At 30.1% G+C, this 144,179-nt stretch overlaps 2 protein-coding genes and 2 long non-coding RNA genes across 6 annotated transcripts; 2 read left to right on the top strand and 2 right to left on the bottom strand.

Moving 5' to 3' along the window:
- Positions 1-4,177: 4,177 nt before the first annotated feature.
- Positions 4,178-4,694, bottom strand: LOC126735919 (uncharacterized). Its single transcript, XR_007660545.1, has 2 exons — positions 4,637-4,694; positions 4,178-4,465 (listed from the first exon to the last, which is right to left on the bottom strand). It is a non-coding gene; the product is annotated as an uncharacterized LOC126735919 (long non-coding RNA).
- A 17,991-nt stretch (positions 4,695-22,685) lies between these two features.
- On the top strand, positions 22,686-61,558 carry LOC126736754 (leucine-rich repeat-containing protein 24-like). 2 transcript variants are annotated; one of them, XM_050441285.1, is made up of 5 exons: positions 22,686-22,870; positions 23,761-23,886; positions 42,096-42,950; positions 49,586-50,203; positions 61,369-61,558. In XM_050441285.1, exons 2-5 carry the CDS (start codon positions 23,875-23,877, stop codon positions 61,528-61,530), a joined length of 1,647 nt encoding a protein of 548 aa, XP_050297242.1. In that variant the 5' UTR covers positions 22,686-22,870; positions 23,761-23,874; the 3' UTR covers positions 61,531-61,558. The 2 variants fall into 2 exon arrangements, with proteins under 2 accessions (XP_050297242.1, XP_050297243.1); XM_050441286.1 differs by lacking the exon at positions 23,761-23,886.
- A 3,576-nt stretch (positions 61,559-65,134) lies between these two features.
- On the bottom strand, positions 65,135-112,536 carry LOC126735865 (uncharacterized). The gene is made up of 3 exons (XR_007660531.1): positions 112,449-112,536; positions 110,951-111,097; positions 65,135-65,269 (listed from the first exon to the last, which is right to left on the bottom strand). It is a non-coding gene; the product is annotated as an uncharacterized LOC126735865 (long non-coding RNA).
- A 1,306-nt stretch (positions 112,537-113,842) lies between these two features.
- LOC126736553 (odorant receptor Or2-like) lies at positions 113,843-138,890 on the top strand. Of its 2 annotated transcripts, none has more exons than XM_050440953.1 (8): positions 113,843-113,938; positions 126,505-126,713; positions 126,773-127,012; positions 127,281-127,599; positions 130,737-130,836; positions 130,889-130,981; positions 138,519-138,674; positions 138,732-138,890. In XM_050440953.1, the coding sequence occupies exons 2-8, from the start codon at positions 126,506-126,508 to the stop codon at positions 138,771-138,773; spliced, it is 1,158 nt and encodes a 385-aa protein (XP_050296910.1). In that variant the 5' UTR covers positions 113,843-113,938; position 126,505; the 3' UTR covers positions 138,774-138,890. The 2 variants fall into 2 exon arrangements, with proteins under 2 accessions (XP_050296910.1, XP_050296909.1); XM_050440952.1 differs by lacking the exon at positions 113,843-113,938 and adding an exon at positions 121,404-121,431.
- Positions 138,891-144,179: the final 5,289 nt, after the last annotated feature.

Genomic DNA, 144,179 nt, shown 5'->3' with positions numbered 1-144,179 from the left:
TATGTATGTAACTGTATACGGGTTTTAGTGTGTCGGATTGTTGTTGTCGTTGGGGGCTTAATAATATGTCCAGACGTATTGTATTTAGCAGAGAAAGCGTGTTCGATTGTGCATAAACAGTATGGATATATGGTGTATTTTATTGTGAAGGAAAAAAAAATTATATTAGGAAAATTGTGTATTGATTTAAGTATTGTTTGATATTTTAAGAAAAAAATTAATTTTCAAAAACAACTTAACTTACGCATTTGAAAACCCATATGTAAATTGTCTACAGTAATTAAATGTTTTTTAATAAACCAAACTGTGTCAAATATACCTTAAAAATTATACTTCTCATACATAATTTATTATATATTATTACATATAAAATATGTGCATAATTTTATAAGACACGGCGGATCTATTTTCTTAACTCATTTCTATAAAAAAATTAACTTTGGAATTTGAACATTCGTATGCAGATTCTTCATATGACTTAAGTAAATACCTGCTTCAGTGTATTTAAAAAAATATAGCAAAAATTTTTTTTCTAATTTTAATTTCAAGAAATGCCAATAAATCGAAAACAACTCAATTTGAGCATTCGCATCCAGATTGTCCCTAAGAATTTAATAAATACGCGTGTCAACGTTTTTAAAAAAAAAATCAATTATTGAGAAAAAAATGTGAAAGAAGTTACGCATTTAAAAATTCGAATGCGGATTGTCGGAATAAATAAAATAAATTGTAGTTATTTTATTGTTTTTCCAAAAAAACAAACATTTTAAAAAATAAGACATTTATAACAAAAATAACATTTTATTTTAATTTCAAAAAATGCAATTGCCCATATAAATTAAATAAATATCTGTTTCGGCGTTTTTTAGAAAAAATCAAAATTTTGAAAAAAAAATGTTTTATTTTAATTTGAAGAAAATACCTATAATTCGAAAATAACTCAATTTGAGCATTTGAACATCCGCACCTCGAATTAAGATTGATGTGCATAATTGACATATACCTGCATTGGAGAATTCCAATTTCAATCTTCATTAACAATATTACACCACCCCGTGCACCAATACTGCCTTAATGCATATGATGCTTTCACCATTTTATAATGAGTTCCTTTATAAATTTTTCATTTCTAAAAAGAAAAAAAAGGAAAGTTTCCGTGTTTGAGGGCCCGATTGGATTTATCCAAAGCGGCGGGTCCCTAGCCGGGCTTAATATGCATTAAATTCAACGTAACTTCGTGGAAAGATATTAGTCTAAGGCGACAAAGCGAATAACTACAAAGGATTTAACAGACTTTGTGGGCATACAAACTTTGTTATAGAATCGCTTGTATAAGGCGCCAACAAAGAGACTGTAATTGCACGTGACAAGTTGCTTAAATTGAACGGCCGTTGTTGTTCAAGTTTTGATAATAAGGGAGGAATTGGGTTGGGGGAGAGGAGAGGCGCTTAAATGCGGATTATTAATAAGGGTTGAAGGAGTTTTATCGCTATTAAAACCCTTTGATAAAAACCGTAGCTTATTGAAAGAGCTATGTTTGAGTTTACAACGCAATTTTATTTATTTATTTGCACTTTATGGATTATATTACACTGGGTACAAAGTACAATCCAAATTCTAAATTATTTTATCGAACTATAAATTAATTAGGTTGCTCTTAAAATTATTTTTAGTTGTGTCTATTGCTAAGAGCATTTCTGGTATGGTATGCTGGCACATTAAGAGAAATTTTACATAAGAATAGAGGATCATCAATAAGGCCAGTTAGCAATTTAAAAAGATATACTATAGTAAAATTGGATCTACTTCTCTCAAATGACTTCATATTGTAATAATTAGGTACATAACTCAATTGAAGAGCCATTGGAATATTCGTTTTCTCTAAATGTATCGCGTTATTTAGTTTTGAGTTCCAAAGTATGCAAGCATATTCTACGAAATTTCTTATGTAGGCATAGTACAGCTGTGTAAACATGGTGGATTATGGAACTTTTTTAGTATGTTTTACTATAAATCCATACAGTTTAGATGTTTTATTTGTAATGTATTGAAGATAGGAAATAGTGTTTTTCGGGAATAATTGGTCCAATTATCCAAGAAAAATATCACTGTATTCCAATTTTCTTCTAGTTTTTCGGGTATAATTGGTTTAATTATCTAAGAAACATCAACTTTATTTCATCTTTTTTTACATTAATCACTTTATTTCTATCCTCTTCTAATTTTTAAAACGAGACAGGGATATATAAGTGAAAATTCAACTTTTCTCCCTATGTTATATATCATGGCTTCATTTTATTAATAGTGTCTGGATCGTCTGGAAATAGTGTTTTTCGGGTATAATTGGTCCAATTATCCAAGAACAATATCACTTTATTCTCATCCCCTTCTAATTTTTAAAACGAGACAGGGATATATAAATGAAAATTCAACTTTTCTCCCTATTTTCTACATCATAGCTTCATTTTATTAATAGTGTCTGGATCGTTTGGAAATAGTGTTTTTCAAGTATAATTGATCCAATTAATCAAGAAAAATATCACTTTATTCTCATCCTCTTCTAATTTTTAAAACGAGACAGGGATATATAAATGAGAATTCAACCTTTCTCCCTATTTTCTACATCATAGCTTAATTTTATTCTTAGTGTCTGGATTGTCTGGAAATAGTGTTTTTCGGGTACAATTGGTCCAATTATTCAAAAAAAATATCACTTTATTTCCATCCTCTTCTAATTTTTAAAACGAGACAGGGATATATAAATGAGAATTCAACCTTTCTCCCTATTTTCTACATCATAGCTTCATTTTATTAATAGTGTCTGAATCGTCTGAAAATAGTATTTTTCAGGTATAATTAGTCCAATTATCCAAGAAAAATATCACTTTATTTCCATCCTCTTCTAATTTTTAAAACGAGACAGGGATATATAAATGAGAATTCAACCTTTCTCCCTATTTTCTACATCATAGCTTCATTTTATTAATAGTGTCTGGATCGTCTGAAAATAGTATTTTTCAGGTATAATTAGTCCAATTATCCAAGAAAAATATCACTTTATTTCCATCCTCTTCTAATTTTTAAAACGAGACAGGGATATATAAATGAGAATTCAACCTTTCTCCCTATTTTCTACATCATAGCTTAATTTTATTAATAGTGTCTGGATCGTCTGAAAATAGTATTTTTCAGGTATAGTTAGTCCAATTATCTAAGAAAAATATCACTTTATTTCCATCCTCTTCTAATTTTTAAAACGAGACAGGGATATATAAATGAGAATTCAACCTTTCTCCCTATTTTCTACATCATAGCTTCATTTTATTAATAGTGTCTGGATCGTCTGAAAATAGTATTTTTCAGGTATAGTTAGTCCAATTATCCAAGAAAAATATCACTTTATTTCCATCCTCTTCTAATTTTTAAAACGAGACAGGGATATATAAATGAGAATTCAACCTTTCTCCCTATTTTCTACATCATAGCTTCATTTTATTAATAGTGTCTGGATCGTCTGAAAATAGTATTTTTCAGGTATAGTTAGTCCAATTATCCAAGAAAAATATCACTTTATTTCCATCCTCTTCTAATTTTTCAAACGAGACAGGGATATATAAATGAAAATTCAACTTTTCTCCCTATTTTCTACATCATAGCTTCATTTTATTCTTAGTGTCTGGATTGTCTGGAAATAGTGTTTTTCGGGTACAATTGGTCCAATTATTCAAAAAAAATATCACTTTATTTCCATCCTCTTCTAATTTTTAAAACGAGACAGAGATATATAAATGAGAAATCAACTTTTCGTAATTATTATTTTGTCTTTTATTTATTCGTATATTACTTTTGAATTTAATATTAAAATAAGGCAAGTACGTTAAAGATTACACCTTAAAAATAGAATCAAAAGATTTTATAAATCTTTGTAAAAAAAAACATCTTTATGTTTATTTAGGAAAAAAAAATGTAACATCGCCGGTTTTTATAGCATTAAAAAAAAACTTTTTATTATTAGCACATCTTGTATCTTTGAGAGTGATGGATTATTTTAACCAGCTTAGTTTTCTAAAAAAGAAAAAATAAAAATCGATTTTTCCTGACGCCTAGAAAAATTAGGAAAATTAAAAAAAAATAAACCCTTTATTTTATTTCAACATAACAAAAATGGAACACCGCCTCTGTGTATTATCAATTTATTATATTAAAAATGTAATGTGAAGCAATGCAAAAACAATCGACTACAATAATTATTGAATTCTATTTACTATTACAGATATTATGTTTATTATAAAATATTACTAAAAGGCACGAAAATTCGTAAATTTCACAGTTAAAATATGCCGAGTATAAACTCAGTAAAAACATGAGTATTTACAATTTTATATTAATCGTTTTCAGCTCTGCGCATTTCATCAGTTACTTGGCTATGGTTAAGTTATAGTTTCATTAATTCCTCACTATATACCTAAAAGTAGATAAATGATAAACGACCCCCCAATCATTACCCGAATCCTCTAGAATAGCTCTAGGTAAGCGAACGCTATAATACCAGAATACAAGACAGATCAAGACCAGTCTTTCTACTGATAAAGAGTCGACATAGGAATTTTACATTGTGAACTTAGCATTTACTCACCCTTTTATAATAGGCCAACAGTTGCAGGATACATTTTGCATATTAATCTGTGACAGTTAAATTGATCAACGTGACGTCAAACATCCAATTATTTTGTAGAATATGAATATGATAAATGAACTCAAGCGTTTGTCTCTATTAAACACCAAGGAGCCTGATTTAGGAACGTACCTAGTTTATCCAATAAGTTATCGAATAAGCAAAAAAATGGTTATTTTAACATAATTTCACAAAATTTAAAAAGTTTTACCCAAATTGTCAGAAGAAACATATTTCAATTAGTGAAATGTGTATTTTTCAACTAGATCATCATCTTGAATGTTTCATTAATTCCTCATTATATACCTATAAGTAAATGAATGATTAACGACCCCCCTATCAATACCCGAATCCCATTGTCTCGAAGCGTTTATATGGGGGCAACATATAGGCTTCGGAATAGTGGAAATTAGGCCTACAGGGCCCGAATTGGCCATATTGTAATTTGCCTATGGCAAGTGCATTACTAAAGACCAAAATATCTAAGCGGGGTCCCGTAATTACAAACACGGCAAATAACCCGGAGAGCCCTTTTAGAGCTTTAAATTAAAGGAAACCGCTTGCGATTTAAGCTGCAGGTAATTTATTGCTCTCACTCCTACTTTAGAATTAATTGTGAAACGTAGAGAGGCTTAAAGACTTATTTTGTTTGGCGCCGGTTATTTGTTGTTATCTAAAGGGTATTGAAAATTGAGGTTTTTGAGGTATCTGATGTGTATAAGGTATAGGGAATGTCGATGAAGGAGTGAACAAAAATTTGTTTTTTTTTCAACATTTTTGACACAATAAGTCAAATAAATTTAATTGCAGAATCTGTATATGAATTTTCAAATGCGTAAGTTGAGTTGTTTTTGAGTTATAGGCATTTTTTGAAATGAACATAAGAAAATATTTATTTGAAAAAAGTTGCCTTAATCAATAAGTTATTAAAAGTTGTAAAAGTGCGGAAAAAGGTCTCAAATTAATTTAATTGATGCGTAAACGATTTTTTAAATGCGTAGGTTAAGTTATTTTTTAATTATAGGCATTTTTTGGAACAATTTTTTTAAAACTGTTTTTTTCAAAATTTAAAAAAAAAAAACGAATATACGACTGTTTAAATAACATGAACACAATATTTTCCCCAAAAAAAGTTTTACTTACGTATACAAATTTCTAAATGTGTAAGTTGTGGTGTTTTCGAGTTATGGACGTTTATTGAAAATAACATTAAAAAAAAATTAAAAAAACTGATTTACTTCAAATTTTGAAAATTTCTGGAAAAACGTTGAAATAGGTATGAAATGAATTTAATCAAAGAATTTATATACGAAGTTTTAATTGTGTAGATTGGGTCGTTTTTCAGTTATGGGCATTTTTTGAAATTGACATAAAAAATATTTCTTTCAGAAAAAGTTGTTTTAATCAAAAATTTAAATATTTTTAATTGAAAAATCCGTATCCGAATTTTCAAATGCGTAAGATGAGTTAGTTTTAAGTTATGTGCATTTTTTGAAATTAATATAATAATTTCTTTTTTAAACTGTTTAACTCAAAATTGTCAATTTAAAAAAAAAACGCTGAGATATACGACTTACTTTAAATAACATGAAAATATTTTTCTAAAAAAAAAAAGATCTACTATAAATTTTGAAATTTTTTTGAAAAACGTTGCAATAGTTATCGAATCAATTTAATTGAAAAATCCGTAAACTAAATTTGAAATGCGTAAGTTAAGTAGTAGTTTTTGAGTTACAGGCATTTTTTGAAATTAAATTGAAAAAAAACTCTTTTTTCAAAAAAACTGTTTTACGAAAAATCTTAGATGTTTTTCGAATTATGAGTATTTTTTTAAATTAACATAAAAAAACGTTTATTCAAAAATTTGAAAAAACGCTGAATATTAATATGTATTAGGTCTATTTATTTAAAGAATCCGTAAACGTATTTTTAAATGCGTAAGTTAAGTACCTTCTCAATTATATGCATTTTTCAAAAGTAACATGGAAGAAAAGATTTCTTAAAGAAAATCATAATTTCTGTAGGTCGAATCAAAAAACGTCTAGGAGGTAAAGTTGTTAAGCGGAATTTGCTCTACAAAAATGACTCTCATCATTTTTCTTCTTTAAATCAAGCATTTTTAAGTTATTTATACTTAAACATTCTTCAAGGTCAAAGTGACGTTAATTGGTTAACCCTAGAAAAAATGTCAAATATCCCGGTTATTATTGGCCAAATGAGAAAAACCTTATAGAGCAAACTTGTAGAAAAAAAGTAGTTCTATCAAAAAGCTCCCAAGCATTTTTTACGTAGATCTGAGATATTACTAGTTCTGTGGTAATAAGAGGTTTTTTGGAGACATTCATTAATTTTTCCAAAAATCCTGATTTTGGTTGGTTAAATAAAAAAAAATTATAGAGCCATATTTTTAAGAAAATTGTGCCCAATAACAATGATTCTAAGCATTTTCCATCTAAAGTCAATCATTTTCGAGAAAATTAAGTTTAAACATTTTTCAAGGCTAAAGTGACTCTCACTGATCAACTCAAGACAAATTGTCAAATAACTTAGTATTATTGGTCAAATGAAAAATTCCTAAGAGGGTAAAGTTGTTAAAAAAATCATGCTCAACAAAAATGATCCTAATAATTTTTCTTGTAAATTGAAGCATTTTCGACAAATTTGAGCCTAAATATTTTTCAAGGCCAAAGTGACTTTCACTGATCAACTCAAGACAAATTGTCAAATAACTCAGTTATTATTGTTGATTTAAGAAATTCCTAAAAGGGCAAAGTTGTTAAAAAAATCATGCTGAATAAAAATGTTTCTAATCATTATTCTTGTAAATTGAAGCTTCTTCGAGAAATTTGAGCCTAAACCTTTTTTAAGGCCAAAGAGACTTTCACTGATCAACTCAAGACAAATTGTCAAATAACTTAGTTATTATTGGTCAAATGAAAAATTCCTAAAAAGGCAAAGTTGTTAAAAAAATCATGTTGAACAAAAATGATCCCAATCATTTTTCTTGAAAATTGAAGCATTTTCGAGAAATTTGAGCCTAAACATTTTTCCAGGCCAAAGTGACTTTCACTGATCAACTCAAGACAAATTGTCAAATAACTCAGTTATTATTATTGATTTAAGAAATTCCTAAAAGGGGAAAGTTGTTAAAAAAATCATGCTGAACAAAAATTATTCCAATAATTTTTCTTGTAAATTGAAGCTTTTTCGAGAAATTTGAGCCTAAACATTTTTCAAGGCCAAAGAGACTTTCACTGATCAACTCGAAATAAGTTGTCAAATAACTGGGTTAATATTGCTCAAATGAAAAATTCCTAAGAGGGCAAAGTTGTTAAAAAAATTATGATCAACAGGAATCATTCCAATCATTTTTCTTAAAAATTGAATCATTTTCGAGAAATTTGAGCCTAAACATTTTTCAAGGCCAAAGTGACTTTCACTGATCAACTAAAGACAAATTGTCAAATAACTTAGTTATTATTGGTCAAATGAAAAATTCCGAAAAAGGGAAAGTTATTAAAAAAATCATGCTCAACAAAAATGATTCTAATAATTTTTCTTGAAAATTGAAGCATTTTCGAGAAATTTGAGCCTAAACATTTTTCAAGGCCAAAGATACTTTTACCGATCAACTCGAAATAAATTGTCAAATAACTGGGTTAATATGGCTCAAATGAAAAATTCCTAAGAGGGTAAAGTTGTTAAAAAAATCATGATCATCAGGAATGATCCCAATCATTTTTCCTGAAAATTGAAGCATTTTCGAGAAATTTTAGCCTAAACATTTTTCAAGGCCAGAGAGACTTTTACCGATCAACTTGAAATAAATTATCAAATAACTGGGTTATAATTGGTCAAATAAAAAACTCCATAGAAAACAAATTTCTTAACAAGATCAAGCTCTACTAAAAAGCTTTTAAGCACTTTTCATGTAAACTTAAGCATTGTTAAGATATTTCTATTAAAAGCTATTTTAGTGATAAGTTCCTAGGAACTGGAAAAATGCCAGTCTTTTGAAAAAGTAGAAAATTGTTAAACAAAAGATGCTCAATAAAAATTATTCTGAGTATTTTTTCCGTAGATTTTTGAGAAATTTCGCTTCAGACATTTTCCAAGGTCATACGCTTATTGATACACCCAAGACAAATCTTGAAATATCTCCGTTACCATTGGTCAAATGAGTTAAACTGTAGAGAGCAAAATTGTAGATCAAATCGAGTTCTATTAAAAAGTTTTAAGGTATTTTTAGGTAGACTTTACCATTTTCCAGATATCTTCACTCAAAACACTTTTTAGCCAATAACAAACTCCTATACTAAACAACGTCAAAAATCTTAAAATTAATGGCTTAAATTAAAAAATCTTAAGAGAACAAAACTGTTAAATAAAACATGTTTAACATAAATGATTTTAATCATTTTTCCTATAGACTTAACCATTTACGAGAATTTTGGATACAAACATTTTTCAGGGTCAAATTGACTTTTATTGCCATACCCAAGACAAATCCTGGAATATCTCCGTTACTATTGATCAAATGAGAAATACTGTAGAGAGTAAAATTGTAGACCAGATCGAGTTCTATTAAAAAATCTTAAGGCATTTTTATTTAGACCTAAGGATTTTCAACACATCTTCACTCTAGACTAAACAACGTCAAACATCTCAAAATCTATGACTCAAATTAGAAATTGTTAAGAGAACAAAACTGTTAAGTGAAAAACACTCTACAAAGAGACAAGATATTTATTCGGAGCTTTAATACTCACATTTTTCTAGGCACTCACTCACTTACGAACTAGAGTTTAATTTCTTAAAACAAAAATCACCAAAACTAATAATTGTAATTCTTCACGTTTGTTTATAAAACCATAAAATAAATACCGACATAAGGAATTTATACGCATTCCGGTGAACCCATTTATGACATCAAAAACCGCAGGCATAACTTCTATTACGCGGTGTGAATTATTGATTTAGTATAGGGACAAATTGCGATTTTTATATAAATAAATCAGTTTAAGGGTATACGAAGAAGTTTTGGTTTTGGACCTTTTTTATGTATTTTCCTTGGGTTATGACGCTAAAACTAAATATATAAGGTCTCAAAAAAAGAAGGACTTTAATACCTTCTAGCTTTGGAACAATTATAGGACAAATTAAACACGAGGTCATTTTTTATTAGACGAATTTTTATCTAATTGAAAATACTAAAAAACAACAAAATTCTCTTAAAGGGAGTATGAAGACTCTCTTGAGCTACTGAGGTCCACTCTCAAAAAATATTAAATTTGACGATACAAAAACATATTTTCTGCCCCAGTAGAACTCCTATTTTTTTATCAAAACTCTCGTTCACTATTAAAAATTATTGTTTTTTCCCTCTACAAACAAACAAACCGATTTAATTTGTGTTTTTGCCGTATTTGTTTCCTGAATAAAAATTGAAATTTATATTCGATTTATACGGTGGGCCTCGGGGGTGAAGGGACGAAGGAAAAGGGATACGCCAACTCTCGGCCATTAATTAAAAGGATTTCGATGTTGTTTCGGGGGGGAGGGGGTGAGGGACGCGGAGGAGGGTCTTTATTTACAAAAGGGGATTCGTAAATAAATAGCCCAGAGGGTCGTTATTTTAAAATAATTCAGTGGGACCTAATTAGGGATTGAGAGTGTGTCATTTAGAATTTACTGCATATTTATAGTTAATTTTTATAAAGTTACAGTAAGGTAACATTAAAAATCTCGGTTTTCGTTGGTTAAGTCAAAATTTTTATAGATACTAAATTTGTAGAGTGAATTATACTCTTTAAGAGCGGTTCTTATTATTTTTTACGTAGCTCCAACCGTTTTCGAGAAATTTAGACTTAAAGAATTTCAAGGTCAGATTGACCTTCATGGGATAACATATCAGATATCATGCTGGTTCGTTAAAAAAACCTTTTTATTTTTTTACCTAATTTTATATTATACTCAATTATTTATAAGAATATGTGTTTCTTGTTATTGGGTTCTTCAGGGCAACGTAGGTATATGTAAATGAATATTGTTATAGGTTTAATGTAGTGCCTATTATGTAGAAAAAAAAACAATTACTTAAAGGCAGAACAAGTGATTGTTTTTTATGATTTCGATATTTTTTATAGGCTGTTGAGGGTAATTTTGGCATTAAGTTGAATTTGACTCTTTTCCAGAGGTATAAAGTAATTTTTCCAGGCATTTGAAGTTATTTTAAGCCTCTTCCAGGCTTAAAATAACTCTTTTTCCAGACATACCGAAATTAAATAAAAAATAACTCGGTAGTAGAAAATGTCCTCAACTGTAGTCCTGGTAACCAGTGCTTGGAAAAACAGTCGAATGAGGACATCTTCGACTTTTTAGAAAACAAATTTAAATTCTTTGGGAAAAAAAAACAATTGATGAATGGCAATGAATTGCTTTGAATTAGTAACAAAAAAATCGATTTTTTTTTGAAGGTTTTAAGAAAAACATTGATGGATTTTAACTGCCTGGAGGAAATTTCAGGATAAAATTGCACTTTATTTAGGCACATAAATGCTCCTTCCAGGCACTTTTTGAGCAATTCTAAGGGACTTATTCCAGAATTTTTAAGCATTTAAGTGTCTGCAATATTTGCAATAAGTGACTGAAGGGCCTAAGACAAGTGAATATTTAACTCAAAAGCCTGGAATAAGTGATTTATTATTTAAAATGCTTGAATAAAGTACCTCAAATTACTGTAACTACCTACGTTTAAAATGTGTGAAAGAAAAAATTTTACTGTCACTTGTTTTATATTAAAATGTCAAAAAAATTTGATGATTAACGTAAGTAAAAAATGAGCAGTCCTGAGATTGATCTTAAAAAGTTAAGGTAGAAATGTGAAAATCATTTTATCCTATAACGAATAATTATGGATTTATAGCCTTTTAAAGTTACATAACTAAAAAATTAATAGAGTTAGTATTTTGAAAATTCGTGTAAAAATTAAAATTATTGAATACCTATTTTAGCATTTTTTAAAAAAAGTACAGAAAGTTGTGAAAAAAATTTTTTTTTAGAAAAATATGATTTTTTTAAGAAAGTCCATATAAATTAAAATTAATGGATACCTATATCAGCATTTCCTAAAAAAAGTACAGAAAGTTGTGAAAAAATATTTTTTTCGGAAAAATGTGATTTTTTTAAGGAAATCTATGTCAGAGTGCTCATAACTGAAAAACCAAAAAAGTTGAGATATTGAAAATTTGTATAAAAATTGCTCAACTAAAATAATTGGATACCTATTTTAGCGTTTTTTAAAAAATGTACAAAAAGTTGAAGAAAAAATTTTTTTTTTTGGCAGAGTAATATTTTTTTAAGGAAATCCATATCAAAATGCTCATAACTGATAAATAAAAAAAGGTGAGACTTTGAAAATTTGTCAAAAATTGCTGAATTAAAATGATTCGATACTTATTTTAGTATTTTTAAACAAATGTATAAGAAATTGAAAAAAAAAAAACACTTTCTGGTGAAGAAAGTAATTTTTTTTAGGGAAATTTAACTTAAAATGCTCATAACTCAAAAACCAAAAAAGTTAGGATTTTTCTAAATCTTCATAAAAATTGCCCAATTAAAATGATTAGACACCTATTTCAGCATTTTTTTTTTTAAATTAACAGAAAGTTGTACAAATTTTTTTTAAATTGTGATTTTTTTAAGGATGTCTACTATAAAAACCACCAAACTTTAAGAGGTGATTAAACAAGTCATTTGCAACAAAAAAGTCATATAACATTTTTTTGAAAAGTTGTTAGTTCTTCTGGTAATTAACATTTTTTGATTTTATCAAATTTCTTTGTTTTTTTTTCATATAAACAAGAATATCTACGTTATTCTTACCACCACATAAAATTTAGATATATCGTCTGAAAGAGAATTAAATTTGCTATAAGATGGGTATATTTAAGTTTTTGAGTAATTTTTTATACTGGGTGTTATCAGAAGTTAAATGTAACATTTGGGAAATGTGCAAAATTAGTGGTGTCTTCTTCGTTGTCGTTTTTCTAAAATTTGATAAGTAGGGACATGTTTTTTTTTCAGTAAAAACTACTGCATTTAATATGCTTTCCAATGATATACTTACTTTTATGATAGCTATTTGTTTTCACAGCAATATCATGGGCAATAAGAAAGAAAACCACAAAAATTGAAAATGTTCAAATTTTATATTTCTTAATCTTTTGAGCACCAATGCGGCGAGTACTTAGATCTATCTTCCCTAACACAACAACTCCACAAATTTTCATTAGAGAAGCCGTATTGGGAACGATGAAAGAAAGAAAGAAAGAAAGCAAATGTGCTATATTACGTAAGAATAATCTTGTGTACAAGCATCCTACAAGCTAAAAAAACAAAACACAAATACAATTTCAAAAATTGACAAAACAATGAACAAAATTAAACACAAGAAGACAAAACTTTTTGAACATACTTAAATTAAAGATAACTAAATAAAACAATCAATTACTAAATAAAGGTAAACTTGTTGACAAAACTAGAATAGAAAAAAGGAAAAAAAGAAAACTTTCCAACATGTCCAAGGTTAAAACCTATCATTAAAAAAGTCATCCAGGTTATAATATGCCTTAGCCAATAAAAGCATGAGATAAGGTGGTTTTAAATAACATAAGCTAACATATATAAAAGATTTTTTTTAAATTTCTGATTGAAAAATGTACAGATATTTTTAAGAAAAAATTGAATTTCGAAAATTTGTATAAAAATTGCTTAATTAAAATGATTGGACACTTATTTTTAGCATTTTTTGGAAAAATTACAGAAAGTTGTAAAAAAATATTTTTTTCGGAAAAATATGATTTTTTTAAGGAAATGTATGTCAAAGTGCTCAATGATTTTCAAAAAAAAATTACAGAAAGTTGTACAATTTTTTTTTTAATTTGTGATTTTTTTTTAAGGATGTTTATATCAAAATGTTTACAGCTCCTAATTTAAAAAAGTTAAGACTTTGAAAATTTATATAAAAATTGCTTAATTAAAATGATTGGGTACGTATTACAGCATTTTTTTCAAATATACAGAAAGTTTTACAATTTTTTTTTTAATTGTGATTTTTTTTAAGAATGTCTATATCAAAATGTTCGTAACTCAAAAACTAAAAAAGTTGATCTCTTGAAATTTTGTACATAAATTGCTCAATTAAAATAATTGGATACCTATTTCAGCATTTTTTAGAAAATGTGCAAAATGTAAAAAAAAACTTTTTGGGAAAAAATTTGATTTTTTTAAAAATGTCCTTATCAAAATGCTCATAACTCAAATATCAAAAATAGGCTAAATAAAAAATGTTTTTTATTTCAGAAAATAATTGCCTAAGAGAAAAATGCCTTTTAATAAAATTATAGGTATATAATATAGAAACTAATCACTAGGATATATCCCGTAAAAGGAACTTTACCTTGATAAAATATTTAGATCTAAATATCTTAAGATTTATTGACTTTTAAAAAAACATACCTAAAATCATTCTTGTAAATGATCAAATCTACAACTTTACCCTCTACAAATTTTTTGCCTGGTCCAATAGAAACTAAGGTATTCAAGGATATGTTCCATGAAAGAATGTTTACCTTGACTAAATGTTTAGATCTAAATATCTCATAAATTATTGACTCTATACAAAAATTCCTGTAAAGCATGCCTGATCTAATAGAAACTCAGATATACAAGGATATATCCCGTGAAAGAACATTTGCCTTGACAAAATGCTTAAATCAAAATATCTTGAAACGTATTATCTCTACACAAAAAATGCTATTAATCATTCTTGTAAAGCAAACTTTTTGATTGGATCAATAAAAACGGACGTTTCAGAGAAGTTGTTTTTTCGTGAAAATGGTTTAAAAAAAAACAGGTTTTTCATTTTGTATTACCATATAAATATTTTATCGAACTACAGCCGGATATAAACCGTGACATAGACAAATAAACAGAATAATTTATAAAACAAACGGGCCTGGTTTTGTATTTAATTGAATTTTCATTAATTTTAAAATTTAACCGGTTACATGCTGATGCCGCTATACGTACATTTTCATCTTTTAATTAATCAATTATCGGGGTATTATTTAATTTTTCGCCAGCGGTTTTGTCGGATAAAGAGAATAGTTTCGAAACAATTGATATTAGAACATTTGTTGTCAATATTTCATGCATAATTTAAATGTACATGTTGATCTCATAATAGATGCATAGTTTTAATTTAGTCTAATTTATTGCTAAATCCAGGTGATTTTTCTTGTATAAACTTCTTAATAGTGTTTTCCGAAGGGTATATCCCCCCGGGTGGCTTAACAAACTAGTTTAAGCAGTTTTTCCCGGCGGCGGTCTAGTAAATAAAATTGTTTCAACGTGCCCCCGCGATTTGCATTTAAATTTGACCGTTTTTATGGTGGCGTGTATACACGCCCGGAGTTTTCCCCGTCGTTTCCCCACTTTTATTGGGGCACGTTTTTCGCACGTTACGACCCCGATATAAATTACTCTCAATTGGCTTTGCCTTATAATTGCGGTAAACAGTCGTATATTTTTGTGGGCAAACGGCTTTGTTTTCATGAATGTAGACAAGTAGATTATGCGGTTTTAGGGTGTAATTGAGAAATTAAATTTGAGGCATTGAAACTCATTTTAGACCCAGAGATCCTGGACGATAACACGTTAAATTTTAACTGTTAAATTAATACTTCTTAAAATACGTTCAATGAATTTTAAATATTTCGGGAAATATTAAAAAAGCTCAGTGATTTTAAATATATTGAAATATAATTGTCGGCGAAATGAGAAAACCGCGTAACTCCATTTTGGGGAATTTTTCAGGAGACAAGAAAAACTGTTTCCTATTTTTCTTTTTTAATATCAAACAATTGTTAAAACGTTACATATGAGCAAAAATACTTTGTTTTTACCATGTAAAGGGAAAACTTTGAAAAATATTTTTTTCTAGTATTGTGCCAATTTAAACAGTAAAAGTGCGGACGCTGAAGATTTTGTTAACGCGGCAATTTTTAAAAAGAAAAGGCAGTCTGATTTCGGTCGCGACATAAAAGGCTGTATTTCGCATATTTTTAATGAATAAATCGAGGTTTTTAGAACAATTTGTGTGTTATTTGTGTTAAAATTATCTACAACAAATCGAAAAAACTAACATATATCAATAATATAAATAAATAATAATAAATGTTTTTATTTGAAAAAGTATGAAACAAAATGTCAATTTATTGTATTAGTCAAAAGAGCGCAATCCAGATAAGGTTAAATGATCGCTATAGTTACCCATTGTTACCCACTGATAAACATTGAAAACGGTTCGCTAAAGGCGTGCAACTGGGACTTGTTTTTTACCTTATAATTAATGTACTTAAATGCTATTTTATTTTAGAAAGTTACTTTTGTTTAAATGGAATAATATATTTTTTTCACAAATTTATTGAACATAATATGTAGAGTAAAACAGTTGAAAATGTCACTTTTGGATCTGGCACTTTTTGAACAGTGTATAACAATTTTAAATTATAATATTCTAAATTTCTTCTTCGTCATCTGACGAACTGTCATCACCTCTTGACATTATAATTAAAGGATCGACTGTCTGATCGATGAGGTTGTCAAGATCCCACATTTTGTCCTCTTGCTTAATTACATGCTGGACTGCTTTTCGCCAATTCTCTGGTGTCGCTTCCGTAATGGCTTGATCAAACAGTAGCTTAACATCTTTCATTTTAAAAGTCGTGTTTTGTCTTGCTACAAATCCTTTTACCTGCGCCCATATCAGTTCTATAGGATTTAGTTCGCAATGATATGGCGGTAAGCGCAGTACAGTTATATTATATTTTTCGGCTATATCTTCCACGGCCTATTTCATGAAACGAGTTTTGGGTAAGTTTGCTATTGCCAGCAGTTCTTTTTTTATCAAATTTGCTTCAAACGCAATACCTTTTGCAGTCAGCCAATCGATAATTTCTTGCTTTCTCCAACTTGAAGTTGGCGTCTTCTCTATTCGCCATGAATGAAAGCTTGCGTTATCCATAACCACCACCGAATTAGCCGGAAGAAATTTTATCATTTCACCAAAATAGTCCTCGAAAACGTCTGAGTTCATGTCTTCATGGTAATCTCCTGTGCGAGTCCACTCAAAGGTTAGCAGACCTTCTTTTAAAAATCCCTCTTCTCTTCCAATATGTGTGATTATAAGTCTTTTTCCTTTTCCCGAAGGTACTTTAATACCCGTAGACAGGCCTTCTATGAAAGCTTGGCGAGCACTGGTTATATTTTTGTCTTGCCACATTTTTTGGACTATATAACCTTCGTTAATCCACGTCTCATCAAGATAAAAAACTTTCTTTTGCTCCCTGCGGTACTGCTTGATACTTCTCAAGTATTGTCGTCTCCAACAAACAATTTCGTCGCTCTGCAGTAAAAGTGCTTTGCGGTTATGCTTTTCCCAGGCAAAATCCATATTTTTTAAAGTTTTCCATAAAAGTTTTCTACTTATCAACGGAATACTGTCATCTCGGCCAAGCTCCATTAAAATTTTGTCTAGGGTGGGTATTTCCTTTTTAAAATAAAAAGAGTGAACTTTTCTTCGAATTATACATTTAGCATTTTCATCAAGGACTTTTGTAGGTCGTCCTGGCTTTTGCTTGGGAGATTCCACTTGACCTGCTACTTCTCTTTCCCGCAACAATTTGAAAATGGTGGACTTTCCAATTCCATTCATTCGAGAACATTTATCAACAATTTCTTGCACAGTAAAATTAGGGTAATCGTGTTTTATGCAATCATGTACATTTAAAATAATAACTTTTTCACTCAGCGATAGTGGAGAATTTTTAGTACATCTTTTCGTTGGACTGAATACCTCCATTTTTTAAATATTGGGATAATAATATTGTGATTACACTACAGCGTAGCAGTGACTACTAACGTTTAAAATATGATTTAAAAGTATTTATAGTCTGTATATATTACCTGACCCCATTTTTGCATGTTACAAAGCGTTAAAAGATAGGTACCTATACAAAAGGATTAAAAGTATTTATTTAGTATTTAGTCTCTTTCAAAATAAAGGCATTTAATCCGTGAAAATTAAATTCATAAATATTATAAGTACCTGTGCCTATAAACTACCACGAAATGTAGCCAAACAGAACGGAATTCCCCAGTTTATTGCTCTATACACTTCTGAAATAGAGTATAGTTTAAATTATGGCTACTTTAATTCCAAATTAGCACATCCACCTTCGACATACTACTGGTTATCGAATAAAAGTCCAATAAAAAAAACTATAAAAACTAATAGCCTGATTTATGCTCTACAAAAATATTTCTAATCAATTTTCTTGTAAAATCCTAAACATTTCTCAAGGTTAAACTTGTCCTTGTCGGTCAACCCGAGTCAAATGATCAAATATCTCAATTTCTATTAGCCAAATGAAAAAAATCCTTAGAAAGGAAACTTGCAGATAACATTTTATTAAATAAAAAAAAGCTCTTAAGCATATTGGATGCGAACTTATTATTTTCTGAGATACGTATAACTCAATTCGAAACGATTCGTAAAAAGTTTAAAATCGAAATTTAAAAAAATCGCTCTCTCAGCACCGTAATTTGATTTCTCACTGCGATCCGGCTAAAACAAAAGTTTCCATTGCCACATCCAGACGTTCCCTTTAAAAACCCTCGACCGCGCACCGTATTCCCGTAAATTCCCATTACTTTGTTCCCTTTTCAATTTTCGAAAGGTCTCGTTCGGCAATGGCGCAACATTCATTTTTATTTTTTTTTTCGGGGTCCGCTTTTATAAACCGGTTTATCCTTACCATGTTGACATCCATCCCGTTCGTTTAGCCGGCGAGTATATATGTATTATATGCATTGACTTTTTGGCATCGGGCCAACAATTCTTCCCTTTAATGCGTTTACGTGTTTCGTCCGATTATACAACGAGCTGTTCGGGTTTTGTTTTGCCCTTTTTGTCGTTCGTTTGTTGTTTTGACTGATTTGTGACCCGATTCCGACATTATGTATGTCGGGGATATTTATTGGGCATTCGGAATCAAACGGCGGCTCTTTTGGTTTATCTAGAACTTATTTTTCAATCGTACCCTGATGTCATTAATCAATAATGGGTTTTATTTCAATTTAAATTAAGCTAGTAAAGCTCAATCTTCTCCTTTAAGATGTTGTACTATATTTGACCAATAGCAATTGAGATATTTGATCATTTGTCATCGAATATCTCAATTGTTAGAACCGATCAATTGTTGGGGTAAAAATAATTTGCTGACCAAAAATCAAAATGTGCTACCAAAGCTATTTATCATCAAAAACTATGCGAAATCGATAAATGATGTTACTATACATATTAGTGCTTGCTACCAGAAAATAATCAAAATAGCACCCCTCTAAGGGGTAGTTTGTATCTGTCAATTTCTAATAAAAACGTGCTACCAAAGCTATTTACCGCCGGAAACTATTCAAAATCGATAACTGATGTTACTATACATATAAGTGCTTGCTACCAAAAAATAATCAAAATAGCACCCTTCTAAGGGGTAGTTTGTATTTGTCAGTTTCTAATAAAAACGTGCTACCAAAGCTATTTACCGACAGAAACTGTTCAAACTTACATACATATGTCATACATATATCTGAAATCAGTATATGTATGACAGCCTGGTACCAAAAAATAATTGAAGTAGCACCTCTCTAAGAGGTAGTTTGTTCTTGACAATTATTACTAAAAACGTACTACTAAAGTAACCTACTATATACTACTTTGGAAACTATTCAAACTTATTATCTGTTATAATACGTATAAATGCTCTCTACCAGAATATCATAATAGGAGTTGCACGCCACCAGGGAATGGTTTATCTTTGACAATTTTCATTAGCTACCTAAACTATAAAACTTGCTTCCTATTTACCCTAAGGGACTATTTAATCATGATTTTTAATTTTTGTTGTTGTTGTTGGGCATTAGAAAATTTGAAGAAGTAAAATAAACGCAATATAAACTTTCTGGTACGTAATTTATAATATATTAACATTTCCTGGTATAACATGTATTTTATTCGTTATGCGAGTATTAAAACTAACTAATTATATTTATGAATCCTGGCATGTTGAACAGATAAGTTGTTTGGGCTATTGTTGAAGACATATGCAGTAAATATAGAGGAATACGCGTTTGAACCGTTTTCTCAAAACAGAAATTTTGCAGATATGGCACTCTCTTTTACGACGGCAGAGTTGTGGTGGTACCAATGATAGCATTTCATACACAAGATCATCTCTTCAAAAATATTGGAACACTTAGCTGCACCAATATGACAGAAACCGGCCATATCCTCATCCCAATAATTAACTGATACACACTGTAGAAATTGTAATGATGTCATCAGAGATTTTCCGCTTAGGTGAGGTAGTTGGTTGTTTTCCTTTATTATAATGTTTCCTTTAAAGCCTGCTGTACCTTTCTCTACTATATTTTTATCATAAGCAAAGGTACGGAAATTTGAAGTTGTAGTGTAAAATAAATCAGTCAATTATTTTTTAATGTGAATTCTGTAATTGTTGATTTCTCGAGATTGATGGTATGCTAAAACCTTGGAAGATCCGGTAATGATGTTACAGTCATATGAGTTATACTGAACAGGTAAATCTGTTGGCCGGTAGAGATTCCAATTTTCGGATAAACTTATGTGCTTTTGTTAATGAAGGAACTGTAGTACTTCCATGACGAAGAAAATTTCATTGCGATATACTAAATCACTTCTTATACTATTTAAGCATAGTATATTATTGAATTTTTTCAGCACCACTATCAAAACAAAATGTTCATTTTTACAAACCGAAATTAATAAAATATCCTTCTCGTAAAGTCCAAATTTTAGAAAATAATTTGCAGCACTCTTGAAACTATTATTATCTGATTCTAAGAAATTAACTAAATATCCTTCCACTGGAAAGATATCAACCGATGCTTTTATCTTTTTTTCGTTTACTAGGTCTTTGAAGTTTACACCTCCTTCATCTTTCACAAGACATTCTAAATCCTTAAGATATATCTGTCTACCATAGATGATGCACTGTTTAATATTCTCAAATTTAAATGTTTTTGTAACATTCAAATTTGAAGCCATTTCCTCAAAATCTGACTCGTCACCGTCGCTGAGAAGAGATGTTTGCCTCTCCATCGATCGTTCTTCTGGGATGGGACTGATGAAAGAAGCTTCTCTAAATATATTCATTTTGTTCTCATAAAAACGTTTTACAAATTTTGAAGGAGTCGACGAGAAAGGAGCCAGAAAACGTTTTTTAGAAACACCCGTTGGTGTTACCGTTGGAATGAGGATGGTGGTTCCAAGAGTACTGTCTGAATTTGCATAGTTTATTTCAGCATCTTTAGCAGCTTCAACCACTGTCACCTTCTGGGGAGCTCTTTTTCTTCCTGACCTGGAACAATAAACAAAGTTAAGTGTTAAGAGATAATTTATTATTATAGGTACGTACTTGTGTCCTCTGTTCCTCCTGATGATTGTAGATAATTTTACATTTTCTGAGAATTAGTTATGTTACCAACAGACAGACGAGCTGCCTCAATGTGATGGCAGTTTCTCTTTCCCTTACAGGTACAAGTTTCTTGGGGAAACCAAGTCACCATATGTGTCTTATTGCTTATTGTGGAAATTACAAAAACTTGCTCTTCGGGTACGAGAGTTACGCTGCCTTGTAGAATTATCATTTTGGCAGCTGTATATTTAGTATTGAGAAATTCACTATCGTCTTCCAAAGATGGTTTTGGTATGAAATCTTTATTTTGAAAAATATATGGTATTTTATCTATGGTAGGTAGGTAAATGTTGCTTCGGAAAAACTATATCTTTTGGATCTCGATATAGATGATTAAAGTTTTCATTCAGGCAGTAGTTTCCTATATTTGAGTATGCTTTAATAGTTGCTATTTCAATTATTTTTTGGTAGCAAGAACTTATATATATAGTAACATCAGTTATCGATTTTGAATAGTTTTCGACGGTAAATAGTTTTGGTAGCACGTTTTTATCAGAAATTGTCAAGAATAAACTACCCCTTAGAGGGGTGATACTTCAAATTGTTTTTTGGTAGCAGGCTGTCATACTTATACTGCTATTAAATATTAAGTTTGAACAGTTTCTGTCTGTAAATAGCTTTGGTAGCACGTTTTTATTCTTGGTCAGCAAATTACACACCACCCAATTGTTGTATTGTTCGGTTATCAGATGAAGACCTGGTTGCACTAATGTAATTTAAAAAATGGGAGATATAAGCTCTGCTGAGTAAGATGAGATATTGATAAATATGTATACGCTACGCGAATATTTATTTATCTGTACATATTGTGTTCTTAGATCTGTGCTGATCTGTTACTGAACCCAGTGGGCAACAATTTGAGTAAATTCTCCACCATTCCGATATTTTTTTCCAAATAAATGGTTGACTGTAATTAGAAAATATTTTCATAAAATATTTAATTATTTTTTTTAATATCAAAAAATAATTATTTATAAAATATTAATGTCTCCATTTTTCGTGCCGGTATACATACGTTCATTATAATAAACTTCCATGCACACGAAACGATACGACGCTGCCGCATCATCAACTCTTTTAATACGAAATTGTTAAAACGCACTGTGAACGCCGTGGAAAATAATTGGATTACTGACGAATGCGGTTCGATTGGCAACGTTGTCGACAGTTTCGCGATTTACAGCAAAATAATTCTCGGCGATTCCTTAAACGGGGGTCCGAGCCAATTTGAAATATCTGAAATATATTTCAAGTCGCGTCGAGGTGCGTATTTGTTCTGTTGAAATATGTGCCTTCGCCAATCTATCAGCATTATTATTTCAAATTTGCCCATACATATTATAGGATTACGGTTACTTAGATTTTGTTGAGTCACTCACCTGGAATGTGTATGCGATGTGATTTTTATTAAATTTAGTAGATAATAACTGTGTGTTACCTATTCGAGTGTTAAATGCGTATTTGGAAAGCGGTTTTGGATGTTTTATCCGGGTGGAATTTAGATTTTTTAAGATGAACACGGTGTGGGTGTCTGTGTGCTTTACCTTTATAAATTGGTGTAAGTTATGTTTAATTAAAGTTTGTTTTTTTTTTGGTCCAGAGGCTATATATATATGTAAGAAGGAGCAATAAATAAAAATAAAAAAAAATAAACTGCTTCACCAAAGATCTATTTAAAAAAAAACAAGTTGGTTATACAAGCCAACTCGCTAATGCGTACAATACGACGTACCGTCTCAATCTGATTTTTCTTAATCTAGCATGCCTTAAACTTAAAAGTCCCTATATCATATTATAGACTAAACATAAACAAAGACATCTAAAGCTAAAAGGTCGAAAACTATAAATCTTTCAATAAAAGTTCGTCATCACTTGAATACCCACTAGAAAATCCAAATAGAGGTTCTTTTGTCGTTTCTTTTGCCTGCTTGACGCCCAAATTCTATGAAATGCTCACATATATATGTCACCTGTCTGCCAAAACCACGAACGTGAAATTTTCTCGATTGCTCGTTTTCCATACCAAGCAATTCAAAATTAAAATTATTTTAATCTGCTGAAATCACGAATGTGCTTGCATAATAAATAGACTATAATAAAAAGACACGTTCGTGATTTTGGCGTTTTCGATCCTTTCGATTTTTAACATTCGCGATTTCACGCTATTTATGTTTACATGTATTAAAACATCAAACGCTTCAAACGCTAAATCATACATTTTTTGAGACAGGACATTCGGAGATAAAATGCGATTCATTCTAAAATTGAAACAAAAATAAAAATTTGTATCTGCTTAGGTGCCTGAAGATTGGGCACAGCTCATAAGAGACACACGAATAAATCCAAGGCCCTTTAATGTAATAAACTTTATGTTTGAGATTTTAAGTCATGTTCCCTTTTAAAGACAAAGTTGAAAATTCCTTGGCGAAGTATTTGCTTCCTTTTTAGGAGAAAGAAGAGCCTCAGGAGATTTTCTATAAAACCAGCTTCAGAGTTAGCAGAACTAGGAAGCTGCTAAAAGAAGCAAGGGACCTTATCCAAAAAAAGAACTACTGCTAGAAAATGCTTACCAAGGTAATTTGCCAATTACAAAATTAAAATATGCAGACTTAGAAAAAATGTATAAAATGAGAGATCGGTTACCGTAACCCACTTTTGATAAAAAATCTGACTATGAGTAAACAGAGCTTAATAAAATTAATGTTTTTATTATAGTTTTGTATAAGCAAAAAATAAAGTATTTTTTCATATCACGAATTAGTTTTTTTATACAATATTTAATCTGCCAAAATCATGAATGTGCTTTTTAACATAAAAAAAATATGTTTTCCATAATTTTATATTTTAAGCATTAGAAGTTAAAATTATATATTGATCTGCTAAGTTTTTAACAAAATTTTCCAATGAAAACGAATATAAATATGAACAAAATATGAATTTTCTAATACTGTTTAAATGGCTCCCGTGAAAAATTCAAAAAAATCACATTCGTGGGTGACGATATTATAAGTATGTAATATCTTAAATTAAAAAATCCGTGAAGCTGCTATAAGGATTAACATTTTAAAAAACAAATTCAATTTTTGGCAACAATAGGCAGTCTCTTTCTGTTTATATTAACGATTTTATAATTTTTTTACAAATAAGACATGAAACAAAAAAAAAATATTTTCTTGCGTTCTTTTGGGATTTCTTGATTTTTTTTGTAATTTCTCCCATCTTACAGAAAGAATTATTTTAATTCCCTATAGATAAATATAGATTTTTAAAAACCTAAAAAAATTAAAAATAATTTTTATCTTCCAAGAACTTGACGTGCCCAGACAGCACCCAATATGCCTGGAATATCCCACAAGCAATATTCCTGGCAGATATGCTGAAAATATTGAATTTCCATATCTGTGAGATATTCCAGTAGTTGGTTATTAAAAATAAATGAAACTTTTAATTTTAAATTAAGTATATATTTAATTATTATAAGGTTTCTTTTGAAAAGGATATTGTCTACATTTAATCGAGGGTGGCATCAACACAGGCGAACCCTCAAATATAAACCGCTCTTCATTTGGATGTTTTGATTTCAAGCATTTTACTAATTTTTCATATTTTTTGATTATTAAAGCAATTTTTAATTTTATTTTAACTATTTTAACATTTTTTCTTCCAGGTAATTCAAATTTATTTTTAATTTTATTCCAGGCCTTAATGGTAATTTTGTATGTTTTAAAGGAATTTGAAATAATTTCACTCCAGGCAATTTTTTATATTTTTCAGGCATTCGAGTTTTTAATTTCATTCCACGACTCTTAGTTTTTCTTCTAGGCCTTTAAATTACTTTTTACCGTATTTTAGATTTTTACAGTTATTTTTCATTTTTATTACGAGTATTGCAAGTAATTTCATACAAAGATTTCCAAAGATTAAAAATAATTTTCCAGAATTCGCAATAATTTTTATTCCGAGCATTTTACGGATTTTTTTAATATTTTTCGAGAATTTTAAATTTTATTCCAGGAATTCCAATAATTTTTATCCTTTCAGGCGTTAAAAAATAATTTTTATTTTTATAATTTTACAAAAATTTGAAATGATTTTCTATGGATTTTTATATTTTTCGGCCAGTTGGGGCAATTTTTTATTTTATTTCAAAACTGTTAATGTATATAGGAAATACAGGCATTTCAAGTATTTGAAATTTTATACCAGGTTTTCACAGTAGTTTTATATATTAATCAGGGATTTAAAAAAAATATTTTATTAAAATATACTCTCAAAATGGCTTAAGAACTAAGGTCTATGGGTTCTATCTACACTAATGTTTTATCTGAACCCTTTGATATCATCAAAGTCTATATATTTCAACAAAAATTGAAATATACATAGACTTTGATATTATTGACATTACTGAGTCATGATTGACAGCAGGTTTTTATAATGCTGAGCTACTTAATGATACATATCATGATCTAAGAAACTATAGAGAGAATCAAAAACCCAATGGCGGAGGACTCATTATTGTAGCAGCTAAGAAAAATATTAAATGGCCTTTAAATGTAAAAGAGCTGCAACGTATTTGTTTTCTGTATATGTACCACCTTATACTAGTAACACAATAGATTCTATTCAATTTTGATGTTTTATTAATAGCAGCTTTTAATAGAGCAGCTTTAAAGAGCTAGAATAATGCTGTGGTAAATTATACGAGTGAAAAATTGATTTAGTGATAGGTAATGTTGGATTTACAGATTTTTGTAGATATAGTAATCCTTTGGTAAAAGAAGATGATTATCATGGATCCTTGAGACTTTGCTGTTGTGTAGTTCATATACATTTTTTTGGAAAATATATAATCTTGTACAAAAAAATTGTTTGGGAAAAGGCCATTTTTCTAGCAAATTCGTTAATGAAACAGAACCATTAATTAAAAAATTGACTTCAACATTAAAACCCACTATAAACCCAGAGATCCTGGGCGATCATCAGTGAACTGATGCTTCTCGTATACCGTGAGTTTAGAAAAATCTAATTTTAATAAGGTGCAGACCCTAATAGAGAAGCGAAATGCGGTAAAAACTTTCCTTAACTCCAATTATAATCCAAGCATCAAAATAAAAGAAAGAAAATTAATCACTGGTGTTCTCTCCTCCGAGAATTTTCCAAAAAAAAAAACGAAAAAATGTTTCAACTTTATTTCGAGCCCACCAAAACTCCCCCCAATTATATTATAACCCGAGTAGCAAGTGAAACTTTTAATAAAAGTTCATCGTCGGTGTATATTTATCAGATTTATCTTATCCCGGCGAGCGCGAGTGAAAAAACTTTCTAATTCTGTTTGGGGAAACTTTCTGACCCGGGACAGTTTTCTCGGCTGAATTAAAGGGCCACTATCTTTATAAATCCTTATAACTCTGACACTTGGCTTTCCTTTATTTTAAGCAAACAGAAACTTTTACGAGCAAAACATAAATGTTGGCAATTTTCTTTATAGAGTTTCGAAAATATGTGCATTATAATTAATGTTTTATTGCTCCAAGGGTTCATAAATAAGTTTCGGCATTGATGTGACAAGGTGATTGACGATACAAATTTCTTCTTAGATTGATTTATGGCGTCTCCCGAATGCTCCCTATGTAGGGAGAAATTTAAGTTTTATAAGGGGTTTTATTAATCTTGTTAAAGGAGCTTAAATTATTAAGGCACTAGTGCGAGTGAGCACTATTTCAAAGGAAATCTAAGTAGAACAAATTTGTAGTAAGAATTGGGCTCAGTATAGTTTTTTAGGTAGACCTAATCGTTATTGAGAAATTTCAACAATAAGATTTTTCAGTAAACGTCTAAGATCAATTGCCAATTATCTCAGCTGCTATTGGTTGAATGTAAAATCTCGTAAAGAACAAAGTGTGCTCTATCAAAAAGTCTTTCTATATTAACCAAAGATTGTTCGAAATATTTTCATTTAAAATAGCTTAAACACAAGAGGGAAGACTAATCTTCCTAAGCATTTGGATTGGTACCTGGTAGAATGTATCGTGCTTTAGAGCTACAGTTTTTTATGTAGACTTAATTCTCGAGAAATGTTAACATAAGAGTTTTTCAAGGTCGTGCTTGATACCATACTAATTACCTTAGCTATCTAATTAAAAAATCTCTTAGAAAATAAAGTGGTAGATCAGAAAGCGCTCTACTAAAAAGCTTTGAAGTGTTTTTCTACAAACCCAAGACATTTCGAGATATCTTTAATCAAAGTAACTAGACTAATTTTCCTAAAAATTTCGATAGTATTTTTTGATGATTAATGACTGGAATTTTAACGGGATTAAAGTTTGATGATTTCTTGAAAATTATTGGTTGAAATGTTTTCACAAATTTCAACATTATCTAGCATAGAATGAGTGGAATTTGTCCAAAAATGGTTTGATTTTCTGGAAATTCATGCTTGGACTATTTGTAATAATTTTATACTTTTCTGAAAATAAATAACTGGAATTTTTTTAGAAATTCAATGATTTTCTAGAAATAAATGCCTGTAATTGTAGTAAAATTTTATACTTTTAAAAATTTTTTGGAAATATATACCTTGAATTTCGACATAGAGTATGGTGATTAATACCTGGATTTAAAAAAAATATATGATTTTTCTAAAATTTCCCTTGAATGGAACTCTTACAAACAGTTGATAATTTTGCAATTTTTCGGAAAAATATGCCCAGAATTTTTAAAATTGTTGCCTATTTACAAAATTTTCTAACATATAATGCCTAGAACTTTTTCAAAAATTTAATGGTTTACTGAAAATTAAGCACAAAAATTTTAATTTTTTTATAATTATTTTCTGAAATGGATGCCTGGAATTTTTATAAAAAGTTGATATTTTCCAAAATTTTAACCCTGGAAAATATGCAAGTTACTTATACCAAGTTACGCCTAGAATTTTCAAATATTTGATAAATTATACGATATTTAGACATAATTGCCTGAAAATGATATTCTAGACATAATTGCCTGAAATTCCTATACAATTTTTGTGATTTTTGGAAAACAAATGCCTGGAGTTTTTCAACAAATTTCAATAAATAAATGCCTGGAAATTTCGTAAAAATTTAATTTTTTTTTGGAAACTATCCTTGGAATTTTAAAATATTTAATATTGTTTGATATTTATTACCTGGAATTGTTAAAAAAATACTATGATAAGTCTAAAAATTAATACCTGGAATTTTTCCTAAATTTTGATGATTTTCTCTAGATAAAGTAGGTCGAAAAGTGGGATTCTCATTTATACATCCTTATTTGAATTTAATAATTAGAAAAGTATTGGAATAAAGTGATGTTTTTATGGTTTAATTGGACAAACCATGCCAGAAAAACACCATTTCCAGAAGATCCAAACACTATTAAAGAAATGAGACGATGATATAGGAAGTAGGTGAAAAAGTGGGGATTCTCATTTATATATCCTTATCTCAGTTTAATAATTAGAAGAGTATTGGAACAAAGTGATGTTTTTCTGGTTCAATTAGACAAACCATGTAAGAAAAACACTATTTCCATAAGACCCAAACACTATTAAAGAAATGAGACGATGATATAGGAAGTAGGTGAAAAAGTGGGGGTTCTCATTTATATATCCTTATCTTAATTTAATAATTAGAAGAATATTGAAACAAAGTGATGTTTTTCTGGTTCAATTAGACAAACTATGCGAGAAAAACACTATTTCCATAACATCCAAACACTATTAAAGAAATGAGACGATGATATAAGAAGTAGGTGAAAAAGTGGGGGTTCTCATTTATATATCCTTATCTCAGTTTAATAATTAGAAGGGTATTGGAACAAAGTGATATTTTTCTGGTTCAATTAGACAAACTATGTGAGAAAAACACTACTTCCATAAGATCCAAACACTATTAAAGAAATGGGACGATGATATAGGAAGTAGGTGAAAAAGTGGGGGTTCTCATTCATATATCCTTATCTCAGTTTAATAATTAGAAGAGTATTGGAACAAAGTAATGTTTTTCTGGTTTAATTAAATAAACCATGCCAGAAAAACACTATTTCCATAAGATCCAAACACTATTAGAGAAATGAGACGATGATATAGGAAGTAGGTGAAAAAGTGGGGGTTCTCATTCATATATCCTTATCTCAGTTTAATAATTAGAAGAGTATTGGAACAAAGTAATGTTTTTCTGGTTTAATTAAATAAACCATGCCAGAAAAACACTATTTCCATAAGATCCAAACACTATTAGAGAAATGAGACGATGATATAGGAAGTAGGTGAAAAAGTGGGGGTTCTCATTTATATATCCTTATCTCAGTTTCATAATTAGAAGGGTATTGGAACAAAGTGATGTTTTTCTGGTTCAATTAGAAAAACTATGCGAGAAAAACACTATTTCCATAAGATCCAAACACTATTAAAGAAATGGGACGATGATATAGGAAGTAGGTGAAAAAGTGGGGGTTCTCATTTATATATCCTTATCTCAATTTAATAATTAGAAGAGTATTGGAACAAAGTGATGTTTTTCTGGTTCAATTAGATAAACCATGCCAGAAAAACACTATTTCCAAAAGATCCAAACACTATTAAAGGAATGAAACGATGATATAGAAAGTAGGTGAAAAAGTGGGGGTTCTCATTTATATATCCTTATCTCAGTTTAATAATTAGAAGGGTATTGGAACAAAGTGATGTTTTTCTGGTTCAATTAGACAAACTATGCGAGAAAAACACTATTTCCATAAGATCCAAACACTATTAAAGGAATGAAACGATGATATAGAAAGTAGGTGAAAAAGTGGGGGTTCTCATTTATATATCCTTATCTCAATTTAATAATTAGAAGAGTATTGGAACAAAGTGATGTTTTTCTGGTTCAATTAGATAAACCATGCCAGAAAAACACTATTTCCAAAAGATCCAAACACTATTAAAGGAATGAAACGATGATATAGAAAGTAGGTGAAAAAGTGGGGGTTCTCATTTATATATCCTTATCTCAGTTTAATAATTAGAAGGGTATTGGAACAAAGTGATGTTTTTCTGGTTCAATTAGACAAACTATGCGAGAAAAACACTATTTCCATAAGATCCAAACACTATTAAAGGAATGAAACGATGATATAGAAAGTAGGTGAAAAAGTGGGGGTTCTCATTTATATATCCTTATCTCAGTTTAATAATTAGAAGGGTATTGGAACAAAGTGATGTTTTTCTGGTTCAATTAGATAAACCATGCCAGAAAAACACTATTTCCAAAAGATCCAAACACTATTAAAGGAATGAAACGATGATATAGAAAGTAGGTGAAAAAGTGGGGGTTCTCATTTATATATCCTTATCTCAATTTAATAATTAGAAGGGTATTGGAACAAAGTGATATTTTTCTGGTTCAATTAGACAAACTATGCAAGAAAAACACTATTTCCATAAGATCCAAACACTATTAAAGAAATGAGACGATGATATAGGAAGTAGGTGAAAAAGTGGGAGTTCGCATTTATATATCCTTATCTCAGTTTAATAATTAGAAGGGTATTGGAACAATGTGATGTTTTTCTGGTTCAATTAGACAAACTATACGAGAAAAACACTATTTCCATAAGATCCACACACTATTAAAGAAATGGGACGATGATATAGGAAGTAGGTGAAAAAGTGGGGGTTCTCATTTATATATCCTTATCTCAGTTTAATAATTAGAAGGGTATTGGAACAATGTGATGTTTTTCTGGTTCAATTAGACAAACTATACGAGAAAAACACTATTTCCATAAGATCCACACACTATTAAAGAAATGAGACGATGATATAGGAAGTAGGTGAAAAAGTGGGAGTTCGCATTTATATATCCTTATCTCAGTTTAATAATTAGAAGGGTATTGGAACAATGTGATGTTTTTCTGGTTCAATTAGACAAACTATACGAGAAAAACACTATTTCCATAAGATCCAGACACTATTAAAGAAATGAGACGATGATATAGGAAGTAGGTGAAAAAGTGGGGGTTCTCATTTATATATCCTTATCTCAGTTTCATAATTAGAAGGGTATTGGAACAAAGTGATGTTTTTCTGGTTCAATTAGAAAAACTATGCGAGAAAAACACTATTTCCATAAGATCCAAATACTATTAAAGAAATGGGACGATGATATAGGAAGTAGGTGAAAAAGTGGGGGTTCTCATTTATATATCCTTATCTCAATTTAATAATTAGAAGAGTATTGGAACAAAGTGATGTTTTTCTGGTTCAATTAGATAAACCATGCCAGAAAAACACTATTTCCAAAAGATCCAAACACTATTAAAGGAATGAAACGATGATATAGAAAGTAGGTGAAAAAGTGGGGGTTCTCATTTATATATCCTTATCTCAGTTTCATAATTAGAAGGGTATTGGAACAAAGTGATGTTTTTCTGGTTCAATTAGAAAAACTATGCGAGAAAAACACTATTTCCATAAGATCCAAACACTATTAAAGAAATGGGACCATGATATAAGAAGTAGGTGGAAAAGTGGTGGTTCTCATTTATATATCCTTATCTCAGTTTAGTAATTAGAAGGGAATTGGAACAAAGTGATGTTTTTCTGGTTCAATTAGACAAACTATACGAGAAAAACACTATTTCCATAAGATCCAGACACTATTAAAGAAATGAGACGATGATATAGGAAGTAGGTGAAAAAGTGGGGGTTCTCATTTATATATCCTTATCTCAGTTTCATAATTAGAAGGGTATTGGAACAAAGTGATGTTTTTCTGGTTCAATTAGAAAAACTATGCGAGAAAAACACTATTTTCATAAGATCCAAACACTATTAAAGAAATGGGACGATGATATAGGAAGTAGGTGAAAAAGTGGGGGTTCTCATTTATATATCCTTATCTCAGTTTCATAATTAGAAGGGTATTGGAACAAAGTGATGTTTTTCTGGTTCAATTAGACAAACCATGCGAGAAAAACACTATTTCCATAAGATCCAAACACTATTAAAGAAATGGGACCATGATATAAGAAGTAGGTGGAAAAGTGGTGGTTCTCATTTATATATCCTTATTTCAGTTTAGTAATTAGAAGGGGATTGGAACAAAGTGATGTTTTTCTGGTTCAATTAGACAAACCATGCGAGAAAAACACTATTTCCATAAGATCCAAACACTATTAAAGAAATGAGACGATGATATAAGAAGTAGGTGAAAAAGTGGGGGTTCTCATTTATATATGCTTATCTCAGTTTAGTAATTAGAAGGGAATTGGAACAAAGTGATGTTTTTCTGGTTCAATTAGACAAACCATGCGAGAAAAACACTATTTCCATAAGATCCAAACACTATTAAAGAAATGGGACCATGATATAAGAAGTAGGTGGAAAAGTGGTGGTTCTCATTTATATATCCTTATCTCAGTTTAGTAATTAGAAGGGAATTGGAACAAAGTGATGTTTTTCTGGTTCAATTAGACAAACTATACGAGAAAAACACTATTTCCATAAGATCCAGACACCATTAAAGAAATGAGACGATGATATAGGAAGTAGGTGAAAAAGTGGGGATTCTCATTTATATATCCTTATCTCAGTTTAATAATTAGAAGGGTATTGGAACAAAGTGATGTTTTTCTGGTTCAATATGATAAACCATGCCAGAAAAACACTATTTCCAGAAGATCCAAACACTATTATAGAAATGAGACGATGATATAGGAAGTAGGTGAAAAAGTGGGGGTTCTCATTTATATATCCTTATCTCAGTTTAATAATTAGAAGGGTATTGGAACAAAGTGATGTTTTTCTGGTTCAATTAGATAAACCATGCCAGAAAAACACTATTTCCAGAAGATCCAAACACTATTATAGAAATGAGACGATGATATAGGAAGTAGGTGAAAAAGTGGGGGTTCTCATTTATATATCCTTATCTCAGTTTAATAATTAGAAGAGTATTGGAACAAAGTGATATTTTTCTGGTTCAATTAGACAAACTATGTGAGAAAAACACTATTTCCAAAAGATCCAAACACTATTAAAGGAATAAAACGATGATATAGGAAGTAGGTGAAAAAGTGGGGATTCTCATTTATATATCCTTATCTCAGTTTCATAATTAGAAGAGTATTGGAACAAAGTGATGTTTTTCTGGTTCAATTAGACAAACCATGCGAGAAAAACACAATTTCCAGAAGATCCAAACACTATTAAAGGAATAAAACGATGATATAGGAAGTAGGTGAAAAAGTGGGGATTCTCATTTATATATCCTTATCTCAGTTTAATAATTAGAAGGGTATTGGAACAAAGTGATGTTTTTCTGGTTCAATTAGATAAACCATGCCAGAAAAACACTATTTCCAGAAGATCCAAACACTATTATAGAAATGAGACGATGATATAGGAAGTAGGTGAAAAAGTGGGGGTTCTCATTTATATATCCTTATCTCAGTTTAATAATTAGAAGGGTATTGGAACAAAGTGATGTTTTTCTGGTTCAATTAGATAAACCATGCGAGAAAAACACAATTTCCAGAAGATCCAAACACTATTAAAGAAATGAGACGATGATATAGGAAGTAGGTGAAAAAGTGGGGGTTCTCATTTATATATCCTTATCTCAGTTTAATAATTAGAAGAGTATTGGAACAAAGTGATGATTTTTTGGTTCAATTAGACAAACCATGCGAGAAAAACACTATTTCCATAAGATCCAAACACTATTAAAGAAATGAGACGGTGATATAGGAAGTAGGTGAAAAAGTGGGGGTTCTCATTTATATATCCTTATCTCAGTTTAATAATTAGAAGAGTATTGGAACAAAGTGATGTTTTTTTGGTTTAATTAGACAAACCATGCGAGAAAAACACTATTTCCAGAAGATCCAAACACTATTAAAGAAATGAAACGATGATATAGGAAGTAGGTGGAAAAGTGGGGGTTCTCATTTATATATCCTTATCTCAGTTTAATAATTAGAAGAGTATTGGAACAAAGTGATGTTTTTTTGGTTCAATTAGATAAACCATGCCAGAAAAACACTATTTCCAGAAGATCCAAACACTATTAAAGAAATGAGACGATGATATAGGAAGTAGGTGGAAAAGTGGGGGTTCTCATTTATATATCCTTATCTCAGTTTAATAATTAGAAGAGTATTGGAACAAAGTGATGATTTTTTGGTTCAATTAGACAAACCATGCGAGAAAAACACTATTTCCATAAGATCCAAACACTATTAAAGAAATGAGACGGTGATATAGGAAGTAGGTGAAAAAGTGGGGGTTCTCATTTATATATCCTTATCTCAGTTTAATAATTAGAAGAGTATTGGAACAAAGTGATGTTTTTTTGGTTTAATTAGACAAACCATGCGAGAAAAACACTATTTCCAGAAGATCCAAACACTATTAAAGAAATGAAACGATGATATAGGAAGTAGGTGGAAAAGTGGGGGTTCTCATTTATATATCCTTATCTCAGTTTAATAATTTGAAGAGTATTGGAACAAAGTGATATTTTTCTGGTTCAATTAGATAAACCATGCCAGAAAAACACTATTTCCATAAGATCCAAACACTATTAAAGAAATGAGACGATGATATAGGAAGTAGGTGAAAAAGTGGGGGTTCTCATTTATATATCCTTATCTCAGTTTAATAATTAGAAAAATATTAAAATAAATTACTTATTATATTAAGTATATATAGATAAATACCTATTAAACTATACAAAATTTTTACCATTTTTAAGATTTTTGGACAATTATGCCTGGAATTTCTCAAAAATATTTTAATTCCCTGGAAGTAAATGCTTGAAAGATTTCCAAAATTACATTTGTTATTTTCAGAAAATTACCAATTTTCTGAACATACATAACATCGAAACTGGAATTCTTTTAAAATTTTCTTTCTGAAAATCATTTCAAATTTTGATAATTTTTCAGAAATAATTGCGTGGAATTTTTACAAAAGGTGGATATTGTAAAGTTTTCTTGGAAAAGTATGCATACAATTTCGAAATATTGGGAAATTGACACAATTTTCTAGCATTGAATGCCCAAAATTTCCACAAAATTTTTTTATTTCAATTTCAAAATACTCCATATTATACAAGATTTTCTGGCAATTAATAGTAGAATTAAAAAAAAATTGTCTAAAAATAAGTGCCTAAAATAATTTTCAAAATTTGATAATTTCCTAAAACTGAACACATTTAAAAAAGACATTAATTTTCCATTCACCGTAAGAACTCTTCCCGCGCTATTAAGCAAACCAAAAGAAAAAAAAATCTTCAAATTTTTTTTCCAAGATTCCAGTACATTTATTTAACCCTTAACCGATATCAGCAAACTTATCATTTCGCTAATAACTACCCTAGAAACTACCCCCTTACCGCAAATAATACCCAATTTAGTGAGGCTCGAAACTTTAACGAATCCAAGCAACTAATATCCGAACTCCCGAAGTATTAGAACGAGGAAAGCGTACTGATCGAATCATGCATCAACTCCTCCCGCAGGGAGGAAAACTAAAAACTCACTTTTTAAACTGCATTATTTAATTCTCGGATCATTTTTGTGTGTGTATGTGATTTTTTTGATGCATAATTTAAACGGACGTGAGCTACGTTTGTTTATAATTAAAAAATATTTTTCTTAGTATAGGAGAAAATCATATTTAAATGTAAAAAAAAAAGAATTTAAGTTGATTAAATTTTAGCTTTAGACGGTTTATGTTCTTGAAAATGAAGGAAATACCTTGGCACTAATCGAATAAACCTGCCCGTCACCATTTTAATCACTGACCCTTCAAACGAGTTCGTCCGTGAGCGCACTGGCCGATTAAGAAACTTGGAAACTAAGCAGATACCTTGTTACTATTCCAACCCTCTGCTCGCCATAATTAGTAAGTTAGTTTCGAACTACATTTTGTCTGAAATTGGCACAGAGAAAATCCTTAACTGGGATTATTATACGTATTTAGGAGTGGGAGGTCGTCGAAACAAAGTGAAACTTACTTATTAAAGTTTTCCCTTCGCACCGTCGCCTCGAGGGAGTTTTCATCCCGCCGGGGCTCTGTTTATTTGTTCTCGATTCTTTTGTGATTTAAAAATACCTTTTGTACCTTTAAGTGAATCGTTGTTAAACGAGCTGCATTATGTTGGATAATTTGAGGGCGCACGTGCGCCCATCCATAATTAATTCTGAGTAAATTTGCTGTTCAACCGTTAGACAATACACAATGTTCATTTTGCTCTTGACTTAGTTTGGTTAGGCTATATACAAATAGGGATCCACTTTAGCAGATTAGGAAAATTAATGTTTTAGGTTAGGTGCTGTTTGACGTTTTAATATGTTGAATTATCGAGTGTCGCACCCTCTTTTTAGATGGATATGTCTTGAAAAATATTAAGTGTAGATCATAAGCTTGCTGATGAAGCACAATGTGGTCTACAACCTTATCGTGTAATGAGTTTTGTCCTATCAATACGATTCCTATATATGAAAAGGTCTTAGCAGTATATGTAAAAGATGAACAAGCAATCCTGGTTTAGTAAATGCCGTTCTTTTGAATATCTGTGATAATTTTTTATACACAATTGGGAATCTTGTGTTGGCTGTTTTTTCTATTTTAAAAAAATCTATTGATAAAAATATATCGTAAATTTAAATATTGTTAAATTTTCATCCATTATTTTTAATGTTAATGCATTCATATTCAAGAAAGGCCTTTTACCCAGTCATATATGTCATAAGTTAGTGCTGTTTGATGTCTGTAATTATGATGCTAGGAAATTTTATTTTATCCTATAAGTGTAATTATTGAAATATTTATTTCTGTACTCTATAAAGACTTGCTGGAGCTTAAAGGTTTTTTTTTTCAGAAAAACTTACAAATTTGAATTGATGAAGGTTTTGTAAATTATCCAATATTTGAAAATTCTAGGCATAATAATTATAAAAAACACGAATTTTTTAAAGAAAATCCAGGAATTTATTAATATAAAGTTTTTGAAATTATACCCTGCAATAACCTTAAAAAAATTAATCAATTTTTAGAAAAGCTTCTAAATTTGTCAAAAAATATTGTAAACTACTGAATATTTTGAAATTCCAGGCATAATTTCTTAAAGAATCTTGAAAAATATCGACTTTTTGTAAGAATTCAAGATATTTATTTCCAGAAATTCAAAAAACCTTTCGAGGAATTCCAGGCATTTTGCAGGCAACTTTTGGATAATTTTTAAATTTTTGGAAATATTTCAGGCATTATTTGTCGAAAAATATTGTAAACTACCGAATATTTTGAAATTCCAGGCATAATTTCCTAAAGAACCTTGAAAAATATCGACTTTTTGTAAGAATTCAAGAGATTTATTTCCAGAAAATCAAAAAACCTTTCGAAGAATTCCAGGTATTAATTTTGATTAATTTTTAAATTTTCGGAAACATTCTAGGCATTATTTGTCAGAAAATATTGTAAACTACCGAATATTTTGAAATTCCAGGCATAATTTCCTAAAGAATCTTGAAAAATATCGACTTTTTGTAAAAATTGAAAAATTTATTTCCAGAAGATCAAAAAACCTTTCAAAGAATTCCAGGCAATAATTTTTGGAAATATTCCAGGCTTTATTTGTCAAAAAATATTGTAAACTACTGAATATTTCGAAATTCCAGGCATAATTTCCTAAAGAATCTTGAAAAATATCGATTTTTGTAAGAGTTCAAGAGATTTATTTCCAGAAAATCAAAAAACCGTTCGAAGAATTCCAGGCATTAACTTTTGGATAATTTTCAACTTTTTGGAAATATTCCAGGCATTATTTGTCAAAAAATATTGTAAACTACTGAATATTTCGAAATTTCAGGTATAATTTCCTAAAGAACCTTGAAAAATATCGACTTTTTATAAAAATTGAAACAATTTTTTTTCAGAAAATCAAATAACCTTTGGAAGAACTCCAGGCATTAATTTTTGGATAATTGTCAAATTTTTGGAATTATTCCAGGCATTATTGGTCAAAAAATATTGTAAACTACCGAATATTTTGAAATTCCAGGCATAATTTCCTAAAGAATCTTGAAAAATATCGACTTTTTGTAAAAATTCAAGAGATTTATTTCCAGAAAATCGAAAAACCCTTGAAAGAATTCCAGGCATTAACTTTTGGATAATTTTCAAATTTTTGAAAATATTTCAGGCAATATTAGTCAAAAAATTTTGTAAACTACCGAATATTTCGAAATTCCAGGCATAATTTCCTAAAGAATCTTGAAAAATATCGACTTTTTGTAAGAATTCAAGAGATTTATTTCCAGAAAATCAAAAAACCTTCCAAAAAATTTCAGGTATTAACTTTTGATTAATTTTCAAATTTTTGGAAGTATTCCAGGCATTATTTGTGAAAAAATATTGTAAACTACCAAATATTTCGAAATTCCATGCATAAAAGAATCTTGAAAAATATCGACTTTTTGTAAGAATTCAAAAGATTTTTTTCCAGAAAATCAAAAAACCTTTCGAAGAATTTCAGATATTTACTTTTGGATAATTTTCAAATTTTTGAAAATATTCCAGGTATTATTTGTCAAAAAATTTTGTAAACTACCGAATATTTCGAAATTCCAGGCATAATTTCTTAAAGAACCGTGAAGAATATCGACTTTTTGTAAGAATTTAAAAGATTTATTTCCAGAAAATTTAAAAACCGTTCGAAGAATTCCAGGCAATAACTTTTGGATAATTTTCAAATTTTTGGAAATATTTCAGGCATTATTTGTCAAAAATATTGTAAACTACCAAATATTTCGAAATTCCAGGCATAAAAGAATCTTGAAAAATATCGACTTTTTGTAAGAATTCAAGAGATTTATATCCAGAAAATTAAAAAACCGTTCGAAGAATTCCAGGCATTAACTTTTGGATAATTTTTAAATTTTTGGAAATATTTCAGGCATTATTTTTCAAAAATTATTGTAAACTACCGAATATTTCGAAATTCCAGGCATAATTTCTTAAAGAATATTGAAAAATATTGACTTTTTGTAAAAATTGAAGAGATTCATTTGCAGAAAATCAAACGACCTTTGGAAGAATTCCAGGCATTACCTTTTGGATAATTTTCAAATTTTTTTGAACTATTCCAGGCAATAATTAAAATATTACTGGAGCTTTACAATACATCAAATTTATTCTAAAATTCCAAGAATTAATTACCAGGAAATGTCGTAGATTAGAATAAATAGGATAAATAGGAAGGATAGAAAAAATAGTTTCCTAAATATCTATTTCGGAAAATATTTAAAAATTTTAACAAATTTAAGGCACTAACTTTGAGAAAGTTGTAATATATTTCATAGAATTTTGAAATATATTACATTGGCACAATATCCCAAAAAAATTTAAATATTTATAGAAATTTCAGGCATGTATTTATAGAAAATGTCTGTAAAAATTCCAGTATTACAGGGATTAATATTTTTTAAAAAATCATCAATATTTAAAAGAAATTCAGGCATTATATGCCATATAATCCTGTTTATCACTAAATACTTCGAAATTCTAGGCATTAATTCACAAAAAGCTTGGAAATGTCTTAGTTATTTATCTTTAGAAGTTTCAAGTTTTTTTTTTTAATATCAGGCATTAATTGCTAGAAAATATTGTAAATTACCGAATATTTTGAAATTCTAGGCATAATTTTCCAAAAATATATTGAAATTTTTACACATATTATAGGAATGCTAAGTATTAATTTACAGAATTTTTCAGCACAGAAAAGTCGAGGCATATATCTATCGAAAACCATGAAATTTTTGAAAATATTCTAGGCATTCATTTCAAGATAGTCATTACATTTTTGGAATAATTCCAGATACTAATTTTCAGGAAATCATCAAAACGTTGGATAAATTCCATACATCAAATTTTAGAAAATCGTCAAATTGTTCCAGGTTATTATTGCCAGTAAGTTTTTTATAAATTACTAAATATTGCTAAGTTCCAGAAAATCATAAGATTTTCCCAAAAATTTCAGGCACCAATTATTAAAATATCGTCTAATTTTTAAAAAAATTTCAGGCATTAAAAGCCAGTAAATTTCCAAATATTCCAAAATTTTTAGCATAATTCCCCCAAAAAAGAAATATCACCTTTTTGTATAAATTTCAAGCATTTATTTTCAGAAATTAATAAAATTTTTGAAAAAATACCAGGCAATAATTTTCACGGAATCGTCCAATATTTGGAAAAAATTCGAGACATGAATGACTGAAATTTTTAATAATTAACAAAAATTTCGAAATTCTAGGCATAATTTTTTGTGGAATTTTCAGATATTTATTTACAGAAATTTTTTGAAATTATTCCAGGTATTATATGACAGAAAATCTTGTAAATTACGGAATATTTACTAATTCTATGTATATTTCTTCAAAAATTTCAGGCATCCAATGCCAGAAATTAATAAAAAAATTAGAAAAATTCCAGCCAATAAATCTTGTAAATTCCCGATTATTTTGAAATTTCAGGCATAATTTTAAAAAATATCAACTTTTCGTAACAATTCCGCGCATTTATTTTTAGAAAATTATCAAATTTTTGTAAAAATTCCAGGCATTAATTCCAAAAAATTATGAGGCTTTTGGAAAATATCCAGGCATTGAATGCCATAAAATCTTGTAAATCTTATTCTATTTTATCACTTAATTTGTAGTATTACGTGCTTTTTAAAGTTCATGTATTTTTTCCTTGCAATCTAATATAATTTGTATATTTTATAATCTTCTTTAATACCAGTTTTTGTATGTAGCATTATGCGAAATAAACGAAATTATTATTATTAGTTTCCAAATATTTAAAAATTTCAGGCATATTTTTCTAAAAAACCTTGAAAAATACCTAATTAAAATAAGAAACTTTTTGTAAAGTTAATTCCGCATATTTCGAAATTCCAAGCATAATTTATCAAAAAAGAACACATTTGTATAGAAATTTCAGGGATTTATTTACAAAGGTTTTTTTGTAAATATTCCAGTAAATATAATAATAATGTTAGTACTAAAATTTAATAAAATAATTGATTATTATACCCCGTACAAAAATTCTATTACTAATTACTGATTTCCACAAAATAATAATTTTTTTGCCTAAAATTACCTGTTTCTAGTGAAAAATCTTTTTTTAAACTAAAAATAGGCAAAAATTTCCAGTTTTTAAAAAGAAATTTTAAAATGTATTTTTTTAGGTAAATCCAATTGATATGAACCTAAAATGCCTCATTTAATTAAAAAATTATCTTGTTTTAAAGGCTTAAATTGCCTGAAAAACTGCCATAAATTTCATTTTTAGTCTATAAAATCAATGGATTTTTATTAAAATTTAAAGCCAATTTCTTAAGGAAAAGCAACAAAATTTTTCACCGTACAATTCTTGAATATTTTATTTTTTTGTTTAAGCTGATTAAAGATCCAAAAATATCTAAACCTAATAAAAAACCATTTTTTTTTTTACTTTTTGAAAACAGCCAAAAATTACCTGTTTTCAGTAAAAAAATAATTTTTTTATTTTTTAAAATTAAATCCAATTTATTAGGAAAAAATAACCAACAATTTCAAGTTCTTCACGCAAAATTATAATATATATGTACATATATATTTTTGTTTGGATAAAGCCAGTCAGTCATTAATAAACACCTGGAAATAAAAATGTATACTTAGGATTTTTTCAAAATTTTGATAATTTACTTCAAACTAAACTACCCTCTTAATTCCAGAGTTGCATCCAGAAAATGCTTAATTCCCCAACAACATTCCTCCTCCTAGTAACAATCATCTCGAGCAGCAACAGCAGCAGCAGCAGCAACTGCCCACCCTTCTGCACCTGCAAATACCAAACGGTCGAGTGTATCGGCAAAGGACTCTCCTCCGTTCCCGAGGGAATCGACCCTGACACCCGAATCCTCGACTTATCCGGCAACACTTTCCCGTATATGGAGCCCGGAACGTTCCATAGCGCCGGATTAATTAACGTCCAGAAATTATTCGTTAACCGATGCCGGATCCGGATTATTCCGGGCGAGGCGTTTCGGGGCCTCCAGGACCTCCTGGAATTAGATTTGTCCCGGAATATGCTTAAGAATGTGCCCGGGGAAGCGCTACTTAACTCTCCTCGCTTAATCAAGTTGAATCTGGCCGAAAACCAGATTAAATCACTGCTGAACGGCGATTTTCCCCTTTTGAGGAACTTGGAGGTACTCGAGTTAACTAAATGTCAAATAACCGAGGTGCACCGAGGAGCTTTCGCCGGATTAACCGGATTACAGTGGCTGGATTTGTCTGGAAATCTTTTGGAAGTTTTTCACCCTGATCTGGATGTGTTGAGTGGGAGTTTAAAGGGGGTGCAACTGCACAACAACCCTTGGAACTGTAGCTGTCAGTTAAGGCCTTTTAACCGCTGGTTAAAAAGGAGCATCGTGCCCGTACTGGTAAATCCAGTTTGTGAGTATCCAGAGGAGCTCAGGAAAGTTCCCGTTAAGGATCTGGAGATTAGCGAGTGTTCCCTTAATGTTGTCCAAAGCGATTATTATTTTGAGGCCGAGGAGGGTGGGAACGTTACGTTGTTTTGTCAGGTAAATGGATTTAGGGGTTATTGTAGGCCTATTTTGGTCCATAACTCAAAAACTGTTGTTTTTTTGAAAAAATGTGTGAAAAAGAAAGTAATAGATTGAGAAATTTGCTAGCGCAAAGTATTCTAGGAAATTTTTTGTACGCTCGATGGTTTTTGAGAAATTTCGTTTATGGAAAAAATCAATGTTGCCTCTTTTTAGGAAAAAAAAATTAAAAGTAAATTATTTATTTAGCAACGAATATTACAGCAATTTTTTTGAAAGCATTTAATTCCATATATTTTTAATAATTTTTTAAAAACAGGACAGTTTAAAAAACCTTCTATTAAGCTTCTAGAAAAATATTTTCTATTTAAGAAAAGTTAAAAAAATCCATAAAAACTGCAGAAATTCTTTAGAAAAAATGAGCGTTTCCCAAAAAGGTCATCCTAAGAATATTTGGTTGAAATTTTGGTTATATTTAATGAAAATCAATATAAATTTAAAAAAAAAATAGAGGGATTATTAAAGAGGTTTTTTTAATCCTAAAACAGCCAAAATATTAAAAAAAGCTTAGGAATTTAAAAAAAAACAATCATACATAGAAATACTGAGAAACATAAGAAAATTTAGAAAATTGTTCAAGAGTAAAACCCAATATTAAAAATGCTATAAAAAAGCATTTAATTTGAATACTAAAAATAACAATTAAAAATTCAATATTATTTAAAAATATTTAAAAAAAAACTCTTTCGAGAAATCTCCTTAGTAAATGAAAAAACAAAAAAAAAATAGATAATCTAAAAAAGTAAGAAATATAAAATTTATAACTATAAAAACAGTGGTTTTTAGGAAAAAAATAGAAATTATAATGTAAAATACAAATCAGTTTTTCAACTCTATAATGTACAAGGGTTGAATTAAATTTAAAAATTCGCCGTGGTTAATAAAACCTGTAATAATAAAGAGGCTTTTAAAAAAATTATATTTTAATTTAATTTAATAAAATTTTATTTAATATCGTGTAATTTTAGATTATAATTTTCTTCTTCGAAATGTTCCATTATTTTAACTTTAGTTACAATTTTATACCTATTACGGTATTTTAATGTGACACGGATGCTAAATAAACACTTATTATTAGCTAAGTCACGTTTTGACCTATAACTTGATAACTGTTACTTAAATGGAAAAAACTGTATTAACTAAAGTTGTAAAATGGAAAATTTGCTATCAAAAAGTATTCTTAGACTTTTTTCGAAATTTTGTTAGTTTTTGAGAAAATCGGGTTTCAAGTCAAGGGATCTGAAAAAATCGAACTTTGTCTAGCTAAGTCACATTTTGGCCTATAACATGAAAACTATTATAGTAATGGAAAAATTTCATGTATTAAAGATGTTAAATGGAAAATTTTCTATTAAAAAGTATTATTGGAAATTTTTCAAAATTTTGGTAGTTTTTGAGAAAATTAGTTTTTAATTTCAGGGTACTGAGAAAACCCAACTATAACTAATAGAAATAACATATTGGACTGTAACTTAAAAAATATTACTTTAATAGAAAAAGTGTATATATAAAATTAAAAAATGGACAATTTACTAACAAAAATTATTCTTGAAAATTTTTCAAAATTTTGGTAGTTTTTGAAAAAATCGATTTTTAAGTCAAGGCTACTGAGAGGAACCTACATTTCCTATTAATGTCAGATTTTAGCCTGTAACTTGGTAATTGTTACATTAATGGAAAAAAATTATTTACTAAAGGTAAAAAATGGAAAATTTTCTATCAAAAAGTATTCTTGGAAATTTTTCGAAATTTTGGTAGTTTTTGAAAAAATCGGTTTTTAAGTAAAGGCTACTGAGAAAACTGAATCTTTCCTAGTATAGTCACATTTTGGCACGGAACTTGAAAATTGTTACTTTAATAGAAAAAAATATATTTACTAAAGTTGTATAATGGAAAATTTGCTATCAAAAAGTATTCTTTAAAATTTCTTGTAATTTCGGTAGTTTTTGAGAAAATTAGTTTTTAATTTCAGGGTACGGAGAAAACTCAACTATAACTAATAAAAATAACAAATTGGACTGTAATTAAAAAAATGTTATTTTAATAGAAAAAGTGTATATACAAAATTAAAAAACGGATAATTTGCTATCAAAAAGTATTCTTGGAAATTTTTCAAAATTTTGGTAGTTTTTGAGAAAATGGGTTTTCAAGTCAAGGCTACTGAGAAAACTGAACCTAATATAGTCACATTTTGGCCCGTAACTTGAAAACTGTTACTTTAATAGAAAAAATGTTTTAACAAAAGTTATATAATGGACAATTTGCTATCAAAAAGTATTCTTTAAAATTTTTCAGAATCTTGGTAGTTTTTGAGAAAATCAGTTTTTAATTTCAGGGTACTGAGAAAACTCGACTATAACTAATAGAAATAAAATATTGGACTGTAACTTAGAAACTATTATTTTAATGGAAAAACTGTATATATAAAATTAAAAAATGGACAATTTACTAACAAAAATTATTCTTGAAAATTTTTCAAAATTTTGGTAGTTTTTGAAAAAATCGGTTTTTAAGTCAAGGCTACTGAGAGAAACCTACATTTCCTGTTAATGTCACATTTTGGCCTGTAACATGATAATTGTTACATTAATGGAAAAAAATTATTTACTAAAGTTATAAAATGGAAAATTTGGTATCAAAAAGTATTCTTGGAAATTTTTCGAAATTTTGGTAGTTTTTGAAAAAATCGGTTTTTAAGTAAGGGCTACTGAGAAAACTGAACCTTGCCTAGTATAGTCACAGTGTGGCCTGTAACTTGAAAACTGTTTCTATAATGGAAAAAGTGTATATACTAAATTTATATAATGGACAATTTGCTATCAAAAAGTATTCCAGGAAAATTTTCAAAATCTTGGTAGTTTTTGAGAAAATCAGTTTTTAATTTCAGGGTACTGAGAAAACTTAACTATAACTAATAAAAATAACAAATTGGACTGTAATTAAAAAAATATTATTTTAATAGAAAAAGTGTATATATAAAATTAAAAAACGGACAATTTGCTATCAAAAAGTATTCTTGGAAATTTTTCAAAATTTTGGTAGTTTTTGAGAAAATGGGTTTTCAAATCAAGGCTACTGAGAAAACTGAACCTAATATAGTCACATTTTGGCCCGTAACTTGAAAACTGTTACTTTAATAGAAAAAATGTTTTAACAAAAGTTATATAATGGACAATTTGCTATCAAAAAGTATTCTTTAAAATTTTTTAGAATCTTGGTAGTTTTTGAGAAAATCAGTTTTTAATTTCAGGGTACTGAGAAAACTCGACTATAACTAATAGAAATAAAATATTGGACTGTAACTTAAAAACTATTATTTTAATGGAAAAACTGTGTATATAAAATTAAAAAATGGACAATTTCCTAACAAAAATTATTTTTGAAAATTTTTCAAAATTTTGGTAGTTTTTGAAAAAGTCGGTTTTTAAGTCAAGGCTACTGAGAGAAACCTACATTTCCTATTAATGTCACATTTTAGCCTGTAACTTAATAATTGTTACATTAATGGAAAAAAATTATTTACTAAAGTTATAAAATGGAAAATTTGGTATCAGAAAGTATTCTTGGAAATTTTTCGAAATTTTGGTAGTTTTTGAAAAAATCGGTTTTTAAGTCAAGGCTTCTGAGAGGAACCTACATTTCCTGTTAATGTCACATTTTGGCCTGTAACTTGATAATTGTTACATTAATGGAAAAAAATTATTCACTAAAGGTAAAAAACGGAAAATTTGCTATCAAAAAGTATTCTTGGAAATTTTTCGAAATTTTGGTAGTTTTTGAAAAAATCGGTTTTTAAGTAAGAGCTACTGAGAAAACTGAATCTTTTCTAGTATAGTCACATTTTGGCACGGAACTTGAAAATTGTTACTTTAATGGAAAAAAAATATATTTACTAAAGTTGTATAATGGAAAATTTGCTATCAAAAAGTATTCTTTAAAATTTCTTGTAATTTCGGTAGTTTTTGAGAAAATTAGTTTTTAATTTCAGGGCACTAAGAAAACTCAACTATAACTAGTAGTAATAAAATATTGGACTGTAACTTAAAAAATATTATTTTAATGGATAATTTACTAAAAAAGAGCATTCTTGGAAATTTTTCAAAATTTTGGTAGTTTTTGAGAAAATCGGGTTTCAAGTCAAGCCTACTGAGAAAACTGAACCTTGCCTAGTATATTCACATTTTGGCCCGTAACTTGAAAACTGTTACTTTAATGGAAAAAATATATTTACTAAAGTTATAAAATAAAAAATTTTCTATCAAAAAGTATTCTTGAAAATTTTTCAAAATCTTGGTAGTTTTTGAGAAAATCAGTTTTTAATTTCAGGGTACTGAGAAAACTCAACTATAACTAATAAAAATAACAAATTGGACTGTAACTTAAAAAATATTATTTTAATGGAAAAAGTGTATATATTAAATTAAATAATGGACAATTTACTAGCAAAAAGTATTTTTGCAAATTTTGGTAGTTTTTGAGAAAATGGGTTTTCAAGTCAAGGCTACTGAGAAAACTGAACCTAATATAGTCACATTTTGGCCCGTAACTTGAAAACTGTTACTTTAATAGAAAAAATGTTTTAACAAAAGTTATATAATGGAAAATTTGCTATCAAAAAGTATTCCTGAAAATTTTTCAACATTTTGGTAGTTTTTGAGAAAATAAGTTTTCAAATCAAGGCTACTGAGAAAACTGAACCTTGCCTAGAATAGTCACATTTTAGCCCGTAACTTGAAAACTGTTACTTTAATGGAAAAAAATATATTTACTAAAGTTGTATAATGGAAAATTTGCCATCAAAAAGTATTCTTTAAAATTTCTTGAAATTTCGGTAGTTTTTGAGAAAATTAGTTTTTAATTTCAGGGTACTGAGAAAACTCGACTATAACTAATAGAAATGAAATATTGGACTGTAACTTAAAAAATATTATTTTAATGGAAAAAGTGTATATATAAAATTAAATATTGGATAATTTACTAGCAAAAAGTATTCTTGCAAATTTTTCAAAATTTTGGTAGTTTTTGAGAAAATAAGTTTTCAAGTCAAGGCTACTGAGAAAACTGAAACTTGCCTAGTATAGTCACATTTTGGCCCGTAACTTGAAAACTGTTATTTTAATAGAAAAAATGTTTTAACTAAAGTTATATAATGGACAATTTGCTATCAAAAAGTATTCTTGGAAATTTTTCTAAATTTTGGTAGGTTTTGAGAAAATCAGTTTTTAATTTCAGGGTACTGAGAAAACTCAACTATAACTAATAGAAATAAAATATTGAACTGTAACTTAAAAAATATTATTTTAATGGAAAAAACGTATATATAAAATATAAAAATGGAGAATTTACTAAAAAAGAGTATTCCAGGAAATTTTTCAAAATTTGGTAGTTTTTGAAAAAAATCGTTTTTAATTTCAGGGTACTGAAAAAACTCGACTATAACTAATAGAAATAAAATATTGTACTGTAACTTAAAAAATATTATTTTAATGGAAAAAGTGTATATATAAAATATAAAAATGGACAATTTACTATCAAAAAGTGTTTTTGGAAATTTTTCAAAATTTTGGTAGTTTTTGAAAAAATCGATTTTTAAGTCAGGGCTATTGAGAGAAACCTACATTTCCTATTAATGTCACATTTTAGCCTGTAACTTAATTATTGTTAAATTAATGGAAAAAAATTATTCACTAAAGTTATAAAATGGACAATTTACTATCAAAAAGTATTCTTGGAAATTTTTCAAAATTTTGGTAGTTTTTGAAAAAATCGGTTTTTAAGTAAGGGCTACTGAGAAAACTGAACCTTGCCTAGTATAGTCACAGTGTGGCCTGTAACTTGAAAACTGTTACTGTAATGGAAAAAGTGTATAAACTAAATTTATATAATGGATAATTTGCTATCAAAAAGTATTCTAGGAAAATTTTCAAAATCTTGGTAGTTATTGAGAAAATCAGTTTTTAATTTCAGGGTACTGAGAAAACTCAACTATAACTAATAAAAATAACAAATTGGACTATAACTTAAAAAATATTATCTAAATGGAAAAAGTGTATATATTAAATTAAATAATGGACAATTTACTAGCAAAAAGTATTCTTGCAAATTTTTCAAAATTTTGGTAGTTTTTGAGAAAATCGGTTTTCAATTCAAACCTACTGAGAAAACTGAACCTTGCCTAGTATATTCATATATTGGCCCGTAACTTGAAAACTGTTACTTTGATAAACAAAGTGTATTTAATAAAATTATATAATGAAAAATTTACTATCAAAAACTATTCTTGGAAATTTTTTAAATTTTTAGTAGTTTTTGAGAAAATCGGTTTTCAAGTTCCAAGGTACTGAAAAAAAAACAACCATGACTAGTAGTCATATTTTGGTATCTAACTTAAAAACTATCACTTTAATGGAAAAAAGTGTAATACCCAAATTAAGAGACCGAAAAATTTCCCATCAAAAAGTACTCCAACAATTTTCCTCTAACACACACTCTTTTTTAAAAAATCGACTTTGAAAACCCAACCTAACAAAACATCACTTCTTCAATTATTTCACCTGTTCCAATAGTTATAAAACAACGATTTTTTCTTCCAGATAGACCCCAGTTCATCCCCAGCGAACCTGACCTGGTATTTCCAAGACGAAGCCCTCCCGACCACCCCAACTACCCCCATCGACCACGCCCTCCGCTATTTTATAAAAGAAAACAACCACTCGAGCACTTTATTTATTTACGGAGTAAATTCGGACCAGAACGGCACATTTTACTGTGTCGCCGAGAATGTTGCAGGTGTCGCCTCGGCAAATTACACCATTATGATAATCCCGACGCGACCCGGACCCGAAAAAATTTCAAAAATATTTCCCGGGAACAATCGTAATTCATTTATGCCGTTGGCGTTTACTCTTGGCGCGGTTATGGGCGCGTTATGTCTCGTCGCTCTAGGGATGTTCGCAATTAAAAGACATTCGAAGAAGAATAATAATAATAAGAGAAAAATACCGAAAAAGTCGATATTGAAACAACCGAGCCGGATAAGGGATGTGACCGAGGGAAATAAGAGGGCGAACGGTGATTTTTTATTGCCGGGACAGGAGGCAGAAGCCAGCGGTAGAAGTGTTCTGGTTGACTCCAAGGATTTATTCCCTGTAAAACCTGGAAAGAGTAATGGAGGAGCTGTTGATTTTTCAATCATTAATTACTTAAGTAACGTAAGTTCTGTAAATAAAATCGATATAAGGGCTTGCGGGATCGCTTAAACCTTAATGGATAACCATATAATATGCATACAGACACACACAGAGAGAGATACGCGCTCAAAGGATTAATATTATCTTTACGTGCTATTTCGGTGTAGTTAGTAAACTCGCAGTGGTGGTAGCAGAAGCAAAACACACAGCATTAGTTACCAGGGAAGGATTAAGGGAGGCGAACAAGTCACCCAAAATCCGCCATGTGCTGTAACACGCTTCTCCACACTAAACTTGCTGTACCTTTGCTAAATCCGTCTCATTCTCTCTCTCTCTCGCTTTAAAATTAAATGATACTCGCTGTTTATGTGCGATGTCGTCGCTCTCTCTCTAGCGCTTTGAAACTTTTTGGGGTCAGGAAATTATCATCATCATCATCTCTCTCTCTCTCCCTGCCGCCCGTTTATCTCTGTCTCTCTCGATTCTGGATGAAGGGCTTCTGTTGATTTAGTTTGGAATGACAATTTCATTAAAACTAGACAAGAGTTCAAGTGTAGCCGAAAGGCCCGAAAGGGATCGTTTTAACGAAACTAATTTTAGTAGTTTTCTTGGGGGGGTTTTAGTTTTTCTTTTTTTTTTTGATTTTGAGTTAAATAGTCTTTTTTTTTGGTTTTTGGATTCGGTTGTTAGAATAACAAATTAATGTTAAGACTATGAAACTTAGACGTCTTCCTGGAAGATCTTTTATCTAATCCAGGCATTTGAAATACTTTTTGATGTCGTCCAAATTCTTTGAATTTTATTCCAGAGATTTAATTTAATTTAAAATTTCTTCCAGGCGTTTAAAGCAATTTCACGATGTACACTTTTACTGACTTATCCAAGGTAATCTAAAGGGAACTACACAAAGTCTCGGTCTCAAATGTACTTATTAATTCTAAAAGTAGGTTACACGTGTTTCGCTCATTATAAGAGCATCATCGGACCTTAAAAATCGACTACAAACAGTACATGCTTTACGGTCATATTATACACACACACTAAAATAATTTTCAAGGTACAAGGTAATTTTAAATCCTTGTCCAATTGACTTGCAACCTCTTTGATTTTTTTAAAAAGTTTTGTTTATATCATAGAAAAGTTTTAAGTAAATTGGACTTGATTTTATTTTGTTATGATTTTTTTTTAAATTGGTTTCATGGACTCTATAAAATTATTTTAAAACATTTACATTACAAACAAATTTACTTTTGAAAAAAAAAATGAAAACTCCAAGTCTCAGTCTCAAAATGTTGAGATTTGAATGAAGACCCATTTTGAGACTGAGACTTGGAGTTTTCATTTTTTTCTCTAGTTACGTAAGTCTCTTTGAGATAATGGACGAGTTCTTTCAAATTTACTTTTGATCAAAATGATTATTAGTATAACTTTACTGAAGCCTGATCGTCAAATCCAGGGATTTGTCGTTATTTTTACGACTTGCAACTCGTGCTTCTTTTTGTTCCAGATGTTTGACATAATTTTTATTGAGGTCCAGACGTTTGATAGTCAATTTCCGGTATTTGGCATCATTCTTCTAGCCATTGAAACTCGTGTTTCATTTTTATTCGTTCCTGAATTTTTACAACTTCCAGAAGACTGAAACTGAAACTCATGTTGCAGACGTTTGAAGGAATGTTTATTTAATTCCAGGCATGTGACGTCATTCTTGTGACTTTCAAGAATTGGAACTTGTATTTAATTTTGTTCCAGACATTTGACGTATTCTTATTAAGTTTCAGACATTTGATCGATAATTCCAGGCATTTGGCATCATTCTTCTAAATTGGAATTTATGTCACTTTACATGGAAATTAAGTGTTTCCTGCAAAAGGTCCCCACTACTGAAGAGATGCATCGTATCCCATGATCCTGAGGCAAAGTAATTCACTGTCAAAAACGATTGGTCCATTGATGAATTCCATCCATTGAGAGTGCACTAAAGTAAAAACAGTGGAATATCATTGGCAGACATTTGACGTTGTTTTTACGACTTCCAGGCATTGGAATTCGCGTTTCATTTTGTTGCGGACGTTTGAAGAAATTTTTATTTAATTACAGGCATTTGTCATTCTTTCATGTCCTTGAGTAGTCTGTAAAGCGTAAATAGATTTTGGAGCACTGACGTGAACCAGAAGTTCACATAACCCGGGCATCAAGATGTAGTTAAATCAACGTTGGATGTTCGAAACCTTTGGACGTTGATTTATATTGATTACAGTTGCATCAACGTTGACGAGACAGCGCAATATCATAATTGAGACAACGTTGTGTTTGTTTGTTGAATCAACATCGTATTTTATGTTGATCTCAACCCTCAATTCAACGTTGAAGAGATGCGTTATTGATGTCAGAGGAATAATTATTAGTATAATTTTATTGAAGCCTGATCGTCAAATCCAGGCATTTGGCGTTATTTTTACGACTTGCAACTCGTGCTTCTTTTTGTTCCAGATGTTTGAAGAAATTTTTATTTAATTCCAGGCATTTGATCGTCAATTCCAGGCATGTGACGTCATTCTTGTGACTTTCAAGAATTGGAACTTGTGTTTCATTTTTTTCCAGACATTTGACGTATTCTTATTAAGTTTTAGACATTTGATCGATAATTCCAGGCATTTGGCATCATTCTTCTAAATTGGAATTTATGTCACTTTACATGGAAATTAAGTGTTTCCTGCAAAAGGTCCCCACTACTGAAGAGATGCATCGTATCCCATGATCCTGAGGCAAAGTAATTCACTGACAAAAACGATTGGTTCATTGATGAATTCCATCCATTGAGAGTGCACTAAAGAAAAAACAGTGGAATATCACTGGCAGACATTTGACGTTGTTTTTACGACTTCCAGGCATTGGAATTTGCGTTTCATTTTGTTGCGGACGTTTGAAGAAATTTTTATTTAATTACAGGCATTTGTCATTCTTTCATGTGCTTGAGTAGTCTGTAAAGCGTAAATAGATTTTGGAGCGCTGAAGTGAACCAAAAGTTCACATAACCCAGGCATCAAGATGTAGTTAAATCAACGTTGGATGTCCGAAACCTTTAGATGTTGATTTATATTGATTACAGTTGGATCAACGTTGACGAGACAGCGCAATATCATAATTGAGACAACGTAGTGTTTGTTTGTTGAATCAACATCGTATTTTATGTTGATCTCAACCTTCAATTCAACGTTGAAGAGACTCGTTATTGATGTCAGAAGAATAATTAATAGTATAATTTTACTGAAGCCTGATCGTCAAATCCAGGCATTTGGCGTTATTTTTACGACTTGCAACTCGTGCTTCTTTTTGTTCCAGACGTTTGAAGAAATGTTTATTTAATTCCAGGCATTTGATCGTCAATTCCAGGTTTATGACGTCATTCTTATGACTTCCAAGTAATGGAACTTGTGTTTCAGATGTTTGACGTAATTTTTAATAATGTTTGATAGTCAATTTCAGGTATTTGGCATCATTCTTCTAGCCATTGAAACTCGTATTTCATTTTTATTCGTTCCTAAATTTTTACAACTTCCAGACGTTGAAACTCATGTTGCAGACGTTTGAAGGAATGTTTATTTAATTCCAGGCATTTGATCGTTAATTCCAGGCATGTGACGTCATTCTTGTGACTTTCAAGAATTGGAACTTGTATTTAATTTTGTTCCAGACATTTGACGTATTCTTATTAAGTTTCAGACATTTGATCGATAATTCCAGGCATTTTGCATCATTCTTCTAAATTGGAATTTATGTCACTTTACATGGAAATGAAGTGTTTCCTGCAAAAGGTCCGCACTACTGAAGAGATGCATCATATCCATGATCCTGAGGCAAAGTAATTCACTCTCAAAAACGATTGGTTCATTGATGAATTCCATCCATTGAGAGTGCACTAAAGTAAAAACAGTGGAATATCACTGGCAGACATTTGACGTTGTTTTTACGACTTCCAGCCATTGGAATTTGCGTTTCATTTTGTTGCAGACGTTTGAAGAAATTTTTATTTAATTACAGGCATTTGTCATTCTTTCATGTCCTTGAGTAGTCTGTAAAGCGTAAATATTTTTACAACTTCCAGACGTTGAAACTCATGTTGCAGACGTTTGAAGGAATGTTTATTTAATTCCAGGCATTTGATCGTCAATTCTAGGTATGTGACGTCATTCTTGTGTCTTTCAAGAATTGAAACTTGTGTTTCATTTTGTTCCACACATTTGACGTAATTTTTATGTCAGGTATTTGGCATCATTCTTCTAAGCATTGAAACCCGGGTTTCATTTTGTTCATTCCCGGCATTTCATCGTCAAATCAATCAATCAAAACAACTTTTTTTCATATAGTAGAGACCAGCTTACAACCCATTTAAATTTTTGGTAAATTCGACTTGATTTAAATTTCCTATGAATTTTTAAACTAAATGATTTTTAAAAAAATGCATAATTTAAGTGTACATGATTTTATTAAACATTTTATTATTGGATAATGCAAATAGAATAAAGTATATTGGAGCTTTAAATTCTCGTCCAATTGACTTGCAACATCCTTGATTTTACTAATAAGAGCTTTTAATGTATCGCAAATAGGCGTTAAGTAAATTGGACTTGATTTTAATTTCTTATGAATTTTTAAAGTCGGCCCTGATTTTCGCCTCTGCTATAAATTGTTTTGTTTATAAAAACCAGTTTATAACCCACTTTCAAATTATCAAAATCAAATGTTCAAATTATTTTAGGCATTTAAATCTAGGCTTTTCGAGCATTAAATATAAACTTTTATGAATTGCAAGGATTTGTAGCATTATTCCGGATCTTTGGAATAATATTCTTATGCCAATTATTTCAGTTCCAATAAATCGAAATAATTTTGTATCTCTTGCAAGCTTTTGGAATATATTTTTCATGTTATTCTAAGAAAATTTGTTCAGATTTTTCCAGTCATTTAAATCCACATTCTTAAAAGTATTTTAAATAACATATTTTTTACGAATTTGTAGCATTATTCCAGGTATTTGAAATAAAGCATTTTAGTGAATTAAAATAATTTTTGATCTCTTTTAGGCTTTTTGAATGATTTTTGGCTTCATTTGCCTGGAAGACAGTAAAAATTATATCAGTCATACTCTGAAATAAAATTCACAATAACTCAAGGATTTCAGAAGAGTAGTGGAATTATTTCAATTGCCAAAACCCTAACAAATTCATACGAATACCTGAAATAAAGCTACAAGTGTCTGAAATCTATGAGATTTTATATCAAACACTGGAAAAACGTGAGAGAGTCTTAATTCTTAAACTTAAAGAAATAATTCTAAAAGCCTGAAATAAATTAAAAATCATTTATGCCACTGGAAAGCTTCAGAAAATTATCTAAAAATCTCTGGAATATTTGGAATTTATTTTAATTTGCTGAAAGGCTTCTAAATGGCTAGAATACCCCTAAAAATCCAGATAGATATCTGCAGAAATTGCTCCAAAAGCCTGGAAAAATTGCTTTATTTCTCTGGGATAAAAATTATTCTAAATTCTGCCTAATACTTGCCTGATTTATCAAAAAAGAAAAACTGTTTTCCAACTGATTTTCCATGAAGCACAAAACCTCTAATAACACGAAACAAAAAATATCTTCATCTCGTATTTATAAGCAAAATAATTTTTCATCTCTTTCAGGTATTTGGAATTTTTTTTCAGGTGATCCAGAGAATAATTTTTGACTTTCCCACTATGTTGAAGATGTTGTTATTTTTATTCCAGGAATTTAAAGCCACGTTTTTCGAGCAATATATATAATTTTCAAATATTCCAGGGATTTGTTGCATTATTCCAGGCATTTTGAATATTTTTCTTATGCTTTCTAGTGAACCGAAATAATATTTCAAGTATACCAGACTTTTGGATTTTTTTTTTTATGTTAAGGTTTTTTTATGTATTTTATCTAAGGATTTATTTTCACATTTTTCCAGATTTTGAATCCACGTTTTTTAAATTTTTTATATAAAATTCCATAATTTTCAAAGACTCGTGGCTTTATTCCAGGCATTTGGAATATTATTCATATGCTTTCCAGTGAACTGAAATAATTTTTCATCTCTTCTAGGCATTTGGAATTTTTAGATAATGTTATTTAAATTTTTTTCATGAATTTGAAGCTACGTTTTTCAAATATTTTATATAAGATTCTATAATTTCCAAATAATTGCAGCTTTATTCCAGGCATTTGGAATAATATTCTTATGCCTCTAGATGAATTGAAATCATTTTTTATAATTTTCGGGCTTTTGAATTTTTTTTCATGTTATTCAAGGGAAATTAAAAAAATAATTACAGGTATTTGAATCTACGTTTCTCAAATATTAATTTTGTATAAAATTCTATAGTTTCCAAGCTTTATTTCAGGCATTTGGAATCATTATCTTAAACCTTCCAGCAACCTGAAATAATTTTTGACTTCTTTTAGGCTTTTGGAATTATTTTTGGCTTATATATATGCCTAAAAGAAACTTCTTCAAAAGAAAATTCTATCAATCATATACTGGAATAAAATTCAAAATAACTCAACCAATTCCAAAGGCCAATGAAATTATTTCAATTCCCTACAAACCCTAAAAAATTAAATCTAAATCTGGAATAACCCTACAAGTGCCTAAAAACTACTGAATTTTATAGAAAATAATTCAAGTCCCAAAAAATTTCAAAAGCCTGGAAGAGCTAAAAAATTATTTCAGTCCACTGGAAAGCATGAGAACGTTATTTCAAATTCCTGGAATAACGCAACAAATCCCTGCAAAATTTAGAATTTATTTCTTTCATATGCCTGGAATATACCTAAAAATCTTCCCAGATATCTGGAGAAATGACTTGAAAAGCCTGGAAAACCTACTTCACTTACTTGGCTTAAAAATTATTCCAAATGCTGTGACGTGATTTGTCATGAATTAAAAAATTGTTTTATAATTTTCCATAAAACAGAAAAGCCTCTAAAAACTCAAAACAAAAAACATCTTCATCTCCATTTGTTGATGTTGTTGTTGTTTCAATTTAATTTCACGTACGTTCAGTCACGGAGACGAGGAAAATAAATGTCGACCACGTGCCATTTTTCCCACACACACACACACATACGATACGACGTGTCATTTTTACGTCCACTGATTGGATAAAATACTATCGAAAGCCCTTGTACTGTTAACTTGAATTTTCCCCCTTATATTTCATGGAAAAGACGACTGTTTTCCGGAGAAAAACCACTCGAAAGAATTCTCTTCAAAGGTCACTTTTACCACAAAAGAATTCTTTTTCTAGTAAGAAAGTTTTTAATTAAAGGCGCCTTATAAAGCGGAAAATTTCGTATTTTTTAGGTGTGAATCTTGCAAAAATTTGTGATATTATTCCAGGTGCTTGGAATTATTTTTTATGCTAGAAAATTGATTTTCATTTTGATCTAAGTTCCAGATTTTCTAGACATACTAAAAGATTTTCAATACTTCCAGGCTTTTACAATTAATTTTTTTAAATTAACCTAAGACAAATTTTTCGTCTCTGCGAGGCTTTTGGAATTATTTTTCACTTTAAGTGCCTGGAAGCAACTTAAAATTACTTCAAATAAATAGAAAATGTTGTATTTTGTTGGCATAATTTATTCAATTATACAAATTATATTTTTAGGCATCAGAAATATTTTTGATAATTCCGGGTTCTTGGAAATATATTTTTTTTAATTAATATTATCCAAAGAAACATTTTTTCTCTCTTTCAGGATTTCGGAGTTATTTTTAGATTCAATTGCCTGGAAGAAACTTAAAATTACCTTAAATGAATAAACAATAGTCATATTAGTTTAAAGTTACTGTCTGGATTTTTTGGATATAATTTTCTTTTGACATAGTTTATTATCCAATTACTATCGAAAATTAATTTTTTTAGTTGACATTTTTAATTTTTTTCCAGTTAAATTATTTTAAGGTATTTGAAATTTTAACTTTCAGGAAATCGAGTCAATTTTTCAAATCTTCCAAATTTTTTGGTTTATTTTAAATTTTATTCCAAGTTTTGATAGGACTTTAAGTTTCTTCCAGCGGTTTGACGTAATGCTATTTGGAATTTTTTTTCATGTGATCCAGATAATAGTTTTTGACTTTTTCCACACTTTTGAAGACGTTGTTAATTTTATTCCAGGTATTTGGAATAACTTTCTTACACCTTTCAGTGAACTTCAATAATTTTCATCTTTTTTGGATATTTGGAATTTTTTTTCATGTGATCCAGAGAATAGTTTTTGACTTTTTCCACACTTTTGAAGACTAAGTTGTTAATTTTATTTCAGGAATTTAAAGCCACGGTTTTCGAGCAATATATAAAATTTGCATATATTTCAGGGATTTATTGCGTTATTCCAGGCATTTGGAATAATTTTCTTATACCTTCCAGTGAGCTTAAATAATATTTTATCTCTTCCAAATTTTTGGAATGTTTTTTTTTTCGTGTCATCCTTGAAATAATTTTTTACGTTTTACAGAAGTCATTTTTAGCAAGTGTTTAAAGCCACGTTTTTGGAGTATTATACATCAACTTCCATATCTTTCAGAAATTCGTAGCGTTATTCCAGACATTTGGAATAATTTTCATATGCATTCCAGTGAACTGAAATAATTTTTCATGTCATTCAAGTATTTGGAATTTTTTTTCATATGATCCAGAGAATAGTTTTTGACTATTTCCACACTTTTGAAGACTAAGTTGTTAATTTTATTTCAGTAATTTAAAGCCATGGTTTTCGAGCAATATATAAAATTGTCATTTATTCCAGGAATTTGTTGCGTTATTCCAGGCATTTGGAATAATTTTCTTATACCTTCCAGTGAACTGAAATAATTTTTTATCTCTTTTTTTAGGTATTTGGAATTTTTTTTCATGTGATCCAGATAATAGTTTTTGACTTTTTCCACACTTTTGAAGACGTTGTTAATTTTATTCCAGGCATTCAGAATAACTTTCTTACACCTTTCAGTGAACTTCAATAATTTTCATCTCTTTTGGATATTTGGAATTTTTTTTCATGTGATCCAGAGAATAGTTTTTGACTTTTTCCACACTTTTGAAGACGTTGTTAATTTTATTCCAGGAATTTAAAGCCACGGTTTTCGAGCAATATATAAAATTGTCATATATTCCAGGAATTTGTTGCGTTATTCCAGGCATTTGGAATAATTTTCTTATACCTTCCAGTGAGCTTAAATAATTTTTTATCTCTTCCAAGTTTTTGGAATGTTTTTTTTCGTGTCATCCTTGAAATAATTTTTTACGTTTTACAGGCATTTGAAGTCATTTTTAGTAAGCGTTTAAAGCCACGTTTTTGGAGTATTATACATAAACTTCCATATCTTTCAGAAATTCGTAGCGTTATTCCAGACATTTGGAATAATTTTCTTATGCATTCCAGTGAACTGAAATAATTTTTCATCTCTTTTGGGTATTTGGAATTTTTTTTCATGTCATCCAGAGAATAATTTTTGACTTTTTCCACGCTTTTGAAGATGTTGTTATTTTTATTCCAGGAATTTAAAGCCACGTTTTTCGAGCAATATATAAAACTTTCATATATTCCAGGCATTTGGAATAATTTTCTTATGCTTTCCAGTGAACTGAAATAATATTTCAAGTACACCAGATTTTTGGATTTTTTTTTAATGTTATCTAAGGATTTATTTTTTACATTTTTCCGGGCTTTGAATCCACGTTTTTTAAATATTTTATATGAAATTCCATAATTTTCTAAGACTCGTCGCTTTATTCCAGGCATTTGGAATATTATTCATATGCTCCAGTGAACTGAAATAATTTTTTATCTCTTCTAGGCATTTGGAATTTTTTGATAATAAATGTTATTTAACTTTTTTTCATGAATTTGAAGCTACGTTTTTCAAATATTTTATATAAGATTCTAAAATTTCCAAATATTTGCAGCTTTATTCCAGGCATTTGGAATAATATTCTTATGCCTCTAGATGAATTGAAATCTTTTTTTATAATTTTCGAGCCTTTGAATTTTTTTTCATGTTATTCAAGCGAAATTAAAAAAAATAATTCCAGGCATTTGAATCTACGTTTTTTAAGTATTAATTTCGTATAAAATTCTATAGTATTCAAGCTTTATTCCAGGCATTTGGAATCACTATCTTATACCTTCCAGTAACCTGAAATAATTTTTTACTTCTTTTAGGCTTTTGGAAGAAATTTTTGGCATAATATGCCTAAAAGAAACTTAAAAAAAAACAATTCTATCAATCATATACTGGAATAAAATTCAAAATAACTCAACCAATTCCAAAGGCCAATGAAATTATTTCAATTCCCTACAAACCCTAAAAAATTAAATCTAAATCTGGAATAACCCTACAAGTGCCTAAAAACTACTGAATTTTTTAGAAAATAAGTCCCAAAAAATTTCAAAAGCCTGGAAGAGATAAAAAATTATTTCAGTTGACTGGAAAGCATGAGAACGTTATTTCAATTTCCTGGAATAACACAACAAATCCCTGCAAAATTTAGAATTTATTTCTTCCATATGCCTGGAATATACCTAAAGGTCTTACACAGATATCTGGAGAAATGACTTGAAAAGCCTGGAAAACCTACTTCACTTACTTGGCTTAAGAATTATTCCAAATGCTGTGACGTGATTTGTCATGAATTAAAAAATTGTTTTATAATTTTCCATAAAACAGAAAAGCCTCTAAAAACTCAAAACAAAAAACATCTTCATCTCCCATTTGTTGATGTTGTTCTTGTTGTTTCAATTTAATTTAACGTACGTTCAGTCACGGAGACGAGGAAAATAAATGTCGACCACGTGCCATTTTTCCCACACACACACACACATACGATACGACGTGTCATTTTTACGTCCACTGATTGGATAAAATACTATCGAAAGCCCTTGTACTGTTAACTTGAATTTTCCCCCTTATATTTCATGGAAAAGACGACTGTTTTCCGGAGAAAAACCACTCGAAAGAATTCTCTTCAAAGGTCTCTTTTACCACAAAAGAATTCTTTTTCTAGTAAGAAAGTTTTTAATTAAAAGCGCCTTATAAAGAGGAAAATTTCGTTGTTTTTTTTTAGGTGTGAATTACGTAATATTGACCGTGATTTTTTTTTCAGGTGAAAAACTCTTATTTAAAACCGACCCTAGTGGGGGGCCCGAGGCCGGTTTCGGCTCCCACTTTCGAGCGTTACGTCGAGAGGAAAGATTTCCGCATTTTCGTCACCCAAAGGTCGTTTTCCCAAGCCGCCACGCCCAAATTAAACCGCAAGATTTCTTAAATTATTTAATAAATTGTTAACAAAAGTACACTCGATGGTTTTTCTTGATGTTTAACGGGAGTAACTCCTTTAGGGGACCGAATAAAAAATGGAAATCCTGGAGCGCACTATTCGACAGGGGGATTTTAAGTAAAGCTGCCCTTTGATCTCTCGTGTTCGCGGGTTTTGATAGTGGAAATGGAGATTTAGTATATTTTTATTTAAAAGATAAAGCAAAGGACCATGTGGGGGGTTTCAAGTAATTTTATGAGCAAAAAAGTGTAATTAAACCAACTCACTTTGTTGCTCCCAGTAAGTGACTGTTTTGCATACAGACACTTGCACTATGTGAGCATTAAATGACCTGAAAAGTTACGATTAAAAATAAATAAAATCACGCAAAATAAGAAAATGATAAAAAAAATAAAGTGAAGAAGCATTAAAGGAATTAAAGAAACGCATTAGAAAATCTAACTATATTAGAAAAATTGTAAATAAATATGCAACTAAGCCTCGTAAAGCAACGCTTTTGATGTTTTGACAGAAGGCGCTATATATTATAAGATCTTTAAATTGTAAAGGCTGTAAATAAATTTTTATTTAAATACTGGTTTTATTTCACCCTTGTTTTGGTTCTTAATGTAGAGCTCTTCTGGAATATCTGTTTACTCATATTCCTTAAAAAATAAATGGAATTCAACGTCAAAGAAAAAACTGCAATAACAAGATAAATAAAGTGAAGAAAAAAACATTAAAGAAACGCACTAGAAGTCATAACAGCTTAAGCAAAGTTGAAATAAAATAACCCTCATAAAACAAAGCTTTTGTGGGCTGTGTTTATATCTATGGAGTTTTCTTGAACAACATAAATTACCTATGAAATTTGACTTACCAAATGTGTATTTAAAAATATTTATCCATCAGTGGCTTTGTCAAAATCTATGCCACAAATTAACTGACAGAAGAAAAATGCCACTGAAGTGACCACCTTGAATTGATTGAAAAAAAACTCAATTTTAATAATAAAACTCTATTTTATGCCAATTTAGCCACAAACAAATAAAATGTGCTCCTTTACTAGAGTTACTTTCAGATTTATTATAAGTTTCCTTAAAGCTGTCGTGCTTCTCAATGCGTTTCTTTAATTTTTTTATTGTTTCTTCACTTTATTTTTTTTTTTCGACTGTTTTTTTAGGCTCTGTTGAATAATATAACAACATTTTTCCTTAATTGTCTGGACCCATGTAAGAGTATGATACATGCATTGGATTGTTAAACACTATAAAAGAAATACGGTAAGGTGAGCCAATGAGCAGTGAATTTAAATTTTTATTTTTAATTAAGTATTTAGAATGATTTCCATGTATTTCAGCTTTTTCCAGATATTTTTGATCACTTACAGGCAGTAAATGTATTTTTCCAGGATTTAGGATTTTCTAGGTACAGTTACCTTTAGATGGTGAAACTAATTCTCTGTTTTTTTTTTGAATATTTTCAATAATATTCCAGGTTTTTGGACTAGCTTTTGACTTCTTTCGGGGATTTTTGATCCCTTTTAGACAAGTAAAGTAATTTTTTTCCTAGGCGTTTTCCAGGCACAAATACCTTTATGCAAAATAACTAATTCTTCCAGGCATTTTAAGTGTTTCATAATTTTGTCATCGTAATCCCTTTTTTAGACTAGAACTGACTTAAAATTCCCTAAAAAAAATAAGAACCATTTGCCTGGAAAAGAATCCTTTAACTGTCTGGAAAGAGTCCAAATTTTGATACAAATACTTGGAAAGTAACTCAAAATACCCCCAAAAAAATTAAGAAATGTTTGAAATGCCTGCAAAAGTGAGTTCAACTATCAAGGATATTTATGTCTGGAAAAGCCATATGTGGTCCAAATTCCTATGAAAAAAACTACCTGGAAGAAAAAAAAATTCCGGAAAGGGTCCCAATATAATCCAAATACCTGGAAATTAATGTAAAATATCCAAAAAAAATTTGAAATGCCTAAGAAAGTTAGTAATGTCAACTGTCTAAGGGTATTTGTGTCTGAAAAACCATATTTGGTCCAAGTGCCTGAAAAAAAATATAACTGTCTGGAAGGGATAAAAAAATGCCTGGAAAGAGTAAAAATTTAGCCAAATACCTGGAAAATGATTCAGAATGTCGCGAAAAAAAATTGAAAATTAAAAAAAATTTAGTTCAATTGTCTAAGGGTATTTGTGTCATGAAAAAGTCATATTTGGTCAAAATCCCTGGAAAAAACAACATGTTATTTGCCTAAAAGGGACTAAAAATGCCTGGAAAATAGTTATAGTCTAAATACCTGGAAAATTACTTAAAATACCCCCCAAAAAAAAACGTAAAATGCCTGAAAAGCTTAATTCTGTCTGAGGAAAAGTCTGCCTGGAAAAGTATATGTCTGCCTGGAAAAGTCAAATTTGGTCCAAATGTCTGAAAAAAAATTAACTTTATTTGCCTGGAAGGAAACAGAAATACCTGGAAAAGGTCCAGATAAAGTTCAAATACCTTGAAAATTACTTAAAATACCCCAAAATAAATTATGAAAAATTTGAAATGCCTGAAAGAGTTAATTCTGTCTGAAGGTAGATGTGTGTCTGGAAAAGCCAAATTTGGTCCAAATGCCTAAAAAAAATTTACTTTATTTGTCTGGAAGAAAACAAAAATATCTGGAAAAGGTCCAGATGTAGTTCAAATACCTTGAAAATTACTTAAAATACCCCAAAATAAATTTGAAATGCCTGAAAAGCTTAATTCTGTCTGAGGGTATAGGTCTGCCTGGAAAAGTCGAATTTGGTCCAAATGTCTGAAAAAAAAAATTACTTTATTTACCTGGAAGGATACAAGAATATCTGGAAAAGGTCCAGATGTAGTTCAAATACCTTGAAAATTACCTAAAATACCCCAAAATAAATTATGAAAAATTTGAAATGCCTGAAAGAGTTAATTCGGTCTGAGGGTAGATGTGTGTCTGGAAAAGCCAAATTTGGTCCAAATGCCTTAAACTAATTTACTTTATTTATCTGGAAGAAAACAAAAATATCTGGAAAAGGTTCAGATATAGTTCAAATACCTTGAAAATTACTTAAAATACCCCAAAATAAATTAGGAAAAATTTGAAATGCCTGAAAGAGTTAATTCTGTCTGAGGGTAGATGTGTGTCTGGAAAAGCCAAATTTGGTCCAAATGCCTAAAACAAATTTACTTTATTTGTCTGGAAGAAAACAAAAATATCTGTAAAAGGTCCAGATATAGTTCAAATACCTTGAAAATTACTTAAAATACCCCAAAATAAATTTGAAATGCCTGAAAAGCCTAATTCTGTCTGAGGGTATATGTCTGTCTGGAAAAATCAAATTTGGTCCAAATGTCTGAAAAAAAAAATTACTTTATTTACCTGGAAGGATACAAGAATATCTGGAAAAGGTCCAGATGTAGTTCAAATACCTTGAAAATTACTTAAAATACCCCAAAATAAATTATGAAAAATTTGAAATGCCTGAAAGAGTTAATTCTGTCTGAGGGTATATCAGTGCCTGAAAAAGCCAAATTTGGTCCAAATGTCTAAAGAAAAATTACTTTATTTACCTGAAAGGGATTAAAAATGCCTGAAAAAGGTCCAGATATAGTCTAAACTCCTGGAACTTGACTTAAAATTCCCCAAAAAAAATTTGAAATGCCTGAAAATCTTAATTCTGTCTGAGGGTAAATGTGTGTCTGGAAAAGCCAAATTTGGTCCAAATACCTAAAAAAAAATATTTTTATTTGCCTGAAAGGGATCAAAAATACCTGGAAAAGGTCCAGATGTAGTTCAAATACTTGGAAAATGACTTAAAATACCCCAAAATAAATTAGGCAAAATTTGAAATGACTGAAAAAGTTAATTCAATTGTCAAAAGGTATTTGTGTCCAGAAAAGCCATATTTGTTTCAAATTCCTAGAAAAAAATTAGTTTAAGTGCCTAGAAGGGACCAAAAATGCCTGAAGAAGGTCCGAATGGAGTTCAAATACCTGGAAAATGACTCAGAATATCGTAAAAAAAATTGTAAAGTCAAAAAAATGTAGTTCAATTTTCTAAAGATATTTGTGCCTAGAAAAACCATATTTGGTCCAAATCCCTAAAAAAAATAAGTTAATTGCCTAAAAGGGATTAAAAATGCCTAATACCTAATAAGAAATTTACTTTAATTGCGTGGAAAGGATCAAAAATACCTGGAAAAGGTCCAGATGTAGGTCAAAAACCTGGAAAATGACGTAGATTACTCATATTAAGAAAAAATTAGAATTAGTATCTCCTGGAAAAAAAATGGTGAAATAATTAAAAAAAAAAAATTAAAATCACTTCAATTGCCAGTAAAACTTTAAAAATGCCTGCAAAAAAAATGGTGGATAGAAATGCCTAGAGGAGAAATTAAAAATGCCTAAAGGAATAACCTTAACAACCTGGGAGTATTAAACCATATAAAAAGTATAAAAGAGAGAAAATTAAAGCATATCAACTACCTTTGTGTTAAATGGCTTCAAATATCTGGAAGAGATAAAGAAATGCCTGAAATAAATAAGAAAATGCCTGGAAGTCCTTTTGGTCTATATGACCTTAGAAAATATTAAAAATCATTAAAAATATCTGAAAAAAAACTTCGTTTAGAAAATGACTTAAAATATCAAAGAAATGTGAAATGCTTGGAAGAACTAAATTAACCGCTTATGGGTATTTGATCCTGGAAAATCCATATGCCTAGAAAAAATTGATGATTGTTTGGAAGACCATAATTCCCTCGTCGTGCTGTTTTGAGAGAAAATTTCACTTTTTCCCAATAAATATTCTCCAAACAGCACCCTAAAAACCCTCTCCAACAAAAAACCCACCCCAATAGACCCTTAAGGGCTCAAACCGTCCAGATAATAAACAACCAAAAAAATTGACAGGATTTCTTGGTGGAACCTATATTATAGTCGGGTAATAGAGGAGGATGGACGAAAAAATTGATGGGCGCCATTTGATAAATTTGTTGTATGAATCGGGCATAAACATGCCAGTCAGGCATCCACGATCGATAAGTTTCACGTTGCCAAATTGGCCATAAGGGCCTCGGCCTCTTCTTTATTGCACTCACCCCGGGGCATATATATATCATTACGTTTCGGCTTTTGCTTTTGAAGTTTCCAGATCCTGAGGAGAAGAAATAGCGGAATCGAGCGTGAAAATTGGATAGGCGCATAAGGAAACTATATGCGAACGGACGGTGTTTTGTCAACGGTTTTATCGCTCCATATAGGGATTTCTGGAGGCAATAAAGGCGCCTTAAGGTCCGAAAGAAAGTAGGTTTTTAGGGATGAAAAATCACCCTTACTGTATAGAGAAGCAACAAAAATCTTAGTGTAAACTAACAACTGGAAATTTAGTTCAAATGATTAAAAAGGGTTTAAAATGCTTGAAAGTACACTTGCATAATATGTCTAACCGAAGAACTTAATTAATTAACCGAGGATTTAAAATATTATGTGAAATTTGCCGGCGCCTTCGTCAATTTATTAAATTGCACTAAAGATGGATTTAAGGTATTTAATGATGATGTTCTCACTCGCTTGAAATGCGACTTAATTATTTATTTATAATAATAAAACTCCGTGGGTTATTTTAGTGTTAAATAAATGCGCGTTTATTAGGCCCTTAAGTTCTTTAGTGTCTGTGTTTACCAAACTGATGTAAGATTTGCCTAATTTTTAAGTCGATTTAATTACAAGTTGGGTAACGGTCTAGTTTAGCAACCGTTCTGAAAATCGCATCTAAAATTATGAGCTTAAAATATGTGTAATTTTACCGCGAATAATATTTCAATAGCGGAGTATCTTAATTGTATCCGAAATTATACACTTCAACAATCTAATTTTTCTTAAAACCTCACTTAGAAGGTCTTTAGATTAGCCTAAAAGCCTTTAAATTAAAAAAAAACTGTATATATAATACTAACCAATTTAAGTAAAATAAACATAAGCATGTTTCTTTCTTTTTTTCTCTCCTCTTCTGTCGTTTTCTAAGTCATTTAGTGGCCTCATGAAATAAAAGCCTTATTTATTTACTCTAAATATGAAGTTAATTTGAACCCTATAGGGTCTTAAAAAAAACATTTTGAGCTTATTAGCATAAGGTATTCTCAAAATAAAGTGATCGCATTACGGACGCGTATTATACAGAACCCCCCCGATAAGACGTCGAGATAATAATTATGGAAAACGCGATGCACGACCCCAATTTCGCGAAAAATCGACCCGCCTCATTATTACTCCTCACAAAATTGAAAGCGTATCGGCAGCTCATCAAAACCTCAAAATTAGAGCGACGGTCGCTCCATTCTCTCCCCCGTTCACTTCCTCCTTCTGCTGCTGCTGCTGCGGGTGATTTATGACGTCGCCCCCCTTTCTTCCCTTTTTAGGAAACTTTTCTTCCTCCTCGCCCCACTTTCCCCCCTCGTGCGAGCAGAAAAAAGTTTCTTTGCCTCAAAGGTAAAACGATTTTTGTGCCGCTGCCAGATCGTCCCGCTTAGATTTCCCGGGGTTTTACTAGTTTTTGGGGTTTAAGGGTCGCATTTGTTTTATTTATGTATGTTGTGGGAAAAAAGAGGGTTTTTCTTTTTAAATGTGAGGTTTTTAAGTGGAGGTCGTTTAAGGGAAACGACCGAATCTATTTAATGGATATATTGATTTTTAATTTTTTTTGATATTTTTGATATTTTAAATTTTTTTACTATAATAAAAGAATAGACCAAATTCGGGATTTTCGTCATTTGAAAGATAAGAAAACACCGTTGCTAGGGGTGGAAAAATATGATTTTTTAAGGGATTATGTCTGTATATACTTACTATAGATGCCTTTTAAAAAAGCCGACGTATTTTAAAAAACTATACTAATTTTACTATGATAAAAGAAGAGTCTAAATAAAAAATTGAAATTTTTTACCCGTAGCAACGGTATTTTTTTACCCTATTATCAAAATATTTTAATAAAGACGGCAACTTCTTATGCTTAATATTCGGTTACGAACCCCTAGCTATTTTACTAGATACTCCTATTTATTTTAAGAACCGAAATCACGGTCGAATAAGCAGCAAGAAAAGTTTTAAAGTTTTATTAACCCATTGTTAACCGATGTCACTGCTTTTGTTTGGATTGCCAGACTTATTTAATATATAACAATTAAATAAACCGTTTAATTATTCATAAATAATAATTAGAAATAAATTATGCACTTTACAACAATAAATTATTTACCGCGTCGGCTGTCACGTATGGACGTTTCGATTGAAATTTGTTCATTTTTTTTTGGGGAGAGATAATTGAACGTTAGTCATTTGTTCGCATTTACATATTCGTTATTTTTTAATCAAATTGCATCCGATTGACGCTGGAAATATTAAATATGGATTTCGTAAATCTGGATACCGGACGGAGGGCGGACATTTCGCCGTAATAATAATCCATTGACATTTTAGGGGCGAATTTAATTTTAATTATAAGAATTTTCCACTGTTATAGGCTCTATAATTAGACATTTTTAGACAGAAAAAAACGATTACTCGTAATAAGTAAATAAATTTTCTCATTTTTTCAAGAATAATACATTCTTAATTGAAATAAATAGGCTTAAATTACGGAAATAGAGTTCTTTATAAATAGGAAACAAAATATTTAAAATACAGATTTAAAAAGAGAATACTTTTTTAATCAAAATATTTCATAGATTTAGTAGTATTAAATGTATTCTCAAATAAAAACAAGTGAAATGTCCCATTTGAATAATAAAGGTATCAATTCAAGTCATTATAATCTTGAATTTAGTAAATGTTATGTTCAATTTAAGCTTTTTAACTTAATTAATTTAAATAAATCAGTTTATTGTTTAGAAAGATATATATTATTGCTTTAAAGCCCGTATATATAGTTTAAAATACTCTATTAATCAAGTGAAGACTATACCCGGTTCGTTTGAAGAAAATATATTGTTGCTTTGAATATTTATTTTCTTACAATAAAATCAATGTATTCAATTGAATTTATATATTCTCAAATTAAACTTTTTGTTTATCCCAAAAATGGCAACTTCGGAGTACCACGCCACGCGTACCCTGCTTGCCTCTTGTACTCTTGTTAGTCATAGACTAACTTAGATTTTTATTTTCTATGAGTACCTACTTTGTACTTTGTGATAAATATGTACCTATATTTAAAAAACATACACAAAATGTGTGTTTCTTTTGGTTTACTGTTGTTGTTGCAATGTAAAGTGATATTTGTTCCTATATAATGGTTTTTGTTTTTGGATAATAAACATATGTTTGCGTAGAACCTGTTTTATTAATTTATTACCAGAATTTAACCGAAAAATAATTAGGTAAATACATAGATATTTATTGCAATACCTAAATCATAAAATATAAAACGGTTGAATTTTTAATACGTTATAGCAATTCTTACACTTATAACTTATAGTTGAAATAATAATTGACAGTTTTATGTTATTTACTGTTGTGGTAATTTATAGGGTTCTTTTGCTATCAAAATAAAAATACCAGAAAGTGTGTGCCTTTTGGTATTTTTATTTTGATTCTAAAAGAACCCAATAAATACCACAGCACTAAATACTATAAAACTATTAATTTATTTCAACTGAGTGTAAATATTACTTATTTCAAATATTTAACCTATTTAAATCGAATAAAAAATATTAATAACAAGCCATAAACATTTTAATTTAATACTATTTAATATTCAATTCAATTTGCCAGGCGGTTTAAAGCAATTCTTCACATCTTTAAGTTGAATATATAATTCATTGTAGCTAGTCTTAAATATTTTTGGTTTGATGAAGCAAGCAGTAGAATTACTTAAATTAAGAATATGACCGTTTCAATACAAATTACCAATGGTTCAATGTAAGAAAAATAAAGATAAAAAATAAAAATAAATTTGAATTAAATAATTAAATTTCATCGCTTTAAAGAAAAAAATATTCCTTGCAAGAATATGATATTCTCAAATGAAATTTCAATATATTCTCGCAATAAGTTATTTGTCGACTTAAACCAATTCTATAAACATCTTAAAATTGAAAATATAATATTCTTAAATTAAACTTTGATCTTCTTGCGGATATATAATCCTTAGATTTTCTCAAATAAAGTGTCTAATTCTCATTTTAAGTACCCTTTTTTTTCTGTGTACCTCGTTAAATAAAGAAGCTCATACGAAAGCATATTGTCGCCGAATAAGACGCAGAAGGGTGGAAAAAAATCGTTACGGCCAAAAAGTATTCCTTAGATCACGTACCGCACATAAAAATAATCCCGGTCCTTCATTCTCTGTTCTTTCGTTTCGCACCTACTATTTTCACATATATTCCCGGAGGGTTAAGTTATTTCACATTTCCGTAGGGCGAGGTACTCAAAGTATTTTACACGTAAGCCTTTATAATGGATCGCATATATTCCGGTCCGTGAACCGCCACTACAATTTCAGACACGGATTTATCGTCTCTTTATCTCGACGGTCGGGGTGGTTTTGCGTATACGGGGGTCGCCGCTGGTTAGGTTGCGATTTTTCATCCCTATTCGACCTTTAAGGGAAATCCTTATACATCAATTTCCTATATATATATAAAATAGAGGAGGATCATCGGTAAGGACTCATCGTTTATTCATTCTTATTTGAAGTACGTGTGGGGGTTCACAAGATGTCCAATGTATTATAGTATTTCTGTAAAGTATTTTTGTAAAATACATAATTTTTTTCTAATTAATATTTATGAACAATAAAACGGTTTGTTTAATTATTATATATTTTAAGCCTGGCAATCCAAACAAAGGGATTGAAATTGGTTTACATTATGTAGCAACTTTAAAACCGCCTTTGCCGCTTATTCGACCGCGATTTCAGTTCTTTGGTGAAAAAAATAAATAGGAGTATCTAGTAAAACATCTAGGGGTTTGTAGCCGAATATTAAGCATAAGAAATTGCCTGGGAAAATGTTTGGGGTGGGTGGGGAGGTAAGGGTTTTTTTGTTGAAAAACAATGTTGTTATAGAAAACATATATTCAATATTTATTATAATCTTAGTTTATTTAAATTTGATATAATTTTATATATAAATATTTAGTATAGAAACAGCGTTATTAGATTGGATAATATGGACGAAAAACGGTGTTTTTCAGAATAATTTCTTTTAATATTTGAGGTGTAGTAATCGAGTTTAAAAACTAGATATATAAATCCCGTATCAATTTTTGTTAAATGCTGTAATTTTCTTTCTTTCGTAAGCAGAATCGGATATAATATACGTATATTCTACAGTTTAATAAATATACCTTGACCATATGCGGTTGATAAATATATCAAAGTTTATTTTATCGCCTATGTTTTTTAAAAAGCATTTTAAGCATTCTCAGGCAATTATTTTTTGCAAAAAAACCGTCTTTCATTAACCCTACCCTTACCCCCCCACCCACCCCACACTACTTACCAGTAAAAAATTATTTTCAAAACTCATTGTTTTCCAAAATAAGACGCATGAATAACAGCTAATTTCGTCGTTAATATATAATCTAATAACACAGTTTGTTTATTTAAATTTGATGTAATTATATATATTTATATTATTAATTATTTAATATAAAAACATTGCTATTAGATTGGATATTATCAACGAAAAACAGTGATTTTTCAAAAGAATTTCTTACTGGGGAAATGTTTGGGGTGGGTGGGGGGCTAAGGGTTGTATTGTTGAAAAACAAATTTTTTGCAAAAAAAATATATTCAATATTTAATATAATAACACTGTTTATTTAAATTTGATATAATTTTATATATAAATATTTAGTATAAAAACAGAAATATTAGATTGGATAATATGGACTAAAAATAGTGATTTTTCAGAAGAATTTCATCATAATTTTCTTTCTTTTGTAGACAGAATCATAAATGATATATTACAGTTTAATAAATATTCCTTGGTCATATACGGTTAATAAATATACCAAAACCAATAATTTATTAAAAAATCATTAAATAAATATATATTTAATGGTAATAATACATGATAAGTTGCTTGGGTAACCTTTTATTTGTTAGAAATAACATTATTAAATATAGAATCAGTATCAATCAAATTAAATATTATATAAAAAAAAGTAATTTTATTATAACAGAAGGAGAATTAAAGACAAAGTTAAATTCAAAATTCCAATGCCATTAAGTTCCCGACAGAAGGAGTATTTATTATACCTTACGGGCGTCCCTTTTTAATATTCATAAATATCCAATTAGAACCTGGAAAACAGAAGGCACCGGGCGTGGAAAATTTCCCTTTCGACCGTACTTAAAAAAATCCCTCCTCAATAAAACAAATTTATCGCCTCACAAAAAAAAAAGAAAATTGCCGGTAAAATTGGATTAGATCGAAGGTTTCGTGGCGAACGGACGGACAGCAAAATCGTCGTCTTGTAAATAAATATTTTCGCTCTTGAAAGTAGTGAGTGTTCCAGTCAGTTGAGCCATTTTTGGAGGAAAAACTTAATTTCGAAAGAAAATATCACAATTATCCACAAAATGTTTGTCAAAACTTAATGAGTTATCTTTAAAAAACTGAATTTTCACTTATTTGGGATAAAAAATGGGGACAACTACTGCAATTTTCATAAGGATACGCCTTGCTTTCTAGAAATGAAAAAGGATTTTTTTATACGTTTTACTCGAAAACCTTAAGGTTATGTGAGAAAAGTATGGATACAAAAACTATAAATTATTTTATCACCTATAATTCTATTAAAAAGCATTTTATTCGCAGCCAATTATTTTCTGGAAAAAACTGTTTTTTATTAACTACTACTGACCTACTAACTAATTGACCTACCCAGGTTTTGTACTTAAGAGAAAAATAGAAAATAGCCTTTTACAATACCACGGTGCCATGAGCTGTCTACACTTTCCAGTGACAAGTACAAAAAAATATCAGTTCACCACGTATCTAGGAAATTCATTAATTATTTGGCAATACTGCGGTTCAGTATGCTCTCTAAAAGTTCCTATGACGGGTGTCATCTGTTGCATTGATCAATTTACATTGACAAGAAAGCCACCTATATACAGCAAAATGAACCGTTGGGTTTTTAAAAAAGTTCTATGGTCATCATGAGCTTGTACTTGAAAAAAGTTCTATCGTCCAATATGCTGTTTACATGTTTCTATGGCAGATATCATCCGTCAAATATAAAGAATAAATCAATGTCATTTGTCAGTCTACCACAATAGAAATTACTTATTGATAGCATATTGAATCGTTTTTAAAAATAACTCTGTAATTTCTAGATATTTAGAAATAACAGAGCTATTTTTGATCAATCAAGGTCAATTTTGCCTTATGTAAATTTCAGAAAAAAAACACGTTTTGACCTTCTCAGTTCAATCTAACCATGTAAACGTTTATTCTAATGTGTCAATTTGAGTTGACAGGACGACTTACAGGCAGCACATCCAACCAAATGACATGCATGAGGGCAATATGCAATATTTATTACAAGAATCATAATTGTTATTTGTCAACCTAAATTGATTTGTCAACTTATAGACAGCACATTGAATGAAATGCGTTGACAATACCAGGGGTACAATATGCTGTCTACAAGTATAAAAATTAAAATTCGTCATAGGAATGCTTTTGAAAAAAGCAGTAATATATGAATTAGGGGATCTATATAAATACAGATAATGTAGTAAATGTTGCAACAATAAACTCAAAGAATTTTTTTTCAAGAAAGTTATTAAATTTAAATTTATAGGTTTAATATAATTATTATGTAGGAATTCACCATCTATTAGAACCATGCAACCACCAGGTCACATAGTGATATAATTATATACATGTATATTAATAAATATTTAATAACAAAAACAGTGTTACTAGATTGGATATTATGAATGAAAAACGTTGATTTTTCAATAGAATTTTTTACTGGATAAATGTTTGGGGTGGGTGGGGGGGTAAGGGTTGTGTTGATGAAAAAGAATGTTGTTGCAGAAAATATATATTCAATATTTAATTTAATAACATTGTTTATTTAAATTTAATTTAATTTTATATATAAATATTTAGTATAAAAACAGCGTTATTAGATTGGATAATATGAACAAAAAACAGTGATTTTTCAGAAGAATTTCATCAAATATTTGAGGTGTAGTAATCGAGTTTAAAAACTAGATCTTTAATTCTTGTGTCAATTCTTTAAATGCCAAAATTTTCTCCCTTTTGTAAACAGAATCGTATATAATATACGTATATTTTACAGTTTAATAAATATACCATGACCATATACGGTTCATAAATATATTAATAGTTTTAATTTAAAGACTGTATTTTTGAACCTAGAAAATGAAAAGTTATCTAGAACCAAAAAAAAAACTAAAATTTCAAATTCAAATGCTAAAAGGATTAATTCTCGATTATAATAACCGTTAATCTGTTGGTACAGACGAAATAACCCTTAAAAATAATTAATTTATATCAAATAAATAAAAAAGAAACAAACAATAATAATAATAAAGAAAATTAATCCAGAACGGGAGAGCGGCAGATGCGGCAGCGGATAAAAGAACCAAGGAGGGTAACGCCCAATATTTAAGACCCTAAAAAAAAGCAAAAATGCAAAATGTCGATGTCAAACAAGGGGTAAAGACCATTTTCAACTAATGACAATTAATAATGTTTTTTTTTTTTATTTGTATCTAATGTTAATTAACCTATTCTTTGTTCAACCAGCAACTGTGATTTAATTTTTTTAGAAAATATGTTTAAAGATAGTTGTTTAATGCTGGATGGAATACTGTTCCACATTTTAACCCCCGCAAATTTGAAAGAGTGCTGAAATGATGCGGTTCTATGACGTGGCACAACAAAAATATCATTGTTTTGCCTCATGTGTTCATGCTCAAAATCCAAAAATTCATCTCGTAAGTTAGCCGGTTGGCCTTCCTTTATAATCCGATAAATAAAGTTAAACATATGATGTTTTCGTCTGTTTGTCATATTTAATAAATTTTTGTCATTAAGATATGGTTTCTATATGGGATATTATAGGCAAATCGCATACAGGAATTTTGAATTTTTTGAATTGCGTTTTTGCTACTTGAACGTAAAGAGCCACCATATACCATGTCACCGTAATCGAACAAATATAAAACAAGGCTTTCACAAAGTAAATATTTTTGTTTTATGGACAAGTTCCGTTTAAATTTAAAAAGGTTTTTCAGGCGTAAATAGGCTGCTTTAATTTTGTTTTTTTAGATGGTGTTCAAAAGAGAGAGAATTCAATATATTACTCAATATGTATTGTCAAATATATGATACCCAAATTTTTTGCCTCTGGGACAATTGAAACTGAAGTGTTATTTATATGAATATTTATGCGATTTTCAAAGTTCGCCTTAAATTATTATTCATACACATCAAAAGAATTTAATTATTTACAGCATTTAATTTGAGATTGTGATTTTTTGCGTAGTTTTCTAGATTTATTAAATCGAACTGAAACTTTATAAAAATTATTATTCATATCTTCAATAGAAACAGGAATATACAGTTGTCAGCATACTGCTGTAATGTGGAATGTTTTACAGTGTTATACATGTCTGCCACGTAGAGTGAAAAAAGTAGGGGTGATAGTATAGAACCCTGAGGTACGCCTTGATTTGTTAAAAATCTCTTCTAAACTAATTGACTTATCATAAAAAACATTCCACTTATTTGCAATAAAAAATGGCACAAATACTGCAATTTTCATAGCCGTACGCCTTGCTTTCGCGAATTAAAATAGGGTTTTTTAAGTTTTACTCGAAAACCTTAAGGTTATATGAGAAAAGTATAGATACAAAAACTTTAGATTTTTATATCACCTATAAGTTTCTTAAAAAGCATTTTTTTCACAGGGAATTATTTTCTGCAAAAAAACTGTTTTCCACTAAACCTACCCTTACCCCCCCACCCACCCCACACAATTTATTAGTAAGAAATTGTTGTTAAAAATCATTATTTTCCAAAAAAATACGCATGAATGCAGTTGATTTTGTCATTAACATTTAATCAAATAACTCAGTTTGTTTATTTAAAATCGATATAATTAAATACGTATATTAATAAATATTTAATACAAAAACAGTGTTACTAGATTATACATTATGAACGAAAAACGGTGATTTTTCAAAAGAATTTCTTACTGGGAAAATAATTGGGGTGGGGGGGGCTAAGGGTTTTGTTAATAAAAAACAAAGTTTTTGCAGAAAATACATACTCAATATTTAATTTAATTACATTGTTTATTTAAATTTGATATAATTTTATATCTAAGTATTTAGTAAAAAAACAGGGTTATTAGACTGGATAATATGGACTAAAAATAATGGTTTTTCAGAAGAATTTCATCAAATATTTGACGTATAGTAATCGAGTTTAAAAACTAGATATGTAAATCCCGTGTCAATTTTTTTAAATGCCAAAATTCTCTCCCTTTAGATTAGAACTTGGAAAACAAAAAGTACTGAGCGTGGAAAATTACCCTTTCGAGCGCACTTAAAAAAAAGTCCCTCCTCAATAAAACAAATTTATCGCCTTACAAAAAAAAAGAAATTCGCCGGTAAAATTGGATTAGATCGAAGGTTTCGTTGCGAACGGACGGACAGCAAAATCGTCGTCTTGTAAATAAATATTTTCGCTCTTGAAAGAAGTAGTGATGGAGAAGAACGAGGGGGGTTAAAGTCTCAGGTGCACACCCCGGGACAACTAAATGGATTTAACCCTCGAACGCTTAAAATCGCTTTTTTTTCATTTTTTTTTCAGTTCCTCCCTCTCCGTTCTTCTTCTGTTGCCGGTTGAATTTTGTTGACTTTTAATGGCACTTGACTGGGCGCGGTATCGATCGGGTTTAACAAATAAACCCGGGGGTTCGTAAACAAATTTTTTTCGAAACGGTTCTAATTGAATTCCGTGTACTAAAGAAAAAAAATTGGCTTAAAAATTGCGTATGAATTAACAAGTTTTGGCACTGCAAAGAGTGTAAAGTGTCTTTTTTCTCAATTTTAAGAGAAAATTGAAATATTTAACTATTTTAATTTTTTTTCTCTTTTGTCCAAAACTATGCGGATAATTGTAATGTTTCCTAAGAAATTAAGTTTTTCGCCGAAAAATTGCTCAACTACCCGGAATAAAAAACAACGTTATTATTCAACTGCCTGGAGGAAAATAATCGTTTTATTTATTCCAGGCAGTTGAGGGATAAAGCAACTCAACTGCACGATGAAGATTTCCAATTACAATTAAAAGGGCAAAAACCCCAGTAGATTTTCCATTAAGAAACCCTACGTATAATTAAGTTATTATTAATTTAGTCAAAATAAAGTAAAATAAGAGTGACTTCCAAAATGGTTCAAGCAGGTTAAAAATTTATAGCTCTATGTCTAATTAATTTAAGCCAAATGTTTGTTGTTACTTATTCGACCGACAACCAGAAAATAAATAGGAGTATCTAATAAAATGTCTAGGGGTTATAAGGATATATAAATGAGATCCCAGGCTCGTAGTCGAATATCTAGAAGCGAAGTTGCCGTATTTATTAAAATATGTTACTGGATTGTTGCTGCTTATTAGGCCGCCAATACATTACACCACAATAACATTTTCAAGCAACTTTCTAACCATTTTACGACATTTTCAACCCCTCCTAGATCCACGTATCATAGAAAATCGTAACAAAATAAAATTCAATAATAAATTATGCAAAAACTGGCAAACGATCAACTTTTGGACTATTTTAGGGCATTGAAAAATTATTTTCTAGTGCTCCATATATGTCTGCTCATAGGAAAGTTATTTTCGGGAAAATCGATACTTCGTTGCTTGCCAAATCGGTCCTTCCACCCCTTAAGTACGTATTTCATTAAGTCTCGTCGACTTTTTAAACTCGGATTGGATTTGACTGGTGATCGAATAAAGAGCAACAATTCGGAAATTTTTTAATTATTTATTTTTTTCTTAAATAGACAACAATCCCGTAAATAATCTACTAAAAACCCCTAGTTATTAAACAAACACTTCTATCAATTTTTACTCACACCTACCTAAATGTTTGTTGCTGTATATTTGATCGCCATTAAATATATCCACGTTCTCTCGATTTGTAGGCAAAAAAACAAATAGGAGGGTCTGATAAAATATCTAGGGGTTCGTAGTCGAAAATATAGTGAATAAAAATGTGGAATTTAATGAAATATTTAGGGATTTTAACGGATTGTTTGATTGTACTTATTCGAACACCAAGCAGAAAATAAATAGGAGTTCCTAGTAAAAAATCGACATTTTATCCTGTGGAAATATTAAATAAAATTCTGGTAATTACTAAAGCGGTTCACACCAATCAAAAATTGCCAGCTCTATAGCCATTTAACAGCATTTAAACATTTGCTGCTGCTTACTCGATTACCATAAAATACCTTAAATGTTCCCTTGGTTTGTAGGCAAAAAATAAATAGGAGTATCTAGTAAAATATCTAGGGTTGCGAAGCCGAATATCGAGCATAAGAAACTTGCATATTTATTTATATATTTTATTGGATTGTTTCTGCTTATTCGACCACCAACCAGAATATAAATAGGAGTTCTTAGTAAGAAATCCACATTTTACGTCATGGAAAAATAAGTCTTTAGCACTCCACATTTTTTATACACTAAAGTGTACCAGAATACGTATATCCTTAAATCTCGTCAACTTTTTAAATCCGAATTGGGTTTAACTGGTAGTCGAATAAGCAGCAACAATATGGCAATTTTTTGAAACATTGATATTCTTTTTCTTAAATAGACTATAAGCCCGTAGACAGTCTAGTAGGAACCCTTAGTTATTTTAATAAATACTCCTATGAATTTTAACCTAAACGTTTGTTCCTAATTATTCGACCGCCATAAAATACACCAATGTCTTAAAAAATAAATAGGAGTATCTGGTAAAATATCTAGGGGTTGGTAAATAAGCATATAATGGAAAAAATGCATATAGCGGAATTTATTGAAATATTAAGAGATTTTAACGGATTGTTTGCTACTTATTCGACCAAATAATAAGAATTCCTCGTAACAAAATCAAAATTTTATGCGAAGCAAAAATTAAATTTTTTTACTTTAAATTGAACTTCAACTGCCAAGAAAAAATTATTTTTTTTTAATAAGTTAAATTTTTCAGCGGTCGAATAAGCAGCAACAATTCCCTAAATTTTTGATATATTTCGATAGGTTCTCTTATTTTTTTTCTTAAAAGAACAACAATCTTGTAGGTAGCTTACTAGGAACCCCTAGACATTTTAATCAACACCGCTATTAATTTTTACCTATATCTACGTAAACGGTTGCTGCTGCTTATTCGACCGTTGTAAAATATACTAAATGATCATGATTTGTAGGCAGAAAAATAAATAGGAGTGTCTGGTAAAATATCTAGGGGTTGGTAAATAAGCATGTAATGGACAAAAAGCATATAGCGGAATTTATTGCAATATTTAGAGATTTTAACGGATTGTTTGCTACTTATTCGACCAAAATGAATAGGAATTCCTCGTAAAAAATCGACAATTTTTGTGAAGCAAAAATTAATTTTTTTTACTTTAAATTGAACTTCAACTGCCAAGAAAAAATTATTTTTTTTTAATAAGTTAAATTTTTCAGCGGTCGAATAAGCAGTAACAATTCCCTAAATTTTTGATATATTTCGATAGGTACTCTTATTTTCTTTATTAAAAGAACAACAATCTTGTAGGTAGCTTACTAGTAACCCCTAGATAATTTAATCAACACCCCTTTTAATTTTTACCTAAATGTGCGCAAACGGTTGTTGCTGCTTATTCGACCGTTGTAAAATAAACTCAATGATTATGATTTGTAGGTAGAAAAATAAATTGGAGTGTCTGGTAAAATATCTAGGGGTTGGTAAATAAGCATGTAATGGAAAAAAAGCATATAGCGGAATTTATTGCAATATTTAGAGATTTTAACGGATTGTTTGCTACTTATTCGACCAAAATGAATAGGAATTCCTCGTAAAAAATCGACATTTTATGTGAAGCAAAAATAATTTTTTTTTACTTTAAATTGAACTTCAACTGCCAAGAAAAAATTATTTTTTTTTTAATAAGTTAAATTTTTCAGCGGTCGAATAAGCAGCAACAATTCCCTAAATTTTTGATATATTTCGATAGGTACTCTTATTTTCTTTATTAAAAGAATAACAATCTTGTAGGTAGCTTACTAGGAACCCCTAGATAATTTAATCAACACCGCATTTAATTTTTACCTAAATGTAGGTAAACGGTTGTTGCTGCTTATTCGACCGTCGTAAAATATACCAAATGCCATGATTTGTAGGCAGAAAAATAAATAGGAGTGTCTGCTAAAATATCTAGGGGTTGGTAAATAAGCATGTAATGGACAAAAAGCATATAGCGGAATTTATTGCAATATTTAGAGATTTTAACGGATTGTTTGCTACTTATTCGACCAAATAATAAGAATTCCTCGTAAAAAATCGACAATTTATGTGAAGCAAAAATAATTTTTTTTTACTTTAAATTGAACTTCAACTGCCAAGAAAAAATTATTTTTTTTAAAATAAGTTAAATTTTTCAGCGGTCGAATAAGCAGCAACAATTCCCTACATTTTTGATATATTTCGATAGGTACTCTTATTTTCTTTCTTAAAAGAACAACAATCTTGTAGGTAGCTTACTAGGAACCCCCGAGATAATTTAATCAACACCGCATTTAATTTTTACCTAAATGTGCGTAAACGGTTGTTGCTGCTTATTCGACCGTTGTAAAATATACCAAATGCCATGATTTGTAGGCAGAAAAATAAATAGGAGTGTCTGCTAAAATATCTAGGGGTTGGTAAATAAGCAAATAATGGAAAAAAGCATATAGCGGAATTTACTGAAATATTTAGAGATTTTGACGGGTTGTTTGCTACTTATTCAACCAAAATGAATAGGAATTCCTCGTAAATAATCGACATTTTATGTGAAGGAAAAAAAATTTCTTAGGATTCTATTATGTCAAATTTTTTATTACGCTAAAATCAGCCCCTAGAATCTGTATTTTTGGAAAAGTCGTTTACCAAGAGACATCTAGAAGCAATTTTATCAAAAGAAACTACAAAATTGAATTTTAAATGGCAAAAAAAAATTTTTTTACTTTAAATTGAACTTCAACTGCCAAGAAAAAATTATTTTTTTTTAAATAAGTTAAATTTTTCAGCGGTCGAATAAGCAGCAACAATTCCCTAAATTTTTGATATATTTCGATAGGTACTCTTATTTTCTTTATTAAAAGAACAACAATATTGTAGGTAGCTTACTAGGAACCCCTAGATAATTTAATCAACACCCCTTTTAATTTTTACCTAAATGTAGGTAAACGGTTGTTGCTGCTTATTCGACCGTCGTAAAATATACCAAATGCCATGATTTGTAGGCAGAAAAATAAATAGGAGTGTCTGGTAAAATATCTAGGGGTTGGTAAATAAGCATATAATGGAAAAAAAGCATATAGCGGAATTTATTGCAATATTTAGAGATTTTAACGGATTGTTTGCTACTTATTCGACCAAATAATAAGAATTCCTCGCAAAAAATCGACAATTTATGTGAAGCAAAAATAATTTTTTTTTACTTTAAATTGAACTTCAACTGCCAAGAAAAAAAATTATTTTTTTTTTAATAAGTTAAATTTTTCAGCGGTCGAATAAGCAGCAACAATTCCCTAAATTTTTTATATATTTCGATAGGTACTCTTATTTTCTTTATTAAAAGAACAACAATCTTGTAGGTAGCTTACTAGGAACCCCTAGATAATTTAATCAACACCCCTTTTAATTTTTACCTAAATGTAGGTAAACGGTTGTTGCTGCTTATTCGACCAATGTAAAATATACTAAATGATCATGATTTGTAGGCAGAAAAATAAATAGGAGTGTCTGGTAAAATATCTAGGGGTTGGTAAATAAGCATATAATGGAAAAAAAGCATATAGCGGAATTTATTGCAATATTTAGAGATTTTAACGGATTGTTTGCTACTTATTCGACCAAATAATAAGAATTCCTCGCAAAAAATCGACAATTTATGTGAAGCAAAAATAATTTTTTTTTACTTTAAATTGAACTTCAACTGCCAAGAAAAAAAATTATTTTTTTTTTAATAAGTTAAATTTTTCAGCGGTCGAATAAGCAGCAACAATTCCCTAAATTTTTTATATATTTCGATAGGTACTCTTATTTTTTTTATTAAAAGAACAACAATCTTGTAGGTAGCTTACTAGGAACCCCTAGATAATTTAATCAACACCCCTTTTAATTTTTACCTAAATGTAGGTAAACGGTTGTTGCTGCTTATTCGACCGTCGTAAAATATACCAAATGCCATGATTTGTAGGCAGAAAAATAAATAGGAGTGTCTAGTAAGATATCTAGAGGTTCGTATGGATTTTACGTCATGGAATTTTTTTTTTTACTCCATATATATCTCATTCTTTATACACTAAAGTCTACCTCTAGAAAATGTATTTTCGTGGAAATCGATATTTTCCTGCTTGCCAAATTGGTCCTTCGACTCCCAAAAGACGTACATCATTAAATCTGCAGATTGGATTTAACTGGAGGTCGTTGTTGAAATATAAACCCCTAGATATTTTAATAGACTCTCCTATATTAATTTTTTAACCGAGATTAAATTAAAGCGGTCAAATAATCAGCAACAACTCATTATTTTCCCTATTGAAACTAATTACGAACCCTTCAAGCATACGATCGGATAAATCCAATCACGTCTTGTAAAAATAACCAGTCCGCTCTCTCTCTCTTTCTCTCTCATCTACACACGTCAAAAGGAAAACTTTCATTTCACACTTGTCATCATCAATCAGGCCCGCACTGGCATTGTATCCAGATGCCACCGATTTCGGTAAACTCGTAACTTTACAACAAGTACAACCCGAAATGAAGATCGAGTGTGTGCGGTTTCGTCGTTACGACGAAAATGGTTGGATCTCTCGCTTCCTCTTTGGCGGTTTTTTTTTTATATATTTTTTTTTATTTATTCAAGAGCTCCTCTTTGTCGTTTTTTCTTCTCTTTTTATTTCGCTGGAGGAGGACGTGCATGATTTCGAAAGCTATAATGTGACAGAGTCGCCTGTTTTGTCAGACTTCGTTTGTCTGGTGTTGATGTGAAAGATGATTCTTGATGCTTTTGAACTGAAAAATATAAGGGTATATAATATAGGTGTGAAAAGTTACCCCTTTGGACAACATTTTCACAGAGAAAGAAATAAAAACCGTAAGTCTCGGTCTTAAAATATTTTTTTTATGTCCACGTAAATACAATAAAACCCGACACTAAAATAAAATCAAAACTTACAACCTTAAAAAAAAAAAGAAGAGATTTAGGACGAATTCTTTCAATTTTCACATTTAAAAACTAAAAAGTTCTTTCACAGTTGTTCCATGTCCAACCACAAAAACCGCTGGCATCGTTTAACCCTGCACCTGATGGGGTAAATGGGGGGGTAGAACAAGGACAGACAACCCCAAAATAATTAACAGGACACCCTAATAGAGAATGATCGTATTTGCGGTCGACTAACCATTTTGCGAACCGTGTTATAACAGAGAATTCTGAATTTTCATAACACGACCGAGTACGAACGGCCGCAGGGCCGATGTCATCAAATAAAACCGGGGGATCGGCTTTGCCGCTTCGAAAATGCCAACCGTGTGTTGTTGGTTTTCAGTCAACAACCGCCGGTCATACATTTATGTGTTCCTATTATTTAAAAAGAAAAAAAATGGTGCTTTTAAAGGGAGTTTGTAAACACTTAATTTGTATGATTGAATTGGGCATGAATTTAAAAAAAAACAGTAAAGCTTCGACAAAATGCGGTTCTCTTCCAGGCAATTGAAGTGCAGATGCTTTAACTTATACAGTGCTTTCATTTCAAAACGATCCACCCTTAATAACTTTCTTAAAAAAAAATAATATTTTATTTACGCCAAACTTTGGTATGTCAAATGGCTACCCCATGGTGTGATACATTATTTTAAAGGGCATTCATTATGCTATCAATGGTTGTAAAAAAAAATAAAATTGATTGATCAAGAAGCAATTAAAATGTAAATCGGTAGGGTAGAAAAACAAATTTAATTAGTTTAACAAATTTATTTTATTAAATGTTCAAAATGCGCGTCGTTATTAGCAAGACAATAAAAAAGCCTATTTTCAAACACCTTACGAGCATTGGCAAGGGTCTGCCCACTAATTTCTTTGCATTCTTGAAATATTCTATTTCTTGAATTCTCAATACTCTCAGATGGGGTCTTATAAACTTTGCTTTTTAAGTAGCCCCAAAGAAAAAAGTCTAGTGGGGTTAGGTCCGGAGACCGCGCAGGCCATTCGATTGCACCACGTCTGCCAATCCACTTTTCTCGCAAATAACGGTACACATTCATTACTTAAAAAAATAAATAATGCTTGCTTAAACTAAATGTACTGTTTGTTACCACACATTTTAACTTCTAAATTGCTTGTATTTAGGAGGTGTTGGTTTGTTTGCTCAGGCAACTCAACAGCCTGGAAAAAAAAAAAATTTTTTTGTGGCAAATTTCACTACCTGGAAGAATTAAAATAATTGTTTTCTTTGGTTCTTAAACGCACAATTTCCATGGATTGTCTGAAAACAATGATTTAAATTGTTTTAGGTAGTAATGATAACCTGGAAATAATTATTGCCTTCTTCCAGGTAATTTTAGTCCAGAAACATCAACTCTAATATCAACTACGTAAGCAAATACCTATTTTAGGCATTACCCTTTTTTAGGCAGTTGAGTTTCAGAGGCACAGGTAGCTTTAAGTGCCTGAGAAAAAAAACTCATGTTGATCTGCCTGAAAAGAATTTGTCCAAGCAACGAAAACTGTCTGAAAAAATTTATTGTCTTTTTCCAGGCAATTGGAGTCCAGAAGTGTCAACTTCTTCTTGAACTATCTGGAAAAATTCCTATTTACTTCCAGGCAACGACAATTAAATTGAGAAATATCTGTTTTCTTTTAGACAGTTGAGTATACTTTTGACTTTCAAAGTGATTTATTTTATTCTTCTAATATAGCCTTTTCTCAAGCAATTCTCTATGTTGTCAACTGATGTCAAACTTCTTGAAAATAATGATTTTAATTGTTAGAAATAGTAAAAACTGCCTAAAAAAATGTACTGGCTTCTTCTAGGCAACTGGAGTTAGGCAGTTTCAAGTTTAGCTTCAACTGCCTGAAAAAATTAGTCTATTCTTCCAGGCAGTCAAGTTTGAGAAGCAATGTTTGCTTTACTTACTAAAAAAAAGAAATTCAGAATGAACTATCCAAGAAACACTACCTGGACAAAAAAAAACAGATTTCCAGTTGTCTAGAGAATTTGAAATATACATAAATGTTTCGATTATTTAATAAAAAAGTCAGCTTTGATGAAAATGAACTTTTTTGGGAATATGGCAACTTACTTAAGAATATTCCCTCAATAAAATTCTTATTGACGTTAACTCCCTGATGGTAACTCTTGAATATTTTAGCAAAAAGAGTTTTGGCAAATAAAAAGCTATTCCCGACAGTTGGGAATCCAGAAGTTTCAACTTTAGCCTTGTTTAATTCCAATCTTACAGTTCAAAAATAAGATTTGAAGCCTGGAAGAAATCAGTAATTTTTCCAGGCAGTTGAAACTAAACTTGATGCTTTTGGACTTTAGCTGCCTGGAAGAAAACAGTAATTTTTCCAAGCAGAAGATAAAGTTAGAGCTTCTGGAATCCATTAGCCTGAAAAAAGCCAATAATTTAATTCAGGCGGCTTTCAGTAGCTGAAGGAATTAAAATCAGTATTTTTCAACATACGTTCCTTTGCTTAGGTAGTTGAAGCTTAATGTGCTCCTGGAACTCAACTGTTTTTCCAGGCACTTGATATTTTTGAACTCCAATTGCCTGGAAGAAGCCAATACATTTTTTCCAGGAAGTTTTTGCTGCTTAGAAGAGTTTAAAACATTGTTTTCAGGCAGTTCAACGTAAGCTTCTTCAACACCTCCTAAAGAACTAATTGTTCTTTAGGAGGTGTTGGTTTGTTTGCTCAGGCCCAACTCAAGAGCCTGGAAAAAACATAATTTTTTTTTGTGGCAAATTTCACTACCTGGAAAAATTAAAATAATTGTTTTCTTTGGCTCTTAAAGGTACAATTTCCATGGATTGTCTGAAAACAATGATTTAAATTGTTTTAGGTAGTAATGATAACCTGGAAATAATTATTGCCTTCTTCCAGGTAATTTTAGTCCAGAAACATCAACTCTAATATCAACTACGTAAGCAAATACCTATTTTAGGCATTACCCTTTTTTAGGCAGTTGAGTTTCAGAGGCACAGGTAGCTTTAAGTGCCTGAGAAAAAAAACTCATGTTCATCTGCCTGAAAAGAATTTGTCCAAGCAACGAAAACTGTCTGAAAAAATTTATTGTCTTTTTCCAGGCAATTGGAGTCCAGAAGTGTCAACTTCTTCTTGAACTATTTGGAAAAATTCCTATTTACTTCCAGGCAATGACAATAATTACATTGAAAAATATCTGTTTTCTTTTAGGCAGTTGAGTATACTTTTGACTTTCAAAGTGATTTATTTTATTCTTCTAATATAGCCTTTTCTCAAGCAATTCTCTGTGTTGTCAACTGCCTGCAATTACAAATTTACGAAAAATTTAAACTCGAATAATCACATTTCTCAACCTGTCCTTGGATAAGTAACCGATTCGATGGAACAAAAAAAAAAGAGAAAAAAACCAAAATGGCCCCCGTATCATTTATCATATTATGCGGTGAATCATTCCGGGGATTTGGGAGATTATCAACCCCCCCCCCCCCTCTACCGGCTAAATCAAATTTACTGCTTAGCCTAAACTGAAAAATATTGGGCCATTTAAAATTTTCCCATATACAGATTTATTTTAACAAACTCGAAACGACGCGGCCCTGGATAATTAATCATATAACGGCAACTAAATAAATAATATTTCAAGGGCGAAAAATTGTTTTCGTATCTGTGTATGGAAATTTATTTTCTATACAAAAATATTTTTATTATTCGGGCAAAATATAAAACTCATCATTTTGCTTATTCCAGGCATTTGTCTGTTGGTATATTGAATAGTTTTATAGCGTTACATAGTTTTAGTTATCTGGAAGCATGCATTTTCTTTGTATTCCAGACAGTTGTTACAGTTAAAATGAATGTATAATAGGTTCATGATTGCCAAGCCTAGGCAATCACGAAAATTACTAAAAATGCCTCAAAAAAAAACAACTTGAACTGCCTTAAACTAATCCAAATTTACTCCATATTCCTAGCAAAAAATACAAAATGCAAATGACAGTAAGACGTGAATTTTTAAAAACGTTTTTTTTCACGATTTTGATGCCATTTTTTGATTCCTTCTAGACATTTGACCCAGTTATTTCCCATTTTTAATTATCTGAAGGATTTTTTCCTAGGTATAGAAGGCATTTTAAGTGAGAAAAAAACGAAAAGAACCTAGGAGCGTCTAGTAAAATATCTAGGGGTTCATAAGACGTTTTATTGCTGCTTACTCGACCGCCGCTATTCATACACACTTTCCTACTTTATCCTTGTTTGCAGGCAAGGAAATAACTAGGAGAGCTTATTAAAATAACTAGAGGCCCTTACTAGAGATTAAAAAAAAAAGTAGGAGCATGCATTAAAATATTCGGAGAGAATTTACTGGTTTATTGCTGCTTATTCGACCGCAGTCATTTGCTAATTTAAAAGGGGAGTTTTATGACCTTAAGCGAAAGATCAGGGTGAGACCTTAGAAAATCGTTAATTAAATCAACCACAAATACATTTGAGGTTTCATAGAATCGGTTACTTATTCGGGGATAGATTTAGAAAAATATTCGGAGAGAATTTACTGGTTTATTGCTGCTTATTCGACCGCAGTCATTTGCTAATTTAAAAAGGCAGTTTTATGACCTTAAGCGAAAGATCAGGGTGAGACCTTAGAAAATCGTTAATTAAATAAACCACAAATAAATTTGAGGTTTCATAGAATCGGGTACTTATTCGGGGATAGATTTAGAAAAATGAGAGTGATTACTGGAGTCGGAACTTTTGGAAAATTGGCCAATTTCAGGGAGTTGAAAATTATGTTAAATTATTTTAGGCATGTAAGAGCGAAAAAAATGCCTAAAAAAAAACAAAAAAATTGAAATTTCTACGATTTTGAAGTCAGCTTTTGATCCCTTCTAGACATTCCATACAGATTATTTCCTTTTCCTATTAATGGAATAATTTTTTCTACGTATAGAAGGCATTTTAAATAAATACAGTTAAAATAACTAGGAGTGTAATAAAATATCTAGGAGTTCACCAAACGTTTTAATGCTGCTTATTCGACCGCCGCTATTCATACACACTTTCCTACTTTATCCTTGTTTGCAGGCAAGGAAATAACTAGGAGAGCTTATTAAAATAACTAGAGGCCCTTACTAGAGATTAAAAAAAAAGTAGGAGCATGCATTAAAATATTCGGAGAGAATTTACTGGTTTATTGCTGCTTATTCGACCGCAGTCATTTGCTAATTTAAAAGGGGAGTTTTATGACCTTAAGCGAAAGATCAGGGTGAGACCTTAGAAAATCGTTAATTAAATCAACCACAAATACATTTGAGGTTTCATAGAATCGGTTACTTATTCGGGGATAGATTTAGAAAAATATTCGGAGAGAATTTACTGGTTTATTGCTGCTTATTCGACCGCAGTCATTTGCTAATTTAAAAAGGCAGTTTTATGACCTTAAGCGAAAGATCAGGGTGAGACCTTAGAAAATCGTTAATTAAATAAACCACAAATAAATTTGAGGTTTCATAGAATCGGGTACTTATTCGGGGATAGATTTAGAAAAATGAGAGTGATTACTGGAGTCGGAACTTTTGGAAAATTGGCCAATTTCAGGGAGTTGAAAATTATGTTAAATTATTTTAGGCATGTAAGAGCGAAAAAAATGCCTAAAAAAAAACAAAAAAATTGAAATTTCTACGATTTTGAAGTCAGCTTTTGATCCCTTCTAGACATTCCATACAGATTATTTCCTTTTCCTATTAATGGAATAATTTTTTCTACGTATAGAAGGCATTTTAAATAAATACAGTTAAAATAACTAGGAGTGTAATAAAATATCTAGGAGTTCACCAAACGTTTTAATGCTGCTTATTCGACCGCCGCTATTTATATACACTTTCCTACTTTATCCTTGTTTGCAGGCAAGGAAATAACTAGGAGAGCTTATTAAAATAACTAGAGGCCCTTACTAGAGATTTAAAAAAAAAGTAGGAGCATGTATTAAAATATTCGGAGAGATTTTACTGGTTTATTGCTGCTTATTCGACCGCAGTCATTTGCTAATTTAAAAGGGGAGTTTTATGACCTTAAGCGAAAGATCAGGGTGAGACCTTAGAAAATCATTAATTAAATAAACCACAAATACATTTCAGGTTTCATAGAATCGGTTACTTATTCAGGGATAGATTTAGAAAAATGAGAGTGATTACTGGAGTCGGAACTTTTGGAAAATTGGCCAATTTCAGGGAGTTGAAAATTATGTTAAATTATTTTAGGCATGTAAGAGCGAAAAAAATGCCAAAAAAAAACAAAAAAATTGAAATTTTCACGATTTTGAAGTCAGCTTTTGATCTCTTCTAGACATTCCATACAGATTATTTCCATTTTCTATTAATGGAATAATTTTTTCTACGTATAGAAGGCATTTTAAATAAATACAGTTAAAATAACTAGGAGTGTCTAATAAAATATCTAGGAGTTCACCAAACGTTTTAATGCTGCTTATTCGACCGCCGCTATTCATACACACTTTCCTACTTTATCCTTGTTTGCAGGCAAGGAAATAACGAGCAGAGCTTATTAAAATAACTAGAGGCCCTTACTAGAGATTTTAGAAAAATACATGCATTAAAATATTTGAAGAGATTTTACTGGTTTATTGCTGCTTATTAGACCGCAGTCATACGCTAATTTAAAAGGGTAGTTTATGACCTTAAGCGAAAGATCAGGGTGAGACCTTAGGAAATCGTTAACAAGATAAACCTCAAACACATTTCTCGCCAATTTAGTGGCGTTTTCCACCTTCTACCCTCACCCCACGAAATGTTCGGTGATATATTCACTTTGTCAGCCGTTTTCGTTGGGAAACACGAACAACGCGAGCGGCAATTTCGCCGTTGGAAAGTTAAATAATGACCGCAGTTTTACTTCCGGATGCGGGAGATTTCTGCCATTCATCTTACTCGGTTTAAACTGGCTAAGCTTTTAATAAAATACATGCTTTAGTAAATAGGATAACAAGATAAACTGATGGTCCGGACCATCCGATTCGCGTGGCCGAACTCTAGTAGGGGTGGCGGAAAAAACTCCCGTCCGGTGATGGCTCACTTTTGTGTGTTTTATGTTTTTTTGCTCTTCTCTCGTTAATAATTCGATTTAACTCGGTTTTACGATCGTGTTTTTTTTTGTGGAAGCGATAACGCCATTGAATGGCCGTTTTGCTTTATTTGCTTTATTGGGGGAGTGATTTATCATCTGTTATCTTCACTTTTATTTCGTCTCAAATGCCTTTGAAAATGTCCGTCATAAATTTGATTATTTACAGGAAATTTGACATCGTTTTTTTTAAGTAATATTGCCACAATTCGAGGCAATAAAGTGATAACTTTAACTGCCTGCGAGGAGTCATGATTTAGTTCTATTGCCTCAAATGTTCAACGTTTAATTGCCTGAAACGATTCAAGAAGATTAAAATCAAATATATCTTGGAGAAATTCAGAAATCATTTCACATACTAAGGTTAAGTGCCTGGAATGAATAAAATTAGCTTCTTGAAATGGTTGATTGGAAAAATTGAAAATATGCCTAAAAATAGTAAAACATGACTTGGGAGGATTAAATCTGCTTTGAAGAGAAATAGGAATGCCATTTAAAGTCATGGAAAAATGAACTCTGTTTTTCAAGAATCCACTAAAGATATTTAACTACCTTTGAAACAAGTGACTTTATTAGCCTGGAAAATATTGAAATTTAAACCGAAATTGGCGTCTGAAAAAAAGGTTTTATTGAAAACTGCCTCGAATGGGCTAGGAATGATATTTACTGCCTCAAGAAGGTTAAAACTAGATGGAAGTTAGTCTAAATTTCCGAAAAAAAAAATGACTTAAAAAGTTACTCAAGAAAATTTAGTCCCAATATGTCAGGAAAAAATTATTGAAAAATTAGTGAAACATTCTGGAGCTGCCTGGAATATTTTCTACAATACCAAAAAACGTTTTCCTAAAAAATGTCTGAAGAAAAAATGAATTTAGTCTTAAAATACCTGAAAAATTAACACAAAATAACTGGAATTTCTTGAAGTGCCTGAAAAATTCCCAAAAATAAAGTCTAAAAATTAAAATTAGAACTGTTTGGTAAAAAACTGAAATATACCCAAGAAAATGTTTCCAAAGTTGCTTAAAAGAAAAATGCCTTGAATTGTTTAGAAAATTAATTAAAATGTTCTTAAAAATTTAGTCTAAAAATTCCTTAAAAAAAAAACAAAAAATTTACTTAGGAACTAGCTCCACAAATCCAGAAAAGTTTTCCGACTGAAACTGACTGGAAAATTACTTTCTTGAATTTATAATAAATGTATCTATTTAAGCTTAAATTGTGGTATATTATACCGGGTGTCCAGGAACTCAAATTTTACAGGGTGATTCTCCAATAAAAAGTTCTTTGATGAAAAAAATAAATAGAAGTATCTAATAAAATATCTAGGGGTTCGTAGTCGAATATTAAGCATAAGAAGTTGTCGATTTTATTAAAATATTTTAATGGATTGTTGCCGTTTATTCGACCGTTAATAATATACACTACAGTAAATTTTTTTTCAACAAGAAAATAAATAGGAGCGCCTAGTTACTTCAATGAATACTCCTACTGACTGACTTGTGATGTGCGCTCAATTATCCTCCTTAAAAAATTTCAAAAGTTTTCCAGAAATTTTTAATTAGTTTGAGTTTTGACTATGTTTCTCCAGATAGAATAATAAAAATAAACAAGTTAATCAGCAGGGTGACTTTGAAATGTTTACTAATTTTTTTCAACGAAACTAGTTGAGCTAGAGTTTTCAAACTTGGACAGTGTTGACAAAAGTTCTATTCAAAAGTGTCCTCTAAAGGAAATTCAACAGTTTTCCAAATTTTTCTGACTAGTTTTTGGCTATGACCATGTTTGTTCAGAAAGTCTTTATTAAATTCGTAAAAAAATTAAATCCTATTCAGTAGCGAGACTTTTATGTTTCTGACTTTTTTTCAAGGAAACTAACTAGCAGTGGTTTGCTTTCAAGTTTTGCCTTTAGGAAACTTCAAAAGTTCTCAAGAATTTATATATTAACTATATTTAAGGCAAAAACTCCAGGAGATCTTCCACTAAGAACCCTTAAAGAAAAAAGAAAAGAGAGAGGAAAGAAATTAAAAAAAAAGAATATTTAATGTTATTTCCAAAAAAAAATTTAAACATTTAAATTTATTCCTTATTCCAGGCAGTTATTTCAATTTTTAATTCTGGATTGAGGCTTTCTTCCATATATATTTTTGAGGATAATAATTATCTTCCGTCAAGAAATTAATCGATTGCCTGGATAAATATAATTATTTTAATTATTCCAGACACTTAAGGTAACAAACAATTCAAATACATGATAGAGATTTCCAATGTTTACTTATTAACTGTCTAAAAGAGAAACATTATTTCCTTTCTTCCAGGCAGTTTGTTTAATTATTATATATTTTAAGTCTAGCAATCCAAACAAAAGGGTTGAAATCGGTTTACATTGTGCAGTAGCTTTAAAACTATCGTGGCTGCTCACTCGACCGTGTTTCAGTCAGTTCCATTTTTTGGTGAAAAAAATAAATAGGAGTATCTAGTAAAATATCTAGGGGCTCGTAGTCGAATATTAAGCATAAGACGTTCCCGTCTTTATTAAATTATTTTGATGAATTGTTGCTGCTTATTTGACCGTTAATAAAATACACTACAGTAAATTTTTTCTTGAAAACTAGTCAAAAATATTCACGTCAAGTTATTCAGCAGCAGGGTAGGGTGACTTTGAAATGGTTACTAGGTTGTTTCAACGAAACTAGCTGAGCTAGAGTTTCCAAACCTAGACAGTGGTGTGCGCTTAAGTGTACCCTTTATGAAACTTCAAAAGTTTTCCAAAAATTATTGACTAGTTTTTAAGCAATGGCCAGGTTTGTCCAGACAGTATGATAAACTCGCTAAAATAATTAAATTCTTTTCTAAGGAGACTTTGAAAAGTGTCGTAATTTTTTTTCTATGAAACTAGCTGAGCTAGAACTTCCGACCTTGGATAGTGGTGTGCGCTCAAGTGTCCCTTATCAGAAACTTTAAAAGTTTTTTAAAAATTCTTGACTATTTCTTGGGTTATAACCAGGTTTATCCAGACAGTCTATGTTAGATTCGCAAATATAATCAAATTATTCTATAGGCTTACTTTGAGAGCATTTGAAGCATTTTTTAGGGAGAAATTTTTTGAGTTAGAGTTTCTAAATCTGAGCAGTACTGTAAAGAATTTTTTGTAGATTCACTGCTTCATGAAATCCGCATTCAAAGCTTTCGATCCTCGCTGAGTGAATCTACAACTCTTTGAGGCACATTGAAAGAACTTATCCATTATCTCAAAGAGAACTACGTTAGTAGAGAAATAATAAAAACCCTAAGTCTTAGTCTCAAAATATATTTTTTTTTACACGAAGGTTACGCGTTTCGCTTAAAATAAAGCATCATCAGACATTATAAACTAGTAATAACTCTCACGAAATGACCTGCTTAGTACATACTATGTAAAAAAAAAAAATTGAGACCCAGAAGCGAAACTATCAACTAACTTTTATTTCACACATTAATCGAATGCCCTAAACTAATAATATTTCAAAAGTGAAAATTGTATCTAAATGGGCGTAGAACTATATCCGTAGGCAACAAACACATTTCGCAAATTAGTCTGAACAAGGAAACAATTTTAATGATGCCAAACGTTGCGGATTGCGAAAGGGAGGGGGGGCGGCATCGCCGGCGGTGCAGCGTATCAAAATCGACCATTTGATATCCGTAATAAAATCGACACCGTAATGAAGTCCGTCATTAACTATACTCGATATAATTTTAATTAAAACACACTCTGGCAGATTCCGAAACGTTCTCTGGTTTTGTAATTAACGAGGCACGTAAAACTTGCCCCCCCCTCCCACTTCCAATCCATGGAAAGTCTATTAAAATGAGGAATTTTGGGGCGATGGACGACGCCGACGTCGACGACGCCGCTCACGATTAAAGATATTTTATTATCGAACAAAGGTGCCGGAATGCGTTAAGGTTAATCACGTTATACTAAGGAATGTCTATAGGTACCGCCGGTTTTGAATTATATAACCCGCGGGTTACAGTGTTAAATGCCTTTGGGGAACATTATTCGAATACTTTTGCGTGAATAATTCGAAGTAGCAAATTCGAATTTGCCGCCCTATGAGCGTTTGTCATATCTTTCGCCCGCTTGATTAGAGATGGCTAGGGAATAATTACGAACTTAATAAATATACTTGGACTATTAATGTATATGGCCACGATACCCAAAAATGACTGGTGGCCGCCATTTTTATAGCGGTTGTGTCCTTTTGATGTTGGTCACTCTAAACATTTTCAGTGTTTCCAACAAAAAAATATATGAAATAACGGTAATGAAGCTGACGTTTGACGTGTGAGTTTAGTGGATTGCCTAGTTTTTGGCGATTTGTAAACGACGCTTGGGTATATCGTTTGCAACAGGCGATATAGCTTCCTAGCTAATACGTGGATAATGTAAAACCATCCTCATTTAAACGTATTTAAAAAATAGATTAAATTTACTTTTATCAGTAAAAAGAACTTTTTTCCAGCTATTGGTTATCCAATGCAAATATTTTTTCACCAAATTGAGTCGGGCCTTCTAGTTCTTCCTGCTACTTAGCAGCTCTTCTATTAAATAATCCTGCTTCTCTTAGAGGTATGGTTGTAGTTAACTAACATTAACACCAGAGAATTCACTTAAAATTTTATTTGCCTATTTGTGGGGATCAGCTGGGTAATTTTTTTTTGATCATTTTATTTTTTTAGTTGTTTTTCTCGAACGGCCACATTTTTTAATCCTCTTTAACTTAATTTCTTGTTTTAAAATAAGGAATGTTCTTAGTTTGCATAAATCTATTACAACAGATTTATGCAACTAAGTATTTTGCTTATGTCCACTTGTCGTACACCGCTCTTGTATGCATCTACTATTTTTGTACAAAATCATCCAACAAATATCTTCCGCGAGGCATATTCACTAAAAAACTATTAACAGGTTTCACGTAAAGCGAAATAAATACTAAATTATTTAGAGTCCTAAAAACAAAATTTAAAGATAATTTTACCTCGGCTCAAGTTGAGTCATATATTGCAATAATCTTAACTGAGACTTGGCTGGATCCCTCTATTACTGATGCTGAACTTCTAGACTCTCATTACGCCATATACAGAGAGGATGGGAATTCTACTACCAGTACTAAAAACCATGGAGTAGGAGTACGCATTGCTGTAAATAGCTCTTTTAAACCAACGCTTTTGAGGCTTAGTAACCACAATGTTTCTTTATTCTTTTCTTTTTTTTTACAACTTCACTGTTTTTTTATCCCAAGTTATTTGAATTTTTATCTCATTTTTGATGAAGATTAATTTCTTTCATACATTTTCACGAAATTCTTAAAGAAGTACAAGAAAAATCTGAGGTCTAACGCAACTATCCTAAATTCTTAACTAAATGTACCAACTTTCTATTTTGTATTCGTTCAAAAAATTTTACTGTTTTGTTTCCTTACAATTGGCACAACTGAAATTTGTCAGAGTTACCAACATCGAAAGGACACAATCACGCAAAATGGCGGCCCCCTAGTAGTGGTCATTTACTTTTCATTGAATTGGCAGTCCAGATATATTTATTAAGTTCGTGGTAGTGATCCAGGAGACTATTATGTGAGCTTCATTAATTTTCTCAATAAAATTTAATGCATCAGCTGTTTTAGGGTTTTATTTTTGCCGATTGGCAACACTGAAATCTAGTGACCATTGCGTTTGCACGGAACCTTGTTATGCTCTTAAGTGATATTATTTGGACCTGTACCCTTGAGAACCAACTGTAAAAAAATAATTTTATTTATTCCAGGCAGTTGGGAATTAAAATAAGTTCAACTACTTGGTTTTTGCTACGAACTGTCTAAAAATAAATGAATTTTACTTATTCCAGGCAGTTGAAGATAAAGAAAAGTTCAACTGCCTGATTATGAGCCTCAAATGCATAAATTGTCCTTTGCCTTCCTGTGAAAACTTCATTAAAATGTCTACAATAGTTTTTTGAGTTGTCGTAGTAAAAAAAATAATTTTTCTGAAGCAAAATGCTATTAAATATAGACTAACCAAAACAGAATTTGGTTCATTAAATTTTTCATAAAAAAGGTTTTTTTTTGCATGGAAATCATGATTTAAAAATCCTCTACATTTCTCTAAGAATTACATATATCTCGATATTTGTCTCTACATAAAATACTAGTTTTTCAGCTTTATTGAACAGGCATTGTATGTTGCATGCATAAAGAATATTATCGACTGACCATCATGATTTTTCCCTGGACTACTATTTTCTTTTATTGATATCAGTTCCTTAATTTTTGCTATAAGGTGCCTGGAATATACAATTTTACTTATTCTAGGCAGTTAAAGCCCAAGATAACTTCAAGCGCTTAATTACGATCATTAGCTGCCTGAAATAAAATTGTTTGATTTTGTCCAGGAAGTTGAGGATCAAAAATTCAAGTTCAACTGTCTGATTATGGATCTCAATTGCCTGGAAAAAAAATTATTTCTTCGGACAATTGTCTGGAAAAAACACAATTTTACTTATTCTAGGCAGTCAAAGCCCAAGATAACTTCAACTGCTTGATTATGGTCATTAACTGCCTGAAATAAAATTGTTTGATTTTTTTCAGGAAGTTGAGGATCAAAAATTCAAGTTCAACTGTCTGATTATGGGTCTCAATAGCCTGGAAAAAAAATATTTCTTCGGACAATTGCCTGGAAAAAAACACAATTTTACTTATTCTAGGCAGTCGAGCCCAAGATAACTTCAACTGCTTGATTATGGTCATTAACTGCCTGAAATAAAATTGTTTGATTTTTTTCTAGGAAGTTGAGAATCAACAATTCAAGTTCAACTGTCTGATTATGTGTCTCAATTGCCTGGAAAAAAAAGGAAATTTATTTCTTCGGACAATTGTCTGGAAAAAACACAATATTACTTATTATTCTAGGCAGTCGAAGCCCAAGATAACTTCAACTGCTTGATTATGGTCATTAACTGCCTGAAATAAAATTGTTTGATTTTTTTCTAGGAAGTTGAGAATCAACAATTCAAGTTCAACTGTCTGATTATGGGTCTCAATTGCCTGGAAAAAAAAATTTCTTCAGACAATTGCCTGGAAAAAACACAATTTAACTTAATCTAGGCAGTCGAAGCCCAAGATAACTTCAACTGCCTGGTTATGCTCATGATTTTTTCAGGAAGTTGAGGATCAAAAATTCAAGTTCAACTGCCTAATTATGGGTCTTAATTGCCTGGAAAAAAAGTAATTTTATTTACTTCGGACAATTGTCTGGAGAAAAACACAATTTTACTTATTCTAGGCAGTCAAAGCCCAAGATAACTTCAACTGCTTGATTATGGTCATTAACTGCCTGAAATAAAATTGTTTGATTTTTTTCAGGAAGTTGAGGATCAAAAATTCAAGTTCAACTGTCTGATTATGGGTCTCAATTGCCTGGAAAAAACACAATTTTACTTATTCTAGGCAGTCGAAGCCCAAGATAACTTCAACTGCTTGATTATGGTCATTAACTACCTGAAATAAAATTGTTTGATTTTTTCCAGGAAGTTCAGGATCAACAATTGAAGTTCAACTGTTTGATTATGAGTCTCAATTGCCTGGAAAAAAAGTAAATTTATTTCTTTGGACAATTGTCTGGAAAAAACAGAATTTTACTTATTCTAGACACTTAAAGCCCAAGATAACTTCAAGTGCTTGGTTATGGACATTAACTGCCTGAAATAAAATTGTTTGATTTTTTCCAGGAAGTTGAGGATCAACAATTGAAGTTCAACTGTTTGATTATGAGTCTCAATTGCCTGGAAAAAAAGTAAATTTATTTCTTTGGACAATTGTCTGGAAAAAACACAATTTTACTCATTCTAGACAGTTAAAGCCCAAAATAACTTCAAGTGCTTGGTTATGGACATTAACTGCCTGAAATAAAATTGTTGATTTTTTCCAGGAAGTTGAGGATTAAAAATTCAATTTCAACTGTCTGATTATGGGTCTCAATTGCCTGGAAAAAACACAATTTTACTTATTCTAGGCAGTCAAAGCCCAAGATAACTTCAACTGCTTGATTATGGTCATTAGCTGCTTGAAATAAAATTGTTTGATTTTTTCCAGGAAGTTGAGGATCAACAATTGAAGTTCAACTGTTTGATTATGAGTCTCAATTGCCTGGAAAAAAAGTAAATTTATTTCTTTGAACAATTGTCTGGAAAAAACACAATTTTACTCATTCTAGACAGTTAAAGCCCAAAATAACTTCAAGTGCTTGGTTATGGACATTAACTGCCTGAAATAAAATTGTTGATTTTTTCCAGGAAGTTGAGGATTAAAAATTCAATTTCAACTGTCTGATTATGGGTCTCAATTGCCTGGAAAAAACACAATTTTACTTATTCTAGGCAGTCGAAGCCCAAGATAACTTCAACTGCTTGATTATGGTCATTAACTACCTGAAATAAAATTGTTTGATTTTTTCCAGGAAGTTCAGGATCAACAATTGAAGTTCAACTGTTTGATTATGAGTCTCAATTGCCTGGAAAAAAAGTAAATTTATTTCTTTGGACAATTGTCTGGAAAAAACACAATTTTACTTATTCTAGACACTTAAAGCCCAAGATAACTTCAAGTGCTTGGTTATGGACATTAACTGCCTGAAATAAAATTGTTTGATTTTTTCCAGGAAGTTGAGGATCAACAATTGAAGTTCAACTGTTTGATTATGAGTCTCAATTGCCTGGAAAAAAAGTAAATTTATTTCTTTGGACAATTGTCTGGAAAAAACACAATTTTACTCATTCTAGACAGTTAAAGCCCAAAATAACTTCAAGTGCTTGGTTATGGACATTAACTGCCTGAAATAAAATTGTTGATTTTTTCCAGGAAGTTGAGGATTAAAAATTCAATTTCAACTGTCTGATTATGGGTCTCAATTGCCTGGAAAAAACACAATTTTACTTATTCTAGGCAGTCAAAGCCCAAGATAACTTCAACTGCTTGATTATGGTCATTAGCTGCTTGAAATAAAATTGTTTGATTTTTTCCAGGAAGTTGAGGATCAACAATTGAAGTTCAACTGTTTGATTATGAGTCTCAATTGCCTGGAAAAAAAGTAAATTTATTTCTTTGAACAATTGTCTGGAAAAAACACAATTTTACTCATTCTAGACAGTTAAAGCCCAAAATAACTTCAAGTGCTTGGTTATGGACATTAACTGCCTGAAATAAAATTGTTGATTTTTTCCAGGAAGTTGAGGATTAAAAATTCAATTTCAACTGTCTGATTATGGGTCTCAATTGCCTGGAAAAAACACAATTTTACTTATTCTAGGCAGTCAAAGCCCAAGATAACTTCAACTGCTTGATTATGGTCATTAGCTGCTTGAAATAAAATTGCTTGATTTTTCCAGGAAGTTGAGGATCAACAGTTCAAGTTCAACTGTATGATTTTGAGTCTCAATTGCCTTGAAAAAAAGTGATTTTATTTATTTTAACAGTTGAGAACCAATATATCTTAAACTTCTTGATATGTGCTATAAACTGCCCGTTAAAAACATAATTTCCCTTATATCAAGCAGTTGAAATCCAAAATTAACTGGCCGATTATGACCCTCAACTGCCTGGAAAAAATAAATTTTTCTATTATTAGAGTAATTTATATTTTATATTATCAGAGCTCTTCCAGGTAGTGAACAATAAAATTGTAGATTTAGAATTTAAGACAACCCTACCTAAGGGCCTCATTAAGAAGCAGTCAAGAATTAAAATTAGTAACACTAGCCTAGAAAAGTGTCATTTTATTTATTTCAGGCAGTTGAAGAAAAAAAAATAATTGCCTGAATAATAATAAAAATTCTAAAAAAAAATTGCTACGAATCGCCTGAAAAACATTATTTTTCAAAGAGGAAGAATTATTTACTTGCCTGAAAAGTATTGAAAAAATTGAATATGATTTAACTTAATTTTATATACATGAACATAATTTTTTTATTCCAGGCAGTTGAGGATAAAAATCAATTTAATTGCCTGGAAAATAGTTACACATGACCAGTAATTGGCCAAAAATGACCATCAACTGCTTGAAAAAAGATATTTTTATTTATCGTAGGCAATTGACGATAAAAATTCATTGATTGTCTAAAAAATAATCAAATTCATGCCCATTTAAATCAAATTTTCACTTTTAGAATCATTATTGCGTGCATTCAATTATCTTTAAAATAAAAGTTGCAATTAATGATTGTACGGTATGTAATTCATAAGATATGCCTCAAAGAGTCTGAACTTCACCCAGCAGGAGTCTACAACTTTGAACGCGGATATCTGATAAACCAGTGAAACTACAAAAAAATCTTATAAAATTGATGAGCCACTGTAGAGTCACTTGTGACACAGAAATATGAAAAATTTGCAGTGACGTCCGCCCTAAAGTACGAAAATACCTTCCCTTATTTAAAATCCGAAAGAAAAATGCAAAACCATTAGAAAGTTGTCGTAGCAGCTCGTAGCGTGAAAACGCCGGTTTTCTAGTTTATGGGCCTTATCCGATGTTGGGAATACTTATCGCTGACAAACTTAAAACTTTCATGCAGAAGCAGAATTCCGGAAATCGTGACAAATATCCCGAAGGTTCGGGTCCAACGGAGAACACTAACAATTCTCTATCCCTCCTACCCTCCCTGTTCCCCAAAAACTCAGTTCTCCACGGAGTTGAACCGGAGTTTCGGATTACAGGGAAAATGTTACGTTTGTCCTTGTTTAGGTTCATTTTTCTTTTACTTGTTGTTGTTTGATTTTTCGTAAAGGAGTAAAGGGTTCATTGGGGGTGAGAGAGAAGAAGAAACAGAGAAGAAAAAAGAAAATAGACGTGATTTAACTTATTTTTGTATAAAAATTTTAAACGGTCAAATTTTTTTCCTATTTCAGGCAGTTGATTAATTTTTTCTTTATTATCCATGAAATTAAAAAATCAAAATATTTTTTCATATTCTATTTCTTTTTCCAGGCAATAAGGTTCGCCATCTATTTCCTTAAGGATCTGCAAGATGTCCCTTTAATTCTGGATACAGGGCTCCTTCCAGAGCTTCTTGGGAATAATCATGAACTGGGTATATTTGAAAAAATGGTGCCTTGGCTATAGCTGCCTGGAATAGGAAATATAATTATTCTTTAACTGTCTGGACTAAAATAATAATTTTATTTATTCCAGGCAATTGAGGAATAAAGCAACTCAACTATATGATTGAGATTTCCAGTTTTTCACTACCAACTACCTGATTATAGACATTTTCCCTTACATTAACTGCCTGGAAAAGCAGCATTACTTTCCTTCTTCCATGCAGTTGATTAATTTTTTAGTTCCCAAAAATAAACAATCCTCTTTTAATTTTCCTTTCCTTTTCCTAGGCTATTAAGTGAATAATTTAATTTTCTTTAGAAATAAAGTTTTCCTTCCAGAAAGTTGAAAGTAATCGAACATTTTTTCTAAAAGACCATTAATTATTTATCGCAGAAAAACTGAAAGTTTGTTCAAAAGTCTCGAACCTATATTAAGATTTGGTTACACGTGTTTCGCTTCTAAAGGTATCATCAGACCTAAAAATTGCTTAACTACTTAGAATAAAAAATGACGATTCCTTTATCTGCGTTAATGAAAATGATAATTATATTAGATTTAGGCAACTGTAAAATAAAATAAATTACATGCTTAAAAAACCCAATTACATGATGTTTTCCTTCCAAAAATGGTTCAACTGCCTGGAATAAAATAATTTATTTATTTATTCCAGGCAGAAGGAGTTTTATTTCTCAACTGCCTGGAGTAAAAAAATAAATTATTTTATTCCAGGCAGTTGAGGAATAAAACAACTTGGACCTGATAAAGATTTTCAATTTTTTACTAACAACTGCCTGATTACAGACATTTTTTCTTGCTTTATCTGTCTGGAAGAGAAACATGCTTTCCTTCTTCCAGGTTTCCTGATTTAGTTTTCTATTTACGAAAATTTGAACAATACCATTCTGACTTCTGTTTTCATTTATCAAGCAGTTTTATGGATAATTGATTTTCCATTAGAAATAAAGTTTTTCTTTAAAAAATGACTCAGATGCCTGGAATACATACGACATTAAATTAATATTCAACTGCCTGGACGAAAATATTTATTTTATTTATTCCAGGCATTTGAGGCAATTTTTACTAACAAATGCCTGATTATAGACATTACAGAGCAGATTACTGAATTTGAATATCAGCAATATAAGGAAGGCATAGAAAGCTAAAAAGATGCAAATTTGGAAATATTGACTAAAATATTTATCTTACTTATTCCAGGCAGTTGAGGAATAAAGTAACTCAACTATATGATGTAGATTTTCAGTTTTTCACTACCAACTGCCTGATTATAGACATTTTCTCTTGCATCAACTGCCTGAAAAAGAAGCATTACTTTCCTTCTTCCATGCAGTTGATTTAGTTTTCAGTTCCAAAAATTAACAATTTTCTGTATCTTTTTCTAGGCTAGACTTTTATAGATAATTCAGTTTTCTGTAAAATTAAGTACTACTTCTAAGAATTGAAAGTAACTGACCATTTTTTAGACTATTAATTATTTATCGCAAAAAAACTAAAAGGTTGGTTAAAAGTGTCGAACTTATATTAAGATTAAGAGTTGGTTACACGTGTTTCGCTCCTAAAGGCATCATCAGACCTGATCAACAGCTTTTCGAAATTACATTCTTAAAAAATAGTTACTTTAAAATGTGCACATAGATTACGAATGTACTAATAAGTGCTTAACAATTTAGAATAAAAAATGATTAATTCTTTAGCTGCCTGGACGAAAATAACTATTTTATTTATTCCAGGCAATTCAGGAATAAAGGAACTCAATTATTTAAGGTTTTCTTACTAAAAAAGTGCCTGAAATAAAAAATACAGTTATTCTTCAACTGCCTGGACTAAAATAATTTATTTATTTATTCCAGGCAGTTGAGAAATAAAACAACTTGGACCTGATGGACATTTTCTCTTGCTTCAACTGTCTGGAAGAGATACATGCTTTCCTTCTTCCAGGTTTCCTGATTTAGTTTTCTATTTACAAAAATTTGATTTCTGTTTTCATTTATCAGGCAGTTTTATAGATAATTGAGCTTCCATTAGAAATGAAGTTTTTTTTTTAAAAATGGCTCAAATGCCTAGAATACATACAAAATTAAATTAATATTCAACTGCCTGGGCGAAAATATTTATTTTATTTATTCCAGGCAGTTGATGCAATTTTTACTAACAAATGCCTGATGATAGACATTACAGAGCAAATTAATGAATTTGAATATCAGCAATATAAGGAAGGCATAGAGAGCTAAAAAGATGCAAATTTGGAAATATTGACTAAAATATTTATCTTACTTATTCCAGGCAGTTGAGGAATAAAGCAACTCAACTATATGATGTAGATTTCCAGTTTTTCACTACCAACTGCCTGATTATAGACATTTTCTCTTGCATCAACTGCCTGGAAAAGAAGCATTACTTTCCTTCTTCCATGCAGTTGATTCAGTTTTCAGTTCCAAAAAATTAACAATTTTCTGTATCTTTTTCTAGGCTAGACTTTTATAAATAATTCAGTTTTCTGTAAAACTAAGTACTACTTCTAAGAATTGAAAGTAACCGACCATTTTTTAGACTATTAATTATTTATCGCAAAAAACTGAAAGTTTGGTTAAAAGTTTCGAACTTATATTACGATTAAGAGTTGGTTACACGTGTTTCGTTCCTAAAGGCATCATCAGACCTGATCAACAGCTTTTCGAAATTACATTCTTAAAAAATAGTTACTTTAAAATGTGCACATAGATTACGAATGTACTAATAAGTGCTTAACAATTTAGAATAAAAAATGATTAATTCTTTAGCTGCCTGGACGAAAATAACTATTTTATTTATTCCAGGCAATTCAGGAATAAAGCAACTCAATTTTATAAGGTTTTCTTACTTAAAAAGTCTGAAATAAAAAATAAAACTATTCTTCAACTGCCTGCACTAAAATAATTTATTTATTTATTCCAGGCAGTTGAGTAATAAAACAACTTGAACCTGGACATTTTCTCTTGCTTCAACTGTCTGGAAAAGAAACATGCTTACCTTCTTCCAGGTTTCCTGATTCAGTTTTCTATTTACAAAAATTTGAACAATACCATTCTGACCTCTCTTTTTATCTTTCAGGCAGTTTTATAGATAATTGAGTTTCCATTAAAAATAAAGTTTTTCTTTCAAAAATGGCTCAAATGCCTAGAATATATACGACATTAAATTAATATTCAACTTCCTGGGCAAAAATATTTATTTTAATTATTCCAGGCATTTGAGGCAATTTTTAATAACAAATGCCTGATTACAGACATTACAGAGCAGATTGCTGAATTTGAAAATTTCAAAAATATAACTACAAACTGAATACACATCTCGTGAGAGTTAAGGAAGGCATAGAGAGCTAAAAACATGCAGGTTGATCCACAAACGTTCTGGACTTTTTTTAGAACCAAGACGCATTAAAAGTTATGCTATAGAATTGTAAGGAATGAAGTGAAGATAATACAATTGCAAATCAGTTTGCTATTTCTTTATTCTTTACTGAAGAATCATCATTATTAGAATAGCAAATTTGGAAATACTGACTTGACAGAAAAATCTATGGATTTTGATAACATTCTCTTTTATATATATATATGGAAATATCCCTTATTGGGCTATTGAGTATTGCATTCTTCCAGAAAAACTTAGGATGGCAGTTATTGTCCCTGTTTTTAAAAATGCATCGCAAAAAGATATTGAACGCATAATTAAGACTCTTGCTAACTTATTTTAAAGTATCATTTATGAGGGTCTTACCAATGATAAAATTTATGATGAATCACATTACTTGCTGGAAAGTCCACAGTTTTAAATTTGCACCAATTCACCATAAAAGCTTCTTATACAGTAAATAATGCAACACTTCTTGGCACAATATATACAGACTGTGCAAAAGCGTTTGACCTGGTTGACCATGACATCCTAATTGTCCAAAATTTTTTGTTTCATTCCTTTTACGTACACATAAAGTTAAAATTGGTAAATCATTGAATTGCAACCTCTAAGTTCCTCAGGGAAGTTGCAATGTTAAACCGTTACTCTTTATTATGAAGTTCTACAACTGCCTGGACGAAAATAATTATTTTACTTATTCCAGGCAGTTGAGGAATAAAGCAACTCAACTATATGATGCAGATTTCCACTTCTCACTATCAACTGCCTGATTATAGACATTTTCTCTTGCATCAACTGCCTGGAAAAGAAGCATTACTTTCCTTCTTCCATGCAGTTGATTAATTTTTTAGTTCCCAAAAATAAACAATCCTCTTTTAATTTTCCTTTCCTTTTCCTAGGCTATTAAGTGAATAATTTAATTTTCTTTAGAAATAGAGTTTTCCTTCCAGAAAGTTGAAAGTAATCGAACATTTTTTCTAATAGACCATTAATTATTTATCGCAAAAATACTGAAAGTTTGGTCAAAAGTCTCGAACTTATATTAAGATTTGGTTACACGTGTTTCGCTCCTGAAGGTATCATCAGACCTAAAAATTGCTTAACTACTTAGAATAAAAAATGACGATTCCTTTATCTGCGTTAATGAAAATGATAATTATATTAGATTTAGGCAACTGGGAAATAAAATAAATTACATGCTTAAAAAACCCAATTACATGATATTTTGCTTCCAAAAATGGTTCAACTGCCTGGAATAAAATAATTTATTTATTTATTCCAGGCAGTTGAGGAATAAAACAACTTGGACCTGATAAAGATTTTCAATTTTTTACTTTTAACAACTGCCTGATTACAGACATTTTTTTTCGCTTTATATGTCTGGAAGAGAAACATGCTTTCCTTCTTCCAGGTTTCCTGATTTAGTTTTCTATTTACAAAAATTTGAACAACACCATTCTGACTTCTGTTTTCAGTTATCAAGCAGTCTTATGGATAATTGATTTTCCATTAGAAATAAAGTTTTTCTTTAAAAAATGACTCAGATGCCTGGAATACATACGACATTAAATTAATATTCAACTGCCTGGGCGAAAATATTTATTTTATTTATTCCAGGCATTGGAGGCAATTTTTACTAACAAATGCCTGATTATAGACATTACAGAGCAGATTACTGAATTTGAATATCAGCAATATAAGGAAGGTATAGAGAGCTAAAAAGATGCAAATTTGGAAATATTGACTAAAATATTTATCTTACTTATTCCAGGCAGTTGAGGAATAAAGCAACTCAACTATATGATTGAGATTTCCAGTTTTTCACTACCAACTGCCTGATTATAGACATTTTCTCTTGCATCAACTGCCTGGAAAAGAAGCATTACTTTCCTTCTTCCATGCAGTTGATTCAGTTTTTAGTTCCAAAAAAATAAACAATTTTCTGTATCTTTTTCTAGGCTAGACTTTTATGGATAATTTAGTTTTCTGTAAAATTAAGTTGTACTCCTAAAAATTGGAAGTAATCGACCATTTTTTAGACTACTATTTATCGCAAAAAACTGAAAGTTTGGTCAAAAGTGTCGAACTTCTATTTATATTAAGAGTTGGTTACACGTGTTTCGCTCCTAAAGGCATCATCAGACCTGATCAACAGCTTCTCGAAATTACATTCTTAAAAAATAGTTACTTTAAAATGTGCACATATATTACGAATGTACTAATAATTGCTTAACAACTTAGAATAAAAAATTATTATTTTATTAATTTTTTAATTCTTTAACTGCCTGGACGAAAATAACTATTTCATTTATTCCAGGCAATTCAGGAATAAAGCAACTCAATTTTATAAAGTTTTCTTACTTAAAAAGTGCCTGAAATAAAAAACTAAACTATTCTTCAACTGCCTGGACTAAAATAATTTATTTATTTATTCCAGGCAGTTGAGTAATAAAACAACTTGGACCTGATGGATATTTTCTCTTGCTTCAACTGTCTGGAAAAGAAACATGCTTTCCTTCTTCCATGTTTCCTGATTTAGTTTTCTATTTACAAAAATTTGAACAATACCATTCTGACTTCTGTTTTCAGTTATCAAGCAGTCTTATGGATAATTGATTTTCCATTAGAAATAAAGTTTTTCTTTAAAAAATGACTCAGATGCCTGGAATACATACGACATTAAATTAATATTCAACTGCCTGGGCGAAAATATTTATTTTATTTATTCCAGGCATTGGAGGCAATTTTTACTAACAAATGCCTGATTATAGACATTACAGAGCAGATTACTGAATTTGAATATCAGCAATATAAGGAAGGCATAGAGAGCTAAAAAGATGCAAATTTGGAAATATTGACTAAAATATTTATCTTACTTATTCCAGGCAGTTGAGGAATAAAGCAACTCAACTATATGATGTAGATTTCCAGTTTTTCACTACCAACTGCCTGATTATAGACATTTTCTCTTACATCAACTGCCTGAAAAAGAAGCATTACTTTCCTTCTTCCATGCAATTGATTTAGTTTTCAGTTCCAAAAATTAACAATTTTCTGTATCTTTTTCTAGGCTAGACTTTTATAGATAATTCAGTTTTCTGTAAAATTAAGTACTACTTCTAAGAATTGAAAGTAATCGACCATTTTTTAGACTATTAATTATTTATCGCAAAAAACTGAAAGTTTGGTTAAAAGTTTCGAACTTATATTAAGATTAAGAGTTGGTTACACGTGTTTCGCTCCTAAAGGCATCATCAGACCTGATCAACAGCTTTTCGAAATTACATTCTTAAAAAATAGTTACTTTAAAATGTGCACATAGATTACGAATGTACTAATAAGTGCTTAACAATTTAGAATAAAAAATGATTAATTCTTTAGCTGCCTGGACGAAAATAACTATTTTATTTATTCCAGGCAATTCAGGAATAAAGGAACTCAATTATTTAAGGTTTTCTTACTAAAAAAGTGCCTGAAATAAAAAATACAGTTATTCTTCAACTGCCTGGACTAAAATAATTTATTTATTTATTCCAGGCAGTTGAGAAATAAAACAACTTGGACCTGATAGACATTTTCTCTTGCTTCAACTGTCTGGAAGAGAAACATGCTTTCCTTCTTCCAGGTTTCCTGATTTAGTTTTCTATTTACAAAAATTTGAACAATACCATTCTGACTTCTGTTTTCATTTATCATGCAGTTTTATAGATAATTGAGCTTCCATTAGAAATGAAGTTTTTCTTTTAAAAATGGCTCAAATGCCTAGAATACATACAAAATTAAATTAATATTCAACTTCCTGGGCGAAAATATTTATTTTAGTTATTCCAGGCATTTGAGGCAATTTTTAATAACAAATACCTGATGACAGACATTACAGAGCAGATTGCTGAATTTGAAAATCTCAAAAATATAACTACAAACTGAATTTTGAATATCAGCAATATAAGGAAGGCATAGAGAGCTAAAAACATGCAGGTTGATCCACAAACGTTCTGGACTTTTTTTTAGAACCAAGACGCATTAAAAGTTATGCAATAGAATTGTAAGGAATGAAGTGAAGATAATAAAACAGTTTGCTATTTCTTTATTTTTTACTGAAGGATCATCATTATTAGAATAGCAAATTTGGAAATATTGACTTGACAAAAAAATCTATGGATTTTGATAATATTCTCTCTTATATAAATGGAAATATCCTCAGCTATTGAGCTATCGAGTATTTCACTTTTCCAGAAAAACTTAGAATAGCAGTTATTGTTCCTGTTTTTAAAAATGAGTCGCAAAAAGTTATTGAAAGCATAATTAATACTCTTGCTAACTTATTTTAAAGTATCATTTATGAGGGTCTTACCAATGATAAAATTTATGATCAACAACATGGTTTACATGCTGAAAAGTCTACAGTTTTAAATTTGCACCAATTTACCATAGAAGCTTTTGTTACAGTAAATAATGCAACACTACTTGACACAATATATACAGACTGTGCAAAAGCGTTTGACCTGGTTGACCATGACATCCTAATTGTCCAAAATTTCTTGTTTCATACCTTTTACGAACACATAAAGTTAAAATTGGTAAATCACTGCATTGCAACCTCTAAAGTTCCTCAGGGAAGTTGCAATGTTAAACCGTTACTCTTTATTATGAATTTCTACAACTGCCTGGACGAAAATAATTATTTTACTTATTCCAGGCAGTTGAGGAATAAAATAACTCAACTACATGACGAAAATTTTCAAGACAGTAGACAATTTAAATTAACTCCACCCACAAAATTATTTCATAAATTTAACATCGTACAAATGCAGGATTTAAATTGGTTAAATGCATATATATACGAAATAGTCTGAAATTAAGTTGGGATCCTCTTAGAACAAAGGATATTAAATTGCATATTACGGCAAATAGCCGTTTACAACCCACGTATTTAAATCTATTATATAATATTATATGTACCCTATATAAAGGCGCCCTATTATCTTACATGCAGTCATACAGTGAACCTGATAACACAAAATATATATATAGGTAATAAGAGCCCTTTGAGTAGTAAATATTATCGAAACTCTATATATAGTGGAATGCATTGCAAATTTTAACCAGTGAGATGTTAAAGGTCGACTTTATCAATATTTGACTTTGACGCCATCCAGGCACAACTTAATACAGATTTTGAGTAGTGAGATATTGAAAGTTTACTTCATACGTACTTACTTATACAGTGATGAGATCTTGACAGTGACACCGTTTACCTATTTGCGTTGTGAGTCACAACTAACCTCTCATCGTTATTGATCTGATGGGCATCAACACTTAAGATAATGTACATTTTAACCTTGTTAATAAAAATGGCTCAAATACCTGAAATAAAAAATTAAAAAAGTAATCTTCAATTGCTTCCACTAAAATAATAATTTTAATTATTCTAGGCAGTTGGGGAATATAGCAACTCAATTATATGATAAAGATGTCCAATTTTTACTACCAATTGCCTAATTACAGATGTTTTCATTTGATTTAACTGCCTGGACGAAAATAATTATTTTATTTATTCCAGGCATTTGAGGCAATTTTTACTAACAAATGCCCGATGACAGACATTACAGAGCAGATTGCTAATTTTAAAAATCTCCGAAATAGGATTAAATTACAAACTAAATTTGAATATCAACAACATAAAGAAGGTATAGGGTAAAACTTGTTTCTTATATATGACACATCCCTAATTGGGCTATCAAGCATTCCACTCTTCCAGAAAAACTTAGGATGGCAATTATTGTCCCTGTTTTAAAAAATGTATCGCAAAAAGTTGTTGAAAGCATAATTAATACTCTTGCTAAATTATTTGCAAGTATCATTTATAAAGATCTTCATGGTTTACTTGCTGGAAAGTCTACAGTTTCAAATTTGCACCAATTCACCATAAAAGCTTCTGATACAGTAAATAATGCAACACTTCTTGACACAATATATACAGACTGTGCCAAAGCGTTTGACCTGGTTAACCATGACATTCTAATTGTCCAAATTTTTTTTTTTCATGCCTTTTACGTACACATCAACTTAAACTTGGTAAATCATTACATTGCAAACTCTGGAGTTTCTCAGGGAAGTTGCAATGTTAAGCCGTTACTCTTTATTATGAAATTCTACAACTGCCTGGACGAAAATAATTATTTTACTTATTCCAGGCAGTTAAGGAATAAAATAACTCAACTACATGACGAAAATTTTTAAGACAGTAGACAATTTAAATTAACTCCACCCACAAAATTATTTCATAAATTTAACATCGTACAAATGCAGGATTTAAATTGGTTAAATGCATATATATACGAAATAGTCTGAAATTAAGTTGGGATCCTCTTAGAACAAAGGATATTAAATTGCATATTACGGCAAATAGCCGTTTACAACCCACGTATTTAAATCTATTATATAATATTATATGTACCCTATATAAAGGCGCCCTATTATCTTACATGCAGTCATACAGTGAACCTGATAACACAAAATATATATATAGGTAATAAGAGCCCTTTGAGTAGTAAATATTATCGAAACTCTATATATAGTGGAATGCATTGCAAATTTTAACCAGTGAGATGTTAAAAGTCGACTTTATCAATATTTGACTTTGACGCCATCCAGGCACAACTTAATACAGATTTTGAGTAGTGAGATATTGAAAGTTTACTTCATACGTACTTACTTATACAGTGATGAGATCTTGACAGTGACACCGTTTACCTATTTGCGTTGTGAGTCACAACTAACCTCTCATCGTTATTGATCTGATGGGCATCAACACTTAAGATAATGTACATTTTAACCTTGTTAATAAAAATGGCTCAAATACCTGAAATAAAAAATTAAAAAAGTAATCTTCAATTGCTTCCACTAAAATAATAATTTTAATTATTCTAGGCAGTTGGGGAATATAGCAACTCAATTATATGATAAAGATGTCCAATTTTTACTACCAATTGCCTAATTACAGATGTTTTCATTTGATTTACCTGCCTTGACGAAAATAATTATTTTATTTATTCCAGGCATTTGAGGCAATTTTTACTAACAAATTCCCGATGACAGTCATTACAGAGCAGATTGCTTAATTTAAAAATCTCCGAAGTAGGGTTAAATTACAAACTAAATTTGAATATCAACAATATAAAGAAGGTATAGGGCAAAACTTCTCTTTTATATATAACACATCCTTAATTTGGCAATCGAGCATTCCACTTTTCCAGAAAAAATTAGAATGGCAGTTATTATTCCTATTTTTAAAAATGGATCGCAAAAAAATATTGAAAGCATAATCAATACTCTTGCTAAATTATTTTAAAGTATCATTTATGAGGGTCTTACCAATGATAAAATTTATGATGAACAACATGGTTTACTTGCTGGAAAGTCTACAGATTCAAATTTGCACCAATTTACCATAGAAGCTTTTGATACAGTAAATAATGCAACACTACTTGACACAATATATACAGACTGTGCCAAAGCGTTTGACCTGGTTGACCATGACATTCTAATTGTCCAAAATGTTTTGTTTCATGCCTTTTACGTACACAACAACTTAAATTTGGTAAATCATTACATTGCAACCTCTAAAGTTCCTCAGGGAAGTTGCAATGTTAAACCGTTACTCTTTATTATGAAATTCTATAACTGCCTGGACGAAAATAATTATTTTACTTATTCCAGGCAGTTAAGGAATAAAATAACTCAACTACATGACGAAAATTTTCAAGACAGTAGACAATTTAAAGTAACTCCACCCACAAAATTATTTCATAAATTTAACATCGTACAAATGCAGGATTTAAATTGGTTAAATGCATATATATACGAAATAGTCTGAAATTAAGTTGGGATCCTCTTAGAACAAAGGATATTAAATTGCATATTACGGCAAATAGCCGTTTACAACCCACGTATTTAAATCTATTATATAATATTATATGTACCCTATATAAAGGCGCCCTATTATCTTACATGCAGTCATACAGTGAACCTGATAACACCAAATATATATAGAGGTAATAAGAGCCCTTTGAGTAGTAAATGTTATCGAAACTCTATATATAGTGGAATGCATTGCAAATTTTAGCCAGTGAGATGCTAAAGGTCGACTTTATCAATATTTGACTTTGACGCCATCCAGGTACAACTTAATACAGATTTTAAGCGGTGAGATCATTCAGCACTTTTAAGATAATGTACATTTAAACCTCGCCATCAGAAAAAACGCAAAAAAATAAAATTGATATGTAACAGTAGCAGATCTCCATTAGCCATAAGCGTTTTAGCAAACAAACCGGGATCCGTGAACCTCGGTAATACTGTTTTATTCAAATAGAACGAACAACGTTCTGTATGGCAGCGGAAAGCTTAATACAATGGATAAAGCTTAACTTTCAATTCCCCTTTAAATTGAACTTTGAATTCCTTTTTTTTTCTGGAGACATGCTCCTCACTAAATTGGTTTGTTGTTAACGTTTTTTTTTTTGATTCGTATTTGTCGGGAGAGTTTACATAGGAACATGGATGTTTCTTTTGGGGAGTTTAGTCCCTTCATTCTAACGCCCGCTAGTTTGTTGAAGATTTTCAAATTTAATGGGCAAATATTTACCAGGGGGTTCGTGTTGATTTTTTCATAATTTAAGGGTGTTTTCTTTGTAGATTAAGAAAAATAAATCGTTTTTTTTTAAATAAATAAAAATGTGTACTTAAAGGGTAAATATAAGTAATCTAAGGAAGTTGAAGGAAGTGAAAATTTTTGGTAGTAAGTATATATTATTAGCTTCGTACTTTCAACAATTTAAACAATTCACTTGGCGTATCAATAACCAATACCTAAATGGGGATTTTATTCCTGCAGATTGGAGAGAGGCAAAAATATCGTCCATTCATTAAAAAGGCATTTTAACGAGTTTTTCTTTCCGAACTATTTATGATTAATATTTGCTTTTCCCAAAAAAATTATATCAATTTCTTGTCTTTTCCAGGAAATTCATCGTAATTATTTGCACTTTTCAGGTAATTTATGATAATTTTTTTGTTTCTTCGAGGCACTTCAATTAATGATAATTCTCAACTGCCTGGAATAAATAAAAATTTGGATTTTTTTAAACTAGAACTTAATTTTTGCTTTTTCTCAGGCATATTTTACAGTCATTTTAATTAAATTTTTCAAGGCAATTTGTAGTTATTTTTTGCCATTTCCAGGCAATTCAATTAAATTTGCTCTTCGACTGCCTGAAATAAATAAAATTAAGTTTTTTTTGTTCCAGGTAATTAATTAAGTTTATAAGCTTTTTTTATGCTATTTCTATATTTTTCTTTCTTCCAGGAGTTTTCTTATGATTGCTTTACTAAATTTTTTTTGTACAATTTCCCCATAATTTTTTCGCTTTTACAGAGAAATTTATGGTCGTTTTTTAACTTTTTTAGGAAATTATTGTAATTTTATGGTAATTACTTAATTGTTATTTTTTGTCGTTTTTAGATAATTTATAGTCATTTATGTGCTTTTTTGCAAACAATTTAGGTTGTTTTACCTCAATAAAATACTAAAAATTGGCTGGAAAATTCAGGAAATTACTAATAAATGTAATGAAAAAACAATAAAAATTGTTCAAAAAAGGCAATAAATTACCTGAAAATTTACGAAAAGTTGACTAAAAAAAGCAAGAAAAGTCTATAAATTACATGGAAAAGGCAAATATTAATTATAAACTGCCTGGAAAAATTAAAAAAATTATTTATGTCACCTAGTTGAGAGAAAAAATTTATTCAACCTGGAATAAAACTCTTTCTTAAACCTGCTTGGAAAAAATCTAATTTTTTTTAATTCTATGCAGTTAAGAAGCAAAACTAATTGAAATGCCTGGAAAATGTAAACAATTACTACAAGTTGCCTAAAAAAGACAAAACGTTACTACAAATTTCCTGTACAAAAATAAAAAATGCCCATAAATTTACCTGGAATTAGGAAAGAATTGCCTGAAAAAAATTGATAAATGACTGTTAATGTGCGTGGTAAAGGTGAAAAATGTACCTATTTGATGGCTTAGAAAAATCCCTATTTCACGCATGTGAGTAACTTTAAAGCCGCGTTGACACGGGTCAAGTGAACTGATCATGTCAAATAAATTCATATGAAATGAACGTTATTTGAACGTGTAAACCGACAATTCATTTGGCATGCTTGATTTCAGATGAATAACTCGCGAATTGAATCTGGTTCAACTTTTTGGTTCATGTCGAAGAAAACAAAATGTCCGCGTCACGTTGGACGGAAGAGAAATCCATAAATGTTACCAAAAATATCCATGTTTGTGGGACTGTAAATGTTTAGATTATAAAAATAGAGATAAGCGGGCAGCTGCAATTACAAATGTTATCACCGAAAAAAATACGAATTAAAACAATTCGAACAACATACTCTGCCGAAGTAAGAAAAATTAACTCATCTATGAAGAGTGGAGCATAACTGACGACCTATATACACCTACTTGTGGATCGTTCAAAATTACTGATGATTTACTACGAAATACAGTTGTTTTACGTGAAACGCATGATAATTTGGTAAGTAAAAGTCAAATGAATCAGCTTGAAAAATATAATCAGATTATCATACAATCATATTCATCTGCCATGGCACTGAACCAGTAGTACTAAAATAATTAGCATAACTGTCGCGAATCTTTGAAGCACGTTCTGAATAATTATTAGTGCCTTGCCGGCCTAGTGGAATTGTTGCTTTTGGAAAAGTCCCCCATGATCCGGGTATAACCTGTTCCCTATCCAAGTCCTCCACATCTACTACACTTTTTGGCACAAGAGTCATTTTTACATCTAATTGACTTAAAAAATTCAGTTAGATGTAAAAATGACTCTTGTGCCAAAAAAAAAACAAGTTTTTTTGTAATACATGCAACACATTTTTGTGCATTACTGGCAACAGAAACTGTTTCATGGAGTTCCATAGCAAATAAACTTAAGTTTACATTTATTTTGCTGCGCTTTCATAGGTCTAGACTGATGTTATTGAAAAAAAAATTATATATTAGGAATTTTTGTTTAGGTTAAGACCCAATGTCCATTTTAATGGACGTCATGTATCTGTCAAAGTAAGAAAAAAAATAAAAAAAGTTCAAGCCTCACAACCCTAACTTAACAAAAACATGTCCGGGTCCCAGGAGGATAATCCTAATTTAAAGGATGGCCCTAGAAGACTTCGTCGTTTAATCCATTCCCTACACCAAACTCTTCTTTTTCGTTGATTTTTTGTATTCTGGATTGATTGTTTTAATTCATTTGCTATAACTACCACAGTTTCCAAAACAATGCGATTCATTTCTGTTCTAGACCCCATGTTTTATTCAACTGAAATAACTTCAAAGCAAATGAAAAATTTAAACCTCTTTATATCATCATTTCATATGAATTCATTTGACATGATCAGTTCACTTGACCCGTGTCAACGCGGCTTAATAGGTTTAGCTGGAAAAAACTAAAAAAAATATTTTAAATTGTTTAGAAAAAGTCTATAAATGACAGATAAGTTATCTAAAAAAAAATAAAAAATCTCCATTAATTTCTCTGGAACAGGTAAGACATTACTATAAATTTCTTAAAAGAAACTGCATATAATATGACTGGAAAATATCGTTTAATCACGGTTGAATTTATTTTTTTTTTAAAGAAAAATTGCCTAAAAAAATTTTTTTTTTTATAGAACGTGCATGAAAGAATTCACTTTTATTTTATTTTGAGAAAAAAAAATTATAGAAATACCTGGAAATAAGAAAAAAAATATCATCGATTGCTAAATTGCCTGAAAAATCCTGGAAAAATTAAATCCTAATTATAAATAACTTGGAAAATTATAATTGTTATTTATTCCAGATAGTAGAGGAAAATTATCATTTAATTATAGGAAAAAAATTCCTTTTAAAACCTACTTTTTTTTACTCTACGCACGCAAGAACCAAAATTATTAACAAAAAAAATTTTTTTTTATTTTAGTATTTTTTATGGGAATTTATAGTCATTTTTTCCCTTTTACAGACAAATGAATTAACTTTATTCCTCAACTATCTGGAATAAATAACAATTTTAAATATAATTAAAAATAATTTTTCCATGATTTGTCAGGCAGCTTTATATTGATTTCAGGCAATTTAGCAATCAATAATATTTTTTTTCTTATTTTCAGGCATTTCTATGATTTTTTTTCTCTCAAAATAAAATTGGATTCTTTCATGCAGGAAAAAAAAATGATTTTAACCGTGATTAGACTATATTTTCCAGGCATATTATATGCATTTTCTTTTAAGAAATTTATAGTAATGTCTTACCTTTTCCAGAGAAATTAATGGTGGTTTTTTAAATTTTTTCAGATAATTTATATGTCATTTATAGACTTTTTCTAGGCAATTTAAAATATATTTTTTTAAATTTTTTTCAGCTAAACCTATTAAAATTACTCAGATACGTGGAATAAGAAATTTTCTAAGTCATCAAATAGGTACATTTTTCACCTTTACCAGGCACATTAACCGTCATTTATAAATTTTTTTCAGGCAATTTTTTGCTATTTTCAGGCATTTTTTATTTTAATTTTTGTACAGGAAATTTGTAGTAACGTTTTGTCTTTTTTAGGCAACTTATAGTAATTGTTTGCATTTTCCAGCCATTTCAATTACTTTTGCTTCTTAACTGCATAGAATAAAAAAAATTAGGTTTTTTCCAAGCAGGTTTAAGAAAGATCTTTTTCCAGGTAATTGAATAATTTTTTTAGGTGAAAAAATTTTCAAGTACATTTTTATTGTTTTTTCATAAAATTTATTAGTAATTTCCTGCATTTTCTAGCCAATTCTTAGTATTTTATTGAAGTAAAATCACCTAAATTGTTTGCAAAAAAGCACATAAATGACTATAAATTATTTGAAAACGACAAAAAATAACAATTAGGTAATTACCATAAAATCACAATAATTTCCTAAAAAAGTTAAAAAACGACCATAAATTTCTCTGTAAAAGACAAACAATTATGGGGAAATTGTAAAAAAAAAATTGAGAAAAGCAAATATTGATCATAAAAAAACTCCTGGAAGAAAGAAAAATATAGAAATGGAATAAAAAAAAGCTTAGAAAGTTAATTAAATACCTGGAACGAATAAAACTTAATTTTATTTATTCCAGGCAGTTAAAAAGCAAATTTAATTAAAATAACTACAAATTGCCTTGAACAAATTAATGAAAATGATTATAAAATATTTTTGAGAAAAAGAAAAGTGATCATAAATAGCTTTCCAAATTTTTATTTATTCCAGGCAGTTGAGAATTAACAATAGTGCCGCGAAGAAACAAAAAAATTATCATAAATTACCTGTAATAAATAAAATTATATTTTTTTTCCAAACAATTTGTTTCTTACTTTTATAAGGCAATTTATTGTGATTTTCTATAATTGACCATGGATCGAAGGATAGTCGAAGAAGTTCTCGATTTTTAAAAACGTGATTATTCAACTGCCTGTAATTATAAATCACTTAATTAATATAATCACCCTATTAAGTATCTAAAATTAAAAAAAAATTATTTCTAGCACACCTGCCTGAAATCACTGAGTAACTGGCTAAAACACTGAATAATCTGCCTAAAATATCAAAAAAATAATTTAGATTCAACTGCCTGATATTTTAAAAAATCCATGCTTTAACTACCAAGTTTTAGAAAATAATTTAGCGTCCTAATTTTAAAAGATGATTGCTCAACTGCCTGGAATTATAGATTATTTAATCCCTATCAAGTACTTAAAATTTAAAAAAAAAATAATTTTGGACTCACGTGCGTGAAATCATCAAATATATACCTGAAAAACTGTAACTGGCTAAAACAATAAATAATCTGCCTGAAATTTCAAAAAAAATTATTTAGATTCGACTGCCTGATATTTTGAAAAATCCATGGTTTAACTACCAAGTTTTAGAAAATAATTTAGCGTCCTAATTTTAAGAGATTATTGCTCAACTGCCTGGAACTATAATTTATTTAATCCATATCGAGTGCCTAAAATTAAAAAAAAAAAATAATTTTGGACTCACCTGCCTGAAATCACCAAATATATACCTGAAAACTGTAACTGGCTAAAACATTAAATAATCTGCCTGAAATATCAGAAAAATAATTTAGATTCAACTGCCTGATATTTTAAAAAATCCATGCTTTAACTACCAAGTTTTAGAAAATAATTTAGCGTCCTAATTTTAAAACAATATTGCTCAACTGCCTGGAATTATAAATTATTTAATTCCTATCAAATACCTAAAATTAAAAAAAAATCACGAACTCACCTGCCTGAAATCATTAAAAATCCACGACTTAATTGCCTAGATTCAGAAAACCGTTCAGGTTCACGTTCCTAATTTTCTAAAACATAACGACTTAAGGGCCTGGACTTTAAAACATTAATATGTTTATGCCACAAATGCCTGGAATAATAAATTAATTAATTTTGACTTAACGAATTAAATTTAAAAAAAAATAAATAAACAAAATAAAATTATTATAAATCCAGGGTGAACAAATCGACAGTTTCCACTCAAAATTCATCAGTTTGTCAATAATCTGACAGTGGTATGGTGGTTATGACGCCATCTAGAATTAAATGTTCTCCTCGTCAGTCGGTCAGTTTGTTTATTTATTTTTAATTGTCATTGCTACTAACCTGAATGTACTCGATGATGTATTAGCAAGAACTTTAACCGCTAAAATAACTGAACTTACTCAAAGACGTTTTTTATGGGCCATAAGTTTCCATCAACACCATATTTCCTACAAGAGCTTTATTATACAAAATAGTTTCATTATAGTGGAAATTTCTCTCATGCACTCGCTCAATCCCTCACACGTAGCGATTCTTCAAAATTGCAATTTTCTCACACATTCGAAACAATTTTCCCCAAAACAAATCGAAAAGCCTTTTTCCTATTTTTATAAATTACATACGTTCTATACGGGCCAACAAGGGAAAGAATGAAAACTATAATTTATCGCACGAGTTTCCTCGAAAATAACGTTTTATATACATACATACGGATATACATAAATATGTATTATGTAGAGTAAAAACATGGGCGTGGCCACACTAGCAAATTATAGTCATTGTAATTGGGCGTATATCAAGCAATTTCCAGAAAGTCGTTCAATTATTTTTTTAAAGGGTTGTAAAGAGTTTCCACGGTTAACCCTTAAAATATATATAAATTAAATGGCACATTATCATTAATAAAACCCCCGCTTAATGGACGGTAAAAGTTTTATTATTTAAAGTGTGGGTTTTTAAGGTGAAACCTTTAATTTTCTCTAAACAGTTTAATGGTTCATATAAACGGTTATGACCCCGTGTAAAATTTTAAATGGTACTTTTTGATATATATAGGAAATTGAAAATCTTGGAGGGCAAAAGTAATAAAGGGTTATACGATTTTAAACCCTTAAGGGATAAAGCAGTAGGTACTTATTGACTTTTTTTTTAACGTAAAACGTTAAAGCAATATGTCCCTAATAAAAGTTTTATGGAATAAGATCAAGTAGACAAAAGTTAAAGAAAAAACAAATATATTTCGTCCTAGTTGCGTAAGTAAGCACAAGCTGGAAGTGTATTACAGGTAAGCTTTATTTATTGTTTATTGTACTAAATATAAAAAATTGTATTTTATTATTTATGCATCTTATAGAAAATTAAAATGCCTATAAAAAAGCTTATTATAATTTTTCTCGAAAATCCAAGAGGAAGCGAGTTATTTGACATTTTTTGTCATTTATATGGTACCGCCCCTCAATCTTAAAGAGTGGAACCACACATAAACTTTTTTTATTTACTGATAAAAAATTCGTAACTGTTTTACGGCAGTATGCCTTACAGGGAAACCTTGTTATTTTTATTTTCTCCATAACTTGAAAAATATTAGTTGTATGAAAAAAAATTATACTAATCAGTATTGTACACCGGAAGTTTCTCTATAAAAAAGCTTTTTTGTGTTTTTTTGATAACTATAATAGTTTTTGAGAAAATCAAGTTTGAAACTCTGAGTTGCCAAGATTTATGGCTAGTCAAGGCACATTTTGGTCCATAACTCAAAAACGGTTAAAGATATTGCAATGAAATAATTTAAGTTATACAGTTTTTTACACGAATGATCTCAAGAATTTTACTTCAAGGGTCATTCTTCAAAAAATAGCGCTTCTTTCAATTAAACGACTAATTAAAGGACTATTATATTACAGAATACCTTACAAGGGAGGGATTAAATTTTGTATTATTACTGATCTTTTAATATTTTTTTATTGTTATTTCCTTCATAACTTAAAAAATAATAATCGTATGAAAAAAAATTATATTTACCAATATTGTATACCGGAAGTTTCTCTATAAAAAAGCTTTCTTGCGTTTTTTTGATAACTATAATAGTTTTTGAGAAAATTGATTTTGAAATTCTCAGTTGCCAAGATTTATGGCTAGTCAAGGCACGTTTTGGCTCATAACTCAAAAACCATCAAAAATATTGCAATAAAATAAACTGTAAAATACTCGGCAAATATTTCTGAGTAAACTTTGATTAAGGTGCAAAGAGTTTCCATGAAAACTTTTTAAGTTATACAGTTTTTTACACGAATGGTCTCAAGAAGTTTACTTGAAGGGTCATTCTTCAAAAAAATAGCGCTTCCTTCAATTAAACGACTAATATATGGTAGAATACCCTACTAGTGAGCAATGAAATTTTGTATTATTACTCGTCTTGTAATATTTTTCTTCATTGTTATTTCCCTCATAACTTGAAAAATATTAATCTCATGAAAAAATTGTATTTACCAATATTGTGGACCGGACATTTTTCTATAAAAAAGCTTTTTTGCGTTTTTTTGATAACTATAATAGTTTTTGAGAAAATCGATTTTGAAATTCTGAGTTGCCAAGATTTATGGCTAGTCAAGGCACGTTTAGGCTCATAACTCAAAAACCATCAAAAATATTGCAATAAAATAAACTGTAAAATACTCGGCAAATATTTCTGAGTAAACTTTGATTAAGGTGCAAAAAGTTTCCATGAAAACTTTTTAAGTTATACAGTTTTTTACACGAATGGTCTCAAGAAGTTTACTTGAAGGGTCATTCTTCAAAAAAGTGCGCTTTCTTCAATTAAACGACTAATTAAAGGACTATTATATGGCAGAATAGCCTACAAGGGAGGAATTAAATTTTGTATTATTACTGATATTTTTTTTATTGTTATTTCCTTCATAACTTGAAAAATATTAATCGTATGAAAAAAATTGTATTTACCAATATTGTACACCGGAAGTTTTTCTATAAAAAAGTTATTTAGTGTTTTTTTGATAACTATAATAGTTTTTGAGAAAATCAAGTTTGAAACTCTGGTTGCCAAGATTTATGGCCAGTCAACGCACATTTTGGCTCATAACTCGAAAACCGTTGAAGATATTGCAACGAAATAAATTGCGGAATACTCAATAAATATTTCTGAGTAAACTTTAGTAAGGGTGCAGAGTTTCCATGAAAACTTTTAGAGTTATAAGGTTTTTCACACAAATTGACTTAACACTTCAATTAGACGGGTCATTCTCCAAAAAAATTGAATTATTACATTAAACTACTAATTAAAGGGCCATTATAGTGTAGTATGCCTTACTGGGAGGACAACTAGATTTTTATTATTAGTCATCTCGTTTTTTTTTTCATTCTTATTTTTTCTATAACTTGAAAAGTATTAATCGTATGCAAAAAATTATACTTACCAATATTGTACACCGGAATTTTTTCTATAAAAAAGCTCTTAAGCATTTTTTTGATAACTGTAATATTTTTTGAAAAAATAAATTTTGAACCTGTAAGTTGCCAAGATTTATGGCCAGTCAAGCTACATTTTGGCTCATAACATAAAAACCATTAGAGATATTGCAACGAAATAAACTGTAAAATAGTCAGTAGATATTTGTGAGTAAACTTTATTAAGGGTGGAAAGAGTTTCCATGAAAACTTTTTAAGTTATAGAGTTTTTCACACATGTTGACCCAAGACTTGCTCGAAGGGTCATTCTCCCAAAAAAATCCAATTCTTTAATTAAATGACTAATTAAGGCGCTATTTTAGGATTTAGATGCCTCTCTGGGATTCAATTAAATATTTATTATTAGCCACTTTTTAATTATTTTTTTAAATTTTTATTTCCTCTCTAACTTGAAAAATATGATTCGTATGAAAAAAATTATAATTATCAATTTTGTAGTGCAGAATTTTCTTTATAAAAAAGCTTTCTTATGTTTTTTTGATAGCTATAATAGTTTTTGAGAAAATCGATTTTGAATTTCTTAGTTGCCAAGATTTATGGCTAGTCAAAGCACATTTTAACCTATAACTCAAAAACCATTAAAGAGATTGCGATGAAATAAACTGTAAAATACTCAGTAAATATTTCTAGGTAAACTTTGCACAGAGTTTCTATAAAAACTTTTTAAGTTATAAAGTTTTACCCACAAATGATCCCACAAACATTGTTTGAAGGGTCATTTTCTAATAACCTACTGAAAAATTAAATAGAAAGGGAGTTATTTAACATTTTTAAGGCGTTTTTATGGTACCACTCCCTCAAGACCTTACGCAATCTTAAACGGTGTTACCACATAAATTACTTTTTTGTCTACAATTTTATTGGCAATAAATTCGTGACTGTTTTAGGGTAAAAGTGAATAATCAGGCATGAGATGTTAAAGGGAGGGTAATAAAAGAACACTTCTGTAAAAAGGGTGAGTTTTATTAACTGTAAATCCCCGTATACCACTTTAATTTTTTTTTTATAAAATTAGTTAATTAGACACTCAAACGACCCTGCCATGTTGAGGAAATTACCGGGGGAAGTAATAAAACTGCTTTCTTGCCTTACTGGGGAGGGAGGTGATAAAATCTTGTTAATTTTTGTTTTTATTTCCTTCATAACTTGAAAAATAATAATTTTATTGAAAAAATTATTAGTTACCAATATTGTAAATTGGGACATTCGCTATAAAAAAGCTCTTTAGGTTTTTTTGAGAACTATAGTAGTTTTTAAGAAAATCAGTATTGAAATTTTTAGTTACCGAGAATCGAGGCAGTCAAGAGACAGTTACCATAGTTGCCATTACTTTGAGACTACTTAATGCACCTTGATGCAATAAACGGTAAAATACTCAATAAATGTTTCTTTTGAATTTTGTTAAGACTATAAAGGGTTCCTACTCAAATTTTTTGAGTTATCGAGTTTTTTTACTGCCATGTCAAGTAAACTTGCTTTTAGAGGTCATTCTTGCCTCAAAAAGCCGATTACTCAAAAACCACTGAGGCTATCTTAGCGCAATAAACGTCAAAATATTCAGCAAATATTTCTCTTGTAACTTCGTTCAGGCCATAAAGAGTTTCTAATGAAACTTTTTGAGTTATGAAATATTTCCCGCCACCAAGGTATCAATTTTTCCCCCAAAATTAATTAAATTTCCAAATCTCGTTAAACTCGTGCTCATTAATTCTATTAGGATAATTTTATGCATAAGCCAAACGAAGGCGAAGTTATCAGACAAGACCAGGAAACGAAAATCCCTCGGAGGGGGAAAATTTACAAAAAAGAAAAACCCCCAGAAAGTAATTCGTTTTAAAACTAAAAACCGAGAGAGGGAAAACTTTTCGATGCATTTTAAGTGCCCCTTGTACTTTGTAAGGTGTCGGACAGCACCGTCAATTGGGTTTATTAATTATTAAAGGGCGGCTTTTAAGTGTATTAGATATTGTATATTAGATTAGAAGGGTGAAACTTTGAAAAATCGCCCCCGGGCACTTGGAAATTCTATACTCTCCAAGGATTTTATCATAATTTACGTTAGTATTAGATTTTTAAAATATACAGGAAATTGTAAGAAATTTAGGGACATTTGGTTCACCACGTTTGGTTTACAGCACCACGTGGTGCCAAACTGTCAAAAAATGACAGTAGTGATTAAATGTTCACTAGATGTAGGCAAATTAAATTAACGTTTGTATTTATTTTAGATGGCCTTGTTTCTATAATAGACATTGTTTGGTTACGGGTTAATTTCAACATTTCAAATTAAATTCATAAAGCAAATTGCCTTGGAAATGAAAAGAAAATTAAAAAATAAATTATTGGTGCTGATTATTCGACCGCCAAGTCGGCCAAGAATAAAATAAAAGAAAACAGATTTTTTTGAGAAAATTTCAAAGGAAAATCCATTATGCCAGTTTCGACAGTTAAGATAATATTAATTTGAACATTTTGAATTAAATTCAGATAAAAATGTCGTTAAAAAGTCCCTTAGAAACAATGATGAATTAAAAAAGAAGATTGGTGCTGCTTATTCGACCGCGGGATCGGCCAAAGATAAAATAAAAGAAAACGAGTTTTTCGGTGCGATTTGAAGGGCAAATCAATTTTGCCAGTTTGTATAGTAAAGATAATCGTAATAAGAACATTTTGAATAAAAAAATTCCCTTATAAGAAAATGGAAAATTAAAACAAATATATTTTGGTGCTGCTTATTTGACCGCAAATTCGACCAAAGATAAGATAAAAGAAAACGAGTTTTTCGATGAAATTTGAAAGGAAAATCCACTTGTCCAGATCCTACAGCGATTTTTAAAAATAATTTCACCAAGATTTTGTTTGTTAATTTCAGCATGAAAACCAGCAAAGACTTGTTTCTAATTCCCAAATTGCTGATGATAACGGCCGGCACGTGGGAACTGGAATTAGTGGGATCCTCAGAGTTAAAAAAGAAATTTTACAAAGTTTACTCGATAATTATGTTCGTAGCCTACCATACGAGCCACGTCTCATTTTCCATCAAGTTTATTGAGCTTTTAGGCGGGGACTCTATCGAAAAAGGTTTGCACTAAATCTATATAAAAAAAAATAACTGTACTTTAATTTGTTTTGTTTTTTAGTGGTTGAATCGGCCTCCATGATAATAATCGTATTTCTGCTAGCAATAAAGATGGCGCTGTGTCGCAGAAAACAAATGACAGAAGTCCTCGATAATGCCATCAAGAAGAAAAACACTTTACTAAATGATGAAAATGGTTTTTCGCAAAAAATTTATTCGGGATATTTTCGGTACGCTTTGATCATCAATATATCCTTAACCGCTTGGTCCTTCTTTGTGGGCTTATTCTTGACTGTTGGTGGTAAGTATCAATTAAAAGTACATTCCCAACTGTACAATTGAACTCTTTTCATCCCTCCCTCGTAACCTAAAAAACGAACCCTCCTCATCTAAAATGAAATTCACGTAAAGGGCAGTTTCTAACTTACTCCCCCCCTTTGGCTATCTCTGGCTCCTTGTCATTCTCATCAAGCCCTAAGTTAACTTTATTGCTAAATCAACTCAGACAACTTTAGTGTCCAATAAACGAAATGTTTCGTGCATGTGCGATGAATTTTGTACAATTTCAGGGTCCTTCGACTATTTTAAACCATCGAAGGATTTAACTTTGAATTATACCGTGAAGGAGTTGAAGCCTTTACACGTACTACTATGGTATCCGTTCGATCAAGAGGAATATTACGGTTTGGTGATATTTTACGAGTTTTTTTCGATACTGTTTTCGGATTTGTACAATAGCTGTCTACAGTCTCTGTTGAATACTATGATGATTCAAATAGCTGCTGACTTAAAGATTTTACAGTACAATTTTAGGAGCGTTGGGAGTGGTAAGGAGACGGCTTATGAGGATTTTAAGAGGTGTGCTAAGAGGTACCAGGAAGTTATTGTGTAAGTATATTGGAATTGTAGAAATATATTGGGCACACTGGCTTTAAAGGTCCAAGTGATTATATAGAAAATTGTACAATATTAAATCGGAATGGTGTGTCTCTGTGGTCATAAAAAAATTGTACTTTTCAAGTGAGAGCAAATAGTCGTAAATTTAAGGTACTAAGAGAAAAATTGTAAATTTGAGGCACACTGAATAGTATAGGTTCCTAATACCACATGCCTTTATACAATAAAATTCCCATGCTAAATTTGTATTTTGAAACTTATGAAAATTGTACAATTTATTATAGATAGCAGAAATATCAGAGTTTTTAATTTAATATTCCAGGCAAGAAAATTGTACATTTATACATTTCCGCAAAAAAATTGTACACCTATGACGTCCTTTATTTTTTAAAAATTATTTTATGGAAGTAAATAACAATTTTATTATATTCTAGATTGAAAAAAAAAATAAATTGTACAATTTATGTCACAAATGGGATCGAAGGGCTTTATATCTTGGACAAAAAAAATTAAATAATTACTTAATTAAAGCAAAAATTGTACATTTATTGAAAGTAGTAACAAACCTTAAATCCAGGATCTTAGATAAGAAATTTGTACCTTTATAGTTTTCAGTACAATAATTGTACATTTAAGAGATTGATTTTTGTGTAAACTCTAGAGCTGAGGTAAGAAAATAAACACAGCCCAACCCTAAGTTAAATGAAAAAATAAATTGTACAATTTACGTGAAATGGCGGCAAACAAAATTTTAAAAAAGACCTAATTTAAAAAAAAATGTACATTTAAGTAACTGATATTTTTTCTTTAATTAAAAATTCAATCAAAAAATGAATCCAACCCAACCCTGGAAGTACAAGAAAATTTACATTTACATTTTTTAATAGAAAAATTGTACATTTAATTAACTGATATTTTTTCTTTAATTAAAAATTCAATCAAAAAATGAATCCAACCCAACCCTGGAAGTACAAGAAAATTTACATTCACATTTTTTATTAGAAAAATTGTACATTTAATTAACTGATATTTTTTCTTTAATTAAAAATTCAATCAAAAAATGAATCCAACCCAACCCTGGAAGTACAAGAAAATTTACATTTACATTTTTTAATAGAAAAATTGTACATTTAATTAACTGATATTTTTTCTTTAATTAAAAATTATATCAAAAAATGAATCCAACCCAACCCTGGAAGTACAAGAAAATTTACATTTAGATTTTTTAATAGAAAAATTGTACATTTAATTAACTGATATTTTTTCTTTAATTAAAAATTCAATCAAAAAATGAATCCAACCCAACCCTGGAAGTACAAGAAAATTTACATTTACATTTTTTAATAGAAAAATTGTACATTTAATTAACTGATATTTTTTCTTTAATTAAAAATTCAATCAAAAAATGAACTAAACCCAACCCTGGAACTACAAGAAAATTTACATTCACATTTTTTAATAGAAAAATTGTACATTTAATTAACTGATATTTTTTCTTTAATTAAAAATTCAATCAAAAAATGAATCCAACCCAACCCTGGAAGTACAAGAAAATTTACATTCACATTTTTTAATAGAAAAATTGTACATTTAATTAACTGATATTTTTTCTTTAATTAAAAATTCAATCAAAAAATGAACCCGACCCAACCCTGGAAGTACAAGAAAATTTACATTTACATTTTTTATTAGAAAAATTGTACATTTAATTATCTGATATTTTTCCTTTAATTAAAAATTCAATCAAAAAATGAATCCAACCCAACCCTGGAAGTAGAAGAAAATTGTATATTTAGATTTTTTAGCAGATAAATTGTACATTTAAGGGACTAACTATTTTTTTTTAATGAAAAACTCAAGCTAAAAATGAATACAACCCAACCCTGGAAGTAGTAACCAAATTGTACATTTATAGTTTTAAGTGTAAGAACTGTACATTAAGGAGCATAGCTAGCAAATATTAAAGTAGAGTTTTGGTCATAAAAAGAACGAATTTCAGACCCTGGGTTAAAAAAAAAATTGTACTTTTTACTTAAAATGGTATGAAAACCAAAGAGAAAAAATTGTACATTTTGTTGATCCAAAATCTTAGTCTAAATTGTACAATAATTAAGGCCTCAAAAATGGTATATTTATAGTTTTAGGTATAAGAACTGTACATTTAAGAGACTGGTTAAAAAAAAATAATCCTAAGATCCTGTGCCGTTAAAAAATTGTACTTTTAACTCAAAATAGCATAAATAAACCAAATAGATAAAATCATACATTTTAGTGGACAGGGTTTCCATGAGCTTTAGATCCGAAAATTTTAGGTAGCAAAATAGTACATTAATTGTAGCTTCCAAAATTGTACATTTAAGAGTCTGGTTAAAAAAATTACAAGAGAATCCTAGACATGAAAAGTACATATTTTTTACCCAGGGCTGTTAAAAAATTGTACATTTTAATAGATATGGCCGCTATGACGTAGATACAAATTCTTACAGAGCCAAATTGTGCATTAATTGTTGCTTAAAAAATGGTACATCTAAGACTCTCTCAATATAACACTGGACATGAAAAGTACACATTCTAGATCCTGGGCCGTTAAAAAATGTACTTTTTACTCAAAATAGGATAAAAACAAAGCAAAAAAAATTTATATTTAAATAGACATAGCCGCTTTGGATCCATCATTTCAGGAAGCAATATTGTACAATAATTTTAATTTCAAATATAGTACATTTATATTTTCTAGTTACATTAAAAAGTATGGTTAGAAAAACATTATACCTAGAAGGAAAAAGTAAATTTTTAAACCAGGGACTAATAAAAAAAATTGTACTTTTTACCCAGAATGGTATGAAAACCAAGAGCCTTGTAAAAAATTGTATATTTTAGTAAATAGGGCCACCAAGGGTTTTAAATCCAAACTTTTAGCAACAAAAATTGTACATTCCCGTCCATAGATGACAATTACATAATTTATCTTTTAAGATAAATTGTACTTTTTATAGAGTGTGACAGGAAATTCAAGATCGTAATTCAAGAAGTAAAATTTATTTTTTATATTGTAGACTCCCATAAAAATTGTCTTAAAAAATATGTATATGTCCAAAATGTTGTACAACTTCTTTTGGAATTTTCAGGCATACAACCGAGCTAAACAAGGCCCTAAGATACACCTTACTGATCGAATACGTGGTATCTTCGATCATGCTTGCCTCGATTTTAGTACAAATCTTAAGTGTAAGTACAACTTCTTTAAAAATCATTCAAAAATTGTACTTTTTTTTTCAAGGGCAAAAAGGCGATATTTAACACATTTTACTTTGGGATTTTGGCGTTTCAATGGTGTCTCCTGGCCTGGAACGCCAACGAGATCAAACAACAGGTAAAGAACGGCCGAGGGTAAATTTTTAAAATTCTACCCCCGTATATCCCTCAAATCCGTAGAAGAATTCCTGTTTAAAGATTTCTCCTCGCGATAGGACAAATACTTTTCTGATATTCCGTTACGCTCTGAAACTGACATACTACTATCCCGGTTTTCCAGGAATGAGTCCTGAATAGGAATGAGGGACGCCCCAGCGTAGCTCGTATATGTTCGATATTGGAATGATAAATACAAGCAATTTTGTTGTTTTCTCTTGATTAAATTATCGCAGAAAATTGCAGAATTTAGAAAAAAATTGTCCTTTTTGCTATAAATGTAAGGTAAGGAATGCTTTTATAAAAAAGAACTTCAGCTATGAAAAATAGGGAGCATTCAGCTTTATTGCAGATTTTAGAGCCTGAGCTTATGATAAAATTGTGATGATTTTGTCATAAGCTCAGAATGATTGATGAACCACAACCATTGTAACAAAATAGTTGTACAATTGTTACTAATGTACTATGGCTCGAAAAGATAACACAGGGAAGCAAATTGTACACTTGTTTCTGCCATTTTCACGTGATGAAATTAACGAAATTCAGGTTTAGCGAAAAAAAAAAGAAAACTCTATTAATAACCGATCGTCGGTTGAAGCCAAATTAAATCGTTTCATATTTCCAGTTGATCGGACGAATCGAACGTGGCGACCTAATGGAAAGTAAACTGTACAGGTTGATCGAGATTTCTGCGCTAATAGTTCCTAATTAGACCGTGTACAGTTGAATGGAAAAAGGGGGGAAAAGTTGGAAATTCTAATGTGGAAAAATTGATCAGTTTGTAAAAGTTTTCTTCAGGGAAAAACTTCATGGGTATTTGTTTTTGAAAGGAGAGGGGTTTATAAGGGTGTAATGGTTTTTTTGTTTTTTTCCCTTTTTGATGGCTGAGTCTTTTTTGAATAAAACGCTGAAACAGGTGTCCAATGAATTTGTTAGAAGAACCCGTGTTTCAAGTTTCAGATCTATATCTTAATTAGTTTTTGAGATATAAGCTTTTTGTCCTTTGGAAATTTAATATTTTTTTAAAGAATTTTTTCGCAATTCCAGGGATAATTTCTGAATTTTCAATTTTTTTTTTGGAGAAACGTCCAAATAATTTACTAGGATAAGCTGTGTTCCAAATTTCATATTCCTAACTTTATTAGTTTGTGAGATATAAGCATGTTGTTATTAGGAAATCCAATATTTTTTAGAGAATATTTAGCAATATCCAGGGATGATTTCTGCACTTTTGATTTTTTTTAAAACGCTCAAATAGGTATTTATTAAATTTATTAGAAGAAGCTGTGTTCAAATTTTCAGATCTCTAGCTTTAACATTTTTAGAAATATTAGCATTTTGTCCCTAGGAATTCCATTTTTTTTTTAATGAATTCTTGTCAATTTCAAGCGACTATTTCTGCACTTTTCATTGTTTTTTAAAGAAATACTAAAATAGAAGTCTAATAAAATTGTTAAGAGAAGCTGTGTTCCAATTTTTGTATTTATAACTTTATTACTTTTTGAGATATGAGCATTTTGTTATTAGGAAAACCGTATTATTTTAAAGAATCTCTTCGTAATTCTAGGGATAATTTCTGCACTTTTGATTTTTTTTGAAAAAAACGCTAAGATAGGTGTCTAATGAATTTATTAGAAGAAGCTGTGTTCAAATTTTCAGATTTCTGGCTTAAACATTTTTAGAAATATGCGCATTTTGTACTTAGGAATTCCAATTCCTTTTAATGAGTTTTTGTCAGTTTTTTGTTTCAAGGGATTGTTTCTGCACTTTTTGTCTTTCTTTGGAAAAAACACTAAAATAGAAATTTAATGAAATTATGAAGAGAAGCTGTGTTCCAATTTTCACAAATCTAGCTTTATTAGTTTATGAGCATTTTGTTACTAGGAAACCCAATTTTGTTTTTTAAACTAATTTTTGGCAAATCCAGAGATCATTTGTGCACACGCAAAAATAGGTGTTCAATGAATTTATTAGAAGATGTGTTTAAATTTTCAGATCTCTAGCCTTAATATTTTTAGAAATATGAGCATTTTGTCCCTAGACGTTCCATTTTCCTTAAAGGCATTTTTTGATTTTCCAGGGATGATAAATTTATTTATAAAAAATTTGGAAAAAATGCTAAATTAGGTATGTGATGAATTTATTAGAAGAAGCTGCGTTCGAATTTTTAAATATCTAACTTAGATAATTTTAGAGATATGAGCACTTTTTTCTATGAAATCTCCATTTTTTTAAATATTTTTTTTATCAAATTCCAAGACTAATATCTCTATTTTTAAAAATTTGTAGAAAAAATGCCAAAATGGGTGTCCAATGAATTTATTAGGAGAAGCTATGTTCCAATTTTCACATCTCTAACTCTCTCGGTTTTAACGATATAAGTTATGTTGTTATATTATATTAATATGTTGTTGGTAGAATAGAATGTATAAAAAATTTTGAATGTACATTTTCTGTGATTTAAATAAAAATATTCCGTGATTACTAGCAAATATTAAGAGTTCATTGTACTTGCACGCAGTCCTTTTTGACAAACTTTTTGTCGACTATTTTGCCAGTTTTAGTTATATATTTTTCTCCAAGAAGACGAGCCTTCTTTCTTTCATTTCGCTTCCATTTATCAGGGCATCTTCTTTTTCGGCTACTTTTTCCTATATCTGTACTAGAACTCTCACTACTACTACTGCTAGACATTATCATTTTTAGTGAAATTATCAGCAAGTAGGTATTTACACTCAAAAATTTAGGATCAATCGAATACAGTGCAAACTGGCCGTGACTCGTGACTGCTAACTAACATCAAGAAAAAAAACAAGATGGCAACTGACAGACTTACCGACTGAAGCAGCTCACGCGCAATATTCCCACATTGGGTGGAAGAACGATATAAAAGCTGGAGTTAACGCGAAATTACCCCCTTATCATAAAGCATATAGGTTTCAAAAGTTATATCGTTTTTCGGTCCATCAGATAGATTTAGTGTTAAAGATCATTTTTGCTATCTTGGTTTAAAATCACTTTTTTTGGAGTTATATGGTTATTCCACTCACCGATTATTAAAATCACCTGAAATGTTTACTAATTTAATTAATAGTTAAAATTTAAGTTAAAAATTATTTGATAATTCCAAGCAGTCGAACTGTAGATTTCAGGCATATTCATTAAACTTATGTCTCAAATGCCTGAAATAATTAATTAATTAATTTATAGTTCAAGTTAAATTTATTTTGCAATTCCAGGCAGTCGAACTGTAGACTTGTTACCACCTCAGACAATTTAATTAATGTTATGACTCAAATGCCTGGAATAATTGATTTAAAAAATCATAGTTACAATTTTTTTAAATGTTAGGGACTTTTAATTAAAATCATGTAAAATTTAATTAATTCAATAATAAATATTGTAAGTTAAATATATTTTATAATTCCAAGCAGTCGAGTTGTAGATTTTTTTACCATTTCAAGTACTTTAATTATGCCTCAAATGCCCGTAATAATTAATTAATTAGTTTATGGTTGACGTTTAAATTAAAAATTATTTTACAATTCCAAGCACTCGAGCTGTACATTTCTTACCATGTCAAATACTTGAATTACAGTTATGACTCAAATGCCTGAAATAATTAATTAATTAATTTAAGTTAAAATTATTTTCAATTCCAGGAATAACAAACAACAAATACTTGAAAGACAAAAACTTATTACAAAAGTTACTGCAGAATCCCGAAATTTAATTTCAAATCTCTGTAAGACGGAAAAATTGAAAAATAATCTTTAATACCTGCAAGACATTTAAAAATGACGTCAAATGCCTGGAGTAAGAAAGAAAATTATTTAAAAACTCTGGAAAGCCTTAAAAACGTAAGTTAAGTGCCTGAAATTAAAAAAAAAATCAAATGGTAAAAAGACATAAAAGATTAAAATTAATGCAAGAACAAATTAGTACGGAAGCCTGAGAACGACCATAAAAAAATACGTCAAATGCCTATAAAACGTGAGAAGTTACACTAAAAAAAAACATAACATTGGTGGATAAAGAGCTTAAACGTACGATATAAATGAATTCAAATGCCTGAAATGTGGAATGAAATTGAATATTGAATTAAATGAAAGATTACTCAAACGCTAAATAAAAATGAAATATTCCAAATCCCTGAAAAACATTAAAAATTAATTATATTGAGTGCCTGGAATAAAAGAAAAAATTACCTTAACTACTTGAAGGTCATAAAAGAACAACCTAGAAGCATAAAAGAATCAAAATCCTCTAGAAAACTTGGAAAATTATACCATGGAATAAAAGAAAAAATTATTTCAAATATCTGGAAAATATTTAAAAAAATTACGTCTAAGGTGCCTGGAATAAATAATAATCACGTGCAAATATTTAAAAATATTTTGATATTTCTCAAATATCGTGATTTCCAAAGTGTACTACGGCCTTCTGGAATTTTAATTAAACTCATGTAACCATAACGTTTAAGTTAAAAAAGAAATTAAAATTCCAGGCAGTCGAATTGTGAACTTTTTCAGGCACTCTAATTAAAGTTATGATTGAAATGTCTTGAAGTAATTAATTTATAGTTTAAAATTATTTCACAATTCCAGGCACTTTAACTGTAGGTTTTTTTTTTGTTAAATCGTCAGGCACTTTTAATTAAAATTACATAACAATCACCTGAAATATATACTAGTTTAATTAATAGTTAAAATTTCAATAAAAAATTATTTGACAATTAAGCGATCTGAAAAAGTTAAAAAAGATCCCAACTGCCTGGAATAAATAAAAATTTATTTCAATAACTTGAATCATATTTTCCATTTTGACCCATTTTAACTTCTTAAGGAAAGAAATACCTCAAATGCCTGGAATAAATAAAAATATTAACCAGAACCTTGAAACACGTGAAAAAGCATTTTAAATACCCGGAAATTAGGAGAACAAGACACCAACTGCCTGGAATAAACGAAAATTTATTTCGGAAATTAAAAACTTATTTCAATTGAAAGAAAACTATACTAGAAACTTTGAATAAATAAAAGCTCATTTCAAACGCCTGGAAACTGTAAAAAAAAAAGACCTAAACTACCTGGAATAGGCGAAAATTTATTTCAGGTGCTTGAAACAAATGAAAACTTGGTTCATATGCCTGGAAACTGGGAGAAAAAGACGCCAACATCCCTGGAATAAGTGAGAATTCATTCCAGGAACTTAAATGATATAAAAACCCATTTTCAAAAAACCCAATGACATTTTATACCAGAAACTTGAAGCAAATGAGAACCGACTTTAAATGCCTGAAAACTGAAAGAAAAAGATTCCAACTGCCTAAAATAAATGAACATTTATTCAAGGGAACTTCAGGGAAAAAGATCCCAACTACTTGGAATAAATAAAAATTTATACTAGGAGCTTAAAACATATGAAAAACCACTTTAAATACCTGAAAATTAGGAGAACAAGACACCAACTGTCTGGAATAAACGAAAATTTTTTTAGAAATTTAAATCATGTGAAAACTCAATTCAACTGCCTGGAAAATTAGTTAAAAAAATAATAATGGCCCGGAATTAATGAGAATTTATTACGAGAACTTGAGCCATATAAAAACACATTTCGGTTGCCTAGAAAATTGAAAAAGACCCCAACTGGCTGAAATAAATGAAAATTTATCCCGGGAACGTGAAGCAAATGAAAACCGATTTCAAATGCCTGGAAACTGGGAGAAAAAGATCCCAGCTGCCTTGAATAAATGAAAATTTATACCGGAAGCTTAAAACAAATAAAAACTTACTTCCAGTGCCTGGAAATTAGAAGAAAAAGGCCACAACAGCCTTGTTCGAGGAACATGAATCATATGAAAATACATTTAAACTACCTGGAAAAATGGGAAAAAAAACTGCAATGATCTAGAATAATTAAAAATAATTTGATTATAAAGCAGTCGAACTGTAGATTTCAGGCACTTTCATTAAAGTTATCCCTCAAATGGCAGGAATAATTAATTAATTAATTTATAGTTAACGTTCAGGTTAAATTTATTTTGCAATTTCAGGCAGTTGAACTGTATATTTTTTTAAATCGCCAGGCACTTAATTAAAGCCATATAAAAACCGCCTAAAATATTTAATTAATTAAGTAATAGTGTTGACGTTTAAGCTATTTTATAATGCAAGCTGTAGATTTCTTAAGATTTCAGGCACTTTCATTCAAGTTATGCCTGAAATAAATAATTAATTAATTTATAGTTAACGTTTAAGTTAAATTTATTAGAACATTGAATTTTTATGCCACTATTGCATGCATCCTCCATTCGCGTTTTAACCTCTTAAAACGGGAAAACCTCCTTCAACATAATTAATTAAAGCAGTTATAAATAAAGAAGAATAACATTTTGTTCCTAGAAGTTTTTTCCATTTTTTTTAAAGATTTTTTTTTTGAAATTCTAGGAATAAAAAAAAAATTTTTTGACGATTTTGAAAAAAAAACACTGAAATAAGTGCCGAATGAATTTATTAAAGAAAACTACGTTCCAAATTTTACGTTTTTAACTCTTTCAGTTTCAAAGATATGAGCACTTTGTCCCTTAAAATCCCATTTTTTTTAAATATTTTTTTCTCAATTTCCAAGACTATAAACTCAATTTGTTTTTAATTTTTTAAAAGAAACCCTAATACAAGCATTTAAATAGAAGGAGCTGTGTAATAAATTAAAATACAAATCTCTAACTTTATTAGTTTTAGAGATATGCGCACTTTGTCCCTTGGAATCTCGTTTTTTTTGTCAACTTCCAAGACTAATATGACTCAATTTGAAATAAGTGTCTAATAAATTTAGAAGAAGCTGTGTTCTAATTTTCAACTTTCATAGTTTTAGAGGTATGAGCATTTTCTTCCCTAAAAATTTAATTTTTTTTCTCAGATTTTTTTTTATTCCATGGCTAATATCTTCCCTATTGAATATTTTTCAAAAAAACCTTTAATGAATTTATTAGGAGAACCTGTGCATTAATTTTCATATCTTTAACTTTTCTGGTTTGAGAGGTATACGCATTCTGTCCCTCGAAGTTCCAATTTTTTTAAATACATTTCCAGCAATAGTAAATTTAGTTTTTAAACAATTTTGAAAAAAACGCCTAAAAAGGTGTCTGATAAATTTATTAGGAGAAGCTGTGTTCCAATTTCCACAGTTCGAACTTTTCAGCATCATCAGCATTTTCTCCCTGGAATTCTTTTTTCAAATTTTTTTTAGAACTTTGAACTGGTTAAAATATATTTTCTATAATATATTTTTAGAAAAAACTGTGAAACAAATGTCTAATAAATTTATAACAACATTCACACCTCTAACTTTAATTAATATAGAGATATGAGCATAAAGATATCATTAAAAGACCTGAATAAAAATTAAAATGCCTCCTAGATAAGAGGTGACTTTAAACACTTTAAAAATTGCTCAAAAGACTTATTTTACTAATTAAAGAAATTATTTGCTTTCAGAGCGAAAAACTCGCAATGTCAATCTACGAAAGCAACTGGTACGAACACACCAAACCGACCAATCAATTGGCCTTCATCACCGTTTTAAGGACGAGACGCCCCTTGTACTTAACCATCGGCCCTTTCGGAGAAATGTCCATTAATACCGCCATTTCTGTGAGCAAACCCTCGACTACTTCCTTTATAATACATAAATAAATAAATTGTTTTCAGACCCTGAAGCTGGCTTACTCATACGTGTCCATTATGTCTTAGTTCAGGACGTTCCTCGCACGACACCACCATTAGCAGTAATTTGAGTCTTAAATTCATTATTGGTTTATTTTTATAGCATATTAAATTTCTTGTAATAATATTGAAGTTTGCAGATGACACCGCATTAAAGTATTATTTAACCTAAAAAAAAAAATCCCTCAGGAGACGAGACGTGCGTAAGCCGGAAACCTGGAAACTGGAGACTCCTTTTTATTTCCAGTCAGGTTTCGCTCCAGTTTATTTCCAGTTTGATGGATTAGCCGGTTTCAATTATTTACTTTAATTAACTCGGTTGAACGGCTCGAAACGGCTTCAGACCTCTCTGCCCCCCCCCCCCTTTTTTGACGTTTTACCCTCTTTGAGGTCGAGTAGGGCCGTATCCTGAATTTTTATGAGACAATTTTTTCTCAACCCTTCAAAAAAAAAAAAGGAAATACGCATAACTTAAACAGGATAGGATTTATCGATTATTAACGCGGACAATTAATAATCATCATTTAGCAAAAGCTACATAGATAAAATAGTACAAGAAAAAATTAATAAGTACATTGTATGATCGTTTTGTTATTGTTAATCGTGCTTCCATTCATAACAAGGTCATATTGTTGATACAATTTGTTGAAGAAGAACAATAAGTTAACAATAGGCCCTAAAATTGACTTAATATGTGCGCTCTCAATAGCCCCTTAAACTGATTAATATTTCTACAAGTTTTTACATCATTTGGTAATTTACTGAAGTTACTTAGTCCTCTATATAAAACATCAAATCAATCTATTAATCCAAATAAAATCCTCACAATTCCTGGTTTTTTAATTAGTCACGAAATAGCACACTAACTTATCACATAATATAACTAGGTAAAATGCCTTTTTTTAGTTTGACAGGTGTGTGGCGGTTACAATTTATACGGTGGTAAGTTATATATAGGTGTAACAAACAAAACTGTATATGAGGAAGCGCAAGGGCATTGTACAGCGACAGCTTGATATGTATTGATAGATTTTGAACTATTCTGTTAATAAACCTGACTTTGGGCATGTGGGCATGAAAATTCAAATTAGACTCCAAAATTGTACCCAAGTATTTAAGATTTCCATTATAATCCAATTTTTCTCCATTTATTGTGATACTTATATTATTTATATCTAAGGAACTCATTTTAGATTTTTTACAAAATACGCAAAATTTAGATTTTTTTGTTATATTTAGGCTAAGTTTATTACTGCAGAGCCAGCAAAATAAACTATTAAGTTCACTATTGATATCTGATACCATTTGACCTAGATCTTTGCCAATAATATATAACATTGTGTCATCAGCAAATAATACAATATTAGACTTTTTACAGCATAACTATGTCATTGACGTATAAAAAAAGCAACGATGGACCGAGTACACTTCCCTGAGGCGCACATGACACATATTTAACATTCACAGTTTCAGATATCGAATTTTTATATTTAAATCTTTGAACTCTAAGGTTGGATAAGTACGAATTACCAGTACAAAATTACCAGAATCTATAGCCTTAATAAAATCATGACAGTTATGTATAACAACGGATTCACATATTTGATTTTTATTGCCGAATTAGCTGCTCCCCGACACATACTTCAAACATCTTCTCATAATTTGGCACCGTATTGATTGGCCAAAAATTCATTATGGCAATCTGTATTTTGCACCTTGTGTACCGGAATAATAGTTGACAATTTCCAGGATTTCGGGAAGATACCAATACCAAATCCGTAATTTATTTAGATCGATTATATTACGGGAAAAAGTGTATTTTTATATTTTAATAGAAAACCCTTTTTTGGCGTATACCAGAGGGAAAAAGGGCCCCGACTCGCCCTTCTGCGGCAAGAAATTTATAAATTCGTAATAAGGGCAGAAACAGTCGGAATATTTCAGTGATTTTCGGAATGTTTTATCGGCGAAATAAAATTTAGATTTTCCACAAAGGAAACGATTTGTAAGGGTCGGGTGGAGCATAAACTTTGCGAAATACGGTCTTTTATTTTGGATTTTAAGCAGTTTGGTTTTTCAAAGGAGTTAACGTTACTTTTACTGCAGGTGAGGAGTAATAGCAGAAGCAGTTCATATTTATTTATTTCTTCCTCCTCCTTCCTCTTTTATCTCCTTTTGCGTTATATTTATTTAAAAAATTCTTCTTTAGTAAATTTAATTTTCGTTCTTCTTCTGCTTCTATTTCTTCCACTCGCTTTCTTTGAACTAAATTTATCCATTGTGGGAATATCTAAAGCTGCTTAAATATGCCTTAAAACTGCCTGGAAGAATAAAATAAAAGTTTACACTCCTGTGAATTTAAGGTTTATCAAAATCGGCTCCCAATTCATGGTAAGAGCATATTATTTATTCATTTTAGGAGCAATGAATTACTTATTAAATAATTTGCTTACTTTAAAATATAATTTTAAGGTGCAGCACTACAAGCAGGGATTGGAGGCACAAAGAAATTTTAAGACAACATTTCACAATAGTTGCGAAGAACGAGTGATGTTTTTTTTTCTTGAACGTTTATATTTTGTTTTATATTTTTATAATTAATATATTTTAAGTTTTTATAAATGAGTTATTTTTTTTCTTGTACATATATTTTAACATACAAAAAAAGAGTGGTGTAAACATCCTAGCTACGTCATATCGTGTCCAATACATGACGTAAAATGTTCTTAAAATACGTAGATATGACGTAGAATATAGAAAGTGGACGTCCTATATACGTTCATAATACGTAATACATCTTTTGGGGTACGTACATACAGGGTGTCCCAAAATCGAGGTGACCATTGGGATCTCGGAAACCGTAAGAGTTACGGGGTCGGTTAAATGGAGGCAAAGTTGCGCAAACGTTTAAAAAATTTTAAAATTCCGAATTTTTCCCGAGTTATCCGAAAAAAATCGAAAATTGTCAAATTCGTTTTTACCTTCTACCGACTTCGGAAAACTAAAAACGGTTTTTCATTGCCACTTTTTATGTCCTACAACATAACGCAAAAAAAAAAAAAATTAGTCCGACGTTTCGTTTTTTTCGACTATCATCAATTCAATGAAAATGTATCCTTTCATTTTATTAAGTTACCGGCTAATGTCATTTTGTCATGGCCTACTATATAAATTAAAAAAAATCAAAATATTAAGTTAAGAAAGGATACATTTTGATTGAATTGGTTTAAAAAAAACTATATCAAATACAGAGTATTTTATAGCTTCAGTTTATAAAAAATCAATTTATTTGGAAATCCCCTTGCACTCATGGAGTTCTTATGAGAAGTACTAGAAGGAGTAATCGGATATGCAAGAACGATACCTCATTTTGAAGGTAATTAAAAATACTTTTTAAAAATGAGAAAATTTAATATGGCACAGATAAGAAAAAATTAAGTTGATGATGATCGAAAAAAAGCGAAACGTCGGATTAATTTTTTTTTTGCGACATGTTGTAAGGCATAAAAAGTGGCAATGAAAAACTGTTTTTAGTCTTCCGATGTCTCTTTAAATAAAGTCGGTAAAAGATAAAAACAATTTTGACAATTTTCGATTTTTTTCGGATAACTCAGGAATTTAAAAAATGTTTAAACGTCATTTTATTAATCTCCAAATTGCGCAACTTTGCCTCTCGAAAGTCACCCCTCGAATTTGGGACACCCTGTACATACATTATGTCGTGGAGTACGTATGTACAAAATCCGTCTTTAGTCGTCTCTATGCTGTCTGGGATGATATAATAATAATTTTAATAAGCTGTTCCTCACCAATTAATCCTTGAAGACAACGAATTGACTTACTCCTGGATAAAAAACTCCACATTTATGATCAAAAAAACAGCATAAATTTAAAAAATATTCCTCTAACAACCCATAAAAACCCGCACAGTATGCACAAAATACAAAATTACACGGAGTCATCGTAGTTCTTGTAGACTCTCCCGGGGGGAGGGTGGTGTAGAGGGAGGAAGGATGGTAGGCGGCGGCCGAAAATTTAATTTAAAAACAAATTTCAGGTCCGAGGGTCGTCACGTCCGCATTAAGTGAAATCGCATTAGCGGACCCCCCCCGGTCCGTGACCCGGAATAATTTCACTTGTATTATTTTCCACGGTTTTTTGGCGTGTTGTCGTATCTTTCGTCCCTCTCCCTCTGCTAGCTTCTTCCAATCCCCTTCCCCCTTGTTGCCTCCTTGTCCTGGTTTTCCAGTTTTTCTAATTTTCCTTTGCTTGAATAATATCCGTGGAATGCGCGCTCTTGTCGTTGTTTACTGTCGCGGGAGGTCCTTTGAGGCTCGTTTTTTTTTTTGTTTGTAAATTGCTTTTATTGAAAATATGGCATTTTTGCTTAAAAATACTGTCTTTATTTTTGTTGTTGAATATTTTGTATGGTTATTATGGACGAATGTTTCATGCAATTAACTTAAGTGGCGCACAGGAGCACAGAAATGTGGCATAAGAATTTATACGTCCTGTCCTAACCTTTTAGTTATGGCATCTCAAAAAAAATCAGGCCTGAAAGATATTCTCTTAAGTAGTTTTTTAAGTGGAAATTTTGCATTTATTTGCAAGCAGTTAAATTCTCAACTGCCTGGAAGAAAAATATTATTTCGTAATTCCAGGCAGTTGAGGAACCTTTTAATTGTATTTGTAGGTACAAAACATGGTGTTTATTGCAAAAAAGCCTCGGGCAGTTATAAAAATTTCGTCTTTTTCAAGCATTAAAAAAAAACTAACTATATTCTTCTAGGTAGTTGAAGCAGCAGAAAATGTATTTTATACCTCAACTGCCTAAAAGAAGCTCATAATTTTTTTTTCCAGGCCGTTGATTAATGATTTTTTTCTCTTTTCAGGACATTTGCTAAGTCAATATCTTCAAATTTCATCCTATGTACTTCAATAAGAGGTATTTTTTCCGGGCAATTGATGGTCCTTAACTGATTTGAACAAATCAAAATACTGTTTCTTTTTCAAGCAGTTGAACTATCAGAATTTTCAATAACCTAGGATAAGAAATTGATGATTTTATTTCAGACAGTTGAAGTAATATAAAATGTTTTTTATTTAAAGAAAACCAATAAATCCAGTTTTTTGAAAAATAAGCTTAGCATGGATGTCATTCTGTTATAAAAACAATGCAGCAGAACTCAGATTTAAGCTTTTAAAATTGACTTTAGGGTCAAGCAAAGCCAGATAAATTTATTAAATTATGGTAGTCGTAGAGATTACAATTTTATATTTCCTTACTATAAACAATTGAGTTTTTATCAAGAAATTGTACCATTTTAGCTCTCAACTTTCTAGAATTAATATAATCATGAGATTCTTCCACGAAATTGAGAAAGAAAAGTATCTTTCCTCTCCTTAGGCAGTTAGTAAGCCATCATCTGCAAA

Source organism: Anthonomus grandis, chromosome 5, assembly GCF_022605725.1.
Source record: "Anthonomus grandis grandis chromosome 5, icAntGran1.3, whole genome shotgun sequence".
NCBI classification, from domain to species: domain Eukaryota; kingdom Metazoa; phylum Arthropoda; class Insecta; order Coleoptera; family Curculionidae; genus Anthonomus; species Anthonomus grandis.
Note: the sequence above shows the minus strand (reverse complement) of the source record. Positions and strands in the feature narration are given on the sequence as shown.

What these genes read in the sequence shown, in the direction of transcription:
- LOC126736553 (XM_050440953.1), top strand. Translation starts at nt 126,506, where the DNA reads ATGAAAACCAGCAAAGACTTGTTTCTAATTCCCAAATTGCTGATGATA. An exon ending in CTTATTCTTGACTGTTGGTG is followed by an intron (nt 127,013 to 127,280) that starts GTAAGTATCAAT and finishes GTACAATTTCAG; the next exon opens with GGTCCTTCGACTATTTTAAA. An exon ending in CCATTAATACCGCCATTTCT is followed by an intron (nt 138,675 to 138,731) that starts GTGAGCAAACCC and finishes AATTGTTTTCAG; the next exon opens with ACCCTGAAGCTGGCTTACTC.
- LOC126736754 (XM_050441285.1), top strand. An exon ending in ACGTTACGTTGTTTTGTCAG is followed by an intron (nt 42,951 to 49,585) that starts GTAAATGGATTT and finishes TTTTTCTTCCAG; the next exon opens with ATAGACCCCAGTTCATCCCC. An exon ending in TCATTAATTACTTAAGTAAC is followed by an intron (nt 50,204 to 61,368) that starts GTAAGTTCTGTA and finishes TTTTTTTTTCAG; the next exon opens with GTGAAAAACTCTTATTTAAA.